The sequence below is a fragment of the Leucoraja erinacea genome, unplaced genomic scaffold (assembly GCF_028641065.1).
Source record: "Leucoraja erinacea ecotype New England unplaced genomic scaffold, Leri_hhj_1 Leri_87S, whole genome shotgun sequence".
NCBI classification, from domain to species: Eukaryota; Metazoa; Chordata; class Chondrichthyes; order Rajiformes; family Rajidae; genus Leucoraja; species Leucoraja erinaceus.
Window position 1 is genome coordinate 339,119 of NW_026576817.1, and position 113,123 is coordinate 452,241.

Genomic DNA, 113,123 nt, shown 5'->3' on the forward strand with positions numbered 1-113,123 from the left:
CCCTTCGAGCCAGCACCGCCATTCAATGTGACCATGGCTGATCATCCACAATCAATACCCCGTTCCTGCCTTCTCCCCATATCCCCTATCCCCTGACTATTTTTAAGAGCCCTATCTAGCTCTCTCTTGAAAGTGTCCAGAGAACCGGCCTCCACCGCCCTCTGAGGCAGAGAATTCCGCAGACTCACCACTCTCTGTGAGAAAAAGTGTTTCCTCATCTCCGTTCTAAATGGCTTAACCCTTAACCCTATGGCCCCTGGTTCTGGACTCCCCCAACATCGGGAACATTCCCTCCAAACCTGTCCTATCCATGTACCTGTCTAAATGTATCGTAAGTGTTGTAATACTATTCGCGTCAACTGTCCCCTCTGGCAGTTTGTTCCATACACCCTCCACCCTTTGTGTGAAAATGTTACCCCTCAGGGTCCTATTAAATACTTCCCCCCGCACCTTAAACCTATGTCCTCTAGTTCTTGATTCCACTGCTCTGGGCAAGAGACTCTGGATTTACCCGATCTATTCCTCTCATGATTTTGTACACGTCTATAAGATCACCCCTCATTCACGTGCGCTCCAAGGAATAGTCTCAGCCTGCTCAACCTCTCCCTGTAGCTCAGGCCCTCGAGTCCTGGCAACATCCTCGTAAATCTACTTTGCATCTGGTTATGTGAACCAGTTCTAATTGCTTCTGGTAGCACCATTACAGGTGTTGCTACAATAGTAGATGGAACAGTGCAGCACAAGGGTGGCACAGCGGTAGAGTTGCTGCCTCACAGCGCCAGGAACCCAGCTTCCATCCTGACCACGGGTGAAGTCTGTACGGAGTTTGTAGCTTCTCCCCGTGACCATATCCATGTGCCTATCCAAAAGTCTCTTAAACGCCACTATTGTATCTGCATCAACCAGCACCATGTTCTGTGTAAAAATAGACGTTGCCCCCACACATCTATATAACTAAAAGTTTGATCTTGTATGTGGATGTGTTTGTGTATTATCACATCTTTGCGAAAAAACAACGCGTTAACTAAAATCTTTACATATTCCAGTAGACATTTTTCCCGTGGAGTCCAAAATCGCCTTATCTGAAAATGTAATGCTATATTTCTCGAGTTATAATATCAGGGGGGGGTATTTAGTGTGTGTGCGGGGGGGGGGGGTTAGTGTGTGTGACGCCGCAGACCGCCCACCAACCAACCCCCCCACCCCCGCAACTGCGTGCTGAGGGGATGGGACCCAACGGGTCCCACTTGGTTTCGTCTCCTTTAAATCTTGCCTCTCTCGCCTTAAAGTCCTCTAATATTTGATATTCCCCACCTGAGAAAAAGGTCCTCCTACCCTACCTCTGCCCCTCATAGTTTCTATGCAGTGAACCCTCGTTTAAATGGGCCTTGTGGGGTGAGGAATGGTGTCCGTCCGGTATTGCCACTTTTCCGCTATGACTGAGTAAGGGATTATCTTTGTACAGCAGTAGAAACAAACTGCCGTTACTGGTAAATACACAAGAGGACACGAGTGGCGTAGTAACTCAGCTGGTCGGGCAGCGAGCGTCTCAAGGTAACACGGATAGGTGACGTTTCGGGTGGAGACTCTTGGCATGGAATCCAGGTGAGTTGACGGCCAGCCCCTGCCTGCTGGTGGTTGGGGGAGAGGCAAGGATCGGTGGGGCGGTATCGGATGTATAAAATCACGAGAGGCATCTATAGGGTAGACAATCGGAATCCTTTTCCCCCAAGGTGGAAACAAGGAAAAACTAGAGGGCACAGCTTTAAGGGTGAAGTTTAAAGGAGATTGGCGGGGAAAATCTGTTGGTGTGTGCCTGGAACAGTATGACATGGGTGATGGTGGAAGCAGATACGATAGTGGGATTTAAAAGACCTTTGGGATAGGCACATGGATATGCAGGGAATAGCAGGATATGGGTTATCTGGAGGGCGATCAGTGAAGTTCTTGGCATCATGTTGGGCACGGACATTGTTGGCTGAAGTGTCCGTTACTGTGCTGTGGTCAGAGGGGCACTGCTACCACGGGATGGTGGGTCGCTCCCATCTCTCTCGTCCAGCTTTCTCCCCCCCCCCCCCCCCCCCCCCAATACAATTTCTGAATCGGTCTCGACTCAAACATGATCTGTCCATTCCCCCCACGGATGCTGCGTGATGTGTTTCTCCCAGTTTAATCTGGCCGGTGTGGACAAGTGTCACTTGCCGAAGGATGTGTTTCATTCACTAAGGGGCGGCACGGTGGCACACAGCGGTAGAGTTGCTGCCTTACAGCACCAGAGACCCAGGTTCAATCCTGACTACGAGTTTATCACTGCTTGTGTTTTCCTGGTCACATCAGGTTTGTAGGTTAATTGGTTTTGGTGACATTGTAATTTGTCCCTTGTGTGTGTAGGATAGTGCTAGTATGTGGGGGGGGGGGGGGGTCACTGGTCGGTGTGGGCCAAAGGGCCTGTTTCCGCGCTGTATCTCTAAACTAAACTAAACTCTTTGCCTCTTTTTCTCAGGCCTGTTGCTCTCCATAATAGCATTGGAAACAGATGATTTTAATTTGGATCGATTTTCTTCCAAATCCTTGCATTTTTTACTTGCGATCTCTTTCTGATTATGATATCCCTAAGTAGGTAATTGGTTGATTCAGTAAAGGATAATTGCGGTGTCCACTTATCAGGGAACTGCAGTTTCCAAATTGATGTGACATTGCCTTTAATGTAAGGGATGAAAGAAGAAAGCTGGCTGGCGCTAGCAAGGGCTGCCTCGCCAACGGTCTGTCTGTCCTTTCCTTCTTTGTGTCAATAGACAATAGGTGCAGGAGTAGGCCATTCAGCCCTTTAAACCAGCACCGCCATTCAATGTGATCATGGCTGATCATCCCCAATCAGCACCCCGTTCCTGCCTTCTCCCCATATCCGCTGTCTTTAAGAGCCCTGTCTAGCTCTCTCTTGAAAGTATCCAGAGAACCAGCCTCCACCGCCCTCTGAGGCAGAGAATTCCACAGACTCGCCACTCTCTGTGAGAAAAAGTGTTTCCTCATCTCCTTTCTAAATGGCTTAGCCCTTATTCTTAAACTGTGTGGCCCCTGGTTCTGGACTCCCCCAACATCGGGAACATGTTTCCTGTGTCTTGGTGCAGTGAAATTTGAGTGACCGTACAGCCATACGAATAAAAACACATCAACACACGATAGAGTTTAACATGAACATCCCCACACAGCGAAGTCAACGTTCCCACTGTGAGGGAAGGCAGTTCCGTTATCTTCTTCTTTGTTCACCCGTGGCCGGGGTCTTTGAACCCTCCGCAGTCGCCGCTACGGCAGCCCGATGTACAGGCCCTCTCGCCGGGATGATCGAAACTCCGGCGTCGGAACGGAAGAACATTCTCAGCGGCTTGGAGTTCCAAATCAGCCGTTTCCTAAACCTTAATAATCTTATATGTTGCAATGAGATTCCCTCTCATCCTTCTAAACTCCAGAGTATACAAGCCCAGCTGCTCCATTCTCTCAGCATATGACAATCCCGCCATCCCGGGAATTAACCTTGTAAACCTACGCTGCATTCCCTCAATAGCAAGAATGTCCTTCCTCAAATTAGGGGACCAAAACTGCACACGATACTCCAGGTGTGGTCTCACTAGGGCTCCATACAACTGCAGAAGGACCTCTTTGCTCCTATATTCAACGCCTCTTGTTATAAAGGCCAACATTGCCATTCGCTTTCTTCACTGCCAGCTGTACCTGCATGCTTACTTTCATAGACTGATGTACAAGGACCCCCAGATCCCGTTGTACTTGAGTTTGACTGGGAGCTCCATTGCGGGAATCACGGAATTCATGATCCCTGTCGGGGGTCGTCTTTGGGGCTACAACCGTGGGAGCCTGCGGGACATCATGGAGCTTGCGGTCTCTGGTTAGAGACCGACATTTGGGGACTCCAAGCTGCGGGATTTTCAATCGCCCTGACACGGGAGCTTCGATCACCCCGACTGTGAATGGTTCGTCTGCCCCGACCGCGGGAGAATAAAGAGGAAGAAGATTGGACTTTACTGCCTTCCATCACAGTGGGGAATGTGGGGAATCCACTGTGGTGGATGTTTATGTTAACTTTTATGCAGTTGTGTGTCTTGTTGCTTTGTTTTCAATATGGCTGTCTGGTTATTCCAGAACCAGGGGCCACAGTTTAAGAATAAGGGGTAAGACATTTAGAACGGAGACGAGGAAACACTCTTTCTCACACAGAGTTGTGAGTCTGGAATTCTCTGCCTCAGAGGGCGGTGGAGGCCGGTTCTCTGGATACTTTCAAGAGAGAACTAGATAGGGCTCTTAAAGATATGGGGAGAAGGCAGGGGATATGGGGAGAAGGCAGGAACGGGGTACTGATTGGGGATGATCGGCCATGATCACATTGAATGGCGGTGCTGGCTCGAAGGGCCGAATGGCCTACTCCTGCACCTATTGTCTATTTTCTAATCCCCATACACCAGAACTATTCTACACACCAGGGACAATTTACAATCCTTACTGAAGCCAATTAGCCCACAAACCTGAAGATGGACACAAAATGCTGGAGTAACTCGGGGGGTCAGGCAGCTTCTCTGGAGAATAGGTGACGTTTCAGGTCAGATCCCTTCTTCAAACTACCAACCTGTACGCCTTTGGAATGTGGATGGAAACCGGAGCACCTGGAGAAAACCCACGAGGTCTCAGGGAGAAGGTACAAACTCTATACAGACAGCACCTGTAGTCAGCATCAAACCCAGGACTCTGGCTCTGTTTGGCAGCAACTCTGCCGCTGTGCCACTGTGCCACCCAGGAGAACTGTCTGGAGAACATGGACAGGTGATGTTTTGGATCAGGACCCTCCTTCAGACAAATATCTGACCTTCATTATCTGACGGCAACAGTGATTATGGAGTCAGGCTAAAAATATCAACAATAGCACAAAACTGGATAACATTGAGAAGCTGCCAAAATTAACAATGTGAGTTTGTCAACAGACCCTTGCTGTTCCCTTCCTGTCGATGGAATATCAAGTTAAAGTGAATGTTATTTCAGAACAAGATCCAAAAAAGATAATATTGAAAATTATGTTTTCCCTTTCATGTGAAAACTCCTTTTGGAAGTTAAGGTGGTAGCTCTTCTGTTCAATCCACCCAAACACCCGGTTGCTAAACACTTCAACTCCCCCTCCCATTCCCACACTGACCTTTCTGTCCTGGGCCTCCTCCGTCTTCAGAGTGAGGCCCAGCGCAAATTGGAGGAGCAGCACCTCATATTTCACTTGGGCAGCTTACACCCCAGCGGTATGAACATTGACTTTCTCTAACTTGCTTTCCCTCTCTCTCCATCCCTCCCCCATCCTAGTTCTCCCACCAGTCTGATCGTCCTCCTGGTTGAATTTTATCTGTTCGCCTCGTTGTCTCCTTCCCCCAGGTAACAATGATCTAAACTACATTCTCCTTGAGCTTCTTCCCCTTTGATCTCTTGTTTTCACACCTTACCCTTCCTTATCTCTGTGTGTCCCTCTCCCCAGACTCTCAGTCTGAAGAAGGATCTCGACCCGAAACGTCACCCATTCCTTCTATCCAGAGATGCTGCTGCCTGTCCCGCTGAGTTAGTCCAGCATTTTGTGTCTATTTTAGATGGGAGTAATGGTTAAATGATGAGAGACAGCGTTGTCAATGTTCACAAGGTCAGCTGTGATCTACTGAAGGTAAAAGTACAGCCAAGAGGTTGGATGATATGTAGCCTTTAGCATGAGAGGGTATGTGTAGATTCGGGGACAGTTTCTTCCCAGCAAAGGTTTGTCTATTCATCTTCTCCAGAAATAGACAATAGACAATTGGTGCAGGAGAGTAGGCCATTCGGCCCTTCGAGCCAGCACCGCCATTCAATGTGATCATGGCTGATCATCCCCAATCAGTACCCCGTTCCTGCCTTCTCCCCATATCCCTTGACTCCGCTATCTTTAAGAGCTCTATCTAGCTCTCTCTTGAAAGTATCCAGAGAACCGGCCTCCACCGCCCTCTGGGGCAGCGAATTCCACAGACTCACCACTCTATGTGAGAAAAAGTGTTTCCTTGTCTCCGTTCTAAATGGCTTACTCCTTACTTCTTAAACTGTGGCCACTGGTTCTGGACTCCCCCAACATCGGGAACATGTTTCCTGCCTCTAGCGTGTCCAAACCCTTAACAATCGTATATGTTTCAATGAGATATCCTCTCATCCTTCTAAACTCCAGAGTATACAAGCCCAGCTGCTCCATTCTCTCAGCATATGACAGTTCCGCCATCCCGGGAATTAACCTTGTGAACCTACGCTGCACTCCCTCAATAGCAAGAATGTCCTTCCTCAAATTAGGGGACCAAAACTGCACACAATACTCCAGGTGTGGTCTCACTAGGGCTCTGTACAACTGCAGAAGGACCTCTTTGCTCCTACACTCGACTCCTCTTTTTATAAAGGCCAACATGCCATTCGCTTTCTTCACTGCCTGCTGTACCTGCATGCTTACTTTCATAGACAGATGAACAAGGACCCCCAGATCCCTTTGTACTTCCCCTTTTCCTAACTTGACACCATTTAAATAATAATCTGCATTCCTGTTTTTGCTACCAAAGTGGATAACCTCACATTTATCTGCATTAAACTTCATCTGCCATGCATCTGCCCACTCACCCGACCTGGCCAAGTCACCCTGCAATGTCATCTTGTTTCCCACTCCCCTGACTTTCTGTCTGAAGAAGGTCCCTCGACCCAAAAAGTCGGCTATTCGTCCTTCTCTCCAGAGATGCTGCCTGTCCCGCTGAGTCAAGGGCCTGTCCCACGAGCATGCGGCAAGCGTGACCAAACCGGAAGCGGGGGCCGAGCAGAGGTCGAGTGAGTGACATGAAGTTCGAGCGAAGTCCGCGGGAAATTCACGCCGAGGCGGCTGCCAGCAGGCCGTTGCCGCGCGGAATTTTTAAACACGGTCAGTTTTTCGGAGCCCCGCGCAATGTCGGGACCAGCTCCGCACAACTCCATACGGCTCCGGCGATCGAAGTGGGACCGGCCCCGCGAGGCCGTACGGTTCAAACGACCACGTTAGGTTGCGCTTGCCGCATGGAGTCGCATGCTCGTGGGACAGGCCCTTTACTCCAGCATTTGAACACTCTTGACTAAAACTAGCAACACCCTGTTCCAGACACATGGTGGCAGCAGATGCCAAAGGTCTTGCCACTAGGAACACGAAGTTGGTAATTTATGGGAAGATCTCAAAAGCTTAACAACTGCTTGCATTATTCACCCAGTAAATGCCATCACACAGGGGTGGTTCTGATTTAGACTTTAGACCTGGCGACAACCAACGTCACCCGGCGACAACCTACGACAGCCCCTACGTCAGGAGGAGACAAGCAACGTCAAGCCCACAGTCACCGAAACGTTTCCAACATTTCAAATTCCAGCGGCGACCAGATAAACGTTACGGTTCTATAGGCAACTTGAGAAGATGACTCACGACCAGGCAGGCCTCACCCCGTCGACCATGTGGTGACAGCCTCGTCGCCTGTAGTCGCTGAAAAAATCGCCTAAGTGGGACATGGGCTTAAGGCTGTAACTACCGCTGTACTATTGAGCCGATGAAACTGGTTGGTTTTCAAAGACTAGAGTCAAGTCAAATCAAATCACTTTCATTTCTATAGCACAACTAAAAAACAACTCTCGTTGGCCAAAGTGCTTTACATTGGTGGAGGTACTAACATTATACAACATTGGTTCATAGATTAAGTACATACATAAATACATACATATAGCCCTCACTCACAGGATGTCAAGAAAGGCTTGAGAGTAAAGATGAGTTTTAAGTCTCGACTTAAAGGAGTCGATGGAGGGGGCAGTTCTGATAGGAAGAGGGATGCTGTTCCACAGTCTAGGAGCTGCAACCGCAAAGGCACGGTCGCCCCTGAGCTTATGCCTAGACCGCGGGATGTTCAGTAACCCCAATTCGGCCGATCAGAGGGACCTGGAGTTGGTGTGGTGGGTGAGCAGACTTTTGATGTAGGTGGGGGCAAGCCCGTTAAGGGCTTTGTAAACATTGAGGAGGATCTTGAAATGTATACAGAACCGCACGGGGAGCCAGTGGAGAGGGGCCAGAACATGAAGCTGAAAGGGGCAACACTTAAAGGAGAAGTATGGAGCAAGCTTTTCCACACAGAGGGTGGTGGGTGCCTGGAACGTGCTGCCAGGAGTAGTGGTGGGGGCAGATACCATAGTGGTGTTTAAGAGGCTTTTAGAAGCAGTGTGGACACAGGCACTTTGGCCCAGCATTCCAACACCAACCAACACGTCCCGTCTACACTAGTCCCATCTACTTATATTTGCCCCATATCCCTCTAAACCTGTCCTATCCATGTGCTTGTCTAAATCTTTCTTAAACGTTGGGATAGTCCCAGCCTCAACTACCTCCTCTGGCAGCTTGTTCCATACACCCACCTGTGTGGAAAAGTTACCCCTCAGATTCCCATTCAATCTTTCCTCCCCACCTTAAGCCTGTGTCCGCTGGTTCTTGATTCCCCTACTCTGGGAATGAGACTCTTTGCGTTTATCTGATCTATTCCTCTCGTTTCTCTCACAACTTAATATCTTTCATCAGGTCAAATCAGATCAGGAACAGAAACAGCTGCGTATGGTGAGCCAAATAGTTCTTCATGGAATGATACCCAGCTGAAAGAAGGCAGGAGGAATTCAGAGTACTCGGACCGGAGGCAAGAGTCCACAGTGTGTAATAATGCTGCCATCGGGAAAAAAAATGCTTACTTGCTGCAGGTTAACAGGCGCAGCGGTAGAGTTGCTGCCTCACAGCGCCAGAGACCCGGGTTCCATCCCGACTACGGGTGCTGTCTGTATGGAGTTTGTAGGCCAGACTGATTCCTGGGATGCCAGGACTTTCATATGAAGAAAGACTGGATAGACTCGGCTTGTACTCGCTAGAATTTAGAAGATTGAGGGGGATCTTATAGAAACTTACAAAATTCTTAACGGGTTGGACAGGCTAGATGCAGGAAGATTGTTCCCGATGTTGGGGAAGTCCAGAACAAGGGGTCACAGTTTAAGGATAAGAGGGGAATCTTTTAGGACTGAAATGAGAAAATCATTTTTCACACAGGGAGTGGTGAATCTGTGGAATTCTCTGCCACAGAAAGTAGTTGAGGCCAGTTCATTGGCTATATTTAAGAGGGAGTTAGATGTGGCCCTTGTGGCTAAAGGGATCAGGGGGTATGGAGAGAAGGCAGGAACGGTGTACTGATTGGAGATGATCAGCCATGATCATATTGAATGGCGGTGCAGGCTCGAAGGGCCGAATGGTCTACTCCTGCACCTATTTTCTCATCTCGGTCCTAAAAGACTTCCCCTTTATGGTTGATGCAATGAGCAGATGGGGCTGGGGTGTAATTCCCCACAGAGCTGAATAAACAGCAGGGGCTTATCTTCTGGTCTAAAGTATGGAGAGTCATTGATGCGGGGTGGAATCGAGATATGGAACATCATCCTAGATAAGTCAGCCACTGAGCAGCCCATGTAGAAAGGTGCTTCCTGTTTCTATACCAAAAACAATATAATCGCTAATGCTAACGTTAGCTGAGTCACATTAAAGTGGTCATAATAATCTTTCTATTGACTATTCAATGTGTAGCAAATGTATACATGCACCCAACTGATATACGTTATCATTTAATATTTGTTTTGTTATACAGGTCCATCACTGATATTTGCGAAGGCAGTGAAGAAAGCCAATGGCATATTGGCCTTCATAACAAGAGGAGTCGAGTATAGGAGCAAATAGGTCCTTCTGCAGTTGTACAGGGCCCTAGTGAGAACACACCTGGACTATTGTGTGCAGTTTTGGTCCCCTAATTTGAGGAAGGACATTCTTGCTATTGAGGGAGTGCAGCGTAGGTTTACAAGGTTAATTCCCGTGATGGCGGGACTGTCATATGCTGAGAGAATGGAGCGGCTGGGCTTGTACACTCTGGAGTTTAGAAGGATGAGAGGATATCTCATTGAAACTTACCGAATAGTGAGAGGCTTGGATAGAGTGGATGTGGAGAGGATGTTTCCACTATCGGGAGAGTCTAGGACCAGAGGGCACAGTCTCAGAATGAAAGGATGTACAGTATCGGCATTGGGGGTACACGGCATTGGGAGTTCAGTATTGATGTGGATAGAGAACTGGCTGGCAAACAGGAAGCAAAGAGTAGGAGAAAACGGGTCCTTTTCACAATGGCAGGCAGTGACTAGTGGGGTACCGCAAGGCTCAGTGCTGGGACCCCAGCTATTTACAATATATATTAATGGTCTGGATGAGGGAATTGAAGGCAATATCTCCAAGTTTGCGGATGACACTAAGCTGGGGGGCAGTGTTAGCTGTGAGGAGGATGCTAGGAGACTGCAAGGTGACTTGGATAGGCTGGGTGAGTGGGCAAATGTTTGGCAGATGCAGTATAATGTGGATAAATGTGAGGTTATCCATTTTGGTGGCAAAAACAGGAAAGCAGACTATTATCTAAATGGTGGCCGACTAGGAAAGGGGAAATGCAGCGAGACCTGGGTGTCATGGTACACCAGTCATTGAAAGTAGGCATGCAGGTGCAGCAGGCAGTGAAGAAAGCGAATGGTATGTTAGCTTTCATAGCAAAAGGATTTGAATATAGGAGCAGGGAGGTTCTACTGCAGTTGTACAGGGTCTTGGTGAGACCACACCTGGAGTATTGCTGTACAGTTTTGGTCTCCAAATCTGAGGAAGGACATTATTGCCATAGAGGGAGTGCAGAGAAGGTTCACCAGACTGATTCCTGGGATGTCAGGACTGGTCTTAAGAAGAGAGTCATTGACTGGATAGACTTGGTTTATACTCTCTAGAATTTAGGAGATTGAGAGGGGATCTTATAGAAACTTACAAAATTCTTAAGGGGTTGGACAGGCTAGATCCAGGAAGATTGTTCCCGATGTTGGGGGAAGTCCAGGACAAGGGGTCACAGCTTAAGGATAAGGGGGAAATCCTTTAAAACCGAGATGAGAAGAACTTTTTTCACACAGAGAGTGGTGAATCTCTGGAACTCTCTGCCGCAGAGGGTAGTCGAGGCCAGTTCATTGGCTATATTTAAGAGGGAGTTAGATGTGGCCCTTGTGGCTAAGGGGATCAGAGGGTATGGAGAGAAGGCAGGTACGGGATACTGAGTTGGATGATCAGCCATGATCATATTGAATGGCGGTGCAGGCTCGAAGGGCCGAATGGCCTACTCCTGCACCTAATTTCTATGTTTCTATCTTTGGAAAGGAGATGAGAAAGAATTTATTTAGCCAGAGGGTGGTGAATCTGTGGAATTCATTGGCCCAAACGGCTGTGGGAGCCATGTCATTTGGGTATTTTTAAGGCGGAGATAGATAGATTTGTGATTAGTACGGGTGTCGGTGGTTATGGGGAGAAGGCAGGAGAATGGGGTTGAGAAGGAAAGATAGATCAGCCATGATTGAATGGCAGATTAACCTTGCTGGGCCGAATGGCCTCATTTTGTTCCTCTAACCAGTGAACATTAAAACATCACTCCATTGGCGAGAACAAAAGATTCTAAGAGTGAGGAAGTCATGATGCAGCTCTGTAGGACTTTGGAGATCAGCGTAGGTTCACCAGGTTAATCCCAGGGATGGCGGGACTGTCATTTGTGGTTAGAATGGAGCGGCTGGGCTTGTATGCTCTGGAATTTACAAGGATGAGAGGATATCTTATTGAAACATAAGATTATTAAGGGTTTGGACACGCTAGAGGCAGGAAACATGTTCCCGATGTTGGGGGAGTCCAGAACCAGGGGCCACAGTTTAAGAATAAAGGGTGAAGGTATCTAGAACAGAAACTTTTTCACCCAGAGGTTGAGAATCTGTGGAGGCCAATTCTCTGGATGCTTTCAAGAGAGAGCTAGATAGGCTCTTAAAGATAGCGGAGTCATTGGATATGGGGAGAAGGCAGGAACGGGGTACTGATTGGGGATGATCAGCCATGATCACATTGTATAGTATAGTATATCTTTATTGTCATTTTCCTGAGTACTCACATACCCAGAGGAAACAAAAAAACGTTGCTCAACCAGTGTCCATTCAGTGTGCAGTAAAAAATAAATAGAAATAAAAATACATATATCATGAACAAATTAAACACTCTACTCTCTACTAAACATCAGCAGGCGTTCCGATCGGCAGCGGCACGACAGTGGCTCTGCTGCAGTGTGTCCAGGTTGGTGGTTGGTGTGCGATACTTTGGCAGGGGGCAAAGTCCGTTTATCAGTCTTATAGCCTGCGGGAAGAAGCTGAGGAGCATCCTGCTGGTTTTGCAGCTAATGCTCCTGTACCTCTTCCCAGATGGCAGGGTGGAGAATATGTGATGCGATGGGTGGTAGATGTCTTTGAAGATGGAGATGGCTCTGCTGATACATCTCTTCCAGTATATGTCCAGCAGGAAAGGGAGTGGAGCACCAATAATCCTGCTGGCGGTCTTTACAATCCTGTCTAGTTGGTGCCGTTCGTACGCCTTGCAGCTCCCGAACCAGGAAGTGATGCCGTTGGTTAATGTGCTGTCGATTGTCCCCCTATAAAGTTCGTAGGTGTGTAGTGGGGAGACCTGCTTTCCGATGGCGGTGCTGGCTCGAAGGGCCGAATGGCCTACTCCTGCACCTATTGTCTATTGTCACACTGGGTCAGTCAGCATTTGGAATATTGTGTGGCGTACTGATCATCCCATTACAGGAAGGGTGTGGGGGCTGAAGAGGTTTCCCAGATGGGAGGGGATTTCGCTACAGGGAGATGGATGTACAGGGAATGGAGGGATATGGATCACGTGCCGGCAGATAAGAGTTTGCCTTGGCATCATGTTCAGCACAGACATTATGGGCCGAAGGGCCTGTTCCTGTGCTGTACTATTCTATGTTGTAATGCCAGAGGAAAGCATTATTGACTACAGTTTCTTCCCAGAGGCAATTCGGACTGTAAACGCCTATCTCACCAGGGACTAACTCTACTGAACGTTTTTCCTTCCATTATTTATTATGTAAAAGAATATGTGTGTTATGATTGTGTTTATAATTTGTTTGGTTGTTTTGTTGTTTGTCTTTTGCACAAAAGTCCGCGAGCATTGCCACGTTCATTTCACTGCACATCTCGTATGTGTGTGTGACAAATAAACTTGACTTGACGTGACTTGGATAAAACACTGTTTGAAATCATTTGAAGTTTTGAAATGAATCCTCGCTGCCTAATGTACACTTTGGGCTAAGATTTGATCCCTGCACAAAGCGCAATGTAAACGGAATGGTATCTCTAGTAACATTCTGATACTCTCTACATAATAGAAGTGATCACATTCGGCCCTTCGAGCCAGCATTGCCATTCAATATGATCATGGCGGATCATCCAAAATCAGTGGCCAGTTTCTGCTTTCTCCCCATACCCCTTGATTCCGTAACCCTAAGAAATGTAAACATGGGAGGCTTTTTATAGTGAAAAAGACTGCATGGTACCATTTTTACCATGTGATGATTTTTCCACAGTTGTTGTTGGCTCAAGAGTGGGAGAGGAACTTGGAACATCGCAGAAATGAGAAGTAAATGGCAAACTTAGTCACACCCGTGGGAACTCGGTTAAACTCTTGACCATAAACTTGGAATCTCGTACACAACCACCAGGCTAATTTTCTTGAAGGCAGGTTTTCAGAGACTCAAGACGATTCATGGCAACAAGTTTGTTCGCATCCTCTGACTGCAGGCCCTGACTTGTGTTTGTTCAGAAACGTCGCCTATTTCCTTCGCTCCATAGATGCTGCCGCACCCGCTGAGTTTCTCCAGCAATTTTGTCGACCTCCTATTTTCTATGTTTCTATCATATTGAATGGCGGTGCTGACTCGAAGGGCCGAATGGCCTACACCTGCACCTATTTTCCATGTTTCTATGTCAATGTGTCTTGGGTAACTCTATGCATGCAAGGGCATATGGTGCTATTGCAGTTAAGTTATTTAACGAAGAGCTAGAAATGATTTGCCACAGATTTAATTGCCATAGACGGCAGTGGAGGCCAAGTCAATGGATATTTTTAAGGTAGAGATAGACAGATTCTTGATTAATACGGGTGTCAGGGGTTATGGGGAGAAGGCAGGGGAATGGGGTTAAGAGGGAAAGATAGATCGGCCACGATTGAATGGTGGAGTAGACTTGATGGGCCGAATGGCCCAATTCTGATCCAATGACTTCTGCGCGTACACATTTTTTTGGTTTAGTTTAGGGACAGCATGGAAACGGGCCCTTCGGCCTGCTGGGCCCACGCCGACCATCGATCACTCATTCACACTAGTTCTTTGTTGGCCCAATTTCACATCCCACCCACCTGGGGTCATTGATAGAGGGACAATTAACCAACAAACCTGCATGTGTTGGGAATGTGGGAGGAATCCCAGGCGGTCTCGCAGCGAGAACGTGCACACTCCACACAAGCAGCCCCCGAGGTCAGGATGGAACCTGGGCCCACCGGTGTGCGGGTGAAGCAGGGTCTCTGCCAGTTGATCATTGATCCAGAGTAACGGGTTTCAAATCCCACTCCTGTATTTAGACAAGTAACCATAACATCTGCTGAATGAGAGCACGTGTGTGTTACAGGGTGTAGACTTTATCGCGGCTGGTGACTAAGTGTTCCAGTTTATCTGCGCAATAAATATGATGTGGGACTTCGCAAAGCAAAAGTGGTCAGTGCCCGTAGCAGCAAGCATGGGACTACTGGACTAGTTGTAATAGCCCGCTTATAACACGTGTCCTGTCCCACTTAAGACGATTTCTTTAGGCGACTGTCATAGTCGTAGCAAGTTGCCGAAAAACCAATCACGACCATACAGGTGACACCCCGGCGACCATTCGCCACAGCCTAGTCACCTGTACACGCCTAAAAACATCGCCTAAGTGGGACAGGGGCTTAAGGGGAAAATGAGCTTGGCTAGACTCGCCCCATTACAGGAGACATGTGGAAGCTCTGGAGAGGGTGCAGAGGAGCATCACCAGAATGATGCCTGAATGTCCACAATGGGGTCGAGGTGAATCGGACAGTACCCTAGCTTATGGATGGACTGTTCATAAACCTGATTACGGAGGGGGAGAAGCAGTCCCTGAGTCTGGTGTTTGTGTAGTTTAGAGATACAGCACGGAAACAGACCCTTCCAGTGCCGACCAGCGATCCCCGCACACTAACACTATCCTACACACACCAGAGGCCATTTACAATTTTTACCAAAGCCAATTAACCTACAAGCCTGCACGTCTTTGGAGTGTGGGAGGAAACCGGAGCACCCGGAGAAAACCCACGCAGGTCACTGGGAAAACGTGCAGACTCCGTACAGACAGCACCCGTAGTCAGCATCGAACCCGGGTCTCTACCGCTGCACCACCGTGCCACCCTGGCAGCTTGGTCCCTGGGTGGAGATGTCCAGCACTAGAGGGCGCAGTGAGAGGGAGAAAGTTCAATGGAGATGTGTGGGACGTTTGATTACACAGAGGGTGGTGGGGACCTGGAACACATTGCCAGTGGAGACAGATACGATAGTGGTGTCAAATAGACTATGGGTGCAGGAGTAGGTGTTATGAGAATGCAGGCTGACTTGGACAGGTTGGGGGAGCGGGCAGATGCATGGCAGATGAAGTTTAATAATAGAATAGTTTCTTTATTGTCATTGTAACATGAACCATGTACAACGAAATTAAAAAATGTCAGCCAGTCAGTGCACCATTCAAACATTTCTAAAGCTAACGATACATACAAGGTAAAATATTAAAAGATAAACAACTAAAATAAATATCACGAAAATAGCACGCATACCCACCCAACCCTCCATCCTTCTGTCGATTTCACAGTGTACCACAGTCCCTTAGTCTGTATCGCCCCTGCGTTCCTTGGCGGCTACATTTAGTGCTTTTATAGCAGTGGGATAAAAACTGTTTTTAAGTCTGTTCGTCCTTGTCCTTGTAGATCTGTACCGTCTGCCTGACGGCAACAGTTCAAACAGGGAGTGTCCGGGGTGGGAAATGTCCTTTATGATACCTCTGGGATTTTTTGGTGCAGAGGGAAAGAAAGCTGTCCCCTCCAAGGTAAGGAGAGGGCAGCCGACAATCCTCTGGGCGTTGTCAATGGCCCTCTGGAGCGCTTTCCTCTGAGCCGCTGTGCAGCTGGTGTACCACAGCGCATAACACAGGAAGTTAGTATGCTCTCAATGGAGCACCGATAAAAGGACAGCAGCAGTCTCTGAGTGATGTTGTTCTTCCTGAGCACCCTCAGGAAGTGCAGTCTCTGCTGGACCTTTTTCAGCAGCGCAGTGGTGTTCACGCTCCACGTCAGGTCCTCCTCGATATGGATTCCCAGGAAGCGGAAATCCGCCACCCTCTCCACACAGTCCCCTCTGATAGTCAATGGTACCATGTCCGTTTTATTCTTCCTGAAGTCTATTATTAATTCCTTTGTCTTTAAGGTGTTGAGGAGCAGGTTATTTTCTTCACACCACACTGTCAGCTGCTCCACCTCATCCCGGTAGGAAGTAATAATGCGGATAAATGTGAGGTTATCCACTTTGATAGCAAAAACAGGAAGGCAGATTACTACCTTAATGGCGTCAAGTTGGGAAAGGGGGAAGTACAACGGGATCTGGGGGGTCCTTGTACATCAGTCTACAAAAGTAAGCATGCAGGTACAGCAGGCAGTGAAGAAAGCGAATGGCATGTTGGCCTTTATAACAAGAGGAATCGAATATAGGAGCAAAGAGGTCCTTCTGCAGTTGTACAGAGCCCTAGTGAGACCACACCTGGAGTATTGTGTGCAGTTTTTGGTCCCCTAATTTGAGGAAGAACATTCTTGCTATTGAGGGAGTGCAGCGTAGGTTTACAAGGTTAATTCCCGGGATGGCGGGACTGCCATATGTTGAGAGAATGGAGCAGCTGGGCTTGTACAATCTGGAGTGTAGGATGAGAGGGAATCTCATTGAAACATAAGATTGTTAGGGGCTTGGACACGCTAGGGGCAGGAAACATGTTCCGGATGTTGTGGGAGTCCAGAACTAGGGGCCAAAGTTTAAGAATAAGGAGTAAGCCATTTAGAACGGAGACGAGGAAACACTTTTCCTCACAGCGAGTGGTGAGTCTGTGGAATTCTCTGCCTCAGAGGGCGGTGGAGGCAGGTTTTCTGGGTACTTTCAAGAGAGAGCTAGATAGGGCTCTTAAAGATAGCGGAGTCAGGGGATATGGGGAGAAGGGAGAGAGTGGTGAATCTGTGGAATTCGCTGCCACAGAAGGTAGTTGATGCCAGTTCATTGGCTATATTTAAGAGGGAGTTAAATGTGGCCCTTGTGGCTAAAGGAATCAGGGGGTATGGAGAGAAGGCAGGGACGGGATACTGAGTTGGATGATCAGCCATGATCATATTGAATGGCGGTGCAGGCTCGAAGGGCCGAATGGCCTACTCCTGCACCTATTATCCATTGTCCATTGTCTATTGTCTATTGAGTAGGCCTTCGGCCCTTCGAGGCTTTTAGGATAGGCACATGCCCATATGCCGGCAGATGAGATCAGTTTATCTGGCATCATGTTTGGCACTTAAATATAGCGGAGTCAGGGGATATGGGGAGAAGGCAGGAACGGGGTACTGATTGGGGATGATCAGCCATGATCACATTGAATGGTGGTGCTGGCTCAAAGGGCCGAATGGCCTACTCCTGCACCTATTGTCTATTGTCTATTGTCTATACAGACTGAGAGTTATGGGAGGAGAAAACTAGAGGTAAGAAAAGGTTCAGAACCATTCAGAGCCAGCACCGTTGACCAAGGGAAGGTGGAGCCCACAATGGTTCATTGTTGGCTGTGGAAGATGTGATAACGAAGGGGTACGAACAGTGAAACTAGCAGGACGACTAGAGTGGGGGAGGGGCGTAGAGAGAGGGGACGCAAGGGTTACTTGGTTAGAGAAATCAATGTTCATACCGCTGGGGTGTCAGCTGCCCAAATGAAACATGAGGTGCTGCTCCTCCAATTTGCGCTGGGCCTCACTCTGACAATGGAGGAGGCCCAGGACAGAAAGGTCAGTGTGGGAATGGGAGGGGGAGTTAAAGTGTTTGGCAACTGGGGAGATCTCTAAGGAACATACTGTAGATAGTGGACATTTTGGGTCAGGGTGCTTCTTCGGGTCTCCAGAGATGCTGCCTGACCTGCTGAGTTATTCCACACTTTGCCTACTTTTGCTGAAGTATAATTGCAGTATTAAGGCATAGCAACATCGTCAGAAGTGGTATCTTCTGAAATAGACATTAAACAGAAGTGCCTTGTGTTTAGTTCTGGGCACCATCTTATAGAAAAGACATTGTCAAGCTGGAAAGGGTACAGAAAAGATATATGAGTATGTGGCCAAGACTCAGGGGTGTGAGCTATAGGGAGAGGTGGAGCACACTCTTCCCTTATAGAGGTGTATAAAATCATTAGGGGAATAGATCGGGTAGAGGCACAGAGTCTCTTGCCCAGAGTAGGGAATTTGAGGACCAGAGGACATAGGTTTAAGGTGAATGGGAAAAGATTTAATAGGAACCCGAGGTGTAACTTTTCCACACAGAGGGTGGTGAGTGTATGGACCGAGCTGCCAGAGGAAGTAGTTGTTCCTGTTCTCTGTTCCTGTTCTCCAGAGATGCTGCCTGACCCTCCGAGTTACTCCAGCACTCTGTGTCCTTTTTTAAACAGAAGCCCGTTTGTTGACTTGGGTCGGGAGCAGTTTCTAAGTGGAGGGCAGGGTATTTATCCTTGCACCAACTTTAATGAGAAACAGACGAGTCATTATTACAACAAAAAAACACAAAGTTCCCAAACTAGCTCAGCGGGTGAAGCAACAATTGACTGGATTCCAGGTTTCGTGTTTTAGTTAAGAAAGCTTTTAAAAAATAAAAAAAAAAGCTTGCAAAAGAGGATCATATGTTAGGGGCAGGAGCCAATAGACAATAGACAATAGGTGCAGGAGTAGGCCATTCGGCCCTTCGAGCCAGCACCGCCATTCAATGTGATCATGGCTGATCATCCCCAATCAGTACCCCGTTCCTGCCTTCTCCCCATATCCCCTGACTCCGCTATCTTCAAGAGCCCTATCTAGCTCTCTCTTGAAAGCATCCAGAGAACCTGCCTCCACCGCCCTCTGAGGCAGAGAATTCCACAGACTCACCACTCTCTATGTGAAAAAGTGTTTCCTCGTCTCCGTTCTAAATGGCTTACTCCTTATCCTTAAACTGTGTGGCCCCTGGTTCTGGACTCCCCCAACATTGGGAACATGTTTCCTGCCTCCAGCGTGTCCAAACCCGTAATAATCTTATATGTTTCAATGAGATCTGCATTTAACACAATCATTCTGCAGCAGCTGGTGGAGAAGTTGGAGCTATTGGGGGTTGAGGCTGGCACATGTAACTGGGTCCTGAACTTTCTATCGCAACGGCAGCAGACAGTCAGGGTTGGCAGTAGGACATCAAAAACCATAGCCGTGAGCACTGGCTCGCCCCAAGGCTGTGTCCTAAGCCCCCTGCTGTTTAGTCTGCTTACACACGACTGTACTGCTAGACTCAATAACAACTTCATCAACAAGTTCGCTGATGACACAACAGTGGTGGGTCTCATCAGTGACAATGATGAGTCGGCATACAGGATGGAGGTGGAGCTGCTCACAGGATGGTGCAAATCCCACAACCTCATTCTCAACGTGGGAAAAACTAAGGAGATGCTGGTTGACTTCAGGAGGGCGGGAAAACAACACCATACACCTCTGCACGTCGATGGAGCTGATGTGGAAAGGGTCAGCAGCGTGAAGTTCCTAGGATTCCACCTGTCAGATGACTTATGGCCACAACCAACACCACAGCACTGGTCAAGAGAGCCCAGCAGCGACTACACCCTCTCCGAAGACTACGTAAAGCAGGTCTCCCCACTACACATCTACGAACTTTTTATAGGGGGACAGTCGAGAGCACATTAACCAACGGCATCACTTCCTGGTTCGGGAGCTGCAAGGTGTACGAATGGCACCAACTAGACAGGATTGTGAAGACCGCCAGCAGGATTATTGGTGTTCCACTCCCTTTCCTGCTGGACATATACAGGAAGAGATGTATCAGCAGCCATCTCCATCTTCAAAGACCCCTACCACCCATCGCATGACATTTTCTCCATCCTGCCTTCTGTGAAGAGGTACAGGAGCATTAGCTGCAAAACCAGCAGGATGCTCCTCAGCTTCTTCCCGCAGGCTATAAGACTGATAAACGGACTTAGCCCCCTGCCAAAGTATCACGCACCAACCACCAACCTGGACACACTGCAGCAGAGCCACTGTCGTGCCGCTGCCGATCGGAACGCCTGCTGATGTTTAGTAGAGAGTAGAGTGTTTAATTTGTTCATGATATATGTATTTTTATTTCTATTTATTTTTTACTGCACACTGAATGGACACTGGTTGAGCAACTTTTTTTTGTTTCCTCTGGGTATATGAGTACTCAGGAAAATGACAATAAAGATATACTGATACTGATACTGATACTGACTGAGATTCCCTCTCATCCTTCTAAACTCCAGAGTGTACAAGCCCAGCCGCTCCATTCTCTCAGCATAAGCCAGTCGACAGCGAAACGCAAAGTGCTGGAGGAACGAAGGTGCAGCGGGTAGAGTTGCTGCCTCACAGCGGAAGCGACTCTGATTGCATCCCGACTACGGGTGCCATGATCATATTGAATGGCGGTGCAGGCTCGAAGGGCCGAATGGCCTACTCCTGCACCTATTGTCTATGTTTCTATGTACGGAGTTTGTACCTTTTGTACCCGTGACCTGCGTGGGTTTTCTCCGAGATCTTCGGTTTCCTCCCACACTCCAAAGACGTGCAGGTTTGTTGGTTAATTGGCTTGGTGTAAATGTAAAAATTGACCCCAGTGTGTGGGATAGTGTCAACGTGCGGGGATCGCTGGTCGGTGGGCCGAAGGGCCTGTTTCCGCGCTGTATCTCTAAACTAAAACAGAACTAAACTCAGCGAGATGGGACCTCGGTGGGAAGCTGTGAAGAGATGGGACTGGTTATGCTTGTGGCCCTTCTCTGACCAATTATACCCTCACCCCCGCCAAAAAAAAATCACAGCGGTTATCTCCCTTCTGATTTCCATTCCTTAGTTTGTTCCTCTGCTCCCCCTCAGCAAGCTGAGGGGGAGCAGAGGAACAAGCTAAGGAATGGAAATCAGAAGGGAGCTAACCCTGGCATGAATCTGTTCACAAGTTTTTATTCAACATTGGCCATGAGTATACTCGGGGGTAGCACTGAACACACTGAGGATTGAGGTGTACAAAATCATGAGAGGAATAGATTGGGTAGACACAAAGAGTCACTTGCTCAGAGTAGGGGAATCGAGAAGATAGCGGATATGGGGAGATGGCAGGAACGGGGTACTGATTGGGGATGATCAGCCATGATCACAGTGAATGGCGGTGCTGCCTCGAAGGGTCGAACGGCCTACATATGATTACAATGACATAGACTACAAGACCTACACCAAACCCAAACCAATTAGGAGTAGACGAGGGCATTCGATCAGACTGATTCCTGGGATGTCAGGACTGTCTTATGAAGAAAGACTGGATAGACTTGGTTTATACTCTCTAGAATTTAGGAGATTGAGAGGGGATCTTATAGAAACTTACAAAATTCTTAAGGGGTTGGACAGGCTAGATGCAGGAAGATTGCTCCCGATGTTGGGGAAGTCCAGGACAAGGGGTCACAGCTTAAGGATAAGGGGGAAATCCTTTAAAACCGAGATGAGAAGAACTTTTTTTCACGCAGAGAGTGGTGAATCTCTGGAACTCTCTGCCACAGAGGGTAGTTGAGGCCAGTTCATTGGCTATATTTAAGAGGGAGTTAGATGTGGCCCTTGTGGCTAAGGGGATCAGGGGGTATGGAGAGAAGGCAGGTACGGGATACTGAGTTGGATGATCAGCCATGAACATATTGAATGGCGAATGGTGCAGGCTCGAAGGACCGAATGGCCTACTCTTGCACCTAATTTCTATGTTTCTATGTTTCTATGATCCAATTTGTGATCCCAGCTACAAAGACAGATGTGTACAGCAATCCGTTCTTCCCCCGCACAATTAAAGCATGGAATAATCGCCACCCAACTTTAGTTACCCAACCAGACGCAACTACATTTAAAGTAGCTCTTTCTTCCCAATAACCCTTTCTGGCTTAATCCCTCCCTTCACCACCTCCAGTTTAAATTCCATTTGGAATATTTTGGAGGATCAAGACAGCAAGAAACCAAGAACCTGCACCTATTGTCCATTGAGAACCAGAGGACATCGGTTTCAGATGATAGGGGGGAAAGATTTAATAGGAACCTGAGGATTAACTTTTTCACACAGTGGGTGGTTGTATGGAACGAGCTGCCGGAGGAGGTAGTTGAGGCAGGGACTATCCCAACGTTTAAGAAACATTTAGACATGTACGTGGATAGGACAGGTTTGGAGGGATATGGACCAAACGCAGGCAGGTGGGACTAGTGTGGCTGGGACATGTTGGCCGATCTAGGCAAGTTGGGCCGAAGGGCCTGTTTTCCAGACTATATCACTCTATGATTCGAAAACAATATGGGAAAAGGGCCCTTTGGCACTCAGTCTAAATTGTGTCACAATAAACCAAACTAAACTAAATATCTGTGCCAAATATGATGCATGAGCAACTCTTATTTATAACCATATATAACCACATAACAATTACAGCATGGAAACAGGCCATCTCGACCCTTCTAGTCCGTGCCGAACACGTATTCTCCCCTAGTCCCATATACCTGCGCCCAGACCATAACCCTCCATTCCTTTCCCATCCATATAACTATCCAATTAATTTTTAAATGCTAAAATCGAACCTGCATCCACCACCTTCACTGGAAGCTCATTCCACACCGGTACCACTCTCTGAGTAAAGAAGTTCCCCCTCATGTTACCCCTAAACTTCTGTCCCTTAATTCTCAAGTCATGTCCTCTTGTTTGAATCTTCCCTACTCTCAATGGGAAAAGCTTGTCCACGTCAACTCTGTCTATCCCTCTCATCATTTTAAAGACCTCTATCAAGTCCCCCCTTAACCTTCTGCGCTCCAAAGAATAAAGCCCTAACGTGTTCAACCTATCTCTGTAACTTAGTTGCTGAAACCCAGGCAACATTCTAGTAAATCTCCTCTGTACTCTCTCTATTTTGTTGACATCCTTCCTATAATTAGGCGACCAAAATTGTACACCATACTCCAGAATTGGTCTCACCAATGCCTTGTACAATTTTAACATTACATCCCAACTTCTGTACTCAATGCTCTGATTTATAAAGGCCAGCACACCAAAAGCTTTCTTTACCACCCTATCTACCTTTTGCCTGCAGGTGATCCATATCTCCATTATCTGCATATCCATGTATCTATCTTGTCTGTGGTATGTGCCTCCACCACCACCCTCTGTAGCTGCCAACCCCAACAACCCAACCTCACTGCCTGCCCACACACACACACCCTCACCACCCCTGTGCCGGTCCAGAGCGGCCCTTCGGCCCATTGCGGCCCGGCCCGCCCCCGGATAGCCCCGCCCACACTCTGACCGACAGCCCCCGCGGCCAATGGCAGGGCTCGGGGTGACGTCAGCGGCCAATGGGCGGCGGGCGCAGGGAGGGAGGTCCCGCCCCCGAGTTGTGATCATTTAAAGCGGAGAGAGATACATAGAGGGAGTGGGGGGCTGGGGAGACAGAGACAGAGACAGAGACAGAGACAGAGACAGAGACAGGGACAGAGACAGAGACAGAGACAGAGAGAGAGGCAGAGACAGAGAGAGAGAGAGAGGCAGAGAGGCAGAGGCAGAGGCAGAGGCAGAGGCAGAGGCAGAGGCAGAGGCAGAGGCAGAGGCAGAGAGGGGGGGAGACACACAGAGGGGGGAGAGACACACAGAGGGGGGAGAGAGACACACAGAGGGGGGGGAGAGATAGATAGACACACAGAGGGGGGAGAGAGACGAGAGGGAAGGAGAGAGAGAGAGAGAGAGAGAGAGAGAGAGACACACACACAAGGGGGGGGGGGGGGGAGACGGTGAGCAGAGAGCTAGAGAGAGGATAGGAAAACTGAAAGAACGTAGAAGAGAGTCAACAGATAAAACTGGGTAGACAGAGAGAGGAGGGGGAAGGCGAAAGGTGACAGGGGAAGTGAGGAAGAGAGAAAGGGGAGGAGAGAGGAAAGGGGAGGAGAGAGGAAAGGGGAGGGGAGAGGGGGGAAGAGGAGAGGAGAGGCTGGGCTGGCCTGGCCTGGGGCAGTGAGTGTGAGCCGTGTCGGCAGCAGCAGCAGCAGCAGCAGTACATGGGACAGGGGCAGTGACTGGGCTGGGACAGGGGACCGGGACGGGGACGGGGACGGGACAGGGGACGTGGCTGGGACAGGACGGGGACGGGACCCCATGCTGGCCGCTCTCCCCGGGTCGGGCTGGGCTGGGACAGGACAGGACAGGGGGTGAGTCAGTGGGGTGAGCAATGAGGGAGAACCCGGTGCCGGGGTCCGGGGAGGGGGAGAAGGAGCAGGAGCGGCTGAAGGGCGAGGATGGGCAGCAGCAGCCGGCGTTGCCGCTGTCCGGGCAGGGGGTGGAGGCCGGGGACGGGGACGGAGCGCTGCCCCCTGAGGGAGGCTGGGGCTGGGTGGTCATGTTCGCCTCCATGTGGTGTAACGGCTCCGTGTTCGGCATCCAGAACGCCTTCGGGCTCATCTACCTCTCGCTGCTGCGGGACTTCGGCGACGAGAAGGACGAGCACCGCCAGTTCAAGACGGGTAAGGGGGCCGTGGGTAGACGGGGCAAACGCCACAGTACCCCTACCCCCTTGTCCCTGCACCCCCACCCCTTGTCCCTGCACCCCAACCCCCCTTGTCCCTGCACCCCAACCCCCCTTGTCCCTGCACCCCAAACCCCCTTGTCCCTGCACCCCAACCCTCCACCCCCTTGTCCCTGCACCCCAACCCTCCACCCCTTGTCCCTGCACCCCCAAACCCTTGTCCCCTGCACCCCCAACCCCCTTGTCCCTGCACCCCTCCACCCCTTGTCCCTCCACCCCTTGTCCCTCCACCCCATACACCCTTGTCCCTGCACCCCCACCCCTTGTCCCTGCACCCCCAACCCCTTGTCCCTGCACCCCCAAACCCCTTGTCCCTGCACCCCAACCCCTTGTCCCTGCACCCCCAACCCCCTTGTCCCTGCACCCCTCCACCCCTTGTCCCTCCACCCCTTGTCCCTCCACCCCTTGTCCCTCCACCCCATACACCCTTGTCCCTGCACCCCCAACCCCCTTGTCCCTGCACCCCAACCCCCTTGTTTCCTGCACCCCAACCCCCTTGTCCCTGCACCCAACCCCCTTGTCCCTGCACCCCAACCCCCTTGTCCCTGCACCCCCACCCCTTGTCCCTGCACCCCCACCCCTTGTCCCTGCACCCTCACCCCTTGTCCCTGCACCCTCACCCCCTTGTCCCTGCACCCCAGCCCATTGTCCCTGCACCCCAGCCCATTGTCCCTGCACCCCAGCCCCTTGTCCCTGCACCCTCCACCCCTTGTCCCTGCACCCTCCACCCCTTGTCCCTGCACCCCCAACCCCTTGTCCCTGCACCCCCCAGCCCCTTGTCCCTGCACCCCAACCCCTTGTCCCTGCACCCCCAACCCCCTTGTCCCTGCACCCCCAACCCCCTTGTCCCTGCACCCCCAACCCCCTTGTCCCTGCACCCCCACCCCCTTGTCCCTGCACCCCAACCCCCTTGTCCCTACACCCCAACCCCCCTTGTCTCTGCACCCCAACCCCTTGTCCCTGCACCCCAACCCCTTGTCCCTGCACCCCCAACCCCCTTGTCCCTGCACCCCCACCCCCTTGTCCCTGCACCCCAACCCCCTTGTCTCTGCACCCCAACCCCTTGTCCCTGCACCCCAACCCCCTTGTCCCTGCACCCCCAACCCCCTTGTCCCTGCACCCCCAACCCCCTTGTCCCTGCACCCCCAAACCCCTCCAACCCCACCCCCTAATCCTCCATGTGTGTATATAAGTATATATTTATTTATATGAACAAGTTCAGTGTGCGTATATCTATATACTCTGTATATATCTATATAGTCTGAAGAAGGGACTAGACCCGAAACGTCACCCATTCCTTCGCTCCATGGATGCTGTTGTGCCTCACCCGCTGTGTTTCTCCAGCATTTTTGTCTACCTTCTATATCCATAGTGAATTTTTTTACATTCCTTATTATTTACAGTACCATGTTTACATATTCTGTTGTGCTGCTGCAAGTAAGAATATCATTAAAAGTATCAATATCAAGTCCGATGTGTTCTATCTGGGACATATGTCAATAAAACAGACTTGACTCGACCACTTGCCCCTACACCCCCACCGAGCCCTTGCCCTGCACCCTCCCCCCCCCCCCCCCCCCCCCCCCCCCCCCCCCCCCCCCCCCCCCCCCCCCCCCCCCCCCCCCCCCCCCCCCCCCCCCACCCCCTCCCCCCCCCCCCCCCCCCCCCCCCCCCCCCCCCCCCCACCCCCCCCCCCACCCCCCCCCCCCCCCCCCCCCCCCCCCCCCCCCCCCCCCCCCCCCCCCCCCCCCCCCCCACCCCCTCCCCCCCCCCCCCCCCCACCCCCCCCCCCCCCCCCCCTCCCATTCCCCTGTTCCTGCACCACCAAAGCCCTGCTAACCTGGGTTATAGATTCATATTGCACAGAAATGGGCCAACTTGCCCACACAGACCACCTGTCCGTGTTGGTCCCATATCCCTCCAAACCTGTCCCATCCATGCTCTCATTCAAATGCCTTTTCAATGCTGTTATAGTACCAGCCTCCTCTGGCAGCTCGTTCCATATTCACCACCTTCTGTGTGGAAAAAGTTGCCCCTCGGCTTCCTAATTAAATCCTGTCTTAAACCTTTGTTCCCTGGTTCTTGATTCTCCTGCTCTGGGTAAGAGGCTGTATATTTAACAGGACACAGAGTGCTGGAGTAACTCAGCGGGATAGGCAGCATCGCTGGAGTAACTCATGGAAAGATGACATTTCTTCAGACTGAAGATGGGTCCCAACCCAAAACGTCACCTATCCATGTTCTCCACAGATGCTGCCTGACCCGCTGAGTTACTCCAGCACTCTGTGAAACGTCACCTATCCATGTTCTCCACAGATGCTGCCTGACCCGCTGAGTTACTCCAGCACTCTGTGAAACGTCACCTATCCATGTTCTCCACAGATGCTGCCTGACCCGCTGAGTTACTCCAGCACTCTGTGAAACATCACCTATCCATGTTCTCCACAGATGCTGCCTGACCCGCTGAGTTACTCCAGCACTTTGTCTTTTTGTGCATTATCCAGCATCTGCAGTTCTTTGTTTCTACACAGTATATTCATTCTATCTATTTCCCTCGTGATGTTATAAATGTTGTCTGATGTTGTTGGGGGCAGGGGCATTAATTCTGTGCATGTTACTACCTGTTGTTTAAGAAAGAACTGCAGATGCTGGAAAAAAATCGAAGGTAGACAAAAATGCTGGAGAAACTCAGCGGGTGTGGCAGCATCTATGGTAGATGCTAACTCAGCGGGTGTGGCAGCATCTATGGTAGATGCTGCCTCACCCGCTGAGTTTCTCCAGCATTTTTATCTACCTGTTTTGTTTAGTTTATATTTTACTTTGGTTTACTAGATCTAAAGCCAAGTATTTCCCCACTCAATATGTGGAGCGGTGATCGTCAGTTTGTCTTGACAGTGGCTTGTGCAGTTTGCTTTCATTCCCGCGGTGTGAATTGCATCATGCACTCAATGGGTAATGATGACACATGGCTGCAGAGCCGGTGAGTTTACATGACAGGCGAGTGAGTCCTTGTAAAGCAAGCAACGGGACGACTGCTGCCTCATTGTTCCCGAGAACTGGGTGAGATCCCGACTGCTGTGTGGATAATAGACGATAGGTGCAGGAGTAGGCCATTCGGCCCTTCGAGCCAGCACCGCCATTCAATGTGATCATGGCTGATCATCCCCAATCAGTATCCCGTTCCTGCCTTCTCCCCATATCCCCTGACTCCGCTATCTTTAAGAGTCCTATCTAGTTCTCTCTTGAAAGTATCCAGAGAACCGGCCTCAATCGTCCTCTGAGGCAGAGAATTCCACAGACCCACTGCTTTCATAGCAAAAGGATTTGAGTATAGGAGCAGGGAGGTTCTACTGCAGTTGTACAGGATCTTGGTGAGACCACACCTGGAGTATTGCGTACAGTTTTGGTCTCCAAATCTGAGGAAGGACATTATTGCCATAGAGGGAGTGCAGAGAAGGTTCACCAGACTGATTCCTGGGATGTCAGGACTGTCTTATGAAGAAAGACTGGATAGACTTGGTTTATACTCGCTAGAATTTAGGAGATTGAGAGGGGATCTTATAGAAACTTACAAAATTCTTAAGGGGTTGGAGAGGCTAGATGCAGGAAGATTGCTCCCGATGTTGGGGAAGTCCAGGACAAGGGGTCACAGCTTAAGGATAAGGGGGAAATCCTTTTAAAACCGAGATGAGAAGAACTTTTTTCACACAGAGAGTGGTGAATCTCTGGAACTCTCTGCCACAGAGGGTAGTTGAGGCCAGTTCATTGGCTATATTTAAGAGGGAGTTGCATGTGGCCCTTGTGACTAAGGGGATCAGGGGGTATGGAGAGAAGGCAGGTACAGGATACTGAGTTGGATGATCAGCCATGATCATATTGAATGGCGGTGCAGGCTCGAAGGGACGAATGGCCTCTACTCCTGCATCTAATTTCTATGTTTCTATGTAACACGCCTTTCGTGACATTTGAGTGCCTCCAACTCCATTTCATTGTCGTTTGTGTGAGAGAGAGAGAGAGAGAGAGAGTCCAGGGACACTGCCATCTTCTACCAGTTAATGAGTCAGCCCAAAGTTTATCGTCTACGACCGTTTCCTCGAAGACCTTGACAATGTGTACAAACCAAGGCTACACTTTTTCCAAAACTCGTTCCTCTTCCAGTCGCCGGCTCCTGTCTGGAATGCTGCATGTTCCCGATGGCCTTGTGAAATGAGGGATTCTTCAAAGCTTTCCAATTGCCCCCTGGATACATAAGGAAGGGTAGTCACAGAGTGATACAGTGTGGAAACAGGCCCTTCAGCCCAACTTGCCCACACTGGCCAACATGACCCAGCTACACCAGTCACAGAGTGATACAGTGTGGAAACAGGCCCTTCAGCCCAACTTGCTCACACTGGCCAACACGTCCCAGCTACACCAGTCACAGAGTGATACAGTGTGGAAACAGGCCCTTCAGCCCAACTTGCCCACACTGGCCAACATGTCTCAGCTATACTAGTCCCACCTGCCTGTGTCCGGCCCATATCCCTCTAAACCTGTCCTATCCATGTACCTGTCTCATTGTTCCTTAAACATTGCCTCAACTACCTCCTCTGGTAACTTGTTCCATACACCCACCACCCCTTGTGTGAAAAAGTTAACGCTCAGATTCCTATTAAATCTTTTCCCCTTCACATTGAACCTATGTCCTCTGGTCCTCGACTCCCCTCCTCTGGGCAAGCGGTTATACACAAGTCATGTCGGGTTGCATCACAGCTTGGTTTGGGGACAGCTTTGCCCAAGACTGCAAGAGATTGCAGAGAGTTGTAGATGTAGCCCAGTCCATCACACACACCACACTCCCCACCATTGTAGATGTAGCCCAGTCCATCACACACACCACACTCCCCACCATTGTAGATGTAGCCCAGTCCCACACACACCACACTCCCCACCATTGTAGATGTAGCCCAGTCCATCACACACACCACACTCCCCACCATTGTAGATGTAGCCCAGTCCCACACGCACCACACTCCCCACCATTGTAGATGTAGCCCAGTCCATCACACACACCACACTCCCCACCATTGTAGATGTAGCCCAGTCCATCACACACACCACACTCCCCACCATTGACTCCATCTACACTTCACGCTGCCTCGGGAAAGCAGCCGACATCATCACTGACTTGTCCCTGTCCCACCCCGGTCATTCCTTCTTCTCCCCACTCCCGTCCGGCAGAAGGTACAGAAGCTTGAAAGCGCGCACCACCAGACTCAGGAACAGCTTCTTCCCCTCTGTTATCAGGTTTCTGAACGGCCCTTCCATAAGCTAGGGTACTGTCCGATTCACCTCTACCCCATTGTGGACATTGGACTTTGTCTGTGGAACAATGCTGAGAACTCCATTCTGCACTCTGTATCTACCTACCTTAGTATGTAGGCTGGTGCTAGTGTATGGATATCGGTGGTCGGCACGGACTTGGTGGGCCGAAGGGCCTGTTTACAGTTGAAATTGAGTTGAATTGCAGTAAATTTGTTTGTAAAATCAGAGTATAACTGCTACAAGAAGCAAAGTGGAAAAGCACGTGACAGACTGCACACTCATTATTGTGAAGTACTAAGCTCATCTTTGGCCTTCCTGCTACAGGAAGGAGGTCGTTAAGCTGGAAAGGGAGCAGAGAAGATTTACAAGAATGTCCCCCGGACTCGAGGGCCTGAGTTGTAGAGAGTTTGGGAAGGCTAGGACTTTGTTTCCTGGAGCTTGGCAGGGTGAGGGGTGATCTTATAAAGGTGTCCAAGATCAAGAAGAGAATAGCGGAGTCAGGGGATTTATGGGGAGAAGGCAGGAACGGGGTATTAGATAGATAGATAGATAGATAGATAGCCTTTTATTGTCATTCAGACCGAAGTCTGAACAAAATTGCAGCAGTCATACATATAATACCATACAATAAAACAACAATAAACACATATTAACATCCACCACAGTGAGTCCACCCAGCATTTCCTCACTGTGATGGAGGCAAAAGTCTTAGGTCTGCAGTCTCTTCCCTCCTCTTCTCCCTCTGCGCTGGGGCGATATGCCCCCCCCCCCCCGGGCGATGTTAAGAACAGTCCCGCGGCTCAAACACCGCGGCCCGGGGTGGTTGAAGCTGCCGCCCACCAGTTCTGCAGACGCAGCCGCTGGCCCGTGGCCGAACCCCGGACTCAGGCCACCGCCGCCAGAATACCGTCCCAGCCACCCTCACGTGAGTACTGTGCCGTCTTCAGCCTCGGGCTGGGCCACCCCGACATGGGCGCCGAACCTCCCCCGGACCGGGCCGCCCCGACTTGGGCGTCGCTTCTCCCCCCGGACCGGGCCGCCCCGACTTGGGCGCCGAACCCCCCCCGGCCCGGGCCGCCCCGCCTTGGGCGCCGAACCCCCCCCGGACCGGGCTGTCCCCGACTTGGGCGTCGCTTCTCCCCCGGCCCGGGCTGTCCCCGACTTGGGCGTCGCTTCTCCCCCGGACCGGGCCGCCCCGACATGGGCGCCGAACCTCCCCCGGACCAGGCCGCCCCGACTTGGGCGTCGCTTCTCCCCCGGACCGGGCCGCCCCGACATGGGCGCCGAACCTCCCCCGGACCAGGCCGCCCCGACTTGGGCGTCGCTTCTCCCCCGGACCGGGCCACCCCGACATGGGCGCCGAACTTCCCCCGGACCAGGCCGCCCCGACTTGGGCGTCGCTTCTCCCCCGGACCGGGCCGCCCCGACTTGGGCGTCGCTTCTCCCCCCGGACCGGGCCGCCCCGACTTGGGCGTCGCTTCTCCCCCGGACCGGGCCGCCCCGACTTGGGCGCCGAACCTCCCTCCTTCTGCCAGCGCCGCACCTTCCCGAGCTTGGGAGCTCGTTCCACCCTCGGGCTGGCCGCCCTCACGGGAGCGTCCCAACCTCTTCCAGCCCTGAGCCGGACCACCCTCACGGGAGCGAGCTCAGAGCGAGTCCTGACGGTGCTCTGCCTCCGCAGCCTCGAGGTCGTCAGCTCCGTTAGGCCTCAGCACAGACGGAGGCAGAGAAGGGGAATACGACAAAAAGGTCGTATTCCCCCGCAGGGAGAGACTGCAAACCCCGTTTCACCCCCCCCCCCCCCAAAAACACAAGCTAAAACCAAAAAACTAGACTAACCAAAACAAAATAAACAACATAAAAAACACAAAACAACAGGACTGCCGGTATTGATTGGGGATGATCAGCCATGATCACATTGAATGACGGTGCTGGTTCGAAGGGCTGAATGGCCTACTCCTGCACCTATTGTCTATTGTCTAAGATAGGATGAATGTGTCTATTACCCAGCGTAGGGCAATTAAGAACCTGACATAGGTTTAAAGTGATTGGGATGAGAGGAATTTCAATCAGAGGGTGATAGACAATAGGTGCAGGAGTAGGCCATTCGGCCCTTCGAGCCAGCACCACCATACAATGTGATCATGGCTGATCATTCACAATCAGTACCCCGTTCCTGCCTTCTCCCCATATCCCCTAACTCTGCTATCTTTAAGAGCCCTATCTAACTTTTTGTTTTAAAGCATCCAGAGAACCAGCCTCCACCGCCCTCTGAGGCAGAGAATTCCACAGACTCACAACTCTGTGTGGGGGGGAAAAGTGTTTCCTCGTCTCCGTTCTAAATGGCTTACTCCTTATTCTCAAACTGTGTGGCCCCTGATTCTGGACTCCCCCAACATCGGGAACATGTTTCCTGCCTCTAGCGTGTCCAAACCCTTAATAATCTTATACGTTTCAATAAGATACCCTCTCATCCTTCTAAATTCCAGAGTGTACAAGCCCAGCCGCTCCATTCTCTCAGTATTTGACAGTCCCGCCATCCCGGGAATTAACCTTGTAAACCTACGCTGCACTCCCTCAATAGCAAGAATGTCCTTCCTCAAATTTGGAGACCAAAATTGCTCACAATACTCCAGGTGTGGTCTCACTAGGGCCCTGTACAACTGCAGAAGGACCTCTTTGCTCCTATACTCAACTGCTCTTGTTATAAAGGCCAACTTGCCATTCGCTTTCTTCACTGCCTGCTGTACCCGCGTGCTTACTTTCATTGACTGATGAACAAGGACCCCCCAGATCCCGTTGTACTTCCCCTTTTCCCAACTTGACGCCATTTAGATAGTAATCTGCCTTCCTGTTTTTGCTACCAAAGTGGATAACCTCACATTTATTCACATTAAACTGCATCTGCCATGCATCTGCCCACTCACCCAACCTGTCCAAGTCACCCTGCATCCTTATAGCGTATGGCTATATGGACGTATTGCCAGAAGACGCAGTTGAAGCGGATAATAATATTTAAAAGGCAGTTGGGCAGATACAGGGAGGGTGGTGGGTATATTGACAAACTGCCAGTGGAGGCCCTTGTGGCAAGCGTTAAACAGCATTGAAAAGCCACTTGGACAGGTACATGGATAGGAAAGGTTTAGAGGGAGGGATATGGGCTAAACATGGGCTGGGTGGGACTAGTGTAATGGGGGATCTTGGTTGGCATGGATCAATTTGGCTAAAGGACCTGTTTCCTTGCTGTCGTACTCCCTAACTCTTTGAAACTCAGTGTAATATTGTTGTGGTCGACTTCGAAACACAGCACCATGTGGTATAGACAGAGAGCTCCAGCCAAGCCAACATACTGAGAATTTGGCAGTCACAGAGCTCTGATGCTTTTCATTGCTAGTGGATGTTGTGTCTAACAAAGACCCCAATGTTCTTACAACTTGTTTTTGTATTGTGTCAAACAGCATGGGAGTAGGCCATTCACCCCCCCCCATCCATGCTAACCCAGTGGGCTGCTTTCCATATTCACAATATCATGTGATAGGAACAGAATTAGGCCATTTGGCCCATCAAGTCTACCCCGCCATTCAATCATGGCTGATCTATCTCTCCCTCTCAACCCCACTGTCCTCCCTTCTCCCCATAACCCCTGATACCCGTACTAATCAAGAATCTATCTATCTCTGCCTTTAAAATATCCACTGGCTTGTGGCCTCCACAGCCGTCTGTGGCAATGAGTTCCACAGATTCACCACCCTCTGACAGCACAGTGGCAGAGTTGCTGCCTCGCAGCACCGGGGACACGGGTTCGATCCCGACAACGGGTGCTGTCTGTACGGAGTTTGCACGTTCTCCCCGTGACTGCGTGGGTTTTCTCCGAGATCTTCGGTTTCCTCCCACACTCCAAAGACGTGCAAGTTTGTAGGTTAACTGGCTTGGTGTGTGTGTGTGTAATGTTGTCCCCAGGGTGTGTCGGATTGTGTTAGTGTGCGGGGATCGCTGGTCGGTGCGGACTTGGTGGGCCGAAGGGCCTGTTGCCATGCTGTATCTCTGAACTAAGCTAATAGAACATGGGACAGTACAGCACAGGGACAGACCATTCAGCCCACAATGTCTGTGCCGAACATGGTGCGCAGTTAATCTAATGACGCTGACGTCTGGTCCACTGCCTGCACGGGATCCATATCCCTCCATCCCCTGCATATCCATGAGCCTCTCAAACGCCACTATCGTATCTGCCTCCTCCACCACCACCCCTGGCAGCGCGTTCCAATGATCTCCCGGTGGCTCAACACTTCAACTCCCCCTCCCATCCCCACATTGATCTTTCTGTCCTGGGCCTCCTCCATTGTCAGAGTGAGGCCCAGCGCAAATTGGAGGAACTGCACCAGGTATTTCGCTTGGGCAGCTGACACCCCAGTGGTGTGAACATTGACTCTATAACTTCAGATAGCCCTCACAAAAACTTGCCCTCGCATTCGGGGGGGGGGGGAGGGGGAGTTTCCCCTCAATCTCCAATGTTTCAGGGGCTAATCGCTCCATCCTGCACCTGGACCATAACCTCCTGTGCAATGATACTATGGATAAATGCAATTGTCAAACTCAAGTACAACGGGTTCTGGGGGTCCTTGTTCATCAGTCTATGAAAGTAAGCATGCAGGTACAGCAGGCAGTGAAGAAAGCAAATGGCATGTTGGCCTTCATAACAAGAGGAGTATAGGAGCAAAGAGGTCCTTCTGCAGTTGTACAGGGCCCTGGTGAGACCACACCTGGAGTATTGTGTGCAGTTTTGGTCTCCTAGTTTGAGGAAGGACATTCTTGCTATTGAGGGAGTGCAGCGTATGTTTACAAGGTTAATTCCCGGGATGGCGGGGACTGTCATATGCTAAGGGAATGGAGCGGCTGGGCTTGTACACTCTGGAGTTTAGAAGGATGAGAAGGGATCTCATTGAAACATATAAGATTGTTAAGGGCCTGGACACGCTAGAGGCAGGAAACATATTCCCGATGTTGGGGGAGTCCAGAACCAGGGGCCACAGTTTATTGTCTAATGGCGGGGAGTGTGGTGTGTGTGATGGACTGGGCTACATCTACAATGGTGGGGAGTGTGGCGTGTGTGATGGACTGGGCTACATCTACAATGGTAGGGAGTGTGGTGTGTGTGATGGACTGGGCTACATCTACAGTGGTGGGGAGTGTGGCGTGTGTGATGGACTGGGCTACATCTACAATGGTGGGGAGTGTGGTGTGTGTGATGGACTGGGCTACATCTACAATGGTGGGGAGTGTGGTGTGTGTGGGACTGGGCTACATCTACAATGGTGGGGAGTGTGGCGTGTGTGATGGACTGGGCTACATCTACAATGGTGGGGAGTGTGGTGTGTGTGTGTGATGGACTGGGCTACATCTACAACTCTCTACAATATCTTGCAGTCTTGGGGCCGAGCATTTCCCAAACCCAGCCGTGATGCAACAAACTTGTTTTTGTCCTGTAATTGGCGATTTGCAAATATTTTGCTTGTCATTGATACGCTGTTAGTTGTCTGGCATCGAGGATTGTCGGGAATTTCAGGAATTCTATTTCCCAACCGCCTTTTAAAAAAAAAAAAATCCGAGCATCAAAGTTCGAAGAAGTGGCTGACATTTGACTCTCCACACTCCAGCACGTGTGTGAAGCTAGTCACAGAGTGGAGACGGGCCCCTCAGCCCAACTTGCCCACACCCACCAACACTAGTCCCACCTGCCTGCGCTTGGTCCATATCCCTCCAAACCTGTCCTATCCATGTACCTGTCTAACTGTTTCTTAATTGTTGGGATAGTCCCAGCCTCAACTACCTCCTCTGGCGACTTGTTCCAGTTACCCCTTCAAGCCCCCATTAAATCTTTCCCCCCTCACCTTAAACCTATGTCCCCTGCATTAGGCTGGAGAGTGACACGGTTAATTGATAGACGAGGGTCCTGAGCTTAAAGAAAAGAGACTTTGAAGGTATGAGACAGGAATTGGCTGGGATAAACGCAAATTAAAGGGTTGACGGTGGAGATGCAATGGTGAAGGTTTAAAGACTGCCCGGACGAACTCCAGAAATTGTTCATCCCTGTCTGGCGAAAAAATCAAACGGGGAAGGCGGCTCAACCGTGGCTGACGAGGGAAACATAGAAACATAGAAATTAGATGCAGGAGTAGAGGCCATTCGGCCCTTCGAGCCTGCACCGCCATTCAATATGATCATGGCTGATCATCCAACTCAGTATCCCGTACCTGCCTTCTCTCCATACCCTCTGATCCCCTTAGCCACAAGGGCCACATCTAACTCCCTCTTAAATATAGCCAATGAACTGGCCTCAACTACCCTCTGTGGCAGAGAGTTCCAGAGATTCACCACTCTCTGTGTGAAAAAAAGTTCTTCTCATCTCGGTTTTAAAGGATTTCCCCTTTATCCTTAAGCTGTGACCCCTTGTCCTGGACTTCCCAAACATCGGGAACAATCTTCCTGCATCTAGCCTGTCCAACCCCTTAAGAATTTTGTAAGTTTCTATAAGATCCCCCTCTCAATCTCCTAAATTCTAGAGAGTATAAACCAAGTCTATCGAGTCTTTCTTCATAAGACAGTCCTGACATCCCAGGAATCAGTCTGGTGAACCGTCTCTGCACTCCCTCTATGGCAATAATGTCCTTCCTCAGATTTGGAGACCAAAACTGTACGCAATACTCCAGGTGTGGTCTCACCAAGACCCTGTACAACTGCAATAGAACCTCTCTGCTCCTATACTCAAATCCTTTTGCAATGAAAGCTAACATACCATTCGCTTTCTTTACTGCCTGCTGCACCTGCATGCCTACCTTCAATGACTGGTGTACCATGACACCCAGGTCTCGCTGCATCTCCCCCTTTCCCAATCGGCCACCAAGGATAGTGTTAAATCCATGGAAGAGGCAAATACATTGGCCAGAAGAAGCGGCTAACTGGAGGACCGGGAGAAATTTAGAGCTCAACAGAGGAGGGCAAAGGGGTTAATTAAGAGGAGGGAAAAAAGAGCATGAAAGAAAGCTTGCGGGGAATTTAAAAACTGACTGTAAAAGCTTCTTCAGATATGTAAAAATGAAAAGATGAGCGAGACAAATGTAGGTCCCTTACAGTCAGAGACTGGTGAATTTATAATGGGAAACAAGGAAATGGTAGAACAGTTAGAACCAAAGTACTTTGGTTCTGTCTTCCTTAGTGAAGACAGAACCAATCTCCCAGAAATACTAGGGGACTGAGGATCTAGTGGGAGGGAGGAACTGAAGGGAAACCACATTAGGCAGGAAATGGTGTTGGGTAAACTGTTGGGACTGAAGGCAGATAAATCCCCAGGGCCAGATGGCCTGCATCCCAGAGTACTCAAGGAGATGGCCTAGAAATCGTGGATGCATTGGTGATCATTTCCCAATGCTCTGGATCAGTTCCTGTGGACTTGGAGGGTTGCCAATGTAATCCCACTTTTTATGAAAGGAGGGAGAGAGAGAAAATAGATAATTATAGACCAGTTAGCCTGACATCAGTAGTGGGGAAGATGCTGGAGTCGATTATCAAAGATGTTACAGCAGCGCATTTGGAAAGACATGATGGGCTTGGTCAAAGCCAGCATGGATTTATGGAAGGGGAAATCATGCTTGACTAATCTTTTGGAATGTTTTGAGGATGTAACACGTAGAATGGATAAGGGAGAGCCAGTGGATGTAGTGTAACTAGACTTGGGGTGGGGAACCTTTTCATGGAGGAATGCCGCATTAAGTTAGCTGTAATCTAATAAGGCCGCATCCAAGAAACTTCAATTAGATATACTTCCAAATGTACATTATTTTGTTAAAATAACCCTCATGACTTACTAATGTTTTAATTGTGGCCGTCAGTCGGGGAGGATTATTTTGTTGAATCTTCTTTTACTCTTTGGTATTTTAAATACGTTCATTTTAAGATTAAAATAAAAATAATAAAAGATGAACAAAAACATATTAATAATAATAAAAGGATTTGTTCTACAAAATTTGGATTCATTCAAAAGGCCGCACTTAATAGAAACATAGAAACTAGGTGCAGGAGTAGGCCATTCGGCCCTTCGAGCCTGCACCGCCATTCAATATGATCATGGCTGATCATCCAACTCAGTATCCTGTACCTGCCTTATCTCAATACCCCCTGATCCCTTTAGCCACAAGGGCCACATCTGTGGCAGAGAATTCCACAGATTCACCACTCTGTGTGAAAAATGACTTTCTCCTCTCGGTCCTAAAAGATTTCCCCCTTATCCTTAAACTGTGACCCCTTGTTCTGGACTTCCCCAACATCGGGAATAATCTTCCTGCATCTAGCCTGACCAACCCCTTAATAATTTTGTAAGTTTCTATAACTTTAGAATTTTGTAAGTTTCTATAAGATCCCCCCCTCAATCTTCAATTCTAGCGAGTACAAGCCGAGTCTATCCAGTCTTTCTTCATATGAAAATCCTGACATCCCAGGAATCAGTCTGGTGAACCTTCTCTGTACTCCCTCTATGGCAAGAATGTCTTTCCTCAGATTAGGAGACCAAAACTGTGAGCAATACTCCAGGTGTGGTCTCATCAAGACCCTGTACAACTGCAGTAGAACCTCCCTGCTCCTTCTAGGAGCAGGGAGCTTAGAAGGCCGCATGCAGCCTTAAGGCCGCAGGTTCCCCACCCCTGATCTAGACTTTCAAAAAGCCTTTGACAAGGCCCCACACAAGAGGTTAGTGTGCAACATTAGAGCACATGGTGTTGGGGGTAGCATATTGTCATGGATAGGGAACTGGTTAGCAGACAGGAAGCAAAGAGTTGGGATTAACGGGTCCTTTTCAGAATGGCAGGCAGTGACTAGTGGGGTACCACAAGGCTCCATGGTGCCACCCGAGTTATTTACAATAAATATTAACCATTTACACCAGGGAATTAAATGTAACATCTCCAACTTTGCGGATGACACAAAGCTGGATGGCTGTGTGAGCTCTGAGGAGGATGCTATGAGGCTGCAGGGTGACTTGGATAGGTTGGGTGAATGGGAAGATGCAGTATAATGTGGATAAATGTGCGGTTATCCACTTTGGTGGCAGTTTTGGTCTCTTAATTCAAGGGAGGACATTCTTGTTGAGGGATCGAGAGCCTTCTTTAGACTGAGTCTGAAGAAGGGTCTCAATCCGAAACATCACCCCACATCTCTCTTTAAAGAAATACTACGCTATTGGTGTTCAAGAAGGAACTGCAGATGCTGGAAAATCGAAGGTACACAAAATTGCTGGAGAAACTCAGCGGGCGCAGCAGCATCTGTGGAGCGAAGGAAATAGGCAACGTTTCGGGCCGAAACCCTTCTTCAGACTGATGACAGACGCTATTGGTAGTTGCGCAGTGCTATTTTGTGTATTTATGGCAGACACTTTGCCTCCCCTTTAGTTTTGGCACGAGGTTATTAATTGTCATTGTTAGTATTATCTTATCTAGAACTGTGTGAATTGGGGCTGTGTGTCTAACAGGACTTTCTGCTGAGTTTGTTCAACCAGTCTGCACTCCCACACCCCTGGACTCTGCATCCGGTTTTATAGTTAGCTTGTGCTAATCGCTCACGGTGCCAAGGACAATTTGTGGGTGTCGTGTACGTGCAACTTTCCAGCAGTCAGCCTAACGTTAGTCGAGAAACCAGTGTCTTCACTGTTTCTTCCTTCCCAGATTGGTTTAGTTCAGAGATGCAACGTGGAAACGGGCCCTTCGAGCGACTCCACGCCGACCTATCTAAATGGCGTCAAGTTGGGAAAAGGGGAAGTACAGCGGGATCTGGGGGTCCTTGTACATCAGTCTATGAAAGTAAGCATGCAGGTACAGCAGGCAGTGAAGAAAGCGAATGAATGGCATGTTGGCCTTTATAACAAGAGGAATCGGATATAGGAGCAAAGAGGTCCTTCTGTAGTTGTACAGAGCCCTAGTGAGACCACACCTGGAGTATTGTGTGCAGTTTTGGTCCCCTAATTTGAGGAAGGACATTCTTGCTATTGAGGGAGTGCAGCGTAGGTTTACAAGGTTAATTCCCGGGATGGCGGGACTGTCATATGCTGAGTGAATGGAGCGGCTGGGCTTGTACACTCTGGAGTTTAGAAGGATGAGAGGGAATCTCATTGAAACATATAAGATTGTTAAGGGTTTGGACAAGCTAGAGGCAGGAAACGTGTTCCCGATGTTGGGGGAGTCCAGAACCAGGGGCCACAGTTTAAGAATAAGGAGTAAGCCATTTAGAACTGAGACGAGGAAACACATTTTCACACAGTTGTGCTTCTGTGGAATTCTCTGCCTCAGAGGGCGGTGGAGGCAGGTTCTCTGGATGCTTTCAAGAGAGAGCTGGATGGGGCTCTTAAAGATAGCGGAGTCAGGGGATATGGGGAGACGGCAGGAACGGGGTACTGATTGGGGATGATCAGCCATGATCACATTGAATGGCGGTGCTGGCTCGAAGGGCCGAATGGCCTCCTCCTGCACCTATTGTCTATTGTCTATTGTTTATGAAGGTCGTCGACAGAGCTCTGTGGCGCACTGAGTCATTTTATGGCTGATCAGGTATCTGATTGGGATTATGATTGTGTGCTTTTGAAGTTAAATCTCTTCCTCTAATTAACCTTCCCAGTAGCTGACCCTGTAACAACATGGCTGTGGCAATCTTTTTTTCTGCTGGATCAGCGTTTTCAAAGCCAAGAATCAGTTTCACTCTTGACACATCGGCCCTTTATTGTGATATGTCTTGACATTGGATTAGTTGGGCAACTAAGCACCTGCCCCGCCCCCCCCGTCCCCCTCCCCCTCCCTCCCCAGCAGCAAGTTATAATGTCATTCTTGAAAGATGCAGCAGGGAAACAGGCCCTTCGGCCCAACTAGTCCACGCCAGCCATCGATCGCCCATTCACATTAGTCCTACACAATCCCGCTTTCTCATCCACTCCCCTGCCCTCTGGGAGCGACTTACTTACAATTGGCCAATTGACCTACAAACCCGCAAGCCTTTGGGATGTGGGGGGAAACTGGAGAAAACCCTCACAGTCACGGAGAACGTGCAAACTCTGCACAGACGGCACCCGAGGTCTGGATAATTGTGGACGCAGCCCAGTCCATCGCACAAACCAACCTCCCTTCCATTGACACCATCTACGCCTCACGCTGCCCTGGCAAGGCCAGCAGCATCATCAAGGACCAGTCTCACCCCCGGCCACTCCCTCTTCTCCCCTCTCCCATCAGGCAAGAGGTACAGAAGTGTGAAAACGCACACCTCCAGATTCAGGGACAGTTTCTTCCCAGCTGTTATCAGGCAACTGAACCATCCTACCACAGCCAGAGAGCGGTCCTGAACTACTATCTACCTCATTGGTGACCCTTGGACTATCCTTGATCGGACTTTGCTGGCTTTACCTTGCACTAAACATTATTCCCTTATCATGTATCTGTACACTGTGAACGGCTCGATTGTAATCATGTATTGTCATTCCGCTGACTGGTTAGCACGCAACAAAAGCTTTTCACTGTACCTCGGTACACGTGACAATAAACTCAACTGAACTGCAACTCTGCCACTGCTGCTCCGTGCCTCTTCTGGCAAATGTAACTCAACGCCTGGCGACTTTGGTTCCGAGTCGGGCTTGACTTGTCCCTACACGTTTGCTGAACAATGAGCCGTTGATATATAGTTCGGACTTTACTGTCTATATCTTGCACTAAAGGTTATTCCCTTTATCATGTGTGAACACAGAGGATGGTTTGATTGTAATCATGGTCCGTTGACTGGGTAGCACGCAACAAAAGCTTTGCACTGAACATCGACACAACATGCTGGAGTGACTCTTGTGGGACAGGCAGCATCTCTGGCGAGAAGGAATGCGTGACGGCCCATTCTCCCGAGGAAAGGGTCTCGACCCGAAACGTCACCCATTCCTTCTCTCCAGAGATGCTGCTGCCTGTCCTGTTGAGTTACTCCAGCATTTAGTGTCTACCTTCGGTGTAAACCAGCATCTGCAGTTCCCTCCGACACAAAAGCTTTCCTCTGTACCTCGGCACACGTGGCAATAAACCAATAGGTGCAGGAGTAGGCCATTCGGCCCTTCGAACCAGCACCACCATTCAATGTGATCACGGCTGATCATCCCCAATCATTACCCCGTTCCTGCCTTCTCCCCATATCGCCTGACTCCGCTGTCTTTAAGAGCCCTATCTAGCTCTCTCTTGAAAGTATCCACAGAACCTGCCTCCACCAGAGAATTCCACAGACTCACAACTCTCTGTGAAAAACTGTTTCCTCGTCTCCGTTCTAAATGGCTTACCCCTTATTCTTAAACTGTAGCCCCTAGTTCTGGACGCCCCCAACATCGGGAACATGTTTCCTGCCTCTAGTGTGTCCGAACCCTTAATAATCTTATGTGTTTCAATAAGAAACCCTCTCATCCTTCTAAACTCCAGAGTGTACAAGCCCAGCCGCTCCATTCTCTCAGCATACGACAGTCCCGCCATCCCGGGGATTAAATTCAACTCGATCCACCTGTATTTCCATGTGTAACCGCGTGCATGTCTGGGTTACAGAAGCAAAGAGCAGGTGAATGTTCGGAGGCTGCCACCGCAGCTAATTCCTTGTGTAATGTGTAACGCTGGGTGGTAGCTGGCATGAAGTGAACTCTGATTTGCAACTCCGGCATAATTGCAGCACAAAGTGACTTGTTGACAAGTTTGGTGAGGCAACTTTATTAGTTGTAATGGCCAGTTTGTAGATTTATTGCGAGTGTGATTTCAGGTGCACGTACATCTTAGCTTACTGTGCGTTTTACTCTGGATATCAGCATTGCTGATCGCAGACAATGTCGGGATCATCAGAAAATCTTTATTGGCATCCGTACAAGTGCAGGGAGGTAGAGGTGCAACGAAAACCTTGCCCGCAGGCGACATGACTCGGTCAACCACATCGACAACTCAATTGTGCAGAAACGACACATCCCTTGCACGTACCATGTAGCCAGAAGGTGGTGAATCTGTGGAATTTAGATGCCGGTGGAGGCCAAGTCATGGGATATTTTTTAAAGCAGAACAAAGCACAAAGTGCTAGGGGTGGCACAGCGGTAGAGTTGCTGCCTCACAGCGCCAGGGACCCGGGTTCCCTCCTGACCACTGGTGCTGTCTGTGCGGAGTTTGCACGTTCTTCCCCGTGAACTGCGTGGGTTTTCCCCGGGTGCTCCGGTTTCCTCCCACACTCCAAAGACGTGCAGGTTTGTAGGTTAATTGACTTCTGTAAATTGTCCCTAGTGTGTGTGTGTGCCATAGAGGGAGTGCAGAGACGGTTCACCAGACTGATTCCTGGGATGTCAGGACTGTCTTATGAAGAAAGACTGGATAGACTTGGTTTATACTCTCTAGAATTTAGGAGATTGAGAGGGGATCTTATAGAAAACTTACAAAATTCTTAAGGGGTTGGACAGGCTAGATGCAGGAAGATTGTTCCCGATGTTGGGGAAGTCCAGGACAAGGGGTCACAGCTTAAGGATAAGGGGGAAATCCTTTGAAACCGAGATGAGAAGAACTTTTTTCACACAGAGAGTGGTGAATCTCTGGAACTCTCTGCCGCAGAGGGTAGTTGAGGCCACAGTTCATTGGCTATATTTAAGAGGGAGTTAGATGTGGCCCTTGTGGCTAAGGGGATCAGGGGGTATGGAGAGAAGGCAGGTACGGGATACTGAGTTGGATGATCAGCCGTGATCGTATTGAATGGCGGTGCAGGCGCGAAGGGCCGAATGGCCTACTCCTGCACCTAATTTCTATGTTTCTATGTGTGTGTGTGTAGGATGGTGGGTTCGCTGGTCGGTGCGGTCTCAGTGGGCCGATGGACCCGTTACTTTAGAGTGAACTGAACCCAGGTGTCTGGTTGTTATGAGGCAGTGGGTCGACCAGCTGTGCTGAACGTCCTCTAGCAGTCTGTTTTTCCTACAAGAGACAGATGTTAATAACTTGGCCGACTATCGCAAACTCAATATGTGCCACCCAACCCGTTCTGAAGTCGGGTCTCGACCCGAAACGTCACCCATTCCTTCGCTCCAGAAGCGCTGCTTGACCTGCTGAGTTACTCCAGCACTCTGTGTCTAACTTCCTTCCAACGGGGAATTTGCTGAGGTTTTCACTGTAGCTTTTATTGCAGTTGCTCCTTGAACCTTTCTCCCCGACCCACGAGATAACGTTTGATAAGTTTAAGAGCAAGTCACTTACGGGCGCTGTTTTAAAAACTGATCAAATGTCCCCGGTCTTTTTATTAGCGGCATCTGGAGTCTGAAGAAGGGTCCCAACCAGAAACGTCACCTATCCATGTTCTCCACAGATGCTGCCTGACCCGCTGAGTTACTCCAGCACTCTGTGAAACGTCACCTGTCCATGTTCTCCACAGATGCTGCCTGACCCACTGAGTTACTCCAGCACTCTGTGAAACGTCACCTATCCATGTTCTCCACAGATGCTGCCTGACCCGCTGAGTTACTCCAGCACTCTGTGTGTGTGTGTGTGTGTGTGTGTGCTACCAGTAGAGTTATGGAGTTGGAGCCCAAGATCCCTCTGTACACCACTTTGAACAAGACGGAGAGATGGTGAACAGATGGTGTATTGATCAGTTTGAAACCCGCACCGCCAGATGCAAGAAGCCTTTGTTTGTACACTTGTGGCCACCTTCTGCATGTGGAATAGTTAACCCCATGTTGCCCAACAGCTACTCCATGGGGTGCTTCATCCAACACTTATGCGGGTGGTCACGGTGGGGCAGCGGTAGAGTCGCTGGCCTCGCAGCGCCAGAGATCCGCGTCCCATCCTAGCCACGGGTGCTGTCTGTACCTTCTCCCCGTGACTGGGCGGGGTTCCTCCAAGATCTTCGGTTTCCTCCCACACTCCAAAGACGTGCAAGGTGGCCAGTGTGGTCTTGTTGGGCTGAAAGGCCCGTCTCCATGATGTATTTCTAAACTAAACTAAAGCTTGTCACCACACCTTGATCTAATAGACCCACTACTGCATCAACTCATTCACGAAGTACATCTGAGTTGAGCACTTGAAGCCCTTGAAGTTGAAGTTTAATGTCGGGTTCATTGAAGTGAGCATGTGATGAGTTTAGAAGGATGGGGGGGGGGGGGGGGGAAACCTCATTGAAACTTACCGAATAGCGGGGCTGCCAACTCTCACGCTTTGAGCGTGACACTCACACATTTCAGCCAATTCTCACGCCCTCACGTTGAAGACAGAATTCTCACGCTGACAGGCTGTACAGCAAAGATCCTATAGCGGATTTTGTCTCTTTGCGCCGCATGACAGCGATCTGCACGGATTTGGGAAGCGCGTCGGTCCCGGGCAGTGGGTGCCAGCGCGTTTGTGAGCCGTCTGCGAGCTCTGCGCTTCCGGCTGCCGCGGCAACCTCCCTCTCTCCCTCCTGCCCAAAGATTATAGAGGAGCTCCTCTATAATCGTTGCTCCTGCCCTTCAACTCCCACGACAGCGCCAGCACCGCCAATCCACGCTACACCGTGCCCGCCAGACTCCTCATTGGGCAGCCGGGAGAGAGAGAGAGAGGGAGGGGAGAAAGAGAGAGGGAGGGGAGAAAGAGGAAGCGTGAGGAAAAAGAGGAAGGGTGAGGAAAGAGGGGGGAGGGAAGGTGTGTGTGTCTGTTTCCCTGTCTGTTTCCCTGTGTCTCCCTGTGTGTGCGTGCGTGTGCGCGCGTGTGTGTGTGTGCGCGCGTGTGTGTCTGTCTCCCTGTGTATGCGTGTGTCTTTTGTGTACGTGTCTCCCTGTGCGTCTGTTGTCACAACCTGGCCTTAGACAGGGCTGCCAACTCTCACGCTTTGAGCGTGACACTCACGCATTTCAACCAATTCTCACGCCCTCACGCTGAAGACAGAATTCTCACGCTGACAGGCTGTACAGCAAAGATCCTATAGCGGAGTTTGAGCGTGAGAGTCACGCATTTCAACCAATTCTCACGCTGATGACAGAATTCTCACGCTGTCTTCAGTCCCTGCACAGTTTGTCTCTTTGCGGCATATCGCAACGATCTGTGCGGTCTGGGGAATCGCGTCAGTTGGTGGCTGTGAGTGACGTTGCATCTCTTCTCTTCTCTTCTTTCTTGGTTGGATGTGCAGCCGCCGACAACATGAAGCAGCCGGAGATAAAACTAACCAGGTGAATCGGTTGTAAAACATGGGGGGGACCACAATGAGGCCAAACATCTAGGACAGGGTTCGGCAACCAACGGCACACGGGCTGAATCCGGCCCGTAACCCGAAAAACCACGTTTTCTTTTCAATTCGTTTTCGCAGGGTCGGGGCAGGCGAGCCGACCTGAGAACTGCAGCCAGTCCCTGGGACGCGAGCTGATCTGGGAACGACAGCCAGTCCCTGGGACACGAGCTGGTCTGGGAACGACAGCCAGTCCCTGGGCACGCAGAATGCCAACTTGATCATTATGGACAAATTGGGCCAGCCACGTACATGTTGTATAACTCTGACTCTATAAAGATCTGAATGGGCTTAGAATGACCATTTAAGCAAAATTGCCCCCACTTTCCCCATTTTGATTCTTGAGATTAATATCCCTTTGCTCTGTTAACAGCGTTAAAGTACTTATGAGGTCGAGTCAGGAAAGGGAACATGTTATTTCTTTTTAGTTTGTTTTAATTTGTTAGTTAATTGTTTGTTGAGTGCCATCATTTTTGAAATGGTCTTAAAGTAACTTAACTGTTATAAAGCAGTAATATGTGATTTTTGTCCAAACAATTGGAACTTGCATAAAGTGTTTGCATTATTAGCAGGGCTGCCAACTCTCACGCATTGAGCGTGAGACTCGCGCATTTCACAAAATTCTCACGCTGATCACAACATTTCTCACGCCCAAATATCTGCGGGTGCTGAAAGTTCAAAATAAAGCAAAAATTGTTTTAGAGGTGAGTTAAAACCATGAGGGGAATATCAGGCGAATGCATAGTCTTTCCCCCAGGATATGTGATTCAAGCACTAGAGGGGATTGGTTTAAAGCAGGGCTGTCAAACTACCAGCACCAACCCCCTTCCCTCTTCCTCCCCCTGAGGCACGGCACACACCTCCCACCCTCACCTCTGGCGGCTCTATATCCGTCGACCGACCGCTCTGTCCACACCCCATGGAGTTTTAACCCTGGCCCGGAGCCAGGAGTGGACCGGGTGAGTGCCGCCTGCGGAGGCTACTATGGGAGGGGGGACACATGCCCTCCCACACCCTCCCCCCCCCCCCCCCACCCCCTCGGTCGCTACCCTCCCTCGTAATTTCTCACTCTCAACTCTCACCCAATGTTGGCATCCCTGCGAATAGTGAAAGGCCTGGATAGAGTGGATGTGGAGAGGATGTTTCCACTAGTGGGAGAGTCTAGGACTAGAGGTCAGAGTCTCAGCATTTAAGTACATTCCCTTATGAAGGAGATGAGGAGGAATTTCTTTAGTCGGAGGGTGGTGAATCTGTGGAACTCCTTGCCACTGAAGGCTATGGAGGCCAATCAATGGGTATTTTTAAAGCGGAGATTGACAGATTCTTGATTAGTACGGGTGATAAATTCATCACCCGTCCTAAGTAATAAATGTATTTATTTTACTTATTTATTTATTTTAGTATTTATTTATTTTACTTTTCTTTTTCATCGGTTGGAGCTGCATACTAAATCTTGTTGCACTGACGTGCAATGACAATAAAAGATATTATTATTATGTGTTGGCAGTTATGGAGAAAATAGGGTTCAGAGGGAGAGATAGATCAGCCATGTTTGAATGGCGGAGTATACGTGATGGGCCGAATGGCCTAATTCTGCTTATCTTGAATCTTGATCACGTGGGCGTGTGAAATGATCTGATTTATCTGCACGGGGTACTGATTGGGGATGATCAGCCATGATCATATTGAATGGCGGTGCTGGCTCGAAGGGCCGAATAGCCTACTCCTGCACCTGTTGTCTATTGTCTATCTCCAGAAGCTAGAGAGAGACATCTTTGACAAATTAAATGTCGTCAATCACCTCAGGAAGTGGAGGCGTTGATGGGCTTTCTTTGATTGCATCAGTGTGCTGGTCCCACTGCTGATCTCCAGAGACAAGCACGCCCAGGAATTTGTTGTTGACTCTCTCCACCGCCAATAACAATCTGTATGGAAGTTCATCATCGCTGAGGTTAAGTGTTTGGTGCAGAGCTTGCCAAGATCAGTAGATTAAACGTTGCCTTGTGCTCCGTGTTTGTTTATTTTTGTAGCGGGACAGGTGACTTGTGGGTTGTTGGTGGAGAGGGGTCGCAGTGCCTGCGTCGGTGTGGAGATGCACGTGTGTGGGTGGGTGCAGTGTCGCAATGCAATCGCGCGTGACTTCTCAGAATCTGTGCTGTAAAGATTTTTGTTTATTTGGTTTTTTTTTTTTGGCGGATCTGCTGAACCTGCACACAGCAGCGTTTTCAACACCAAAGGGAAATGGTTAAGAACGACATCAATAAAGGGAAATGCCTCACCCAGCTGAGTTTCTCCAGCTCCATAGATGCTGCCTCACCCACTGAGTTTCCCCAGCTTTTTGTCTAAAAGGGAGAGCTAGATTGGGCTCTTAAAACTAGCAGCGTCAGGGGGATATGGGGAGAAGGCAGGAACGGGGTACTGATTGGGGATGATCAGCCATGATCACATTGAATGGCGGTGCTGGCTCGAAGGGCCGAATGGCCTACTCCTGCACCTGTTGTCTATTGGGCCCTTCGAGCCAGCACCTAATTTAATCTGCCCAATTAAAATGTAGATAGACACAAAATGTAGATATTTGGATATTTTCTAATAAGTTCTAATTCAGAAGTAATCCAGTCACTACATCTTAATGGGTACGTTTTGAATATGTAATATGTAGATAGGCACCAAATGCTGCCCGACCTGCTGAGTGACTTGTCCACACCGGCCAACATGTCCCATCTACACTAGTCCCACCTGCCTGCATTTGGTCCATATCCCTCCAAACCTGTCCTATCCATGCAATACTATTTACAATATGCACTCTTGTGAACACCCTATTCTGCAGTTGCCGCGCTAAGGTCAGTGGAAAGTGCTACATGTTTTATGTCGGAAGGAACTGCAGATGCTGGTTTAAATCGAAGATAGACACAAATTGCTGGAGTAACTCAGCAGGACAGGCAGCATCACTGGAGAGAAGGAATGGGTGATGTTTCAGGTCGAGACCCTTCTTAAGACTAGTCAGGGGAGAGGGAAACGAGAGATATAGACGATGATGTGGAGATATAAAGGACAATCAGACGAAGATTTGGTCTCCAAATCTGAGGAAGGACATTCTTGCCATAGAGGGAGTGCAGAGACGGTTCACCAGACTGATTCCTGGGATGTCAGGACTGTCTTATGAAGAAAGACTGGATAGACTTGGTTTATACTCTCTAGAATTTAGGAGATTGAGAGGGGATCTTATAGAAACTTACAAAATTCTTAAGGGGTTGGACAGGCTAGATGCAGGAAGATTGTTCCCGATGTTGGGGAAGTCCAGGACAAGGGGTCACAGCTTAAGGATAAGGGGGAAATCCTTTAAAACCGAGATGAGAAGAACTTTTTTTCACACAGAGAGTGGTGAATCTCTGGAACTCTCTGCCACAGAGGGTAGTTGAGGCCAGTTCATTGGCTATATTTAAGAGGGAGTTAGATGTGGCCCTTGTGGCTAAAGGGATCAGGGGGGGTATGGAGAGAAGGGATGGGATACTGAGTTGGATGATCAGCCATGATCATATTGAATGGTGGTGCAGGCTCGAAGGGCCGAATGGCCTACACCTGCACCTAAATTCTATGTTTCTATGAAGGACAATATAAAGGACAATCTCAACCGGCCCGCAGGCCCATATCTGGCCGGAGTGTTGTAACCACAATGTCTGGGCTTTTTTTTCCATGTCTGAATCCATTTCACATTCCCGAGCAGGCTGTAGAATGCTTGCACCCTTCGATGTTATCTGGCACTCTGGAGGTTGGGGTTTCGGCCTGAAACGTTGCCTATCTCCTTCGCTCCATAAGATGCTGCTGCACCCGCTGAGTTTCTCCAGCATTTGCGTGTACCTGCTGCTACAAATGTGTGAGGCGGGGACATCTCCTGTGGGGAAGATTTGTGGTCGTTTGCCTCTGTTCCAGGGTTGATGGTAGCTGTCTGACACCTTGGTTGTGTTGCCAAGTGTATTGCCCTTGGGCGAGGAACACCGCATCTTGTTAGAATGTGACGCAGGTGCTTAGCCAAGACACGATGGCGGCCCCATGCAAATTAGAAGAACAGCTCCTCATATTTCGCTTGGGTACCTTAAGCCCCAGCGGTATGAACATTAACTTCTCCAACTCCAAGTAACCCTTGCTTTCCCTCTCTCTCACTCCCACCCAAGTTGTTCTGCGTTGTCTGTGGTGTTTAAGAAAGAACTGCAGATGCTGGAAAAATCGAAGGTAGACAAAAATGCTGGAGAAACTCAGCGGGCGAGGCAGCATCTGTGGAGCGAAGGAAATAGGCGACGTTTCGGGTCTCGTTGCTTTTTTGCATATCATTTGTTCTATGCATCACCGTCTATATCTCTCATTTCCCTTTCCCCCGACTCTCAGTTTGAAGAAGGGTCTCAATGTAGCTCTCAATGGACTTGGATTTAAGGAATCAAGGGATGTGGGGGGGATAAAAGCAGGAACGCGGTTCAGATTCTGAATGATCAGCCATGATCATATTGAATCACGGGCGGTCATGGTGGCGCAGCGGTAGAGTTGCTGCCTTACAGCAAAATGCAGCACCAGAGAGCCCGGTTCGATCCCGACTACGGGTGCTGCCCGTACGGAGTTTGTACCTTCTCCCCGTGATCTGTGTGGGTTTTCTCCGAGATCTTCGGTTTCCTCCCACACTCCAAAGACGTACAGGTTTGTTTTGGCTTGGTAAAATGTAAAATTGTGCTGTATAAAATTGTCCAACTTCCAGCGCTGAGTGATGTTTTACCTAGAGCTTTTCAGCGTAGATCCAGATCCAGAATGGCGGTGCTGACTCGAAGGGCTGAATGGCCTACTCCTGCACCTATTGTCTAGTGAAGGGCTGAATGGCCTACTCCTGCACCTATTGTCTATTGAATGGCTCGAAGGGCCGAATGGCCTACTCCTGCACCTATTGTCTAGTGAAGGGCCGAATGGCCTACTCCTGCGCCTATTGTCTAGTGAAGGGCCGAATGGCCTACTCCTGCACCTTTGTTCTATGTTTCTATCCAGCGTCTATTCCTTTTCTCCAGAGATGCTGCCTGACCCTCTGAGTTACTCCAGTGTCTATCTTCGGTTTACACCAGGGGCTGCAGTTCCTTCCTACACAGGAACATAACGTCCCAACGTGACTAATAGTTGCTGTTGACTCTGGTCCCAAAGCAGCAATCACTGTTCCAAAAGCTTGTTTACTTTGGTTATATAATTGCTGCCTGGCTTGCTCAATCCCCCCCTTGCTGGGCCTGCGAGTTGCTGGCAAGCTTGGTGTTTGCTGCCCTTGAGCGGAGAGACTGGATTGATGAGAGGCCTCCCCACCGCTGTGGATCTGGAACCTCTTCCCAGTCCAGGCTGAGGCAGGACAGTTCACCTGAAGATGGGACACAAAATACTGGATGCTTTCAAGAGAGAGCTAGATAGGGCTCTTAAAAATAGCGGAGCCAGGGGATATGGGGAGAAGGCAGGAACGGGGTACTGATTGGGGATGATCAGCCATGATCACATTGAATGGCGGTGCTGGCTCGTAGGGCCGAATGGCCTACTCCTGCACCTGTTGTCTATTGACTTCTCCAATTTCAGGTAGTCCCTGCTTTCTCCCTCCTTCCCCTCCCCAGCTCTTCCACAGCCCACTGTCTCCGCCTCTTCCTTTCTTCTTCCCGCCCCCCCCCCCAATCCCCACATCAGTCTGAACAAGGGTCTCGACACAAAACGTCACCTATTCCTTCGCTCATTAGATGCTGCCTCACCCGCTGAGTTTCTCCAGCATTTTTGTCTACCTTGGAAGCATTACGTTCAGTTCTGGTCGCCCCATTACAGGCGAGATGTGGAAGCTTTGGAGAGGGTGCAGAGGAGCTTCACCAGAGTGATGCCTGGATGTCGGCAATGGGGTAGAGGTGAATCAGACAGTACCCTAGCTTATGGATGGACCGTTCAGAAGCCTGATTACAGAGGGGAAGAAGCTGTTCCTGAGTCTGGTGTTTACTTTAATTTAGAGATACAGCACGGAAACAGGCCCTTCGGCCCACCGCATCCATGCCAACCAGCGATCCCCGCACACTAACACCGTCCTACACACACTGGGGATAATCTACATTTACACCAAGCCAATTAACCTACAAACATGTACGTCTTTGGAGTGTGGGAGGAAAGTTACCTGTGTGTTATTGTTTAGGTTCGAGATATGCATGGAAACGGGCCCTTTGGCCCATCATTTCCACACTGACCTTCGATCACCTGTTGACACTAGATCTGTGTTATCCCACTATCTCATCCAGTCCGTACGCAGTAGGTCTAGGAAGGAACTGCAGATGTTAGTTTAAACCGAAGATAGACACAAAATGCTGGAGTATCTCAGCGGGACAGGCAGCATCTCTGGAGAGAAGGGATGGGTGACTTTTCAGGTCGAGACCCTTCTTCAGACCGTGGGGGGGAGAGGGAGACACAGAGATAAGATAGGGCAAGGTGTGAACACGAGACATCAAAGGAGTTGAAGTTCAAGGAACATGTCTTTCATTGTTAGCTGAGTAAGTTTATTGGCCAAGTATGTACACATACAAGGAATTTGCCTGGATGAAGTTGACAACATAGTCTAAAGAGGCAGTCAGACGGGTTGGAGAACTATGAAGGGGGAGGGTTGGAGAGAGAGAGAGAGAGAGAGGGGGGGAAAGCAAGGGTCACTTAAAGTTGGAGAAGTCGGTGTTGAATATTCATACTGCTGCGTTGTGAGGTGCACAAGCGAAATATGAGATGGTGTTCCTCCAATTTGCTCTGGGCCCCATTCTGTCAATGGAAGAGGCCCAGGGCAGAGAAGAGGGGGGAGGGGCAGCGTGAGGCTGCGTTTTGTTGAGCGTTTTGCTGCTTTGCTCAATTAACTCAATTTGCACAGGCTTTGCCTGGTTCTGCTGCACGTGAGAAGTCACAGGATGCTGCAGAACCTGATCCCAGTGCTGCTGAGAGCAAAGCTCCTATCTGGGACACATGACAATAAACTCTCTTGAATCTCAAAACTAATTATTCTTGCCCCGCCGCAAAGATCTACTCCCAGAGTCAATCTGGAGTCAAATGTCATGTTTTGCACTGAAGACATACACAAAATGCTGGAGGTACAACGGGATCTGGGGGTCCTTGTACATCAGTCTATGAAAGTAAACATGCAGGTACAGCAGGCAGTGAAGAAAGCCAATTTTGGCCTTTATAACAGGAGGAATTGAGTATAGGGTGATTTCACGAAAGGTCACTGGAGCGTAGATCCACACCCACGTGACCGAAAATTTAAAGTGGAGTACATGCGATGCATCTGGACAAAACCAGGACATTTTATTATTTGCCAAAATCAGGATTGTTGACATCATTCCATGCTGCAGGCTTGTCTGTTATTAGATGATAAATAAATAAATAAGTAGTTTGGGTGATTGTGCAGGCTTTAAACAAGAAACATTGAGAAATATATTTTGGCACATAATAAAATGTCCTGATTTTGTCCAACTAACAGCTGACAATTATCCCATTCCTTAGCTTGCATCTGAGTAAAATTTATTTCAAAACGCATTGATAGTTTACCATTATTTAAATGGTAAATGGAGCTTCAGAAGCGTTTTCATTTTGCATGTTAAAACCCACCTGAGAACCATGGGTGATTTTGCAATTTTACTGACTGATTTTTCACTTTTAAAACTTTTCATATAACAAATGAATAAAGATTAAAAAGTCAATAATGCCTTACTTTTGATGAAATGCAGTGAGCAAACGCGATAATTCCAGATATTTTGGATCTTTAAATCTCCACGACAAATGTCCGCTGTTCAGTTCCGCTGGATTGGCACCTTCAGCTCCCTCTTGAATTTACCTTAGTTTCTATCTTTTTTTTGGACTGTAAATTTAGGTAGCTGTGCCTCACGGTCACCCCGACTGGCACAGTAAATTGCAGCTCAAAAACTGGCCGTTTTCTATGTTTTTAACGGGTGTGAAAGTGCGTGTTTTCCCATTCACTGACATGTACCGGATGTATAGCATGTCCTTCACTTGAGATTTTCGGTCACGTGGGTGCGGATCTACGCTCCAGTGACCTTTCGTGAAATCACCCTATAGGAGCAAAGATCTTTCTGCAGTTGTACAGAGGCCCAGTGAGACTATACCTGGAGTATTGTGTGCAGTTTTGGTCCCCTAATTTGAGGAAGGACATTCTTGCTATTGAGGGAGTGCAGCGTAGGTTTACAAGGTTAATTCCTGGGATGGCGGGACTGTCATATGCTGAGAGAATGGAGCAGCTGGACTTGTACACTCTGGAGTTTAGAAGGATGAGAGGGCATCTTATTGAAACATATAAGATTGTTAAGGGCTTGGACACGCTAGAGGCAGGAAACATGTTCCCGATGTTGGGGGAGTCCGGAACCAGGGGCCGCAGTTTAAGAATAAGGAGTAAGCCATTTAGAACGGAGATGAGGAAACACTTTTTCTCACAGAGAGTGGTGAGTCTGTGGAATTCTCTGCCTCAGAGGGCGGTGGAGGCCGGTTCTCTGGATGCTTTCAAGAGAGAGCTGGATAGGGCTCTTAAAAAAATAGCGGAGTCAGGGGATATGGGGAGAAGGCAGGAACGGGGTACTGATTGGGGATGATCAGCCATGATCACATTGAATGGCGGTGCTGGCTCGAAGGGCCGAATGGCCTACTGCTGCACCTATTGTCTATTGTCCAATAACAAACCAAACAATACAGGTCAGGGTTCCAGGGAGCCGCTGGGGTCCGATCCACCCGCCGAAGGCCGGAACGCACCCCAGTAAGCCCGAGTTGCCCCCCCACAGGCCTCCCAGGGTACTGCGGTGCAGCCGGGCGGCGTAGGCCTGTCTGGGCCGAAGGAGCCTCGGCGGCGGTGGGAGCCTCGGCGGCAACGAGACTCTCAGTGGCGGTGGGACCTCGCGGTCAATGAGGGGGAGTGGAAGTCAATGGGGACCTGGGGGGTGGGACGGACAGTGGGGGACAGTGGGAGAAGGCTGCCAGACAACAGTTGCTTCCCGCCGCCTTTTTGTTTTCACTTTTAATTAAAACATTTTATGTACCTTGTGTGTTGTGATTGTCGGCCGACCCATTTCTCCGCTGGGATGATGGGGTTGAGAGGGAAAGATAGATCAGCCATGATTGAATGGCGGAGTAGAGTTGATGGGCCGAATGGCCTATTTCTGCTCCTATCATTGATGACCTAATTGACAGGTGACCTAGGTGCAGGAGGAGGCCATTCGGCCCTTGCACGAGCCAGCACCGCCATTCAATGTAATCATGGCTGATCATCCCCAATCAGTACCCCGTTCCCGCCTTCTCCCCATATCCCCTGATTCCATTATTCTTAAGAGCCCTATCTAGCTCTCTCTTGAAAGCATCCAGAGAACCGGCCTCCACCGCCCTCTGAGGCAGAGAATTCCACACTCACAACTCTCTGTGAGAAAAAGTGTTTCCTCGTCTCCGTTCTAAATGGCTTACCCCTTATTCTTAAACTGTGTGGCCCCTGGTTCTGGACTCCCCCAACATCGGGAACAAGTTTCCTGCCTCTAGCGTGTCCAAACCCTTAATAATCTTAGATCAGCCATGATTGAATGGCGGAGTAGACTCGATGGGCCGAATGGCCTATTTCTGCTCCTATCATTGATGACCTAATGTGAGAATACTAAATTAAACCAGACCAAACTAAGCAACTGCTCCGGAAAATCCCACACAACACTGACTCCCTCATCTTGAGCGCTTTACTTCTCCTTGGAAGCTGGATTTGAGTGTGTTTTTGCTGGAACGTGTTCAGCCTGTCTTTGCTGTGGTCAAATGCAAAGTCACTTTGACCTTCTGGTTTGTTTGCATCATCTGTGACGATCGTGATGTTTTCCATTGGGGCGAGTGTGTCCTGTAGAGCAGTGAAATAAACACAGCCGGGTTAACGTTCCACAGAGCCTTGGCCCTGTGTGATGTGGGACTGTAGCCAGCCGACCCATGACCAGGGGGCAAGGAGCCGCACGTACATGCTGCTTAACACAAAAAAAACACAACATGCTGGAGTAACTCAGCGGGTCAGGCAGCATCTGTGGAGAACATGGATAGGTGACGTTTCACACAGTGCTGGAGTAACTCAGCGGGTCAGGCAGCATCTGTGGAGAACATGGATAGGTGACGTTTCACAGAGTGCTGGAGTAACTCAGCGGGTCAGGCAGCATCTATGGAGCTAAGGAAATAGGCAACGTTTCGGGCCGAAACCCGTAAGGGTTTCGGCCCGAAACGTTGCCTATTTCCAGAAGGATTTCGGCCCGAAAAGTTGCCTATTTCCTTAGCTCCATAGATGCTGCTGCACCATAACTCAGCGGGTCAGGCAGCATCTGTGGAGAACATGGATAGGTGACGTTTCACACAGTGCTGGAGTAACTCAGCGGGTCAGGCAGCATCTGTGGAGAACATGGATAAGTGACGTTTCACAGAGTGCTGGAGTAACTCAGCGGGTCAGGCAGCAATTGTGGAGAACATGGATAGGTGACGTTTCACACAGTGCTGGAGTAACTCAGCGGGTCAGGCAGCATCTGTGGAGAACATGGATAGGTGACGTTTCACTGAGTGCTGGAGTAACTCAGCGGGTCAGGCAGCATCTGTGGAGCTAAGGAAATAGGCAACGTTTCGGGCCGAAACCCGTAAGGGTTTCGGCCCGAAACGTTGCCTATTTCCAGAAGGATTTCGGCCCGAAAAGTTGCCTATTTCCTTAGCTCCATAGATGCTGCTGCACCATAACTCAGCGGGTCAGGCAGAATCTGTGGAGAACATGGATAGGTGACGTTTCACAGTCCCAACCTAAAAAGTCGTCCTTCTCCAGAGATGCTGCCTGACCCGCTGAGTTACTCCAGCAGTTTGTGTCTTATCTTTGGTTTAAACCAGCGTCTGCAGTTCCTTCCTACCCCTTTAGTCTAGTAATTTATTGTCACGTGTACCGAGGTACAGTGAAAAGCTTTTGTTGCGTTCTGTCTGGTCAGTGGAAAGACAACACATGATTACAATCGAGCCATCCACAGTGTATAGATACAAGATAAATGGTGCAAGATAAAGTCCGATTAAAGACAGTTCCAAGGTCTCCAATCAGGTCGATAGTAGTCCAGCACTGCTCTCAAGTTGGCCGTAGGATGATTCAGTTGCCTGATAACAGCTGGGAAGAAACTGTCCCTGAATCTCAATCAGTCTCAACCCGAAACATCGCCCATTCCTTCGCTCCGTAGATGCTGCCTCAGCTGCTGAGTTGGTCTACCTTCGATTTTTCCAACATCTGCAGTTCTTTCTTAAACACTGAATCTGGAGGTGTACGTTTTCACACCTCTTGCCTGATGGGAGAGGGGAGCAGAGGGAGTGGCCAGGGTGAGACTGGTCCTTGATTATGCAGCTGGCCTTGCCGAGGCAGCGTGAGGTGGTGATGGAGTCAATGGAAGGGAGGTTGGTTTGTGCGATGGTCTGGGCTGCGTCCACAATTCGTTGCAATTTCTTGCGGTCTTGAGCAAACCAACCACTGACCCCTCCGATTTTAAATGAAAAAACTTGCCCCGCACGTCTCCTTGAAGCTTTGCCATCTCGCCAACACTGTGTCCTTGAGTCTTCAGAGGTTATTCTTAGAGAGGTGGACACAATCGCAAGGAGCATTGATGGGGTGAATGCACAGAATCTTGTGCTTAGATCCCTAGGGTGATCACGAGCCAGAGGATGATAGTGAAAGGCTTGGATAGAGTGGATGTGGAGAGGATGTTTCCACTAGTGGGAGAGTCTAGGACCAGAGGTCACAGCCTTACAATTAAAGGACGTACCTTTAAGAAGGAGATGTGGAGGAATTTCTTTAGTCAGAGGGTGGTGAATCTGTGGAATTCATTGCCACAGATGGCTATGGAGGCCAAGTCAATAGATATTTTTAAGGCAGAGACAGATAGATTCTTGATTAGGGGTTATGGAGAGAAGGCAGGAGAATGGATTGATAGATCAGCCATGATTGATTGGCGGAGTAGACTTGATGGGCAGAATGGCCTAATTCTACTCCTATCACCTATGAACATATGACATAGGTTTAAGATGAGAGGGGACAGATTTAATAGGAGCAACTTTTTTCACTGTGTCTTCTGAGATTGTGTCTAATTTCGTGATCTACTGTACGTGACATTGTTGGTTATTTTATGATGCACTCTATGCGTGATCTGATGATTTTGAAAAACAGCTGAGGCTGCAGTTGGTGTTGTGGTTATTTCTGCTTTCTGGTGCTTCCTGTTCAACCGGGGAAAGCCGTTGGAGTGGGGCGTAGTGTTGAGCGATGCAGCACGGCAAACTGCCCACCGAGTCCACCGAGTCCACGCCGACCAGCGATCACCCCTTCACACCAGCTCTGCACTATCCCACTTTCTCATCCACTCTGCACACCACCAGTCAATCTGAGGAAGGACATTCTTGCTATTGAGGGAGTGCAGCGTAGGTTTACAAGGTTAATTCCCGGGATGGCGGGACTGTCATATGCTGAGAGAATGGAGCGGCTGGGCTTGTACACTCTGGAGTTTAGAAGGATGAGAGGGCATCTCATTGAAACATATAAGATTGTTAAGGGTTTGGACACGCTAGAGGCAGGAAACATGTTCCCGGTGTTGGGGGAGTCCAGAACCAGGGGCCATTGTTTAAGAATAAGGAGTAAGCCATTTAGAACGGAGACGAGGAAACCTTTTTCTCACAGAGAGTGGCAAGTCTGTGGAATTCTCTGCTTCAGAGGGCGATGGAGCCCGGTTCTCTGTATGCTTTCAAGAGAGAGCTAGATAGGGCTCTTAAAGATAGCGGAGTCAGGGGATATGGGGAGAAGGCAGGAACGGGGTACTGACTGGGGATGATCAACCATGATCACATTGAATGGTGGTGCTGGCTCGAAGGGCCAAACGGCCTCCTACACCTATTTTCTATGTTTCGTACCTGGGTGAATGCACAGTCTTGCTCCTAAGTTAAGGAAATCTGGGACCAGAGGACATCGGTTTATGGTGAGGGGGGGGGGGGGGGGGGGGGGGGGGGGGGAAGATTTATTAGGACCACTGAGGGGCAACTTTTTTTCACACAGGCCGTGGGTGTACGGAACGAGCTGCCAGAGTAGGTAGTTGAGGCAAGGACTATCGCAACATTTAAGAAACAGTTCGACAGGTACAAGGTTAGGACAGGTTTAGATGAATATGGGCCAAATCACGGGCAAATGGGATTCGCTTAGATGGGGGCATCTTGAGCTGGATAGGGCTCTTCAAGATAGCGGAGTCGGGGGATATGGGGGAGAAGGCAGGAACGGGGTACTGATTGGGGATGATCAGCCATGATCACATTGAATGGCGGTGCTGGCTCGAAGGGCCGATTGGCCTACTCCTGCACCTATTGTCTATTGTCTATTGGTCGGCACAGACGTGTTGGGCTGAAGGGCCTGTTTCCGTGCTGTATGACTTAATTTTTTCTTTATAAGCTTTTTTAGAAAGTCCGATGTAAAGCCTTGTTTAACGTTGATTTTATTGGCTGCGAGCCACACCTCAGGAGTATCCCATTAATTGCTGTTTCAATGGTCAAAGGTTGGTTTTTAATTTCCCTGGGCCTGGCGGCACCTCCTTTGATATCTACAGGCAACATGGTGTTCTGATACCACTCGCTCCCCACGTGCCTTCAGTTTGCTTCCAGCCAGACTAATTAACGCTGGAGTTGATTAGTTCACTTGGTGTAATTGGCCGCGTTAGTTTATCGCCACGACATCTCCACCGCTTGAGGCCCCGTTCACCCTGTACGACACGGTGGCACAGCGGTAGAGTCGCTGCCTCACCCGCGCCAGAGACCCGGCTTCCAGAAACCCGAAACGTCACCTATTCCTTCGCTCCCTAGATGCTGCCTCACCCGCTGAGTTTCTCCAGCATTTTTCTTATTCAATCTTTTCTCCTTCACCTTAAACCTATGTCCTCTGTTCCTCGATTCCCCTACTCTGGGCCCAGAGACTCTGTGCATCTACCCGATCTATTCCTCGTATTTTCTGGTTTTATTTATCTGTTTGGCCATATTCTTTATCTGCCCAGGACGTCAACAGATAATAGGTGCAGGAGTAGGCCATTTGGTCCTTCGAGCCAGCACCGCCATTCAATGTGATCATGGCTGATCATCCACAATCAGTACCCTGTTCCTGCCTTCTCCCCATATCCCCTGACTCTGCTATTTTTAAGAGCCCTATCTAGCTCTCTCTTGAAATCATCCAGAGAACCGGCCTCCACCGCCCTCTGAGGCAGAGAATTCCACAGACAATGAATGACCTCGGTATGTAGATTCAGAAATCTCTGCGGACTTCAGCTGCTTCCAACTCTGAACCATTTTGAAGTGCTCTTACCTTTTTCATCCAAAGTGTTGGGTGAAGTCAAGCAAAGTTCTGAATGAATGCTTCCCATTCAGATTATAAACTGAATTTGAACTGTATCATTGGAAATGTGACCTTTGCCCAGCTAACAATGGTCTATTCTACATTTCCCTTCAACTTCACCATCCCCTTTGTCTCATTTTCACACCGTACACTTCCTTATCTATATCTCCCTCTCCCCTGACTTATAGCCCTGTCCCACAGTACGAGTTCAATCCAAGAGCTCTCCCGAGTTTAAAATATAAATCAAACTCGTGGTAAGCACGGAGAATGAACGTAGCGGGTACGTCGGAGCTTGGGGACGTCTCTTAGCGACTCGTAACGCTAACGGCAGGTACTCGGGAAGACTCGCTAACGGCAGGTATGCACGGGGAAGACTCGTGAAGATTTTTCAACATGATGAAAAATGTCCACGAGAGCCCCGAGTACTGACGAGTGGCCATTACCGTAAATCTCTGAGTTTGAATCAGGGCAAACTCGGGGGGGAGAGCTCTTGGAATGAACTCGTACAGTGGGACAGGGATCTGAAGAAGGGTCTCGATCCGAAGCGTCACCCATTCCTTCTCTCCAGACCCGCTGAGTTACTCCAGCACTCTGTGTCTATCTTCGATGCACTAGTAAATGCTGGTACAAGTGAATTGCAATTCATGGTGCAATGCTGTTGAAGGGTCCCGACCAAAAATGTCGTCTGTCCACACCCTCTACAGATATGCTTTTCCCACTGAGAGTAAGGAAGATTCAAACAAGAGGACATGCTTTGAGAATTAAGGGACAGAAGTTTAGGGGTAACATGAGGGGGAATTTCTTTACTCAGAGAGTGGTAGCTGTGTGGAATGAGCTTCCAGTGAAGGTGGTGGAGGCAGGTTCGATTTTATCATTTAAAAATAAATTGTATAGTTATATGGACGGGAAAGGAATGGAGGGTTATGGTCTGAGCGCAGGTATATGGGACTAGGGGAGAATACGTGTTTGGCACGAACTAGAAGGGCCGAGATGGCCTGTTTCCGAGCTGTAATTGTTATATGGTTATGTTGCCTGGCCTGCTGAGTCAAGGGCCTCTCCCACTTACGTGATTTTTTTCGGCGACTTGCCGGCACCCGTCGTGAGTAGTCTCGATCGGAAAAATACTTATGCCAGGATCCTCTTCATAGACTTCAGCTCTGCTTTTAACACAATCATTCCGCAGCAGCTGGTGGAGAAGTTGGAGCTATTGGGGGTTGATGCTGGCACATGTAACTGGGTCCTGAACTTTCTATCGCAACGGCAGCAGACAGTCAGGGTGGGCAGTAGGACATCAAAAACCATAGCCGTGAGCACTGGCTCGCCCCAAGGCTGTGTCCTAAGCCCCCTGCTGTTTAGTCTGCTTACACACGACTGTACTGCTAGACTCAACAACAACTTCATCAACAAGTTCGCTGATGACACAACAGTGGTGGTTCTCATCAGTGACAATGATGAATCGGCATACAGGATGGAGGTGGAGCTGCTCACAGGATGGTGCAAATCCCACAACCTCATTCTCAACGTGGGAAAAACTAAGGAGATGGTGGTTGACTTCAGGAGGGCGGGAAAACAACACCATACACCTCTGCACATCGATGGAGCTGATGTGGAAAGGGTCAGCAGCATGAAGTTCTTAGGACTCCACCTGTCAGATGACCTGACGTCCACGGCCAACACCACAGCACTGGTCAAGAGAGCCCAGCAGCGACTTCACCCTCTCCGAAGACTACGTAAAGCAGGCCTCCCCACCACTCACCTACGGACTTTTTATAGGGGGACTGTCGAGAGCACACTGACATACGGCATCACTTCCTGGTTCGGGAGCTGCAAGGCGTACGAACGGCACCAACTGGACAGGATAGTGAAGACCGCAAGCAGGATTATTGGTGCTCCACTCCCCTTCCTGCTGGACATATACAAGAAGAGATGTATCAACAGAGCCATCTCCATCATCAAAGACCCTTACCACCCATCGCATGACATTTTCTCCATCCTCCCATCTGGGAAGAGGTACAGGAGCATTAGCTGCAAAACCAGCAGGATGCTCCTCAGCTTCTTCCCACAGGCTATAAGACTGTTAAATGGACTTTGCCCCCTGCCAAGTATCGCGCACAAACCCCCACACTGCAGCAGAGCCACTGTTGTGCCGCTGCCAGTCGGAACGGCTGTTGAATGTTTAGTAGAGTGTTAAATTTGTTCATGACATGTATTTTTTAATTTTAATTCCTATTTATTTTTTAATGCAAACTGAATGGACACTGGTTGAGCAACGTTTTTTTGTTTCCTCTGGGTATGCGAATACTCAGGAAATGACAATAAAGATTTACAATTACAATTACAATTACAATTAGTCTCCCAAAGAGCCGTACCTTGTTCTGGTCGCCCGCTGGATTTTCAACATGTTGAAAATTCTCGGCCACCTGCAGCGACCGTGACAGGTGCCGGCAATCGCCGAAAAAAATCGCCTAAGTGGGACGGGCCGTCAACTCCAACACTTTGTGTTTTATGTGTTGGTTGTTGGGGAAATTGTAAATGTGGGGATAATTGTATTTGCAGTTAGTTGAAGGTTTAACAACGTTAATACCAGATGTCGATGCCAGAGAAAGCATATTGTTTTGTTTTATTTTGTATGGCAGTGTCCCTTCATCCTTTCCCCGTCTGAATGTGTGGATGTGGTGGATGAAAGAATCTGTGGCGAGGTTTTGCATTATAACCCCAACAGAGAAGGTTTCATTTCTTTAATGTTGGTTTACCTGGCACGGTGGCGCAGCGGTAGAGTTGCTGCCTCACAGCGCCAGAGTCCCAGGTTCCACCCTGACTACGGGCGCTGTCTGTACGCAGTTTGTACCTTCTCCCCGTGACCTGCGTGGGTTTTCTCCAGGCGCTCTGGTTTCCTCCCACGCCCCAAAGACGTACAGATTTGTTCAAAGTTCAAAGTAAACTTTATTGTCAATTCAAATAAATTGGATTGAAATTGCGTTTCCCCATACTCCAAATGTGCAAGTAATATTTATAACACAGACAGACAATATACCAATAAGATAGACAATATACATTATTTAAAATATTCACAGTGTGCCAGAATGTAGTAAAATTTTGAGGTATGTTATTAAGGTGCAATAATAAAAGGTGCAATATAGAAAAGTGCAAATAGCATACTGCAGACATTGAGTTAAAATTATTTTGACAGACATTTGGTCTTTGTTTGTGTAATGATCATGGAATTTTCTTGAGTGTGTTGAGTAGTCTGATGGCCTGAGGGGAAAAAGCTGTTTTTGAATCTGGTGGTTTTGCTCCGCATGCTGCGGTAGCGCTTGCCAGATGGTAGGAGAGTGAACAGTTTGTGTGCTGGGTGGGTGGTGGCTTTGATGATATTGGTTGCTCCCTTGCGACAGCGAGATGGGTATAAGTCCTGGATTGCAGGTTGGGGTGATCTGGTGATCTTCTCCGCTGTCCTCACCACTCTCTGTAGGGCCTTCTGGTCAGCAGCAGAGCAACTGCCATACCAGACTGAGAGACTGCTGGTAAGAATGCTCTCAATGGCACCCCTGTAAAAAATTGTAGGTTAATTGGCTTCTGTAAGCATATTATAAATTGCCCCTAATATGTAGGATAGTGTTAGTGTACGAGGTGATCGCTGGTCGGAATGGACTGGGTGGGGCCGAAGGGCCTGTTTCCATGCTGTATATCTAAAGTCAGAATGCTGCCTGGGTTAGAGGGTATTATCTACAAGGAGGCATTAGACACTTGGATTGTTTTCTCTGGAGAGCCGGAGTTTGAGAGCAGACCTGATAGAAGTGTGTAATATAATGAGAAGCATAGATAGGGTAGACAGTCAGAACATTTTTCCGAAACGTGGAAATGCCAAAGATTCGAGCAGTGGTTGCAAACCTATTTTGTCCCGTTTACCCCAGGCAACTTTAATAGCACATGAGAATGTTATTTCACTTATTCATAAACTACTAATGAACACAGTCAGTCACTGAGAAGAAATATCTACAAATCCACAATCAACAGATTTACCCCCTGGGTCGGCAAAATTTGCCCCCTGAGCAGTAAACTGGGGAATAAAATATAAAATACCCCCTGAGGTAAATTTTCAAGAGAGAGTTAGAGCTCTTGATGATCGCGGAGCCAGGCGATATGGGGAGAAGGCAGGAACGGGGTACTGATTGGGGATGATCAGCCATGATCACATTGAATGGCGGTGCTGGCTCGAAGGGCCGAATGGCCTACTCCGGCACCTATTGTCTAAATTTACCCCAGGTTGGGAACCCTTGGACTGGTGGGCGTAGCTTTAAGATGAGAGGGCTAAAGCTTAAAGGAGATGTGCGGGGCATGTTTTTTTACACAGAGGGTGGTGGGTGCCTGGAACGTGCTGCCAGGGGTGGTGCTGGAGGCAGATTATTGCGAATGGTATGTTAGCTTTCATTGCAAAAGGATTTGAGTATAGGAGCAGGGAGGTTCTACTGCAGTTGTACAGGGTCTTGGTGAGACCACACCTGGAGTATTGCGTACAGTTTTGGTCTCCAAATCTGAGGAAGGACATTATTGCCATAGAGGGAGTGCAGAGACGGTTCACCAGACTGATTCCTGGGATGTCAGAACTGTCTTATGAAGAAAGACTGGTTAGACTTGGTTTATACTCTCTAGAATTTAGGAGATTGAGAGGGGATCTTATAGAAACTTACAAAATTCTTAAGGGGTTGGACAGGCTAGATGCAGGAAGATTGTTCCCGATGTTAGGGAAGTCCAGGACAAGGGGTCACAGCTTAAGGATAAGGGGGAAATCCTTTAAAACCGAGATGTGAAGAACGTTTTTCACACAGATATTGGTGAATCTCTGGAACTCTCTGCCACAGAGGGTAGTTGAGGCCAGTTCATTGGCTATATTTAAGAGGGAGTTAGATGTGGCCCTTGTGGCTAAGGGGATCAGGGGGTATGGAGAGAAGGCAGGTACGGGATACTGAGTTGATGATCAGCCATGATCATATTGAATGGCGGTGCAGGCTCTAAGGGCCGAATGGCCTACTCCTGCACCTAATTTCTATGGTTCTATGTTTCTATGTTTCTAAATGATAGTGGCGTTTAAGAGGCTTTTAGATAGGCATGTGGACATGCAGGGAATGGAGGGATATGGATCACATGCAGGCAGAGGAGATTAGTTTAACGGCATCATATTTAGCACAATTGTTGCAGGTTGCAGGGCCTGCTCCTGTGCCGTGTTTGTCTATGTTCTGTGATCTTCCAACCTTTGTAAATTCCCAGAACTCCACGAATAATGTGTAATTATAATCTTTCACTTGAAACGGTATCTGTGCTATCTGTACTGTTTATGTTACCAAAGCAAACCTGATTCATCCCCTGGGCTCAGGGGAAATTAATCGAGTTCGATTGAATGCCACTGAACTGTTTTGTTTACCAATGGAGCAAGGATATTGAACGTATGGGACGTATGTGACTTTATATTCTTGTTATTGAGGGAGTGCAGCGTAGGTTCACAAGGTTAATTCCCGGGATGGCGTGACTGTCATATGCTGAGAGAATGGAGCGGCTGGGCTTGTACACTCTGGAGTTTAGAAGGATGAGAGGTGATCTCATAGAAACATGTAAGATTATTAAGGGTTTGGGCACGCTAGAGGCAGGAAACATGTTCCCGATGTTGGGGGAGTCCAGAACCAGGGGCCGCACAGTTTAAGAATAAGGAGTAAGCCACTTAGAACGGAGTCGAGGAAACACTTTTTTTAACAGAGAGTGGTGAGTCTGTGGAATTCTCTGCCTCAGAGGGCGGTGGAGGCAGGTTCTCTGGATACTTTCAAGAGAGAGCTAGATAGGGCTCTTAAAGATAGCGGAGTCAGGGGATATAGGGGGGAGAAGGCAGGAACGGGGTACTGATTGTGGATGATCAGCCATGATCACATTGAATGGCGGTGCTGGCTCGAAGGGCCAAATGGCCTACTCCTGCGCCTATTGTCTATTGTCTACTATTAGTCACATGTACCAAGGTACAGTGAAATTCATTGTTGTATACAGTTCAGTACAAGTATCACTACGCACAAATACTCAGATACATATAACCATATATAACCATATAACAATTACAGCACGGAAACAGGCCATCTCGACCCTTCTAGTCCGTGCCGAACACATAATCTCCCCTAGTCCCATATACCTGCGCTCAGACCATAACCCTCCATTCCCTTCCCATCTTAGATAAGTATCTCAGATACAGTACAGTATGAGTATACAGAGTCGACAGTTCACAACAGCAAACGAGCTGCCGGAGGAGATAGTTGAGGCAGGGACTATCCCAACGTTTAACAATCATTCAGGTACATGGATAGGACAGGTGTCGCCAAAAGATTTTGAACATTTCAAAATCCAGCGGCGACAAAAAAAATCGCGACACTCGAAAAAAATAAACGCTCGCCAATACGTCATCGCGCCGCGAATGTTTCGGTGACCTGACACGTCGGTCAATGATGCCGCTAGTCACCGAACAAAATCGGCCAAGTGGGACAGGCCCTTAAGACTCGAGGACTCGAAACATTGTCATCTGTTTGTTTTCCCACATTTAGTGTGAGCGTGGGATTTTTGTCTACCTTGTTATTTAAAACCATCTGCTTTGCTAGCCTTGGCACTAACCGCGTAGATTGCCAGTTTATCAAAACCGGCAGAGGATTGGAATGGAAAATGTGCTTTGCCGTTCCTGTAAAGGCGTTGAATTATTCAAACAAACAGCAGGGATATAATGTAGACAAAAATGCTGGAGAAACTCAGCGGGTGGGGTGAGGCAGCATCTATGGAGCGAAGGAAATAGGTGACGTTTCGTCCCGAAACGTCACCTATTTCCTTCGCTCCATAGATGCTGCCTCACCCGCTGAGTTTCTCCAGCATTTTTGTCCCCCTTCGATTTTTCCAGCATCTGCAGTTTCCTTCTTATGCATGGATATAATGACCAACCCAGGCAGCGCGTTCCAGGCACCCACCACTCTGCACAGCGGGTAGAACCGCTGCCTCACAGCGCCAGAGACACTGGTTCGATCCTGACCTTGGGGACCGTCTGTAGGTGGAGTTTGCGCCTTCTCCCTGTGACAGCGTGGGTTTTCTCCGGTGCTCCGGTTTCCTCCCATTCTCACTTACAAGGTTAATTCCCGGGATGGCGGGAACTGTCATATGCTGAGAGAATGAAGCAGCTGGGCTTGTATAGAAGGATGAGAGGGGATCTCATTGAAACATATAAGATTGTTAAGGGCTTGGACACGTTAGAGGTAGGAAACATGTTCCCGATGTTGGGGGAGTCCAGAACCAGGGGCCACACAGTTTAAGAATAAGGAGTAATCCATTTAGAACGGAGACGAAGAAACACTTTTTACTCACAGAGAGTGGTGAGTCTGTGGAATTCTCTGCCCCAGAGGGCGGTGGAGGCCAGTTCTCTGGATGCTTTAGAGAGAGAGCTAGATAGGGCTCTTAAAGATAGCGGAGTCAGGGGATATGGGGAGAAGGCAGGAACGGGGTACTGATTGGGGATGATTGGCCATGATCACATTGAATGGTGGTGCTGGCTCGAAGGGCCGAATGGCCTGCTCCTGCACCTATTGTCTATTGTCTCCTCTGTAAATTGCCCCCAGCGTGCAGGGAGTGGATGCGAAAGTGGAATAGCATAGAACTAGTGTGAACGGGTGATCGATGGTCGGTGTGGATTCAATGGGCTGAAGGGCCTGTTTCTGTGCTGTGTCTCTAAAACTGAAAAAACTAAGAGACACGCCATTTGTGTGTCTTTAGTTGCATAGCAGACTTCAGTTTTTCACATATTATGGTTATTAATGCTTTTTGATTATTAAAATTTACTTGTGTGTTTTTGTGTTTAGTTTCGAGATACAGCATGGAAACAGGCCCTTTGTCCCATCAAGTCCACACAAGAGTCAAGAGAGTCAATTTTTTTATTTTTTTTTTTTTTTTTATTTATATTTTTATTATTATTGGAGATAAGTACATAGTCTATTACATCATTACTGTCTTACATTTTTAAAATGATAACATTGACCGTTATTATTACATTGTCTCCAATATTTTTTACATTTTTCTTCGTTTTTTTTTTTATAACTAGATAGAACTAAAAGGATAGGTGAAATAGAGGGAAAGAAGAGGGAAAGAGAGGGGGAAAATAAAAAAAAAAAAAAAAAAAAAAAAAAAAAAAAAAAAAGAGAGAGGGGTGAAAAAGGTAATTAAGGAAGAATGGAAAAGTTTGTTTAAGTTTAAAGACATCATTCGAGATATGTTCGTATATTTCAAAGTGTAGTATTTCATCCAATCTTTAGTCCGGGTGCTAGTCAGGTTCCTGTGCTGAACTATTCTGACCCTTTAAGTACTCAATAAAAGGAGACCATGTTCCAACGAATAATTCCTGTTTGTCCAACAGGGCAAGTCTAATTCTTTCCACGTTTAAGGTCTCCGTCATTTCTATAATCCACATTCTGATTGTGGGGGCCGTAGGGCCCAAGAGAGTCAATTTAATTGTCATTTGGACCCCTGGAGGTCCAAACGAAATGCCGTTTCTGCAGCCATACATTACACACAAATAGACCCCAGACACAACATAATTACATTTTACATAAACATCCATCACATAGCTGTGATGGAAGGCCAAAAAAAAACTTATCTCTCCACTGCACTCTCTCCCCCCCGATGTCAGAGTCAAAGTCAAAGCCCCCGGCTGGCGATGGCGATTGTCCCGCGGCCATTAAAGCCACGCCGGGTGGTGCGAGGTCGCACACCGGGTCTTGGTGTTGGAGCCCCCGGTGTGCGCTCGCAGAGTCCCGCGGCCATTCCAGCCGCGCGGGGCAGTGGTGTCAGGCCCCGCTCCAGGAGCTCTTCGACCCCGCAACACGGGCGGGAGAATTCGCCGTTGCAGGAGCCCCGAAAAGCGGTCTCCCTCCTGGGATCCGCGGGCTCCCGGTGCCGCCGTCCGCAGACCCGCAGTAGCAGCCTCCGACTCAGCAGCAGCAGCGGCATTGGCAGCAGCGGCAGCGGCAGCAGCAGCGGCAGCGCTCCTCCACCGCTCCACCCGCTCCGGTCTCGGCCAGCTCCGCGACGGCAACGGTGAGTCGGCACCAGAGTCCCCGGCTTCTTCTGTTGGAGGCCGCTCCTCGTTGCGGCCCCAACGACAACGGAAACCCGACGAGAAAAGGTCGGGTCTCCAGTGCAGGGAGAGATTGGTCTGACCATCGAGCACCCATTCACACTAGATCTGTGTTTCTCATCCAGTCCCTACACACTAGGTGTAGGAAGGAACTGCAGATGCTGGTTTAAACCGGAGATAGGCCCCAAAATGCTGGAGTAACTCAGCGGGACAGGCAGCATCTCTGGAGAGAAGGAATGGGTGACGTCTCGTGTCGAGACCCTACTTCAGACTGCACAATAGGTCCAATTAAAGTACAAACCCACACGTCGTTGGGATGTGGGAGGAAACCCAGGCGGCGACAGGGAGTACGTGCAAACTCCGCACAGACAGCTTACGGACTGTCTGTGAAGAATGTTGTTGCTCTATTGTCGGTGTATGGGATAAGTAAACACTCTTGAGCCCTGTGACCTCTGAGGCCTACACTTTGCCTGTGACAGGGCACAGAATAAAGATAAACAAGTGGGGAGGGCCCCGCAAACTGCAGCAGACGCCCGTGACTGAGGTGAACAGATAACGTCTGAACCTCACAGCAACGTCGGCGGTTGAAAACATACTGACGGTGTGATAATATTCAAGGCAAAGCATTTCCCAGTAATCTTGACTATCACCACCTCCTGCCCCATATCAGTGAGCAATTGCCATAGAGGGAGTGCAGAGAAGGTTCACCAGACTGATTCCTGGGATGTCAGGACTGTCTTATGAAGAAAGACTGGATAGACTTGGTTTATACTCTCTAGAATTTAGGAGATTGAGAGGGGATCTTATAGAAACTTAGAAAATTCTTAAGGGGTTGGACAGGCTAGATGCAGGAAGATTGTTCCCGATGTTGGGGAAGTCCAGGACAAGGGGTCACAACTTAAGGATAAGGGGGAAATCCTTTAAAACCGAGATGAGAAGAACTTTTTTTCACACAGAGAGTGGTGAATCTCTGGAACTCTCTGCCACAGAGGGTAGTTGAGGCCAGTTCATTGGCTATATTTAAGAGGGAGATAGATGTGGCCCTTGTGGCTAAGGGGATCAGAGGGTATGGAGAGAAGGCAGGTACGGGATACTGAGTTGGATGATCAGCCATGATCATATTGAATGGCGGTGCAGGCTCGAAGGGCCGAATGGCCTACTCCTGCACCTAATTTCTATGTTTCTATGTTTCTGATGTAGGCACAGAGTGCTGGAGTAACTCAGCGGGACAGGCAGCATCTCTGCAATGAAGGAATGGGTGACATTTCTGGTCGAGACCCTTCTTCAGAAAGGGGTGGTGGTAGAAACAAAACAACAGTGGTGTTTCAGAGTTGTTAGATAGTCACATGGATATGCAGGGAATGGGTGACAAGCAGGCAGAAGCGATTAGTTTATCTAGGGGTCATGTTCAGTACAAACATTGCGGGCCGGAGTGCCTGGTATTGTGCTGTACGTACTAGATACATTCGAAGAATTTCATTACAACATGGTGTATAAAATAACAAGCTCATCTGAATCTGGACAGAAGGTCATAGATCAAAAAATACTCAAAGTGCCGGAGTAACTCAGCGGGTCAGGCAGCATCTGTGGAGAACATGGATAGGTGACGTTTCACAGAGTGCTGGAGTAACTCAGCGGGTCAGGCAGCATCTGTGGAGAACATGGATAGGTAACGTTTCACAGAGTGCTGGAGTAACTCAGCGGGTCAGGCAGCCTCTGTGGAGAACATGGATAGGTGACGTTTCACAGAGTGCTGGAGTAACTCAGCGGGTGCAGCAGCATCTATGGAGCTAAGGAAATAGGCAACGTTTCGGGCCGAAACCCTTCCGGGTTTCAGCCCGAAACGTTGCCTATTTCCAGAAGGTTTGGCCCGAAACGTTGCCTATTTCCTTAGCTCCATAGATGCTGCTGCACCATAACTCAGCGGGTCAGGCAGCATCTGTGGGAGAACATGGATAGGTGACGTTTCACAGAGTGCTGGAGTAACTCAGCGGGTCAGGCAGCATCTGTGGAGAACATGGATAGGTGACGTTTCACAGAGTGCTGGAGTAACTCAGCGGGTCAGGCAGCATCTGTGGAGAACATGGATAGGTGACGTTTCACAGAGTGCTGGAGTAACTCAGCGGGTCAGGCAGCATCTGTGGAGAACATGGATAGGTGAACTTGGGCTATCCTCGATCAGACTTTACTAGCTTTACTTTGCACTAAACGTTATTCCCTTATGTATCTCTACACAGTGGACGGCTGGATTGTAATCATGTATTGTCTTTCCGCTGACTGGTTAGCACGCAACAAAAGCTTTTTACTGTACCTTGGTGCACGTGACAATACACTAAACTAAACTGAAGGCGACGTTTTGAGTCTGAACTCTTCTTATTTTAGTTCATTGTCACGTGAGGGACAATAAACCATCTTAGTGCATTACCCCAACAGACCCTTCACTGGGGATTCAGAACTTTCTAATGTTATCTTCAGAAGCAATCCAGTCACTACATTTTAATGGGTACATTTTGAACATTGTGAACCAGACTATGCGTACATTGAGGCTTAGAATCAGATAATCATCTGTCTGTTACTTTGTTTGATGCAAACCTTCATTTTACCCTTGAAACATACAGCGATCGAGATAATCAGCAAATAGCTGCAAACAGCACTCCAATAGCCTCACAGCACCAGAGATCTGGGTTCGATCCCGACTACGGGTGCTGTCTATACGGAGTTTGTACCTTCTAGGACTCGGTGGGGCCGAAGGGCCTGTTTCCGCGCTGTATCTCTAAACAAATCTAAACTAAACACTCCAATAAACGTTACTCTTTCATCTCCCTTAAAACTAAAGTCCAGAGTTGGGAGAGTTTAATTGTCATATGTACCAGCAACTGAACAATAAAACTCTTACTTCCTGCAGCCTTGTAGGCCCATTACTGCAATAGCACACAAATAGATACAAATAATCTATTGTATAATCTATTAATAACCGTAATATCAGGCAACCACAATAGTGCCATAAAGCCAAAGTCTATAGTGCAACAACAGACACCGTCTGAAGAAGGGTTTCGGCCCGAAACGTCGCCTATTTCCTTCGCTCTATAGATGCTGCTGCACCCACTGAGTTTCTCCAGCAATTTTGTGTACCATCCATAGATCACAGTGGCTGGGGTCAGTGTTGCATAGTGTTCTGATGGTCGCTGGGAAGAAGCTGTTCTTGAACCTGGAGGCCATGGTTCTCCTGTACCTTCCTCCCCATGGTAGCAGCGAGATGAGAGCGTGGCCAGGGTGGTGTGGGTCTCTGATGATGTGTTTAAGAAGGAACTGCAGATGGTGGAAAATCGAAGGTACACAAAAATGCTGGAGAAACTCAGCGGGTGCAGCAGCTTCAATGGAGCAAAGGAAATAGGCGACGTTTCGGCCCAAAATGTTGCCTATTTCCTTCGCTCCATAGATGCTGCTGCACCCGCTGTGTTTCTCCAGCATTTTTGTGTACCTTGGGTCTCTGATGATGCTGGCTGCCTTTTTCAGGCAGCGCCTCCTGTAGACCCCTTCGATAGTGGGGAGGTCAGTACCTGTGATGTGTGTGTGTGTGTAGTTATAACATAGTACTCTGTGAACAATTTGTGTGTGTATATGTTATATATACATATACATATCACACTCACACGCACACACACACACACTCACACACACACACACTCTCACACACATACTCACACACACACTTACTCTCACACACACACGCACACTCACTCACACACACACTCACACACACACACACACACACACACATACACACACACACACACTCACTCACACACACACACTCACGCACACACACATACACACATACACACTCACACACACACACACACACACACACACATACACACACACATACTCACACACACACTCACACACACACACACACACACACACACTCACACACACACACACACACACACACACACACGCACACACACATACACACACACACTCACACACACACACATACGCACACACACACATACACACACATACACACACACACACTCACACACACACACACACACACACACACACACACACACACACACACACTCACTCACACACACACTCACACACACATACGCACACACACATACACACACACACACACACACACACTCACGCACACACACACACACACACACACTCACTCACACACACATACGCACACACACATACACACACATACTCACACACACACATACACACTCATACACACAAATAAACACTAATAAACAACAACAATGTTTTTAATATAAAACTGTAATTAGTTCTGGTTTTTACACTGTACATATCCGCGGTGCTGTTGCCAATATGGATGTTGAATGTCACTGAAACACTCTGTGCTTCCTTGCCCCGTGGACTTGCCTCCTCAGCTGTTGCTACCGTGACTATTGTCGTCGTCGGCACTTTCGCAACCCGAAAGAGTGGTAATAACATATAATCTTGAAACCTTGAAGATTAGGGAGGAAGTGTGGCAGCACTTGAGTTTGATATCTTTTGCCTGACCAAGCAACTCCAGCTGAGATGAATCACAAGAGCAGTAAAATGGATGAGGTTTGACTTTGGGCAACGTACAAATTTAGATGATGTCAGCGCATGGGACCAATATCAAGTCAGCATTTTCTCCTCTAATATCCAACGTTTCCTCTCCTCTCCTCTCCTGCCTTCTGCAGTTGTACAGGGCCCTAGTGAGACCACACCTGGAGTATTGTGTGCAGTTTTGGTCCCCTCATTTGAGGAAGGACATTCTTGCTATTGAGGGAGTGCAGCGTAGGTTTACAAGGTTAATTCCCGGGATGGCGGGACTGTCATATGCTGAGAGAATGGAGCGGCTGGGCTTATACACTCTGGAGTTTAGAAGGATGAGAGGGGATCTCATTGAAACATATAAGATTGTTAAGGGTTTGGACATGCTAGAGGCAGGAAACATGTTCCCGATGTTGGGGAGTCCAGAACCAGGGGCCACACAGTTTAAGAATAAGGTGTAAGCCATTTAGAACGGAGACGAGGAAACACTTTTTCTCACAGAGAGTGGTGAGTCTGTGGAATTCTCTGCCTCAGAGGGCGGTGGAGGCCGGTTCTCTGGATGCTTTCAAGAGAGAGCTAGATAGGGCTCTTAAAAATAGCGGAGTCAGGGGATATTGGGGAGAAGGCAGGAACGGGGAACTGATTGGGGATGATCAGCCATGATCACATTGAATGGCAGTGCTGGCTCGAAGGGCCGAATGGCCTACTCCTGCACCTATTGTCTGTTGTCTAATTTACAATTTTAAATGAAGATGACTTTTGTCTAAGAAAGAACTGCAGATGCTGGAATGTCTGAAGAAGGGTCTCGACCCGAAACGTCGCTTATTCCTTCGCTCCATAGATGCTGCCTCACCCGCTGAGTTCCTCCAGCATTTTTGTCTACCTTCAATTAAGATGAAGTCAGTGCGCTAATACGACCAGGGACTTGTGTCTCCCTGCTGTGACGTCCCTTGAGTAGCTACGCTGGCACCCGGGGACTGTGATCCGTCTCGTCAGCAGCTGCACAGCCCCAGCCTCTATTTTTAAAAGCCGTTTCTAAAATAGACGGTGGAGAATGTTTGCCTTCTTCTCCCCCGTCAGCATGTGTGGGTGTCTATTTGGAGATGCTGCCCGACCCGCTGAGTTACTCCAGCACTCTGTGCCTATCTATTAGTCGCTGGCCTCATGCACATGCGCCAAAGTTTCAGCCGCTGAGAGTCTTCGAATCTCTGCTCCCTCCAGCCAACGACTCTTGCAACACCCACTTAGACAAAAAAATATGGGAGACAAAAATGCTGGAGAAACTCAGCGGGTGAGGCCGTGTCTATGGAGCGAAGGAATAGGTGACGTTTCGGGTCGAGGCCCTTCTTCAGGCTTTCCCACATCTGCAGTTCTTTCTTAGACAAAATATATTGCCCCTTTTCAAGAGCTAAGAGTATTTTATTGTTGGATGTCCCAGACAGAACAATGGGTCTCGATCCAGAAGGTCACCCATCCCTTCTCTCCAGAGATTACAATAGATACATAGATACATGGCAAATAGGTGCAGGAGTAGGCCATTCGGCCCTTCGAGCCAGCACCGCCATTCAATGTGATCATGGCTGATCATCCAACTCAGTATCCTGTACCTGCCTTCTCTCCATACCCCCTGATCCCTTTAGCCACAAGGGCCACATCTAACTCCCTCTTAAATATAGCCAATGAACTGGCCTCAACTACCCTCTGTGGCAGAGAGTTCCAGAGATTCACCACTCTCTGTGTGAAAAATGTTTTTCTCATCTCGGTCTTAAAGGATTTCCCCCTTATCCTTAAGCTGTGACCCCTTGTCCTGGACTTCCCCAACATCGGGAACAATCTTCCTGCATCTAGCCTGTCCAACCCCTTAAGAATTTTGTAAGTTTCTATAAGATCCCCCCATAATCTCCAAAATTCTAGCGAGTACAAGCCGAGTCTATCCAGTCTTTCTTCATATGAAAGTCCTGACATCCCAGGAATCAGTCTGGTGAACCTTCTCTGCACTCACTCTGTGGCAATAATGTTCTTCCTCAGATTTGGAGACCAAAACTGTACGCAATACTCCAGGTGTGATCTCACCAAGACCCTGTACAACTGCAGTAGAACCTCCCTGCTCCTATACTCAAATCCTTTTGCTATGAAAGCTAACAAACCATTCGCTTTCTTCACTGCCATCCCTGGAATAGGTGCAGGAGTCGGCCATTCGGCCCTTCGAGCCAGCACCGCCATTCAATGTGATCATGGCTGATCATCCCCAATCAGTATCCCGTTCCTGCCTTCTCCCCATATCCCCTGACTCCGCTATCTTTAAGAGCCCTATCTAGCTCTCTCTTGAAAGCATCCAGAGAACCGGCCTCCACCGCCCTCTGAGGCAGAGAATTCCACAGACTCACCACTCTCTGTGAGAAAAAGTGTTTCCTCGTCTCCGTTCTAAATGGCTTACCCCTTATTCTTAAAGTGTGGCCCCTGGTTCTGGACTCCCCCAACATCGGGAACATGTTTCCTGCCTCTAGCGTGTCCAAACCCTTAATAATCTTATATGTTTCAATGAGATCGCCTCTCATCCTTCTAAACTCCAGAGTGTACAAGCCCAGCTGCTCCATTCTCTCAGCATATGACAGTCCCGCCATCCCGGGAATTAACCTTGTAACCACAGATGCTCCCTGAGTTACTCCAGCATTTTGTGTCTACAACCAGCGGTATGAATATTGATTTCTCTAACTCTAAAGTAACCCTTGCTTTCACTCTCTCTCCATCCCTCCCCCAGTCTAGATGTCCCTACTAGTTTTGCTACAAGGTTTTACTGTTCGTATGCCCCATTGTCACCGTCCCCTCAGCCAGCAATGAACCCTTCTCTAAATTCCCTCTCCCCCGACTCTCAGTCTGAAGAAGGGTCACCCATCCCTTCTCCACAGTCCCGCTGAGTTACTCCTGCATTTTGTGTTTACCTTCGGTGTAAATCCAGCATCTGCAGCTCCTTCCCACACAATGAACTGGTCTACATTTCCTTGCCCGTTGTCTGTTTTGATCTGTCCTTTTCACACCTTACATATTTATTTGTACCCTTCCATACCTCCATTGTCCCTCTCCCCTGACTCTCAGTCTGAAGAAGGGTCTCGGCCCGAAACGTCAGCCGTTCCTTCTCTCCAGAGACGATGCTTGCCTCGCTGAGTGACTCCAGCATTGTGTGCCTGTCTACATTTAAGAACCAGGGGTCAGCCATTGAGAACGGAGACGAGGAAACACTTTTTCACACAGAGAGTTGTGAGTCTGTGGAATTCTCTGCCTCAGAGGGCGGTGGAGGCCGGTTCTCTGGATACTTTCAAGAGAGAGCTAGACAGGGCTCTTAAAGATAGCGGAGTCAGGGGATATGGGGGAGAAGGCAGGAACGGGGTACTGATTGGGGATGATCGGCCATGATCACATTGAATGGCGGTGCTGGCTGGAAGAGCCGAATGGCCTACTCCTGCACATATTGTCAATTGTCGCCATACTGGAAGACTGCACTGCCTTCAGCGGTGGGGTCAAGGTTGAGGGAGAGAAGGAGAGCACGGGAGGGTGGAGGCCATGTCAGCACTAAACGCAGCTGTGTTATCTTGTCAACCAATGGGTTCTATAATCTTTAGATTAGATAGGACACAGAAGCCTTGCTCAGGCCGATTCACTTGCCTCAACTCTTAATGGGCAGGCAGAGTCTGACATGGGTTTGATATCCATTCCTGTTCACTGGCGCCTTACTACTCGTTAACGAGTTTAAGATTAAACCTGGCCGGTGCCAAGAGAGTTCTAGGTACACTCTCAGATTCATCTCAGAAATTCCAATTCAGAAGTGCCTTCACTGTGAGCAGTTTTGGGCCCCGTATCTGAGGAAGGAAGGATGTGCCGGCTCTGGAGAGGGTCCACAGGAGGTTTACAAGAATGATCCCAGGAATGAGTGGGTTAGCATAGGATGAGTGTTTGACAGCACCGGGCCTGTACTCACTGGAGTTTAGAAGAATGAGGGGGGGAGCTCATTGAAACTTACAGAATTCAGATTCAATCAGATTCAGATTCAATTTTAATTGTCAGTGTACAGTACAGAGACAACGAAATGCATTTAGCATCTCCCTGGAAGAGCGACATAGCACATGATTTGAATAAATAATAATAAGTGTCCGGGGTGGGGGGGGGGGGGTGTTTGGCAGTCACCGAGGTACGTTGTTGAGTAGAGTGACAGCCGCCGGGAAGAAGCTGTTCCTCGACCTGCTGGTTCGGCAACGGAGAGACCTGTAGCGCCTCCCGGATGGTAGGAGGGTAAACAGTCCATGGTTGGGGTGAGAGCAGTCCTTGGCGATGCTGAGCGCCCTCCGCAGACAGCGCTTGCTTTGGACAGACTCAATGGAGGGGAGCGAGGAACCGGTGATGCGTTGGGCAATTTTCACCACCCTCTGCAGTGCTTTCCGGTCGGAGACAGAGCAGTTGCCATACCATACTGTGATGCAGTTGGTAAGGATGCTCTCGATGGTGCAGCGGTAGAAGTTCACCAGGATCTGAGGAGACAGATGGACCTTCTTCAGTATCCTCAGGAAGAAGAGACGCTGATGAGCCTTCTTGATCAGAGTAGAGGTATTGTGGGTCCAAGAGAGGTCATCGGAGATGTTGACCCCCAGAAACCTGAAGCTAGAAACACGTTCCACCTCCGTCCCGTTAATGTGGATGGGGGTGTGCGTGCCGCCTCTGGACTTCCTGAAGTCTACGAAATAATGAAAGGCATAGATAGAGTGGATGTGGAGAGGATGTTTCCACTGGTGGGAGAGTCTAGGACCAGAGGTCACGGCCTTAGAATTAAAGGGTGCTCTTATAGAAAGGAGGTGAGGAGTAACTTCTTTAATCAGAGGGTGGTGAATCTGTGGAACTCATTGCCACATAGGGCTGTGGAGGCCAAGTCAGTGGATATTTTGAAGGTAAAGACATATTGTTGATTAGAACGGGTGTCAGGGGTTAGGGGGAGAAGGCAGGAAAATGGGATTAGAAGGCAGAGATCAGCCATGATTGAATGGCAGTGGGGACTCGATGGGCTGAATGGCCTAATTCTACTCCTATAACGTGAACTGGCTTTACCCACAGACTTCAGAGGGTTGTGGTGGGAGGGTGGCAGTGACCAGCGGAGTTGGTACAGAAGTGTGAAAACGCACACACCTCCAGATTCAGGGACAGTTTCTTCCCAGCTGTTATCAGGCAACTGAATCATCCAACCACAACCAGAGAGCTGTCCTGAACTACTATCTACCTCATTGGTGACCCTCGCACTATCCTTGATCAGACTTTGCTGGCTTTACCTTGCACTAAAGGTTATTCCCTTATCATGTATCTGTACGCTGTAAACGGCTCGATTGTAATCATGTATTGTCTTTCCGCTGACTGGTATAGCACGCAACAAAGGCTTTTCACTGTACCTCGGTACACGTGACAATAAACTAAACTGAACTGCAACTGTGCCGCTGCTGCTCCGTGCCTCTTCTGGCAAATGTAACTCAAAACGCCTGGCGACATTGTTTCCCAGTCGGGCTTGACTTGTCCCTACACGTTTGCTGAACAATGAGCCGTTGATATATAGTGCCGGTGACCAGGCGTGCGGTGTTGCTGCCAAATGGTCCTTATTGTCAAATCACAGTGGCTCAACGGGTCGAGCTGCAGCCTCACAGCGCCAGAGACCCGGGTTCAATCCTGACTACAGGTGCTGTCTGTACGGAGTTTGCACGTTCTCCCTGTGGCCACGTGGGGTTTCTCCAGTTTCCTCCCACACTCCATTGATGTGCAGACTTATAGATCGTAAATTGCCCCTAGTGTGTGTGTGTGTGTGTGTGTGTAGGATAGTGCTAGTGTACGGGGTGATCGCTGGTCAGTGTGGACTCGGTGGGCCGAAGGGCCTGTTTCCGCGCTGTACCTCTAAACTACTGGTGCGGTAGATTTGTGTGGGTCCTCTGGCAAAGCTCTGCTCTATTAGGCTGATCGTTAAAGAGGATTAGTGTGCAGAGTCCGTACATCCCAGTTGTTTTAAGGGCTCAAGAGAGATTTGGTTCCCCTGGGCTTCTGTCAGTCAGAGGCGCTGAGTGCCGCAAGTGTCCAAAGACAGGCAGCTCGAATTGTTACCGATACCTATGAGAGAGAAGCGAGTGTTTAATGGAGGCCGGTTCTCTGGATACTTTCAAGAGAGAGCTAGAACTCTACCGCTGCGCCACCCTCAAGAGTCACGAGTGTTTTATCGTGAGTGTAGAACGGGGGGGGAGGGGTGGGGGGGGTGAGTACACGGTCGTGGGGTGCTCCCGTGCTGATGGTTGTGGAGGTGGTGGTGTAGCTGCCAATTCAGGTTATGACCTGTTAATGAGGAAGACGAGGGCCCAGTTACAGAGGGATGCGCAGAGACCCAGTTCCGTGAGCTTGGGAACAGCTTAGAGCGGATGATGGTATCAAACACTGTCACAAACAACAAAATCGATGTTCACTCCGTGATAAACACACAAACAACCAAATGCAAAATCCATGTCCCCACATCTCTGTATTCTGGAGCTTAGTTGGAGGTTGTAGTGTTTAATAGCCTGCGAATCTGAAGAAGGGTCTCAACCCGAAACGTCACCTGTTCCCTTCGCTCCATAGATGCTGCCTCACCCGCTGAGTTTCTCCAGCATTTTTGTCTACCGTGAATCTGGAGGCTTTGCGTTTTCAGACATCAGTATGATGGGAGAGGGAGGAAGAGGGTGAGCGGGGTGATGCTGGCCTTGCCGAGGCAGCGTGAAGTGTAGATGGAGTGTTCGATGAGGCATGTTCGAATCCCAGTGGAGCAGACTGGACACAATTAAATTTGGTTAATTATATAATCCTGAGTATTAGTGGCCCTGAAACCGCCTACACATTGTTGAAAAACCCGCCTGGGTCTGTATGTTTTTACAAGGATGTTGCCAGGACTAGAGGGTGTGAGCTACAGGGAGAGGTTGAGTAGGCTGGGTCTCAATTCCTTGGAGCGCAGGGGGATGAGGGGTGATCTTATAGAGGTGTACAAAATCATGAGAGGAATAGATCGGGTAGACGCACAGAGTCTCTTGCCCAGAGTAGGGGAATCGAGGGCCAGAGGACATAGAAACATAGAAAATAGGTGCAGGAGTAGGCCATTTGGCCCTTCGAGCCTGCACCGCCATTCAATATGATCATGGCTCATCATCCAACTCAGTATCCCGTACCTGCCTTCTCTCCATACCCCCTTATCCCTTTAGCCACAAGGGCCACATCTAACTCCCTCTTAAATATAGCCAATGAACTGGCCTCAACTACCTTCTGTGGCAGAGAATTCCACAGATTCACCACTCTCTGTGTGAAAAATGTTTTCCTCATCTCAGTCCTAAAAGATGTCCCCTTTATCCTTAAACTGTGACCCCTTGTTCTGGACTTCTCCAACATCGGGAACAATCTTCCTGCATCTAGCCTGTCCAACCCCTTAAGAATTTTGTAAGTTTCTATAACATCCCCCCCCTCAATCTTAAAAATTCTAGCGAGTACAAGCCGAGTCTATCCAGTCTTTCTTCATATGAAAGTCCTGACATCCCAGGAATCAGGCTGGTGAACCTTCTCTGTACTCCCTCTATGGCAAGAATGTCTTTCCTCAGACATAGGTTCAAGTCAAGAGAGTTTATTGTCTTGTGTCCCAGATAGGGCAATTAAATTCTTGCTTGCTGCAGCACAACAGAATATTGGAGGCATAAATACAGATCAGATCAGTGTGTCCATATACCGTAGAATATATATATATATATATATACACACACACATACATAATCAGATAAAGTGCAATACGCTGTTATAGTTCAGAGTTTGTTTGAAATTGTGTTTAATAGTCTGATGGCTGTGGGGAAGTAGCTGTTCCTGAACCTGGACGTTTCAGTCTTCAGGCTCCTGTACCTTCTACTTGATGGCAACGGGGAGATGAGTGTGTGGCTGGGATGGTGTGGGTCCTTGATGATGCTGCCAGCCGTTTTGAGGCAGTGACTGCGATAGATCCCCTCGATGGTGGGGAGGTCAGAGCCGATGATGGACTGGGCAGTGTTTACTACTTTTTGCAGCCTTTTCTGCTCCTGGATGCTCAGGTGAAGGGGAATAGATTGAATAGGAACCTGAGAGGTAACTTTTTCACACAAAGGGTGGTGGGTGTATGGAACAAGCTGCCAGAGGAGGTAGTTCAGACTGGGACTATCCCAACACTTAAGAAGCAGTTAGATAGGTACATGGATAGGACAGGTTTGGAGGTCTGAAGAAGGGTTTCGGCCCGAAACGTTGCCTATTTCCTTCGCTCCATAGATGCTGCTGCACCCGCTGAGTTTCTCCAGCAATTTTGTGTACCTTCGATTTTCCAGCATCTGCAGTTCCTTCTTGAACACAGGTTTGGAGGGATATGGGCCAAATGTGGGCAGGTGGGACCAGTGTAGCTGGGACATTGTTGGCCGGTGTGGGCAAGTTGGGCCGAGTGACCTGTTTCCACACTGGATCACTCTACGACTCTCAGAGAGAATGGCCGGGGTGCGACTGGTCCTTGATTATGTTGCTGGCCTTACCGAGACAGCGAGAGGTTTTCGATGAGAAGTGTCTAAATCCCAGCGGAGCAGACTGGACAAAATCAAATTTGGTGAATTCAATAATCCTGAGTATTAGTGATCCTGTAACAGCCAAGACATTGTTTAAAAACCCGCCTGGGTCACAGGTTCTTGTATGTAATGATAATATTTGTAGTTGATTGCTGGAAAATTCCATGAGCCGAATAATCAATCTAATGTTCTGCTATGGATGGAAAAGCAAACAGTGGCTTTGTTTACACGCCAGTTTTCTTGGATAAGTGGTTCACAACATGAGGCTTTCCAAATGTGTCTTGCTCCTGTCATTACTCCATAAAACTAGCATCAACACCATTTATGGGGGGGTGACAGGTACAGCAGGCAGTGAAGAATGCCAATGGCATGTTGGCCTTCATGCTGACCGGTTGCATCGTGGCTCGGTTCGGCAACTTGAGCGCCCTGGAGAGGAAAAGACTACAAAAAGTAGTAAACACTGCCCAGTCCATCATCGGCTCTGATCTTCCTTCCATCGAGGGGATTTATCGCAGTCGCTGCCTCAAAAAGGCTGGCAGTATCATCAAAAACCCACACCATCCTGGCCACACACTCATCTCCCCGCTACCTTCAGGTAGAAGGTACAGGAGCCTGAAGACTGCAACGACCAGGTTCAGGAATAGCTACTTCCCCACAGCCATCAGGCTATTAAACTAGAAACATAGAAAATAGGTGCAGGAGTAGGCCATTCGGCCCTTCGAGCCTGCACCGCCATTCAATATGATCATGGCTGATCATCCAACTCAGTATCCTGTACCTGCCTTCTCTCCATACCCCATGTTCCCTTTAGCCATAAGGGCCACATCTGAGCCATATTAAACTTGGCTCGGACAAAACTCTGATTATAATAACCCATTATCTGTTATTTGCACTTTATCAGTTACGGTATATGGACACACTGATCTGTTCTGTAGTAAATGCCTACTATGTTCTGTTGCGCTGAAGCAAAGCAAGAATTTCATTGTCCTATCTGGGACACATGACAATAAACTCACTTTAACTTGAACTTGAACAGAACAAGAGGAGTTGAGTTTAGAAGCAAAGATGTCCTTCTGCAGTTGTACAGGGCACTGATGAGACCACACCTGGAGTATTGTGTGCAGTTTTGGTCCCCTAATTTGAGGAAGGACATTCTTGCTATTGAGAGAGTGCAGCGTAGGTTCACCAGGTTAATTCCCGGGATGGTGGGACTGTCATATGCTGAGAGAATAGAGCGACTGGGCTTGTATACACTGGAATTTAGAAGGATGAGAGGGTCCTTATAGAAACGTATAAGATTATTAAGGGTTTGGACACGCTAGAGGCAGGAAACATGTTCCCGATGTTGGGGGAGTCCAGAACCATGGGCCACAGTTTAAGAATAAGGAGTAAGCCATTTAGAACGGAGACGAGGAAACACTTCTTCACACAGAGAATTGTGAGTCTGTGGAATACTCAGAGGGCAGTGGAGGCCGGTTCTCTGGATTATTTCAAGAGAGAGCTAGATAGGGCTCTTAAAGATAGCGGAGTCAGGGGATATGGGGAGAAGGCAGGAACGGGGTACTGATTGGGGGTGATCAGCCATGATCACATTGAATGGCGGTGCTGGCTCGACGGGCTGAATGTCCTGCTCCTGCACCTATTGTCTGCAGACTGTTTTTATAGGTCTGTTATCATAATGTTGGTAATAATATTCTATTGTTCTGTTTCAGTGCATGTGACAATTATCTTAGAACGCTAAACAAAACACTACTGCACACGAACAGACCCTAGGCTCATAAAGTGCCAAACACCATGCCAACTTAAACTAATCCCCTCTCCCTGCACGTGATCCATATCCCGCCATTCCCTGCATATCCATCTGCCTATTAAAGTATTCAATTCAATTCAATCTATTTAATTAAACATTCTTGACATCTGAGGTATTTTAATGAGCAGATTAACATAACAAGCTGCTACACTGATACTTTCAGTTGAATAGAAGTCATTCTTGATGTTTAATCGGCAATGCTCCCATGCCTTAGGGCTGACTAAACTAATTGACCTTGTCATAGAGACATACTGTGTGGAAACAGGTCCTACAGCCCAACTTGCCGACACAAACCCGCAGATTATTTTCTAAATGGTGTCAAGTTGGGAAAAGGGGAAGTACAACGGGATCTGGGGGTCCTTGTACATCAGTCAATGAAAGTAAGCATGCAGGTACAGCAGGCAGTGAAGAAAGCCAATGGCATGTTGGCCTTCATAACAAGAGGAGTTGAGTATAGGAGCAAAGAGGTCCTTCTGCAGTTGTACAGGGCCCTAGTGAGACCACACCTGGAGTATTGTGTGCAGTTTTGGTCCCCTAATTTGAGGAAGGACATTCTTGCTATTGAGGGAGCCCAGCGTAGGTTTACAAGGTTAATTCCCGGGATGGCGGGACTGTCATATGCTGAGAGAATGGAGCAGCTAGGCTTGTACACTTTGGAGTTTAGAAGGATGAGAGGGTATCTTATTGAAACGTATAAAATTGTTAAGGCTTTGGACACGCTAGAGACAGGAAACATGTTCCAGATGTTGGGGGAGTCCAGAACCAGGGGCCACAGTTTAAGAATAAGGGGTAAGCCGTTTAGAACGGAGATGAGGAAACACTTTTTCTCACAGAGAGTGGTGAGTCTGTGGAATTCTCTGCCTCAGAGGGCGGTGGAGGCCGGTTCTCTGGATGCTTTCAAGAGAGAGCTAGATAGGGCTCTTAAAAATAGTGGAGTCAGGGGATATGGGGAGAATGCCGGAACGGGGTACTGATTGTGGATGATCAGCCATGATCACATTGAATGGCGGTGCTGGCTGGAAGGGCCGAATGGCCTCCTCTTGCACCTATTGTCTAATGTCTATGTCCCAGCTACACTAGTCCCACCTGCCTGTGTTTGTCCTCTAAACCTGTCCTATCCATGTACCTAAGTGGTTCTTCAAATGTTGTGATCGTAACTGCATCAATTACTTCCTCTGGCAGCTCGTTCCACACACCCACCACCTTTTGTGTAAAAAAAAAAACGTACCCCTCTAGCTCCTATGATATCTTTCCCCCCCTCACCTTAAACCTATCTCCTCTGTTACTCGATTCTCCTACTCTGGGTCTATTCCTCTAATTGTTTACACCGGTATAAGGTCGTGTGTCAGGGGTTATGGGGACCATGGGGTTAGGATGGAGAGATAGAGAGATAGATCAGCCATGATTGAATGAGCAGAGTAGACTTGATGGGCCGAATGGCCTAATTCTGCTCGACCCAATTACTTATGATCTTATGATTTCCCCTCATCCTCCTGTGCTCCAAGGAGTAGAATCCCAGCCTGTATGACCTCTCCCTGTAGCTCAGACCCTCTGGTCCTAGCAACATCCTGGTAAATAACATAGATAATTGTGAGGTTATCCACTTTGGTGGCAAAAACAAGGGGGCAGATTATTATCTCAATGGGTGCTAGGTTAGGTAAGGGGGAGGTGCAGCGAGACCTGGGTGTCCTTGTACTGAAAGTTGGCGTGCAGGTACAGCAGGCAGTGAAGAAAGCTAATGGAATGTTGGCCTTCATAACAAGAGGATTTCAGTATATCTGCAGTTGTATAGGGCTCTGGTGAGATGATATCTGGAGTATTGCGTACAGTTTTGGTCTCCGAATTTGAGGAATCCTTGTGATTGAGGCAGTGCAGCGTAGGTTCACGAGATTGATCCCTGGGATGGCGGGACTGTCATATGAGGAAAGATTGAAAAGACTGGGCTTGTATTCACTGGAGTTTAGAAGGATGAGGAGGGATTCTTATAGAAACATATAAAATTATAAAAGGACTGGGCAAGCTAGATGCAGGAAAAATGTTCCCAATGTTGAGCGAGTCCAGAACCAGGGACCACAGTCTTAGAATAAAGGGGAGGCAATTTAAGACTGAGGTGAGAAAACCTTTTTCACCCAGAGAGTTGTGAATTTGTGGAATTCCCTGCCACAGAGGGCAGTGGAGGCCAAATCACTGGATGGATTTAAGAGAGTTAGATAGAGCTCTAGGGGCTAGTGGAGTCAAGGGATATGGGGAGAAGGCAGGCACGGGTTATTGTTTGGGGACGATCAGCCATGATCACAATGAATGGCGGTGCTGGCTTGAAGGGCCGAATGGCCTCCTCCTGCACCTATTTTCCATGTTTCTATCTCCAAGGACCTTAAGTGGGGGGGCTACCATCGACTCCACAGTCAAAAAGGCACAACAGAGGATGTACTTCCTGGGAAACACAATCTGCCTCGGGCAGTGAAGGTCCAATTCTATCCGGCCATCGTAGAGTCTGTTCTCACCTATTTTCTATGTTTCTGTGTAAATCTGCTCTGCACCCTTTCCAGCTTGACAACATCTTTCCTGTAACATGGTAATTAAAACTGAATACAATACTCTAAATGTGGCCTCGCCAAGTCTGTACTCGTGACAATGATCTGAACTAACCTGAACTGAATATGACCTCCCAACTTCTATACTTATTTGCATTGTAAGCAGTGTGCCTTCTTCCTTAAATTGGCACTGATTTTCTGCTGTTAGAGATAACTGTAAGGACACTTGCTTTCCCCTGTCTCTCACCCTTACACTCTCACAAAACATTCACTTGGCCTGAGATTCGCTTGAGGAAAATTGGCACTGAATTTTTTTCAGTTGAGTTTATTGTCACGTGTACCGAGGTACAGTGAAAAGCTTTTGTTGCGTGCTAACCAGTCAGCGGAAAGACAACACATGATTACAATCGAGCCGTCCACAGTGTACAGATACATGATAAGGGAATGACATTATCTGCAAGTTAAAGGCCGATCAAAGATAGTTTGAGGGTCTCCAATGAGGTATGGATGAATGAAAGAATGAATAAGTTTATTGGCCAAGTATTCACATACAAGGAATTTGCCTTGGTGCTCCGCCCGCAGGTAACAACATGACATACAGTGACAGTTAGGAATGACACATAAAACACTAAACATTAATAATAAAACATTATCGATTAAACATGTGAATTAAATAAAATACCAGAACACAAGGAGGCTACAGATTTTTGGCTGTTGAGTAGAGCAACTACTCGTGGATAAAAACTGTTTTTATGTCTGGCTGTGGCAGCTTTGACAGTCCGGAGTCGCCTTCCAGAGGGAAGTGATTCAAAGAGTTTGTGGCCAGGGTGAGAGGGGTCAGAGATGATCTTGCCCGCTCGCTTCCTGGCGGGTCAGGTCAGAAATTCAAATTTAAGGTAGATAGCAGTTCAGGACTGCTCTCTAGTTGTGGTAGGATGGTTCAGTCAGGCCAAAGGGTCTGTTTCCATGCTGTATGACTCTAACTCAGGGGTGGGCAACCTTGTTCTGCATCGGGGCCGGGACGCATGTCTGTGAGCGGATGGTGGGCCACACCCATCACGTGTACACATTGATCCCGCCCCGGATGGCAGGCATCAAATCACGTGTTCACAGAAGGCAGACAAAAATGCTGGAGAAACTCAGCGGGTGAGGCAGCCTCATGCAATCCTTGCATGTCTCACCCGCTGAGTTTCTCCAGCATTTTTGTCAACCTTCAATTTTTCCAACATCTGCTGTTCTTTCTTAAACGTGTTCATAGAGGGCGCCGGGCCGTGCTGTGCCGTGCCGGAGGCTTTGCACAACATGCGGTACAGCCCGATGACAAAAGACAATAGACAATAGGTGCAGGAGTAGGCCATTCGGCCCTTCGATCCAGCACCGCCATTCAATGTGATCATCCCCAATCAGTACCCCGTTCCTGCCTTCTCCCCATATCCCCTGACTCCGCTATTTTTAAGAGCCCTATCTAGCTCTCTCTTGAAAGCATCCAGAGAACCCGCCTCCACCGCCCTCTGAGGCAGAGAATTCCACAGACACACCACTCTCTGTGTGAAAAAGTGTTTCCTCGTCTCCGTTCTAAATGGCTTACTCCTTATTCTTAAACTGTGTGGCCCCTGGTTCTGGACGACCACCATCGGGAACAATCTTCCTGCATCTAGCCTGTCCAACCCCTTAAGAATTTTGTAAGTTTCTATAAGAAACTGGACTCCCCCAACACCGGGAACATGTTTCCTGCCTCTAGATTACGGGGAGAAAAATCCGCCTGCGGGCCGGATGTTTACGGGTTAAGGGCCGCATTCGGCCCAGGGGCCGTAAGTTGCCGACCCCCCCCTGGTCTAACTGGATAGACCCTCGTGTGTTTAAAGGAGCAAACTGATATGATTGAAGTGCCTCTCGGGTAACTCTAGGGCACCTTGCTCGTCGTCCCATTACCCGCTGGTCACGGTGTCGTTCGGCAAGAACTAAACGTACGCTGACCCAGGGTCGGGTCAGGGGACTATCGCCCGGCCTTTGTTACCGAGTTCCCCTCCGGGCTGCCGGCCACTGCGTTATGTTTACTCTGCTTGTACATTCTGTATTCCCAGAATGCAAACATGGTGAGCGTCTGACGGCACTGGGCCTGCACACGCTGAGTTTATGAATATTTTTATTAGAAGCATGCATACAAATAATAGTAAGCAACAATTTAATTACAGATTTCTTACATAGTTTCAGTTTGTTATAAAGAATAAAGATAAAGGGAGAAAAAGAGTCTCTAAAGCACACGGCATTGGGGGTTCAGTATTGATGTGGATAGAGAACTGGCTGGCAAACAGGAAGCAAAGAGTAGGAGTAAACGGGTCCTTTTCACAATGGCAGGCAGTGACTAGTGGGGTACCGCAAGGCTCAGTGCTGGGAACCCAGCTATTTACAATATATATTAATGATCTGGATGAGGGAATTGAAGGCAATATCTCCAAGTTTGCGGATGACACTAAGCTGGGGGGCAGTGTTAGCTGTGAGGAGGATGCTAGGAGACTGCAAGGTGACTTGGATAGGCTGGGTGAGTGGGCAAATGTTTGGCAGATGCAGTATAATGTGGATAAATGTGAGGTTATCCATTTTGGTGGCAAAAACGGGAAAGCAGACTATTATCTAAATGGTGGCCGATTGGGAAAGGGGGAGATGCAGCGAGACCTGGGTGTCATGGTACACCAGTCATTGAAGGTAGGCATGCAGGTGCAGCAGGCAGTAAAGAAAGCGAATGGTATGTTAGCTTTCATTGCAAAAGGATTTGAGTATAGGAGCAGGGAGGTTCTACTGCAGTTGTACAGGGTCTTGGTGAGACCACACCTGGAGTATTGCGTACAGTTTTGGTCTCCAAATCTGAGGAAGGACATTATTGCCATAGAGGGAGTACAGAGACGGTTCACCAGACTGATTCCTGGGATGTCAGGACTGTCTTATGAAGTAAGACTGGATAGACTTGGTTTATACTCTCTAGAATTTAGGAGATTGAGAGGGGATCTTATAGAAACTTACAAAATTCTTAAGGGGTTGGACAGGCTAGATGCAGGAAGATTGTTCCCGATGTTAGGGAAGTCCAGGACAAGGGGTCACAGCTTAAGGATAAGGGGGAAATCCTTTAAAACCGAGATGAGAAGAACTTTTTTCACACAGAGAGTGGTGAATCTCTGGAACTCTCTGCCACAGAAGGTAGTTGAGGCCACAGTTCATTGGCTATATTTAAGAGGGAGTTAGATGTGGCCCTTGTGGCTAAAGGGATCAGGGGGTATGGAGAGAAGGCAAGTACAGCATACTGAGTTGGATGATCAGCCATGATCATATTCAATGGCGGTGCAGGCTCGAAGGGCCGAATGGCCTACTCCTGCACCTATTGTCTATGTTTCTATGTTGAGTGTAACTTCATCCAATCCCAAACTAAGCTTGCAATCCTGATTCTGTGTTAGACCAATTTACCTTTTCAAATATTCAATAAATGGAGACCATATTCTAACAAAAAGTTCTGGTTTGTCAATGAAGACAAGTCTCATTTTTTCCAAGTGCAAGTTCTCAGTCATTTCCGTAACCCACATTTTAATTGTGGGGGCTGCTGTTTTTTTCCAAAATGTTAGTATTAATTTTTTCGCAGTTATTAGACTGCAATTAAAAAATTGTCTCTGAGTTGTCGTAAAGTTTGTAGTAGTATGTTCTGATGATCCTAATAGAATTGAGTTTAGAAGGATGAGGGGGAGGGGAGTCCTCATTGAAGCTTACCGAATAGTGAGAGGCCTGGATAGAGTGGATGTGGGGAGGATGTTTCCACTAGTGGGAGAGTCTAGGACTAGAGGGCACAGCCTCAGAATTAAAGGATGTACCTTTAGAAAAATGAGGAGGAATGTCTCTAGCCAGAGGGTGGTGAATCTGTGGAATTCATTGCCACAGACGGCTAAAGTGGAGGCCAAGCCATTGGGTATTTTTAAGGCGGAGATTGATAGATTCTTGATTAGTACGGGTGTCAGGAGTTATGGGGAGAAGGCAGGAGAATGGGGTTAGGATGGAGAGTTAGATCAACCACGATTGAATGGCGAAGACTTGATGGGCTGAATGGCCTCATCGTGTCCTCCTATGACTTATGAACCTATGAAGGTTCTGATATGCGAGTCAGTCGCCACATACCAGTGAATCTCCTGCTCAGCCAAACACTGCATACTCACCTTATTTTACAGACCCCAGCAAAGCTTTGCAATGTACCTTGGTACATGTAGTCATACAGCAAGGAAACAGGTCCTTCGGCCCACCTTGTCCCCACCGACCAACATGCCCCATCTACACTAGTCCCACCTGCCTGCATTTGGCCCATATCCCACCAAACCTGTCCTATCCATGTACCTGTCCAAGTGTTTCTTAAACGTTGGGATGGTCCCAGCCTCAACTACCTCCTCTGGCAGCTTGTTCCATACACCCACCACCCACTGTGTGAAAAAGTTACCTCTCAGGTTCCTATTAAAACTTTCCCCTTCACCTTGAACCTATGTCCTCGATTGCTCTACTCTGAGGTGTGTCGACCCGATCTATTCCACTCATGAATTTGTACCCTCTGTAACATCACCCCTCATCTTCCTGTGCTCCAAGCAGCCCCAGCCTGCTCAACCTCTCCCTGTAGCTCAGGCCCTTGTGTCCTGGCAACATCCTTGTAAACCTTCTCTGCACCCTTTCCAGCTTGACAACGTCCTTCCTGTAACATGGTGTGCAAAACTGAACACAGTACTCTAAATGTAGCCTCACCAACGCTATATATAACTACAACATGACTGCCCAACTTCCATACAGTTTGTAACAATAATAAACTAAACACGAAACATCGCCTGTCCGTGTTCTCCACAGATGCTGCCTGACCCGCTGAGTTACTCCAGCACTCTGTGAAACGTCACCTATCCATGTTCTCCACAGATGCTGCCTGACCCGCTGAGTTATGGTGCAGCAGCATCTATGGAGCTAAGGAAATAGGCAACTTTTCGGGCCGAAATCCTTCTGGAAATAGGCAACGTTTCGGGCCGAAACCCTTACGGGTTTCGGCCCGAAACGTTGCCTATTTCCTTAGCTCCATAGATGCTGCCTGACCCGCTGAGTTACTCCAGCATGCTGTTTTTTTTGTCTGCTTATATTAATTGGTTTGAACGTTGAGAACTATATTCTGCACTCTGTATCTTCCCCTTTGCTCCAGCTATTGTACGGGTTTGACTTGATTGTATTAGGTGTCATCAGGTCTGATTGAATAGCATGCAAAACAAAGCTTTTAGATTTTGGTTTATTATTGTATCGCTTCCAGGTTTGTTATGGTCACGAGTACAGTGAAAGGCTTTGTTTTGCATGCTACCCAGTCAGCAGAAAGACTACAAATGAATACAGTGCTCCAAAACAAGTCGAGTCTAGTTTATTGTCACGTGTACCGAGGTACAGTGAAAAGCTTTTGTTGCGTGCTAACCAGTCAGCGGAAAGACAACACATGATAACAATCGAGCCGTCCACAGTGTACAGATACAGGATGAGGGAATAACCTTTAGTGCAAGATAAAGTCCGATTAAAGATAGTGCATGGTCCCGACGTTGGGGGAGTCCAGAACCAGAGGCCACAGTTTAAGAATAAGGGGTAAGCCATTTAGAACGGAGACGAGGAAACACTTTTTCTCACAGAGAGTGGTGAGTCTGTGGAATTATCTGCCTCAGAGGGCGGTGGAGGCGGGTTCTCTGGATACTTTCAAGAGAGAGCTAGATAGGGCTCTTAAAGATAGCGGAGTCAGGGGATATGGGGAGAAGGCAGGAACGGGGTACTGATTGGGGATGATCAGCCATGATCACATTGAATGGCGGTGCTGGCTGGAAGGGCTGAGTGGCCTCCTCCCGCACCTATTGTCTATTGTATATTGAATGGCGGTGCTGGCTCGATGGGCCGAATGGCCTCCTCCCGCAACCATTGTCTATTGTATATTGAATGGCGGTGCTGGCTGGAAGGGCCGAATGGCCTCCACCCGCAACTATTGTCTATTGTGTATTGAATGACGGTGCTGGCTGGAAGGGCCGAATGGCCTCCTCCCGCACCTATTGTCTATTGTACAAGACTGTCACTGCCGGGTGTGTTACGTGGCCTGTCACTTGTTTCCACAGCATGGGTGGGCTCGGTGTCGATGGGAATGATCTTCCTGTGCTCCCCCATTGTCAGCGTGTTCACCGACCTGTACGGCTGCAGGAAGACGGCCGTGGCTGGGGCAGCGGTTGCGTTGGTCGGCATCCTGGCCAGCTCCTTCGTCACGTGAGTTTCCAGCACCGCTCCTCACTCACACAGTCATAGAATGATACAGTGTGGACACAAGCCCTTCCTGCTCTAGTTGCCCACATCCACCAACAAGGTGTGGGCTTGTATACTCTGGAGTTTAGAAGGGATGAGAGGGTATCTCATTGAAACATATAAGATTATTAAGGGCTTGGACGCACTAGAGGCAGGAAACATGTTCCCGATGTTGGGGGAGACCAGAACCAGGGGCCACGCACAGTTTAAGAATAAGGGGTAAGCCATTTAGAACGGAGATGAGGAAACACTTTTTCTCACAGAGAGTGGTGAGTCTGTGGAATTCTCTACCTCAGAGGGCGGTGGAGGCAGGTTCTCTGGATGCTTTCAAGAGAGAGCTAGATAGGGTTCTTAAAAATAGCGGAGTCAGGGGATATGGGGAGAAGGCAGGAACGGGGTACTGATTGGGGATGATCAGCCATGATCACATTGCATGGCGGTGCTGGCTCGAAGGGCCGAATGGCCTACTCCTGCACCTATTGTCTATTGTCTAACATGATCTGATAGAGGCATACAAAATCACGAGAGGAATAGATCGGGGTCGATGCCCAGTGTAGGGGAATCGAGGACCAGAGGACACAGGTTCAAGGTGAAGGGGAAAATATTTAATAGGAATCTGAGGGGTAACTTTTTCACACAAAGGGTGGTGGGTGTATGGAACAAGCTGCCAGAGGAGGTAGTTGAGGCTGGGACTATCCCATCGTTTAAGAAACAGTTAGACATGTGCACGGATAGGACAGGTTTGGAGGGATGTGAGCCAAACGCAGGCAGATGGGACTCGTGTTGCTGGGACATTGTTGGTCGGTGTGGACAAGTTGGGCCGAAGGGCCTGTTTCCATACTGTATCACTCTATGACTCCCATGTCCCATCTACACTAGTCCCACCTGCCCGAGTTTGGTCCACATACCTCCAAACCTGTCCTATCCATGCACTTGTCTAAATGTTTCTTAAACGTTGGGATAGCCTAGTTTGTAGATACAGCGCAGAAACAGGCCCTTCAGCCCACCAGGTCCGTGCTGACTAGCGATCCCCGTACATTAACACTATCCTACACCCACTAGCCAATTACCAAGCCACTTAACCTACAAACCTGTACGTCTTTGGAGTCCAGCCTCAACCACCTCCTCTGGCAGCTCGTTCCATACACCCACAACCTTTTGTGTGGATAATGTTACCCCTCAGATTACTATTAAATCTTCTCCCCTTCACCTTGAACCTATGCCCTCTGGTCCTCGATTCCCCTACTCTGGGCAAGAGGCTCTTGTAGAGTGCATCTGCCCGATCTATTCCTCTCATGATTTTATACATCTATTGACTATTGACTATTGACTATCTCTATAAGATCACCTCTCCAGCACAAGAGCGTTCCGTACGTCCTCTTGTTACTGTGTGTCGGAGTTTTCTCCCCACACCCTGGAGACTGCTCCATTCACCTCTTTGAGCTTCAGCTGCCGCGGTGCTGATCAGAGCCGTGGAGTCTTACAGCGCGGAAACAGGCCCCACACGTGTCCCAGCTACACTAGTCCCACCTGCCTGCATTTGGCCCATGTCCTTCCAAAGCTGTCCTATCCATGCACCGGTCCAAATGTTTTTTAAATAGTGCACTAGTCCCTGCCCCAACTCCCTCCTCTCCCCTCCTCTCCCCTCCTCTCCCTTCCCAGCAGGAGGGAGGGGGATTTCACGGCATAGGTTTAAGGTGGTGGGGGGGGGGGGGGGGGGGCGGATGGAAGCCTCAATAGGAACCTGAGGGGCAACATTTTCCACACAGAGGTTGGTGGGTGTATGGAACAAGCTGCCAGAGGAGATAGTTGAAGCTGGGACTATAACAGCATTTAAAAGACACTTGGACAGGTACATGGATAGGAAATGTTTAGAAGGATGGTAGACACAAAGTGCTAGAGTATCTCAGCGGGACGGGCAGCATCTCTGGAGAGAAGGAATGGGTGACGTTTCGGGTCAAGACCCTTCTTCAGGTTTAGAAGGATATGGGCTAAATGGAGCTCAGATGAGGCATCTTGGTTGTCATGGTTTCACACAGAGAGTGGTGGTGGGTATATGGAGCGAGCTGCCAGAGGAGGTAGATGTGGCAGGGACTATCCCAGCAGGTAGAAGGCCTGCCAAGCAGGTGGTTGCCCCGTGATTGAGAGCTTCTCGTTCTCACCCAACAAACAGCTAACAATGGCCTGTTTCCTTCATCATTGTTACTTTATTGCCTACCTTTCATTCATTGTTCTATATCTCTCCACCGTCTATATCTCTCCTTTTCCCCTTTCTCTTGACCAGTCTGAAGAAGGGTCTCGACCCGAAACGTCACCCATTCCTTCTCTCCAGAGATGCTGCCTGTCCCGCTGAGTTACTCCAGCACTCTGTGCTTATCTTCGGTTTAAAACCAGCATCTGCAGTTCCTTTCTACACGCTGAGAGGTGTCTCCTGCCCCAGCAGCTTGTAAATGTCACAACTCCAGCTCTGTATCCAATTGGGCACAGAGATAGCATCTATTTTTTTATTTTTAAACTTATTTTATTAGAAGCATGCATACGAATAATAGTAATCGACAATTCAATTACAGATTCCTTACATAGCTTCAGGTTTTTTTTTAAAGAATAAAGATAAAGGGAGAAAAAGATGAGAGAATGCAATAGAGAGAGATGGAGGGAAGAAGAGAAACGCAGAAGGGTACTTCTAATGTCAAGATTATGGAGATAGACCTGGGGAATGTTGAGTGTAACTATCCATCCAATCCCAAACTAAGCTTGCAACCCTGATTCTATGTTAAACCAATTTAGCTTTTCAAATATTCGATAAATGGAGACCATATTCTAACAACAAATTCTGGTTTGTCAATTAAGACAAGTCTTATGATAGCATCTATTTTTGGAAGCGGCAGTCAGTATCAGTCAGTTCTGGCAAGCTCACTGTCTGTCTCCCATATGTGGAGTAGCATTACCTCCATCAACCATCTGTACAGCCAAGGGGTTTAGTTTGTCCTGCTCACAAGGTAGCTCTGTGTGTGTGTACAGATAACAGTTCCAGGAAAGCACTTAGAACAGAGAACAGTGCGACAACAACAGGCCCTGTGACCCACAACATCCGCACACAATTAATCCCCTGTTCCTGCACGTGGTCCACAGCCCTCCATGTCCATGTGCCTAGTTAAAATAGACAATAGTCAATAGGTGCAGGAGTAGGCCATTCGGCCCTTCGAGCCAGCACCGCCATTCAATGTGATCATGGCTGATCATCCCCAATCAGTACCCCGTTCCTGCCTTCTCCCCTGACTCCGCTATCTTTAAGATCCCTATCCAGCTCTCTCTTGAAAGTATCCAGAGAACCGGCCTCCACCGCCCTCTGAGGCAGAGAATTCCACAGACTCACCACTCTCTGTGAGAAAAAGTGTTTCCTCGTCTCCGTTGTAAATGGCTTACTCCTTATTCTTAAACTGTGTGTGTGGCCCCTGGTTCTGGACTCCCCCAACATCGGGAACATGTCACCATCTCCGGCATTTTCGTTTTCACACTTCTGCACCTCTTGCCTGAAGGGAGAGGGGAGACGAGGGAGTGGCCGGGGTGAGACTGGTCCTTGGCTATGCTTCTGGCCTTGCCGAGGCAGCGTGAAGTCCAGATTATAGAACAGAGAGCAGTACAGCACAGGAACAGGCCCTTCAGCCCACAATGTCTGTGCCGAACATGGAGCCAAGACCAACTCTTATCAGCCTGCACGTGATCTGTCAATTGGCCCTAGTGGAGGACGGAAATCGCTGGTCGGCACGGACTAGACGGGTCGAAGGGCCTGTTGCCACGCTGGATCTCTAAACTACTACTATTATTGTATGATCTGATTTGTTTAGATAACAAGCAATGAAAAGCTTTAACTGTGTCTCGTACACATTACAATGATAAACCTAAACCTACATTCATGACATTTTAAATCAACCTACTTTTCTTTCTCCTGTGTTTCCACAAGTTACTATTTAGAAAGCACTTTCAACACAGAGAGTCGTAGAGTGATACAGTGTGGAAACAGGCCCTTCGGCCCAACTTGCCCATACCGACCAAAGTTTCCCAGCTACACTAGTCCCACCTGCCTGCGTTTGGCCCATATCCTTCCAAACCTATCCTATCCATGTACCTGTTTAAACATTGTGATAGTCCCTGCCTCAACTACCTCCTCCGGCAGCTCGTTCCATACACCCACCACACTTTGGGTGAAAAGATCACCCCTCAGATTCCTCTTAAATCGTTCCCCCTTCACCCTAAACCTATGGCTCTGGTTCTCCATTTCCCCACTCTGGGCAAGAGACTATGCGTCTACTCAATCTATTCCTCGCACGTGTGTGCGTGTGCATGTGCATGTGTGTGTGCACGCGCGTGTGCGCGCATGTGTGATGGCGTGTGCGTGTGTGTGCGCATGTGTGTGTGCATGCGTGTTTATGCTTGTGCGTGCGTGTGCTTGTGCGTGCGTGCGTGTGTGTGCGAGTGTGTGTGTGCGTGCATGTGGGTGCGTGCGTGCGTGCACGTGCCCTTCGAGCCAGCACCGCCATTCAATGTGATCATGGCTGATCATCCCCAATCAGTACCCCGTTCCTGCCTTCTCCCCATATCCCCTGACTCCACTATATTTAAGAGCCCTATCTAGTTCTCTCTTGAAAGCGTCCAGAGAACCGGCCTCCACCGCCCTCTGAGGTGGGAACCATGATAAAGGAAACAGGCTGTGGGCTTGGTGAAAACGAGTTATCGACAACGAGACTCAACAAGACGACTTTGAAACTGGTACTACTTGGGTGGGGAGAGACAGAGAGAGACGGGATGCAAGGGTTACTTGAATTTAGAGGAACCAATATTCTCTGGGGTTGTATTATTTAAGGAAGAACTGCAGATGCTGGAAAAATCGAAGGTAGACAAAATGCTGGAGCAACTCAGTGGGCGAGGCAGCATCTATGGAGTGAAGGAATAGGTGATGTTTTGGGTCGAGACCCTTCTTCGCTGGGGTTGTAAACTGCCCAAGCGAAATATGAGGTGCTGTTCCTCCAATTTGCGTTTGGCTTCACTCTGACAGCTTGTTCCATGCACCCTTTGTGTGAAAAAGAAATTTGAGGAAGGACATTCCTAATTTGAGGAAGGACATTCTTGCTATTGAGGGAGTGCAGAGTAGGTTTACAAGGTTAATTCCCGGGATGGCGGGACTGTCATATGCTGAGAGAATGGAGCGGCTGGGCTTGTACACTCTGGAGTTTAGAAGGATGAGAGGGTATCTCATTGAAACATATAAGATTATTAAGGGCTTGGACACGCTAGAGGCAGGAAACATGTTCCCGATGTTGGGGGAGTCCAGAACCAGGGGCCACAGTTTGTGAATAAGGAGGAAGCCATTTAGAACGGAGACGAGGAAACACTTTTTCTCACAGAGAGTGGTGAGTCTGTGGAATTCTCTGCCTCAGAGGGCGGTGGAGGCCGGTTCTCTGGATGCTTTCAAGAGAGAGCTAGATAGGACTCTTAAAGATAGCGGAGTCAGGGGATATGGGGAGAAGGCAGGAACGGGGTACTGATTGTGGATGATCAGCCATGATCACATTGAATGGCGGTGCTGGCTCGAAGGGCCGAATGGCCTACTCCTGCACCTGTTGTCTATTGTCTATTGAAACAAATGGTACTTGAGTTTGAACAGATTGTATCATAGAAACATAGAAAATAGGTGCAGGAGTAGAGGCCATTCAGCCCTTCGAGCCTGCACCACCATTCAATATGATCATGGCTGATCATCCAACTCAGTATCCTGTACCTGCCTTCTCTCCATACCCCCTGATCCCTTTAGCCACAAGGGCCACATCTAACTCCCTCTTAAATATAGCCAATGAACTGTGGCCTCAACTACCTTCTGTGGCAGAGAATTCCACAGATTCACCATTCTCTGTGTGAAAAATGTTCTTCTCATCTCGGTTTTAAAAGATTTCCCCTTTATCCTTAAACTGTGTGACCCCTTGTTCTAGGCTTCCCTAACATCGGGAACAATCTTCCTGCATCTAGCCTGTCCAACCCATTTAAGAATGTTGTAAGTTTCTAAAAGATCCCCCTCAATCTTCTAAATTCTAGCGAGTACAAGCCGAGTCTATCCAGTCTTTCTTCATATGAAAGTCCTGACATCCCAGTGTACAGCCCCTCTCGGCCCCTGGTTGACCACTGCCTGTGGTTTGTCTGCAGGTCGCTGGGGCCCATGTACTTCACCTACGGCGTGGTGTTTGGCTGCGGCTCGTCCTTTGCCTACCAGCCCTCGCTGGTCATCCTGGGCCACTACTTCAAGCAGCGGCTGGGGCTGGTGAACGGGATCGTGACGGCAGGCAGCAGCGTGTTCACCATCGTGCTCCCGCTGCTGCTCAAGCAGCTGCTGCCCAAGATCGGCCTGAGCCACACGCTGAGGGTGCTGTCCATCTTCATGTTCGTGCTGCTGCTGGGCCAGCTTCACCTACCGGCCCCTGGCCGCGCCCGGCGGGGGCGGCAACACCAGCTCCGCCAAGCGCAAGCTCAACTTCAGGAAGCTCTTCAACGTGAAGATATGGAGGTTCCTCGGCTACCGCATCTGGGCCTTCGGCATTCCCACTGCCCTCTTCGGATACTTTGTGCCTTACGTTCACCTTGTGAGTATTCCTCATTTGTTTACGAAGAAGGAACTGCAGATGCTGGAAAATCGAAGGTAGACAAAAGTGCTGGAGGAACTCAGCGGGTGCAGCAGCATCTATGAAGCGAAGGGAATGGAGACGCAACATCTATGGAGCGAAGGAAATATTGCCCATGTCCTTCGCTCCATAGATGCTGTCGCACCCGCTGAGTTTCTCCAGCACTTTTGTCTACCCATCATTTATTTGTGTTCGATCATACATGATAACCTGGGATAGTCTGTGGAATTCTCTGCCTCAGAGGGCGGTGGAGGCCGGTTTTTAAGGGTTTGGACACGCTAGAGGCAGGAAACATGTTCCTGATGTTGGGGGAGTCCAGAACCAGTGGCCACACAGTTTAAGAATAAAGGGTAAGCCATTTAGAACGGAGACGATGAATCACTTTTTCTCACAGCGAGTTGTGAGTCTGTGGAATTCTCTGCCTCAGAGGGCGGTGGAGGCCGGTTCTCTGGATGCTTTCAAGAGAGAGCTAGATAGGGCTCTTAAAGATAGTGGAGTCAGGGGATATGGGGAGAAGGCAGGAACGGGGTACTGATTGGGGATGATCAGCCATTATATATTGCTGAATATATCATCAACTGAATATATATCATACATTGAATGGCGGTGCTGGCTCAAAGGGCCAAATGCCCTACTCCTGTACCTATTGTCTATTGGGAGAGGAGCAGGATGAGGCCATTCGGCCCATCAAAAGTCTACTCTGCCATTCAATCATGGCTTATCTATCTCTCGCTCATAACCCCATTCTCCTGCCTTCTCCCCGTAACCTCTGACACCCGTACTGATCAAGAATCTATCCATCTCTGCTTTGGAAGTACACGTTGACGGCCTCCACAGCCTAGTGGAAACATCCTCTCCACATCCACTGTATTCCAGTCCTTTCACTATCCTGCAGGCTTCAATGAGGTCCCCCCCCCCCTTCCCATTCTTCTAAACCCCAGCGAGTACAGGCCCAGTGCCGACAAACGCTCATCATATGTTAACCCACTCATTCCTGGGATCATTCTTGTAAACCTCCTCTGGACCCTCTCCAGACTGGCACATTCTTCCTCAGATATGGGGCCCAAACTTGCTCACGTTACTCCAAATACGGCCTGACCAGCGCCTTATAGAGCCTCAGCGTTACATGCGCATCGGAGCACAGTATTTCCCTCCCTTGCTACCGATTCGACTATGTCTCGGTGAGGTCCCCATTCATCCTGTTAAACTCCAGCGAGTGCAGGCCCAGCGCTGACACAGTATCTTTAAGCTGCAGCTTGTAAACCTTGGCACTGTCAGAGTTTATCTGGCGTGTGCTCGTGGAACTGATGACACAGACTGTCTGCTCGAGTGTCCTTCTGCCCTTGGCTGCTTTTCAAAAGAACATCTCGGTTTCGATTTTCACAGCCGCTCAGTTCAGTTTAGTTTATTGTTACGAGTGACGAGGTACAGTGAGAAGCTTTTGTTGCGTCTCCACCTGTTTCAGCAGCTGCCATTCCTCCCATCCCCCTCCCTCACCCCCCCCACCCCTCTCCATCTCCCCCCCCCCCCCCCCCCATCCCCTTCCCATCACCCTCCCCTCCCTTAAAATGCTTTATATTAGTTTACGACACTTGAGTCTGTGAGTTTTATACTTTTCCGTTGTTGTTGGATGTTGTTGGATGATTCCTTCAGCAGAATTAATTGATAGCCCAGTGTAGTTTAGTTAGGCAAAGAGATAAAGGGCAGAAACAGGCCCTTCAGCCCACCGAGTCCACACTAACCAGTGATAGTCGCACACTTGCTGGTCAGCACGGACTCGGTGGGCTGAAGGGCCTGTCTCTGCTCTTTATCTCTTAGCTAAACTAAACTACACCGCGCTATCAATTAATTTTGTTGGAGCAAGCCATTTAGAACAGCGACAAGGAAACACTTTTTCCCACAGAGTTGTGAGTCTGTGGAATTCTCTGCCTCAGAGGGCGGTGGAGGCCGGTTCTCTGGATACTTTCAAGAGAGAGCTAGATAGGGCTCTTAAGGATAGCGGAGTCAGGGGATGTGGGGAGAAGGCAGGAACGGGGTACTGATTGGGGATGATCAGCCATGATCACATTGAATGGCGGTGCTGGCTCGAAGGGCCGAATGGCCTCCTCCTGCACCTATTGTCTATTGTCTATTAATTAATCAGTTAAATGAATCGGATTAAATGAATCTGATTAACATTAATCAGAAGGACAGAAACGCACCGTGACGTTATTGTTACAGAGAAACGGTCTAATGCCAAAAAATGATGTTGGTTGGAAGATCGGAATTAATTTTGAGATACAGGGTGGATACAGGCCCTTCGGCCCACTGAGTCCGTGCTGATCAACGATCACCGGTACACTCGTTCTATCATACACACACACACTAGGGACAATTTACAGAAGCCAATTAACCTACACACTTGTACATCTTTAGAGTGTGGGAGGAAACCGGAGCACCCGGAGAAAACCCACGTGGGTCACGGGGAGAAGGTACAGACTCCGTACAGACAGCGCCCGTAGTCAGGATGGAAGCCGGGTCTCTGGCGCTGTGAGGCAGCAGCTCTACCCGCTGCGCTGCCGTGAAATGACCTGTCCTGGGGCTGGGACACAAGGCCTGTACTAAATTGTCCCCAGTGTGTAGGATAGTGCTGGTGTACAGGAGACCGCACAGCGGGGATCAAGGGGCTGTTTCCGCGCTGCATCTCTAAAGTCTAAAGAGATTTTAACGCTCAGGGAACTTTGAAGCTGCTAACTCTCTCCACCATCGACCCAGCAATGAAAACTGGCCCGTGGTCTCCTGACTTCATCTTTCTGCAGACAGCGATTAGTTTCTTTGTTTTGTTCGTAAGTTCATGTGATAGGAGCAGAATTAGGCCACTCGGCCCGTCAAGTCTACTCCGCCATTCAATCACGGCTGATCTATCTCTCCCTCCTAACCCCATTCTCCTGCCTTCTCCCCATAAACCCCTGACACCCGCACTAATCAAGAATCTATCTATCTCCGCCTTGAAAGTATCCATTGACTTGGCCTCAACAGCCGTCTGTGGCAAAGAGTTCCACATGTTCACCACCCTCTGACTAATGCCCCTGTCTCACTTAGGAAACCTGAACGGAAACCTCTGGAGACTTTGCGCCCCACCCAAGGTTTCCGTGCGGTTCCCGGAGGTTGCAGGTGGTTGCCGGAGGTTGCAGGTAGTGGAAGCAGGTAGGGAGACTGACAAAAACCTCCGGGAACCTCACGGAAACCTTGGGTGGGGGAGCAAAGTCTCCAGAGGTTTCCGTTCAGATTTCCTAAATGGGACAGGGGCATGGGGAGGAAGGTTCTCTGGATGCTTTCAAGAGAGAGCTAGACAGGGCTCTTAAAAATAGCGGAGTCAGGGGATATGGGGAGAAGGCAGGAACGGGGTACTGATTGGGGATGATCAGCCATGATCACATTGAATGGCGGTGCTGACTCAAAGGGCCGAATGGCCTACTCGTGCACCTATTGTCTATTGTCTATTGACTATATAGAGAAATTCCTCCTCGTCTCCTTCCTAAAGATACATCCTTTTATTCTGAGGCTGTGCCCTCTAGTCCTAGACTCTCCCACTAGTGGAAACATCCTCTCCACATCCACTCTATCCGGGCCTATTTGCCTGTTGACTGTTGGTTGGCGTTGAGTCAGAGGTTGTTGTGACACCACTCGACCAGATGTCCATCCTCCCTGGTACGTTGACTCATTACAACTTGTGATACAGCCGGCCACAACGCTGAGTCAGCAGATTTGTAGACGGCGCGGGGAGCCCTGCTTCGTCCCCCAGTCATTGGGAAAACTAGAGTAACGTGACAGGTGATTTTTAAACAGTCACCCCAGGTCTATTAAAGATAGCGGAGTCAGGGGATACGGGGAGAAGGCAGGAACGGGATACTGATTGGGGATGATCAGCCATGATCACATTGAATGGCGGTGCTGGCTCTCTACTGTGCACCTGTAGAAGTTAGAGAGAGTCCTCCTTGACAAACCGACTCTCCGTAATCTTCTCAGGAAGTAGAGGCGCTGATGAGCTTTCTTAATAATTGCATCAGCGTTCTTGGACCAGGAGAGATCTTCGGAGATGGGACATGTTGGGCCGACGGGCCTGCCTCTGTACCGTATGACTTTGTGTTCAGCTCAAGTTTCACGGAAGAACACATGGAACGAGCTGGGTAGTTGAGGCCGCTAGTTTAGTTTGGGTTACTGTCGTTTATTGTCACGTGTACGGAGATACAGTGAGAAGCTTTTGTCGCGCGCTAACCAGTCAGCGGAAAGACAATGAATGAATGATCGATACTTTATTATTGCATGTGACATCAGTGAAATTCTTTGTTTTGCATAGCAAACACATACAGGTGCACAACCTTTTATCCGGTGTTCCAGAAACCGAAAAGCTCCGAAAACCGGCCATTTTTTCCAGATGTCGTCTGCGCACTAAAGCTCCGTTTGGCGCCAAACTTGACCCAAAACGACCCACGGTCAACCCAGGTCTGTACTACTGTAGCGGCTGCCTCCTCCCTGGAGACCGGGAGACGCTTAAACATCTGTAAATCATTGCTTAAATGTTAGTCAGTTAGTTTGGAGGGCTTTTATGTGAAGGGGGGGTGAAGGGGTAAACTTTAATTCTTGGTCCCCTACCTGGTCGGAGAGGCGGGGAGCGGTCAATGCCTTACCGGGTCGCCGTGCAGTAAGCTCCGCAGCGCTGTGGCCGTTGGGGCTGCGGGCGGCGCCAGTTGTAGCTCCGACCCCGGCAACTCTACCCCTGGCTGCGAGGCGCTACAAATCCAGCGCGGCCCGCGGCCGGACGCCCCAGCTCCGCAAATGTCGGGAGTCGCCGGCTTCGCAGCGCTGGGAAACCAGCGGGGAGCGGGCAATCCCTTACTGGGTCGCCGTGCGGCAAGCTCCGGAGCGCTGTGGCCGCCGACACACAACATCGCGGCGCGTCGCTGGATTTGGAGCCGCGCAGCCAGGGGTAGAGTTGCCGGGGTTGGAGCTCCAACCGGCGCCGCCTGCGGCCGGACGGAGCCCCCAGCTCCGCGAGGTTGGGAGTCGCCGACCAGGTAGGGGACTAAGAATTAAAGTTTCCCCCTTCACCTCTACACCACCACCACCACATAAAATCCCTCCAAACTAACTGACTAACATTTATGCAATGAGTCTCCCGGTCACCCGGGAGGAGGCAGCAGCTCCAGACTTTTCAAGCCGCCCGCGCTACCTACCTAATCTACGCTAAAAATCTTCCATTCTGAAATCCGAAAATGTCCGAAATCCGACAAGTGTCTGGTCCCAAGGCTTTCGGATAAAAGGTTGTGCACCTGTAGTATGCAAAATGTACCGGGTGCTGACTACACACAACCATAATCAAGCTGTTCATTGCAAGGTAAAGTCCAGTAAAGAATAGCGATAACAGCATTTAAAAATACACAGCCCAGACCATCACACAAACCCAACCTCCCTTCCATTGACTCCATCTACACCTCACGCTGCTGCCTCGGCAAGGCCAGCAGCACAATCAAGAACGGAGACGAGGAAACACTTTTTCTCACAGCGAGTTGTGAGTGTGGAATTCTCTGCCTCAGAGGGCGGTGGAGGCAGGTTCTCTGGATGCTTTCAAGAGAGAGCTAGATAGGGCTCTTAAAAATAGCGGAGTCAGGGGATATGGGGAGAAGGCAGGAACGGGATACTGATTGGGGATGATCAGCCATGATCACATTGAATGGCGGTGCTGGTGCTGGCTCAAAGGGCCGAATGGCCTCCTCCTGCACCTGTTGTCTATTGTCTATTGTGCATTGCCTCTTTCACTTTCCTTTGATGGGTTGTTTCCTGAGGTAGCAAGACCAGCAGGCGGCACGTGACTGCCACGTTCCGTGCTCCCGGAGTCCTGTTGCCCTCCATTGATGTCCTGTTCTAACAGCGAGCATTGAGCACTGAACACCCACTGCCACCAGATAGACCCTTCATAGTCTAATCATTTCCACTCCATTGACCGCAAAGAGTGCTGCGGGATTGTGTTTGGGCAACGCAGCTTAAAGGATTGTGCATTTATTTTTCTAGGCCACTTTAGATTTAGTTTAGCGATACGACTTGTTTCAACAGACAACGTTTCAGGTCAGGAAGCTTTTCTAGTTCAGTTAAGAGTTACAGCGCGGAAACAGGCCCTTCGGCCCACCGAGTCCGCGCCGGCCAGCGATCCCCGCACACTAACACTATCCTACACACACTAAAGACAATTTACACACACACCAAGCCAATTAACCTACAGGGCTGTACGTCTTTGGAGTGTGGGAGGAAGCGGGAGATCTCGGAGAAAACCCTCGCAGGTCACGGGGAGAACTTACAGGCAGCACCCGTAGCCGGGATGCAACTCGAGTCTCTGGTGTCCACCGCTGTGCCTCTGTGCTGCCCTTCTTCAGACGTCTCCAGTGTCTTACATAGAGTTACATAGAAATTAGGTGCAGGAGTAGGCCATTCGGCCCTTCGAGCCTGCACCGCCATTCAATATGATCATGGCTGATCATCCAACTCAGTATCCCGTACCTGCCTTCTCTCCATACCCCCTGATCCCCTTAGCCACAAGGGCCACATCTAACTCCCTCTTAAATATAGCCAATGAACTGGCCACTTTATTCAGACGGGCCCCGATTTCCCACCTCCTAAAGTTACCCCAGTAATTTGTTTGTAGTTAGGTTTTCCAGTCTGATTGTAACTAATTCAATTGAAATGCTATTTAGTTGGCACTTGGCCACATCTGCCAGGTTAAAGTTAGGCACTGCATGGTCTTTAAAAAATAGGGAGACACAGCACGGACATGGGCCATTCGGCCCAACATCAGTCTAACCACTTCTCCATCACTAACAGCAATTGAGGAGGTGGAGAGGCTTTTCAGAGGACTGAATAGCTGGAAATCTCCAATGTTTCCCCCTCTACTTTCAAGCTCTGTGCTGAACACAGACATTTTCAACCAGCCCCTCCAAACATGTACTGTCCCTGCCTGCTTCAAAGTCTCCACTATTGTTCCCCAACCTAAAAAGGCAAGGATTACTTGTCTTAATGACTCCAGGCCTGTCGCACTGACCTCTGTATCATGAAGACACTCGAAAGGCTTGTGCTGGCCAAGCTGAAAAATATCACAAACCCCCTGCTTGTCCCTCTGCAGTTTGTATATCGGGCCAATAGATCTGTGGATGATGTAGTCAACCTGGGCCTACACTTCATCCCACAGAGCCTAGACCGCCAGGGGACCTATGCGAGGATCCTGTTTGTTGATTTTAGCTCTGCATTCAACACCATTGTACCAGAGCTACTACACTCCAAACTTTCCGAGTTGACTGTGCCTGAACGCCTCTGTCGGTGGATCACCAGCTTCCTGACAGACAGGAAGCAGCATGTGAGGCTGGGAAAGCACATCTCGGACCTGCAAGCGCTCAACATAGGAGCACTGCAAGATGTGTACTCTCCCCTCTCCTCTACTCTCTCTACACCAACGACTGCACCTCCACAGACACCTCTGTCAAGCTTCTCAAGTTTGTGGACGACACAACCCTGATTTGACTGATCCAGGATGGGGAGGAATCTGCCAACAGACAGGAAGTGACACAGCTGGCGTCCTGGTGCCATAGCAACAACCTATAGCTCAATGCTCTTAAGACAGTAGAATTGATTGTAGACTTTAGGAGAGCTCCCCCTCCCCTCACCCCACTCACCATCAACAACACCACAGTCACATCTGTGGAGTCTTTTAAGTTCCTGGGAACCATCATCTCCAAGGACCTTAAGTTGGGGGCTACCATCGACTCCACAGTGAAAAAGGCACAACAGAGGATGTACTTCCTGCGGCAGCTGAGGAAGCACAATCTGCCCCAGGCAATGATGGTCCAATTATACACGGCCATTGTAGAGTCTGTCCTCACCTTCTCCATCATGGTCTGGTTTGGCTCAGCCACCAAGCACGACACCTGGAGGCTGCAGATCAGCAGAGAAGGTTATTGGCTGCAACCTTCCCTCCATTGATGAACTGTACACTGCAAGGGCCAGGAAGCGAGCGGGCAAGATCATCTCTGACCCCTCTCACCCTGGCCACAAACTCTTTGAATCACTTCCCTCTGGAAGGCGACTCCGGACTGTCAAAGCTGCCACAGCCGGACATAAAAACAGTTTTTTATCCACAAGTAGTTGCTCTACTCAACAGCCAAAAATCTGTAGCCTCCTTGTGTTCTGGTATTTAATTTAATTCTTCACATGTTTAAATTATAATGTTTTATTTTTAATTGTCTACTGTATATCGTGTTGCTATTTGCGAGCAAAGCACCAAGGCAAATTCCTTGTATGTGTACATACTTGGCTAATAACATCAATTCAATTCATAGAAACATAGAAACGTAGACAATAGGAGCAGGAGTAGGCCATTCGGCCCTTCGAGCCTGCACCGCCATTCAATATGATCATGGCTGATCATCCAACTCAGTATCCCGTACCTGCCTTCTCTCCATACCCTCTGATCCCCTTGGCCACAAGGGCCACATCTAACTCCCTCTTAAATATAGCCAATGAACTGGCCTCAACTACCCTCTGTGGCAGAGAGTTCCAGAGATTCACCACTCTCTGTGTGAAAAAAAGTTCTCCTCATCTCGGTTTTAAAGGATTTCCCCCTTATCCTTAAGCTTTGACCCCTTGTCCTGGACTTCCCCAACATCGGGAACAATCTTCCTGCATCTAGCCTGTCCAACCCTTTAAGAATTTTGTAGGTTTCTATAAGATCCCCCCTCAATCTTCTAAATTCTAGCGAGTACAAGCCGAGTCTATCCAGTCTTTCTACATATGAAAGTCCTGACATCTCAGGAATCACTGGTGAACCTTCTCTGCACTCTCTCTAAGGCAAGAATGTCTTTCAAATTAAGACACAGAGTGCTGGAGTAACTCAGCGGGTCAGGCAGCATCTGTGGAGAACATGGATAGGTAACGTTTCACAGATTGCTGGAGTAACTCAGCGGGTCAGGCAGCATCTGTGGAGAACATGGATAGGTGACGTTTCACAGAGTGCTGGAGTAACTCAGCGGGTGCAGCAGCATCTATGGAGCTAAGGAAATAGGCAACGTTTCGGGTCGAAACCCTTCCGGGTTTCGGCCCGAAACGTTGCCTATTTCCAGAAGGGTTTCGGCCCGAAACGTTGCCTATTTCCTTCACTCCATAGATGCTGCTGCACCATAACTCAGCGGGTCAGGCAGCATCTGTGGAGAACATGGATAGGTGACGTTTCGAGACACAGCATGGGAACGGGCCCATCGGCCCGCCGAGTCCATGCCGGCCACTAACACTGTCACACACACACTCAGGACAATTTACCCAAGCCAATCAACATACAAACAAACCTGTTGGCGGGGAGACCCTGGAGAAAACCCACGCAGGTCACGGGGAGAACGTTTAAACTGCGTACAGACAGCACCGGAGGTGAGGATGGAAGGCGGGTCTCTGGCGCTGCGGCCTACACGCCTGTTCATCCATGTTGCCTGCTCCATACATGCTGTAAAGTCACGCTGCACGAATGTAAACAGCCTACACTGTTTCCTACGAGGAAAGATGTTGCCCAGAATTGTCACAGGATACATGCGGATACAGTTCTGCAACATTCTCACTGAGCGCTGGGCCCTTTTGTAACATTGTTGCTGAGACTTTGCAACGTGTCACTGTAGCAAACCCCGGCCGACGGCTGCATGAATTTGTCCTTTTTTTAATAAACGCAGTGTCCTCATCTACACACTGTAAACGGCTCGATTGTAATCACAGATTGTATTTCTGCTGACTGGATCTTCTTCTGTCGTATGTCTGCAGCTCCGTTGAGGCGAGCCAGGCCAACGTGTCTTGTCCAGGTCAACCAGACCTCGTTCACCATCTGGTGGCCAACCGGTGTTTGGGGCAACTGGTGACCATGTGTTCCACTGTCTGTGTTGGGTCCCCACACTCAGGAGGCGCTCACTGTCCACGAGGCCCCACCTCTTCATCGCTACTCCGTAGCCTCCGATGCCCGTCCACAAGCGGTTGAGGGTTGTCCAAGGCATGGGGTCATTGATGTACTGGTGTAGCCCAGATGGTTCCGCTGACTTCCACTGGTCTCTCCATCTCGTCTTGACCCAAGCGGCCTTGGCAGTGTCAGCCAGTGTAGTGCAGAGCAGCTCTTGGGCTTGCGTGGCAAAGGGGCGCCGTGACTTGCTGACTGGAAAGCACGTGGCAATAAACTAAACTGAAACTGAGAGATAAAAATCGTGCCGCAAAGATAGTCATGTCAAAGTCAAATTTATTCGTCAATTTCATAGCACGGTGGCGCAGCGGGTAGAGTTGCTGCCTCACAGCGCCAGAGACCCGGGTTCCATCCTGACTACGGGCACTGTCTGTACGGAGTTTGTACCTTCTCCCCGTGACCGTGTGGGTTTTCTCCGGGTGCTCCGGTTTCCTCCCACACTCCAAAGACGTGCAGGTTTGTAGGTTAGTTGGCTTGCTCTTAATGTAAATTGTCCCCAGTGTGTGTAGGATAGTGTTAGTGTGCAGGGGTCGCTGGTCGGCGCAGACTCGGTGGGCCAAAGTAACTGCATCAGTAACCCTTTTTAACAAAGGCAGCGAAACCCGCCTGTCACAGTTGGCAGAATATCCCTCCAATAGATTCACATTTAATTTAATTTAGTGACACAGCTTGGATTGTCACTAAACACAGTGACACAGCCCATTGGCTCATCAAGTGATGTGCAGAGGACAGATACACAGTGCTGGAGTAACTCAGCGGCTCAGGCAGCAGCTGAGGAGAACATGGATAGGTGAAGTTTCACAGAGTGCTGGAGTAACTCAGCGGGTCAGGCAGCATCTGTGGAGAACATGGATAGGTGACGTTTCACAGAGTGCTGGAGTAACTCAGCGGGTCAGGCAGCATCTGTGGAGAACAAGGATAGGTGACGTTTCACAGAGTGCTGGAGTAACTCAGCGGGTCAGGCAGCATCTGTGGAGAACATGGATAGGTGACGTTTCACAGAGTGCTGGAGTAACTCAGTGGGTCAGGCAGCATCTGTAGAGAACATGGATAGGTGACGTTTTACAGAGTGCTGGAGTAACTCAGCAGTAACTCAAACTGAACTGAACTGCTCTCTGGTTGTGGTAGGATGGTTCAGTTGCCTGATAACAGCCGGGAAGAAACTGTCCCTGAATCTGGAGGTGTGCGTTTTCACACTTCTGTACCTTTTGCCCGATGGGAGAGGGGAGAAGAGGGAGTGGCCAGGGTGCGACTGGTCCTTGATGATGCTGCTGGCCTTGCCGAGGCAGCGTGAGGTGTAGATGGAGTCAATGGAAGGGAGGTTGGTTTGTGCGACGGTCTGGGCTGTGTCCACAATTCGCTGCGATTTCCTGCAGTCTTGGATGGAGCTGTTCCCAAACCGTGCTGTGACGCATCCGGATAAAATGCTTTCTACGGCGCATCTGTAGAAGTTGGTGAGAGTTGTTGGGGACGTGCACAACTGCCTAAGCCGTCTAAGGAAGTAGAGGAGTTTTAGTGTGCTTTCTCGGTCATTGCTTCAGTATGGGTGGCCCAGGAGAAGTTGTTGGTGATATTGACTCCTAGATGGCCTGATAGAAGTATATAAAATGATGAGTGGCATGGATAGACATAGACGGTCCTTTTCCTGAGATGGAAATGTCCAACACTAGAGGGAGTAGTTTTGAGGTGAGAGGGGCAAAATTTAACGGGGATGTACGGGGCAGGTTTTCATATCTGCCTCCACCACCACCCCTGGCACCGTGGGTGCCTGGAACGCGCTACCAGGGGTGGTGGTGGAGGCAGATATGATAGTGGTGTTTAAGAGGTTTTTAGATGGGCTCGCGGATATGCAGGGAATGAAACATAGAAACATAGAAAATAGGTGCAGGAGTAGGCCATTCGGCCCTTCGAGCCTGCACCGCCATTCAATATGATCATGGCTGATCATCCAACTCAGTATCCCGTACCTGCCTTCTCTCCATACCCCCTGATCCCTTTAGCCACAAAGGGCCACATCTAACTCCCTCTTAAATATAGCCAATGAACTGTGGCCTCAACTATTTTCTGTGGCAGAGAATTCCACAGATTCACCACTCTCTGTGTAAAACATTTTTTTCTCATCTCAGTCCTAAAATAATTCCCCCTTGTCCTTAAACTGTGACTCCTTGTCCTGGATTTCCCCAACATCGGGAACAATCTTCCTGCATCTAGCCTGTTCAACCCTTTAAGAATTTTGTAAGTTTTCTATAAGATCCCCCCTCAATCTTCTAAATTCTTTCTAGTACAAGCCGAGTCTATCCAGTCTTTCTTCATATGAAAGTCTTGTGAAAGGAATATGAAAGAGGGATGTGCAGGCAGATGGTGTTGGCACCATGTTCGGCACAGACTTGGTGGGCCGAAGGGCCTGTTCTTGTGCTGTTCTATGAAATTAGAGCATCGGAAGGAATCCCCCGTGGTCGCGGGGAGAACGTGCAAACTCCATGCTGACAGGACGGCGCCTGTCGCTGTGAGGCAGCAGCGCCAC

General features: G+C 49.0%; 1 protein-coding gene across 1 annotated transcript; it reads left to right on the plus strand.

Annotated features, from left to right (window-relative positions):
- Window positions 1–24,574: 24,574 nt before the first annotated feature.
- On the plus strand, window positions 24,575–100,548 carry LOC129694970 (monocarboxylate transporter 10-like; the record flags this gene model as incomplete). Its single annotated transcript, XM_055631710.1, is given in 4 exon segments — window positions 24,575–24,889; window positions 93,736–93,880; window positions 100,115–100,364; window positions 100,366–100,548. Coding segments are annotated over 4 exon segments (870 nt in total), but the record flags the coding sequence as incomplete, so codon positions are not given.
- Between the last annotated feature and the right edge of the window lie 12,575 nt (window positions 100,549–113,123).